We start from the raw sequence: 144,179 nt of genomic DNA, 5'->3' as shown, positions 1-144,179 counted from the left end.
TGGGTTTGTCTGTTCATGTATTGCTTTGTATTTTTAAGCTCCACAAATGAGTGAAATAATATGGTTCTTATCCTTTTCCATCTGACTTATTTCACTTCGCATGATACTCTCAAGATCTACCCATTTGTCACAATTGCAAATATATTCTTTATATATTTTCATCATTTTTTATGACTGAGTAGCTCTCCATTGTGTGTATGTACCACATCTTCTTTATCCAGTTATTCATCAAAGGACCCTTCCGTTGTTTCCATGTCTTGGCTATTATTGTGAATAATGCTGCAGTGAATATACATATATCTTTACAAATAAACATTTCCAAATTTTCCAGGTACATACCAGAAGAGGGATTGCTGCATCATATGATAGCTCTATTATTTACTTTTGAGGAACCTCCAAACTGTTTTCCATAGTGGCTGCATCAATGTACATTCCCACCGGCAGTGTATGAGGGTCCCCCTTTCTCCACATCCTCTCCAACGCTTGTTATTTCTTGTCATATTGATAACAGTCATTCTAACAGATGTGAGGTGGTATCTCATTGTGGTTTTGATTTGCATTTCCCTAATAGCTAGTGAAGTTGAGCATCTCTTCATATATCTGTTGGCCATTTGTATGTTTTCTTGGGAAAAGTGTTTGTTCATGTTCTCTGCCCATTTTTAAATTGGATTGTTTATTCTTTTGTTGTTGAGTTGTATGAGTTCTTTATATATTTTAAATATTAGCCCCTTATCAGAGGTATCATTTGCAAATATCTTCTCCCATTTGGTTGGTTGCCTTTTTGTTTTGTTGATGGTTTCTTTTGCTGTGCAGAAACTTGTTAGTTTATTTTTGCTTTTATTTTTATTCTATTTTTTGCTTTTACTCTCCTTGCCTTTGTATTAAGTTCACAATAACCTTTCTGAGACCAAGTTTAGAACCTATGTTTTCTTCTACGTATTGTTTCAGGTCTTATAGGTAAGTCTTTAATTCATTTTGAGTTAATTTTTGTGTATAGTATCTGATAGTGGTCTAATTTTATTCTTTTGCATATGACATTCCAATTGCCCCAGCACCATTTATGAAAGAGGTGTTTCTTTCTCCATTGTATGTTCTTGGCTCCTTTGTTGAAAAGCAGTTGCCTATACACTAATTGTGTGCTAGGAAGGCAGGCCTGGTAGTAGCAGGTAAGGTGGGAAGGGGACTGCATTCCCACCTGGAATGGCCTTACCAAGGCCCTGAACCTTCCACGCCACCGGTTTCCTAACACACCCGCCTTCTCCCAGAAGCTGCCCAGTGCTATTCTTACGTTCACTGGCTGTTGATGGAAAATGGAACAGTGGCTCTGTCTCCAGCTTCAGCATTGACCTAAGTCTCGTCTTTCAGAGAAGCAGCACTGGGCTATGAAGGTGGGAGTGGATCATTCTTCTGGGTGAAAGGACCCAAGGGTTCAGTGCCGTGCAGGCTGTCATTTGAGAGACTTTGTCCATCTTCTCGTTTGCTTTCATATTGACTGAAGTCGCCTCCAGTTTTTCTTTCATTTGAAACACACAGTAAGGAAAATCAAGGCCACTTTCTTCACTTCATACAGATGGGGGAGTGCAAGCTCTATCCTGGCGGTTGCAGAGGAGCTAGAGCCAGAACTGAACTGAGCGGGCATCACGAAGGAAATTTGAGCGTAGAAGGGGTATCTTGAAAAGGTCCCAAAAAGGAGGACCAGAGACTCTGGTAACAGCTGAGGTTTGGAGATGTCCACTCTCGTGGGGTGAAAGGCTGCTAGTCCCAGTGAATCCTTTTTTATGAATCCAGAGAGTTTGGCCTAGCCCGTGGACAAAGTGGACAAAGAGCCAGGAGCTAAGAGCCTCCTCTCAGTGAAAGCCCCACTGTCCTCTGGTCTGCAACCACCTCATTCTGTTGAAGCCAAGACAACACTGGGTGACAGACATGTGCAGCTGGTTTCAGGGGTCTCTGTAGCAGCCACCCAGTCCTGAGTTTCCTTTAACCTGGATTTTTTCAGGTCTGCCTCACAAAGGAATGACACACACACACACACACACACACACACACACACACACACACCACACACCCTTCCCTCAGCAAGTATGTTTATCTTCCGATTCTTTAGGGCTCTGTGATAAGATGCCTTTTATTAACTTAATAGCCCTAGGAGTGTATTCCAATGGCCCACAGGAGAGCTAGACTTGGTGTACGCGATTGTGATCAGCACATTATGTTCTTTCCTGGACAGACCTGGTTCTTGCCCATAGAGTCCATCCAAGGACAGAACAGACAGAGCCTATGGAGTTGGCTAGGAGCTGAAGCTGGGTAGATCTACAGTTGATTCTGGTCATGATGTTTGTGAGCTGAGCTTTGCTATTGTGTGTGCTCTCTGAGGTTATGGAAAAGCACTAGCCTGGGAGCAGAGACCTGGCTTCAGATCCTAGTCTGCCCATACAAGCTTTGCCCAATTGTTTAAACTGTTTGGGCCTCCGTGTTCCCACCTGTAAAACTAGAGAAATGTTGTGCCTCCCACCCTGCCCGGCCACCCCCACTCCCGAGAGAGCCAGAGCCTCAGTACCAGCAGCCTTCACCTTTGATCTGCCCAGAAAAACTGCTGACACGTCCCCAGCCCTGCTGATTTATGGGGCTTAGACGTGTTCCTGCCACAGCGTGTGCTGCTCGTTGCTGCAGCGGCCACCCACCTGTGCTGCATCGCCGTGGACATGCTACAAAGACCAAGTAGCTGACTCATCCCACAAACATTACTGCCAATTTTGCTGATGGCAACAATGATTTCTAGTGTATTCAGCTAAACTTCATGTATTATTGATAATTATTGGTGAGAACTAAGTAAGTGGGAAGAGCCTATCTTTGTAAGTGATGGGGAGGGATTTGTTCTGAATCCATTTGCCTTGACTCTGGCCTAGAGTCCCGAGTCCCATGACACCCACAGGCTCGTGTCAGTAAACATGGGTAGACATGGATGCCTGCGGCCTGGCGCAGCGTGTGATACGGTACAAGGAGCTCTGGGTTTTGGTCCTTGGCCCGTCAGTGCCCGTGACCCTGGACCTCTGTCTCCTCTTCATCAGCGCGATGAGCCCAGACTGGACCCTGGGCCCGTTATTTTGTGACTCTCTCAGCTCTCATTCCGCTGGAATGAGAAACATGTTCCAGAGAATTCAGGTCTCCAGTTCCCTCCGTCACTCAGTGACTTCCAATGGGAAGATGTTATTTCATGTACTGTTTTTTCTCCTTTAAGCCACATGCCTTTTGGGAAAGTTGAATATTAACAGCTTTTTGTAAATAAAATAATATTCGACTGAGAGGTCAGGATGGTAAGGATTCTAAAGAATCCCAAAACAAATTATGTTATAAAACGAAGGTTCCTTTGAAAATGCAAGCACTTTTCCCTACTGTGGCCCTTTTGTCAGATCATGTTTGTGTGTTTGGCGAGCAGAACCACATACGGGTCCCTGAAAAGTCTTCTGAGAATCGATTCCTCTTTCCCTCTGACTCATATTACAAATCTGGATGCATTTTATCTTCATTTTTATTTAATCGGCCGCGACTGCTCATACTTGAGTTTGGTTTGTAGGCACTCCTTTTTGGCCTCTTTGACAAGAGCTGCAAAAGCTTAGTTTGGGGGTGGGGGGGGTTGGGGGATGGTTCTATTAAAGGGAATCCTGCGAATTTTGAGTCTGTTTCAGAGGGTTGAAGCAGTCTTTGGTGGCCTTTGGTTATTTTGAGTTTCTTTAAAAATAGAATCTAAGCAGCACTTGTCCTTCCTTCTTGCATTGCCCTCCAGAGAGCATTCACTACAGACTGCCCCTTCTGGGCCCCCGGGCAGGGGCCTTCCACGAGCTGTTGTCAGACTCCTACAAGGCTCTGCGGGGGATACAGCTCTCTGCCTCGCCCAGAAAGGAGCCCACAGGCAAGACAATGAGGCAGTGAGTGATCGGTGCTCAACACTTTCCACTCCAGAGAGAAAACAACCTCACCAAGCCAGTCTCTCATCATTGCCTCCTGTCACCAAAGCAGTGAGTCAAGTTTGCCTCCCTCAGAGTGGCTGGAATCCCCTCTTGCCACCGTCTCACACACTTCTCCTAAAGACGATGGCTTTATTTATACAATTATAAAGATTTATTGATTAAAATGGAACACTTTGAGTGTCATCAATTTTATTTTGGTAAAGATTCTTAATTGTGTTATAATAGGCATCATTTCCTTCTTTCTAAGACATGAGTTTTCTGTGGAAATTATTTCAGCTCTTCTTTCAGGCCAGGGGGGCTGGAGATGGCTCCTGGAGGGCCCTCAGGATTCAGCCCATGAAGAAAAAAGGAGATAAATGGAGGTCGCCCTTCTGTCCTTATCTCTGTCGGTTAACTCTGGTGGATGACAGAGGATACTGTGATTCTATAACTGGATTAAGGTACATGGTCAGTTGTAATCCTTGAGGACAGGAACTGTGACTTGTCTTGCTCTCCTCATGACACCTTGCATATATCAGATGTTCATCTAATCTTTGTTCAATCCAGTTCAAACCCAATGCTGCATTTTGTAGTTGCTTATTTTGGTTTGAGGACCTGTCTCACCAGGTGTGTCCTGGCCCATGTATCAGCAGTGTCAGAGAGACCAAAGAAAACTCTAGGCTCCCAAGTATTATATTTATGACCCCAAATTCCATGCCCAGCTTCAGGAGGGCTCATAGAGATAAGGCCCCTTACACTCCTTAGGAGGAAATAGCCTTGTGAAATGCCCAGGCTAAGTGGACCTTGGGCCAACCTGTGAGAACCAACCTCAGTGCTGACTCTATTTGAAGAATGGGCTTCAGAAATCTCTAAAAAATGGCCTAATGCTTAAAATGACCTCATTTCCTTCTTTCTTCTCTCTCTCTCTCTCTCTCTCTCTCTCTCTCTCTCTCTCTCTCTCTCTCTCTCTCCTTTTCTCTTTCTGTCTCTCTCTCTCTCCACACACACACAGACACCATAAAACCAGAAAAACTAGCTTGATTGCCCTATATTCCTGGGAGGCTATGATTCTTGGTTTCACTTCAGTTACAGTTCAAGAACTCCAGAAATAGTACACACTTCCTCTCAGGGTATGCATGAATTATGATCCATTTTAGATAAGATAATTGTCAAAGGACAAACAAATCACAGATAAAAATGTTTACTCATCTGCCTCCACCTCCTCCTTGTCCTCCTCCTTCAACTTGATAGATCCAATAAGAGGATTTGGAGTATATATACCCATGCAATAATTGGACCTTTTGAGGTAATCTGAATATTATGTGCCTAGTAAGATAAAATACTCTCTAAACCACATTAAGAAGTCTTCATCTAGAGTTCTAGTGTTTTTTGAAAATCTCATAAAAAAGAATAACATTCTGGTGTTTGCTCCTGTTCTAGTACGGTGGTTTTTGGTCTTAGGAACTTTTTCACTCTTAAATATTGAGAGCCTTAAAGAGCTTTTTTGTTTTTTTAAATGTGGATCATATTTACTTATATTTATCACATTAGAAATTTTAAAAACAACAATATACAAGCATACCTTTCATTAGTTGTGAGAATGATGATATTATATGTCATGTAGCCTCTGGAAAACTCCACTGGGCCCTTAGGGGACAAGAAAAGTAAGAAAGGCAGATAACATCTTATATTATTATGAAAATAACATTGACCCCACAGACACCCCAGAAAGGATTTCAGAGACTCCTGGGGGTCCTTGGACCATCCTTGGGGAATTTGCTGTAGAGAACATATCCTCGCGTCTCCAGCCTTCCAGGGAAGGGTTGCCAGGATGCTGTAACTCAACCACTCGAGTGAGTAAGCTGGTCCCTTGGCAGAGGTATTGGAAAGAAGGCAGCAGCAGGTTTTCAAAGTTCAATGATATTGACCTTTAGCATCATTTACCTCCCTTTGCTCACATAGTCTACTTAACAACTTTATTTTGGTTAAGTAATACAGTGGATTGTCCAGTTGGCACAAAAACTAGTTCCCTTTGAACTCTCATTTCTCTATACAAATGCTTGTTAGTTTGTTTGCTTTTGGTTACGTATGAACATATTTCCCAGAATCTGAGGTTCAAACCTGGACCCAATGCGGCCTTAGCACACGAGTGCTGTCTCGTCAGCAGCTTTGCTGGACAGCCAGCCAGATGGTGAATTTCCTTTTCTCTCTAGTCCTGCAACCATTTCCTGGAAAGTGATGACACTAAAGACAAAGGTCCTAAATTAGGAAGCCCAGCTCTTGACAAACTTCTCCACATGACCAACCCAATCTCACCATTTCCATTTAAACTTGCAAAGAGAGCCACACGGATGCTGCCAGACTTTTTTCTACCAATAACAGTGTTTATATGAAGTCATCCTACGCGTCCCACACTTGGCTTCTCTCTGTGCTGTGGGGTCAAGTGAGTGACTCTTCTACCGCTTGGTGCAGTCTTTTCTGTACTGAGCTGGATCCGTGGAGGTAATAATTTGGACTTGTCCATTATTATTTTACCAACTGTATGCTCTCATAAATGGGCCAGGACAATTTCTTCACTATAAGCATCTACTCATAATGTTACTCCTTTTTCAAAGTCATGCACAGTATGCACAGTTCAGATTAATTTTTTAACATACATCATCTTGGGTAGTGTTTGTTTGTTTCCAGGCTGGAGCCTCATTTTGCTATTTTAAAAATATATGATTCTCATTATAATAAAAATCCACGGACATGAGTCAGACTTACTCCTTCCTACACTTTCATTTTCCTTCACCCCAACAGGGAACTTGAAAACCAATCAATCAGCACAATTCCTTCATTGCCAGGAAGGAAGAGAAATGCTGTATTTAGGAAAATCCATGTTGTGGCTTTTTAAAAAAATCAAGTATATACGGCAAAATCATTGTCACCTCCAGTTCCCAGTTTAAGCTGCTCTGCTCAGGGCCACCCATCTTTTGCCAGGTCCCCGACTGCCACAGCTCATGGGAGGCCTGCCAGGGGCTTACTGGCTCATGGCACACAACTGAGCTGCCCATCTTCCTGAATATGTAAGAACCATACAATTCCAAGTAGCAGGAGTGTAATAAATTAGGCAGAGCTGCCTTGTCTCCTCCTAGGAAAGCCCTGGTTGGGTGTAGTCACTCAGGTTGGGGGAGGTCTACCTCCTCCAGGTAGGTAGGAGGGCATTACCCAGCAGAATGTAAAAGATTTCTGAGAAGAGGAGGAAGCACAGAGCGTGTTTCTATTAATAAAGCTGTACACTAAAGTCTTAAGAATTGAGGTTAAATTAGGAAATTTAGAAATGGGTAAAATGTCATCTCTAGAGAGAACAGGGATGATCAGTCCTGTTTCAACTATGTCCCCTCAAACCCATCTTAATTTAGCACTTTAGTAAGTACTGCCCCTGTTTCATACATGGAATTCTTGTCTCCCTAGAACAATGTATAACTTAATGAAGACAGAATGTCCCCACGGAGCTACTCAGACATATGCAAGGTATGCTTAGATGGAAGAAAGTGATGTTAGGTGTTAGGCCCCTGCCTTTGAAGCACTTACCGTTTCCACTGGAGAAAGAACACACATAGAAAGAGCACATGGACGGGCCTGCATGTGAATAAGCATGAGTTACTCCCCGCTATAAACTAAAGCCACAGTGATTACAGCAACAGTGCTGTCCATGGCATCAGCCGTCAGCTCCCCGGACAGGAACAAAGATGCAATTGTGTGATCTTGTCAGAAAAGTTGGTTAGAGGAGCTAGAGCCGCACTCACCCACACAGGATGTTATCTCTTGTTCTTTGCAGATGTTTAACTGCCTGACCCGCAGGGTGCAGAGCAGTAAAATCAGGCGCTGGCCGGTGCCTGCTGTTTCAAGGAAAACGTGTTCCTAAACCTCTTGGGATTGGCCTCCACTCAGTCCTGTGGAGCAGAGGTCATCCTTAGGGGTGTCAGTCACATCGCCAGAGAGTCAGGACACCCTTGCGCCCTAGACTGTCCCATGGAGAAAATTTCATAAAGACTAAGACGTACATGAAACATAAGACAGACAGTGATTGACGTTAGTTGGCCCTGAGGAGTGGCTGGAGGACAGAAATTGGCAGAGGGAGAAAATTGTTTTATAGGACAACTTGACTGACTCTTTGAATTTTAAGCCACATGAATATTTCACGGACCCAAAAACAAAACAAGATGAAGCAAACAACCAACCAAAAACCCTTTCCAAGTTGTGAGGGCCTGTCTAGCTTTGGAATGGGACACCCGATAAGCTATCAAAATAATTATTTTCTTTGTGACTCACAGACAATACAGTCCTTGGACACTACTAAATCCAGGCAGCATCCCATTAGAAGATAAAATCTATCTCTGGCTCTTGGAAGTTTTGCTACTAAAATGCAACATGATTATAGTAATCAGTCATTAGCAAATGTTGTAGTTCGTTATTAATAATTATCTATAACAGGATATTGAATTAAGTTACGAAATTTTTATTAAAACATTTCTTACATACCGTTATATTGGCTGGGCCGCAAAAATATTTGTGGGCCGCATGCGGCCCGCGGGCTGCGAGTTTGACATGCTTACTTTACACTAACAAGAGTCAAACCCATACAGTGTGCAGGTACTGAGGGTGGTCAGGTGAGCATTTAGTGTGTGGTAACATGCTCAACACTGTCAGTGAGTTCATATTCCATCTTTACCATAACCCTACACGGTGGGTAGGGTTATTATTGTCATCATATGGGTGAGGGAATTGGGTCTCACAAAGACCTGTGCCCAGATTCACACCAAGGTGGGAATTGAACTCAGGTCTTCCTGAGCAGGTAGCTGAAGCTCCTCCCACTACCTAACTCTGACTCTCTGTGAACATGAACCTTGTTAGAGTCAACTTCAAAACAGCAATTTCCTCTGTGGAATCCCCTACCCTCTGAGAGATAAAACTGGCTATAAAACAAACAAACAAAATAAACAAACCTCCTCTTGTTGGGTTTTCCCAGGGAAGAAAGTGCCATTTGCCTACTCCAGACAGAGGCCTCTGTTCTCTCAGCCTGTTAGATGTTCAGTGTGATTGGCAGGTGTGGAATGGAGCAGTAGGGAGGGACCAGTGGGAGCCAGGTCCTGGCATGAAACTTGCCCACCGAGATAGACAAGGTTTGGGATGTGGGTGGTAGAGGGGAGGAAGGCAGAGTACACCCAAGAGCGTGGCAAAGACAGTGAACAAGCCTTATACCCGTCAGCCCTGGTGGGTATTTTTGTTTGTTTTTTTAATATTTTTTTTATTGATTTCAGAGAAGAAAGGAGAGGGAGAGAAGATAGAAACATCAATGAAGAGAGAGAATCATTGATTGGCTGCCTCCTGCACACCCCATTGGGGATAGAGCCCAAAACCCGGGCAAGTGCCCTTGACTAGAATTGAACCTGGGACCCTTCAGTGAACAGGCTGACCATCTATCCACTGAGCACACTGGCTAGGCCCTGGTGTTTTGATTGGCAACCACAGTCCATCCTAACAAGCAGGAGGGAGGTGTGCACGGCTGGGTGCAGTGCAGTAGTGGGGAGGGATGTGGAGGTATTTGTGGAGGGGGAAGGAGGTCCTTGCAAATGTCAAGGGCAGGAGTTCAGCATCTTGGAAGCCTGGGGTCTGTGGTGAAAGCCCAGCCCTTCCCAAACACCAGCTGCCCTCCTTCCTGACCCACTTGGCTTTACAGCTTGCCTCCCACTTCCACAATCTCTGAACCTTCCCCTCTCTGCTTTGGGCCTGGTCACTGAACTTCTCTCGTGCTGCAAACTCAGGCCTGAGCCCCTAGAACACCAGAGACAAGGCCAACAGTGGCCCATCTCCTACTCGTTCTCTGCACACATATTTGTTAAGCCCTCGTAGGAGTCAGGTACCATGGGAGGCGCTGGGAAGACACTAGTAATGAAGAAAGCCAAGGCTCCTGCCCTTCATGGAACCTGCGTCTGGGGGGCGGGGGGGGGGGGGGGGGCTGGGATAAAGGATAAGCAAGTGGTGGGCAAGGGCCCAGACACACTGTCTTCCAGGGAGGGAACTTGGGCCACACACACTGAACTGTAGTTGCACTTAGTGCACCCTTGGAGCCACTGTCCTGGCTGTGGTTCAGCCTTTGATGTACAAGGTCTTGCTGATGTCATATCTCTTCCCCAGATAATCAGACTCCAGATGGCTCTGCAGCCAAATCATGATAATGTCCTATCGGTCACATCAGAGTCTTACCGTTTTCTGACTGACTGCAGGTTGTGAACTAGTCTTTTCATTTGTTGCCACATTCTTTTCAGCAGCTTTCTCCGCTGGTGTGGCACCCTCGTTCCACAGCCCCTTTCCCACAGTGCTCGGCTTTCTGACTAATGACTGGATTACTACACCCACGCGAATGTGCCTTCAACGAAAAGACGTACTATTACTCTATGTGCTAATAAAGAAAAAATAATGCCCGAGATGAGGGATCTAATGGGAAACCCTTCCACAAAGCTGAGACATCAAAGGGCTACAGAGGTAAACAAGAAATACTAGTAAGCCCATCCCACACAGAGAAAGAGCCAAAACATTTTGCTCCCCCTGGTCTTGGCCCCGGTGGAGAGAGGGTGAAAAAAACTCGTATGAGAATTGGAACGACAAGCCGGCACTCATACCCGTGGTCTAAGTTCACGCTGGTAGTGTGGCCCTTTCAGGCTCAATGTGAATTGGTGTCAGGGTGACTGCCAGAAGCACAGAAAATCCTCGAACCGAGGTCTGCAGGGCCCCTGGGGTGACCCACCTATTCTAGCAACAATTAAAATCAGTGCTTTCTGAGGCAACCAGAGAGCATCAGTTAGATTTCACTGCGGAGGAATTTAGACTCTCTCTTTCCCGTGAGTTTAAATCCTGAGCAGAATATTTTGTCTGTTGCAACCACCCCAAGGTTACAGGTGGAGAAATTATGGTTTACATAGCACGTTGAGCACGGCCTCAGGGTGCTCATTCAGTGCGAAGAGCCATTTCTTTTTCCCTGGAAGGTTGGAACTTGTCTGAGCCAGGCATCTTTGGCCCTTCCTGACATGAAAGAGCTGGATGGTCGCTTTGATTAATTATGACGGGGGCACCTACAGATATGAAGAGAAGTTGCTGGAGCCACGAGTCCTACTTACTGACAGAAGCTTCCTAGACACTAATTCTGGGCAACATAATCGGAAGTTATGGATGCTGGCAAAGGTTTCGAGAGGAACCATACAGACTGTTGTAAAACAGGAACTAGGTGGGGTGGTAGAATTCTAAGTTTTTCTACTAGAAGGAACCCCAGAGACCATCTAGTCCAATCCCTCAGGCCATCTGGCAGGAAGGCTGCTATTATACCAGAAATTTGCACGACTGAACCTTTTGCATAAGTCAGGTCTCTTTTTAAATGCCACCTCCTCATCTATAATAACCTACCCGCAACCCAGGATGCTTAACCCTTTATTCTGCTTCTTTTATCATAGCGACTATCACTATCTGATACTGCCTGGAATGATAGTTAATTGCCAGCTTGCTTTTTTTTCTGTCTTCTCCCACCAGAATATAGGGACCTTATTCAACTCTGTAAGTCCATGGCCAGAGCAGTATCCAGCCCCAAACAGAAACTGAAAAAATATTTGTTCAGTGAGTGAATAGTGAATGAATCAATGAAGAAAATAAGGACAATGGCTTTAATGATTTCAATTTCAGACAAATGGAATTCCATATCAGGTCTCGACTAGGATTGAAGTGTCTCATTTTCTCTGAGCAGCTAGCTGCAATGTTTCTATACACAGCTCTTAGCATAATACCTACCATATGCACGGCTCTCATAAATGTTTGCTGGATGAGAGAATGTACATCATACACCTACCCCTCGTGGCTGAGCTGCCTAATTCTCTGGAAAAGTAATAAAGCTTATCATCAGGGACAATGATGTATGTGATGCTATTAACCAAAACAAACAAATAAAAAAGGTTGGGAAATAAAAGTAAATTTTAGTGACATGAAAAATGGAAAGAGGTGAAAGATTAAAGATTGAAAATGAGGTGATCTTCAAGGCTGAGAGTGGGATGCAGGAAGACTTCAAAGAAGACGAGATTGAAAATGTCATGTTTGCCCACTCTCCTCTCCTCTCCTCTCCTCTCCTCTCCTCTCCTCTCCTCTCCTCTCCTCTCCTCTCCTCTCCTCTCCTCTCCTCCCCTTTGTTAAGTAACCAAGAGACATTTTATAAAACCTTCTCCCAGGAGGGCTTTAAAAATATGAGCCCCCTGCCCTTGGCTAAAGTGCCTGGGGGTCTGCCCTGAGAATGAGGGTTAAACCAAGTGGCCTTGCCCAGTCTTCCAGCCTTTTGCTATTCTGAATTTGGACACTGAAACACTCCCATTCATCATTCAGCAAACATTTGCAAAGTGCTGCTCGGTGCCAGAGAAGAGTCAGGATCCTTTTGGTGGCAAGTGATGGAAACTGAATTTATATCTTTAAAAAATGCAAGTGCACTCAAAGGATGCTGGGTTTTCTCCCAGAGCAACCAGGCCGCAGGATGGCAGGGATGCTGCAGACCCAGGAAGCATTGGAGCAGGGACCTGGCTTGGTGAAGATTCATTCTCATCTGTTTCCTTCTCCCTGGGTGTTGTCTTTCCCCTTTTCCTGTGGCAGACTGTCTGTTTCCACACGGTGGAAAACCCGGCACTGGTGTCTGCTAAGCTTTATGACTTGTAGCTTTTGGCCACTGCGTTTCCAAGCCCCAAACTCCAGGCCAAGTCACCTCGCCCAACTTGGAACCCTACCTTGTCATGATGCCATCAGTTATGACCACCTGGGTGGGGCTGCATAAGAACTCCCCAAGGATGAGATGGTGGGAGGAGAGAGAGACAGCGTTCAAAGGAAGCAGTGAAGCTAAGCTGGCAGTACCACATGTACTCACGATGGCCTGGTACTGTGTTGGACCAAGATGACTAAACCTTGATACCTGTAAATCAAGGCGTCAGCCACTGTTGGACGACACAAAAAATGCTGTTGTCAGTCACAGCCTCAGGAAGTCTGAGTGAGGTGCTGTCCCAGGAGCAGCTGAAATTGGCATCTCTCTCTGAGAAGGCTGCTCCCATGTGCTTGGTCCAAGGCACATCCTGTCTCTCCAGTTCAGGTTGGCCCGTCCCCGGGAGTCAGTGATGACTGGACTGTGGAGGTGAAGGTGATCGCTGAGAAACTGGTTTGTCCACTCTTGAGAGTCTGGAAAAGAGGTCAGTGTGATACTATTGTGTTTGAGCAGGACGAAGTGGGGAGTAAGCAGAGTAGATGGGGAGAAAGAGAAGAAAAAGAAAAGAAAAAAGAAAAAACAGGAGAAGCGTGTTGGTCATGGAGTTAATACAAAATTAACTCCAAACCTCACTTCCTCGCAGCTCTCCATGCCTTCGTCCATCCAGGAACAAGCAAGATAATATCTCCTGAGAAATACCAAGAGGGTAAAGCTTTTTGATCTGGGACTCACTGACCCCAGACTGTCCCTTTTGCTCCGTGGCTGTGTCTGTCCAGTGTTTCCCCAGAGCAGCGCCTCCTTGGAGAGGCCGTATGAGACGGAATGAGCTATTCTGTGCCCTAGCTTTGTTTCCATGGCAACTGATCTTTAGAACTCACACCTTCCCAAGCAGGAATTCGTATGGTTGGGGTAGGGATGGAGTTGGCTTATGGTCACATAGCTGGGCTTTTCAGAAATCCTCCAAAGGGTTGGCATTCCTTTTAGAGATATATCTGTTTTCAATGCTTAAAGTAATAGTGATTTTTTCCCCCCAGATGACTTGCAATCAAAATTCTTTAATTTTCCTTTTAAAAAATGGCCACAGCCCAGTGACTCCCTTGGGAAGGAAGAAATGTTTTCTCTACTCTTCTAGGTTTTTTCTGCTGTTCTAATAATTAAATAGTCATGAGACAGATTAATAAGACAAAAATAACCAAATGTAATTACATATGTTATGTATGGGGACCTCATATACACAAGAGAGAGACCCACATATACGAGAGGTTCAGACACAGAAGGGGAAAATGAGGTCCACATGACATTCTGAGCCAAGGATGGGGTCAGGCTTCAGAGGGGCCACAGTCTCCTGCAGGATGGTAAGAAGAGCAGACGGTGAGTAATTCTATGCTTGTCCTGCCATATAGATCAGTGGTTGAAAGTTATCTCTGGTAATAACCCTTCTTGTGGGGAAGTCCCTCCGTTTAAATACTGCGAGGCAGTGAAGGGAGGGAGGGGCAGACACTTCTTCTGTGCCCACAGGTCTCCATTGCCTTCAGCTCAAAATAATTTGCCTGCCAACAGAGCCCCTCCTGGGGAGACCTGTTCTGAATCCCTTCACCCCCAACAGGCCTGAGTGTGCCTAGTCACCTGTGAGTCACGTGGGAAAGGAGGAGGGAGGAATGCGTGGTGACACCTGGCTCAGCCCGATGGCCCGCATCAGGAGCCCTCCCCCCGCTCTGGGCTAGAGTGTCCAGTGTGGGAACATTTCCGGGGAAGGAGTGCCTCAGGGTTTCCCGAAAGTCAAGAGACACATTGGCGAGAATCACCGGGGAGATGGAGGCGTTCAGGGAGGTGAGGACCACAAACAGCGACATTGTAAGAGTACCGTGACTGACGCTGAGTCCCTCCATTAGGCGTGAAGGAAGACACTGCCTCTTAGACATCTCCCTGCATCTAGCCAGCACCGTCCCTGGCGCACAGCAGCTCGGTAAATGTGGGTTGATTGATTGAATAAACATTTGACATTGACAGGCATGTCTCGGGTTATGTTCAGTCTGGGACTTTCTTAAGGCACAAGATTTGCCCTCGAGGAATGAAAGAAATCCCTTTTATTTTTAAATTCTCCCTCTTTTAACCCTGGTTTGATTTTTCTTAAATGTGCTCCTAGGAATTTGATTCCAAGCAACTGGCTCCAAGTGAGAGAGAGAGAAAAGGGGTTTCGAGTGAAATTGAGAAAAGGAGAGGCATTCTGGGATCCAGAAGCCAAGGCCAGGAGAGGGATTTCTGTGGGTTCCTAGGACTGGGAGGAAGGGAACTGTGCAGCAATCTTCCCCGAAGACCCAGGCAGCTGCTTGGAGTTCTCTGTGCCTCTTTCTGATTTGTAAATAGTTGAGACCTGGGGCTGTTCACAAAGCCACACCTCTTGTTTGTGCCTGAGAATTGCTGGAGCAGACCAGCTTCAAACTGAGAAGCAACAAGGAACACATAAGCAAGGAGAAGTAGCATTTGTTCCTGAGACAGGACAGCAGCAGGGGTGTTCATAGCGTAGTGGCCAAGGGCAGAGTGGCTGGGGTCAGCCTGATGGGTCACACCTGACCTACACCTCACACCCAGAACTAAATGCATCCTGTCAAGAAAAGTGCTCAGATATGCCTCGTGCATAATAAATGCTCAATAAATATCAACTAATCCTGCTATTATTGCTTTTAAATGCTTTCTAAATCACAATTCCAATAAGGCCGTTCTCCTGTGCAGAATACTTCAGTGGCGGCTCCTTTTCCCTGCATTGCAAGTCCTTAAGCCTAGCTTCGGAGCATTCCAGGGTTGGCGTCCACTCTCATCTCCTGCCACTCCTCCAGGACCACCCCTGAGCTCCAGCATTACTTAGAGCCCTTTGAAGGACCTTGTTCTCTTACCTCTCTGTGCATGTCCCTACCACCGCCTCTTTTAGGAAGCTCCCTCTAACATGCCCCGCTGGGCGCTGGGCTCTGGGGCCCCTCCCACAAGCTCTCAACTAGTCACAACCCCCAACACACCCATCTGACATTCCTTCCTTCCCGTTCTTCCCAGGGACTCTGTGATCCTTGCGGGGGAGAGGTGCCATGTTGTTCTCCAGCGTACACAGAGCAGGTGTCCCCCAGAATGCTTGGAATCTCAGAGGAGGCTCAACAATGAAGTTTCCTATAAGAATCAGGGAAGGGACGAGCTGAAGCCTGCCAGAAAGAGAAATACAGAGAAGAAATCTGCGAGTCCCTCACCTCTCCACCCACGCCTCCTGCACCCTCATGATGGGGGCCTGGATTCTCGCCCTTATTATTTTCCACGTTCAAGTTCCCTAAGGTAAGGGTGGAGCCACATTCTCCGGTGACCCGTGACCCAGGTCTTTGATGCCGTTACCTGCACCGACTCTGATCCTCAGCAGGAAATTCTGAGCTTCACGGAGTCAGGTTTTTCCAGGCTGAAGATGAATAAGTAATAACCAATTGCCTTTACTTTTCCAAGAAGCCTGTCAGTGCTCCAGTGGGTGGAAAGGCCCTCCCACTACACACTGATTGGGGAAGTGATAGCCCTAGGTCACTGGGCATCAGGGGTGGAACCAGGAGGGCACACGCGAGCTCCAGCCAACAGCGAGCTCCAGCCAGCAGCAGGACTAGGGGAGATGATGGACAGCCTCTTTTCCCCTTCGGAATTCCTCGTCCTGGACACAGAGCTCTGGAACTAAAACTGGATCAGGGGCAAGCTAATGAGAAAATCATATATTTGAACAAGATTTAAAAATAAAAAGTGATGATTAGCATTTATGAAACCCGATGAACGTGTGGCCAGCCAACTGGCAGGCACTAGCAAAAGCAAACTCCCCAAGTTACCCAGGGGAATGACCCCCAAGGGCCCAGAGTAAGGGTTAGGACATCAGGAAGAGGAAGAAAAATATTCCAAACGAATCAGGAGCTTGGTTTTTCTGTCATTTAGTGTGGCTTTGCTTTGAGACGAATGAGTTACAAGCTGCTGAAATACATTTCGTAAGAGGTTTGATTATGGCAAGTGGAAGAGACTGCAGCATATTTCAGTCTCCAGTGAGAATAGACACAAAGCTTTTCCCTGACTTAGCAACAGGCAGAAGCATGGTCAGGAAGCTTCTCAAAGTTAATGAGGTCCCTCTGGTTCAGAGGTCACGCACCACTGATCATTACAGCTCTTGTCCCTGCTACGGGGCCTGTCGTTTAGTAGATGCCTAATAATTTCTCTGAAAAAATGTGTGAATGCAATGCAATACATAATACATGTTTGGTGAAGGAATCATGACCTTTTTTTTTTTTTAGTTTTCAAAGCTCTGATTTCTAGCATTTGAGGATTTCTGTGGTGCAAATATTCCCAGCAAGGCCACCTTCAAGCCACCAGTGGCTTAACAACAAGCTCACAAAATTTCTAAAAAATTAACTGTCAGCTCTCGTGACCAGCAGGAGTCAACTCGGGGATACTGGTACTTGTGGCAGGACATTCCTGGCTCTCCGTGCTCACAGGCAGGTCAGTACCAAGTGTGTTCAATATATTCAGCCCTTAGAAGTTTTGCACAGACTTTCCCCTAGAAGTTTATAAAGCCAAATAAAACCAGGGGACTAAATTTCGGGGCACTGCTCTTGGATTGGGGAGACGATGGACAGGCCAGGGGCTTTGTGCCCATTGCCTTTCTTGGTTTTTATTCATCATGTCAACAAGTATTGTCTCTCCTCCTTGCTCTACCCCAAGTCCCCAGAACTGTGCTAAAATTCAGAGGAAACACCAAAATCTGCACCCTGCCATTGGGGAGCAAATATTCATCCTTAGAAGGCTGGACACACACAAAAGCAATGAGGTAAGAATACAAAGCCCACCAGGCTGTGGCCAGAGAGGAGGAGTCCCCAGAATCAGCATATGGAGACCTTCTGTAGCAAGTACACATAGATCAGCAAACCGCCTCTCTCCCCTCCCCCCCCACCTCCACCTGCCCCCCGTCTATCTGCCTCCCCAGGCCCTGAACACCCTCTCCATTTCCTCTCTCATACAGGAAAGGACCCTACTGACCTATTAGATGACCTCATAGGTATCTGTCGAGAAGTGTACGTTCTCTCTCCCAAATACCTTCTTATCCTGGTTTCCTTGATGACCAAGGGTACATATGTGGAAACAACTGCCTGGAGTAGAAGAGAAATTCTGTCCTTACCAGGATTGAGAAGTGGGCACTCCCAGCCCCTCAGCAGCTTGGGAAAAGCTCACCAGAGCTGGTCTTCCGGACCACCTGTGTGCCACACGCCAGCCGGACTTCCTCAGGGAAGGCCTGCATGGCGGCCTTACAAACCCAGAGACCTAAAGTAACCACAAAGGATGGTGTGAAATGAAATCTTTTTAATTACAAAGCAGTCTCTGGTGGGTAGTCATGTCTTAGGCCAGTATCTTCCCTGACAAAGATCAATTTTGGTTTTAACTGAGCCTATTGTCTTTTTGCATCTAGATAACATACCTTTGGAAAGTCAGGATAACTTGTAGCTTACCTTTCTCCAGACCCCTCAGGGCACCACCAATGTGCCAGGGGGGAGACCTCAAATCCCCTCATTGTTATTGTTATCTTGTTCATTGTTGCCTGGTAACTGTCCTGTACCCACCTATGTAAAAGAAGCATGTGTCTACCATTTCACTTTTTATCCAATCCCAGAGGTTTCCCCACTTTGCTTTCTCCCTCCTCCCTAATCTATCACCGATGGATTTCATGTGACCCACTATAGTCTCCACCTTCCATGGTCATTTATAAAAATAGGTGAAAAAAATCACCATTCTCTGGAGCATTGTCTCAATGCATTGAGATTCTGCTTCCTGGCAATATTGACAGTTTGGCTCAAATAAACTCGCAAAAATTCTTTATAGGTTTGAACGTTTCTTACGTTAACACCTGCTTACCTTATCAGAATTGTAATCACAGGAGGAACTAGCAAGCATGGAACTGGACAGTGAGGCCTCTTGTGTAAGCCTGTGTTCTTTTGTCTCAGCTCCGGCACACCTCTCATTCTTCTCTCCTCTCTGGAACCAGTTCATACACTGGGCAGGCACCTCTTGTTTGCTTGCAACCCAATCAATTCATCACTAGTTGAAGCTGGCTCTCGGCAAACGTTCTCACCCCAGTGTTTACCACTTACCAAGCTAACACTTCCTACAATTGTTCTTCTCGTGTCTAGGAATCATGCCTTCACTTGGGGAGCTTCCCCTCCATTTAGCCTGGCAAGGAGGGGGTGGGCATGCACAAAACACCCACCCATAAATATTTCATGATCAACTACTGTCAGCCTGGTGCTGTGCTCAGCACTGGGAAATCAAAGGTGAATATGATGCTTATGCCCTGGTGTTGAAGGAAGAAGGCAGGCAAGTGAGCAAGCCATCGGGCCACAGTGTGATAAGAACTGGGGTTATGAGAAAGTCTGTAGTTACCAAGGGTGGGCTCCTAACCCAGCCTTGGTAAGGAGCAGGGTTGGGAAAGGAAGTCAAGGATCAGTCCAGGGGAGCTGTATCCTAAGGATTGGTAGGTATTAGCTGATCCAAAGACAGGGCAGCCTGTGGGGACAGAGAGGAGGTTCAAGAGCCAGTGTAACTGCTGGGATGTGACCAAGCGCACAGTTCGAGCTGACTAATGGGTCCTTGCATCTCAGAATATTTGACTTATAGCTGCAAAGCACTGAAGGTTTGATCACCAGCTTTTCACTCCCTTCGATGATGGAGATTATACCAATTAGTATTCACATTGAGCCTAGGTTTAACAAAAGCCCCCTGCCCTGAGCTGTGGAAAGAAAGCTTAACATGTATGGAGGTCAGGAAAAGCAAAACCAGGTCTCCACCCCCTGCCCTCCAGCTCTGGTAGAAAACTCAAGGCCAGGAGCCACTAGTGTCAGTCACAAGGGATGTGCTGGCGCAGCTCAGGGGCCCAGCATTCTCTCTCCTCTCTGTTTCTCTCCTCTCAGGTCTGGTGAGCTTGCAAGCTGTCTGTGTTCTGCAGAGCTTTCCTGTCAGGTCTTGTTGGGACTCCTGCTTACCCAGGCGCACACACCACAGCTTTCCCCGCAGATTCCTCCTCCCGCCCCTCCCCTTCCCCAGCTCCCTCTGCTCCACCCCATGTGTCCCCAGGCCCTGAGAACTGTGACAGCTCTCTGGGGACAGAAACTCAGAAAGGGGAGTCCATCTCTCATGGGAGGACTTAAATGTGGGACAAAACGTGGAATGTGATTTGCATCTTTTCTGTAGAGTCCAGAGGAAGCCAGATGGTTCTCTTAGGCAAATCCTTAGAATTCTCAAGACCCCTCTTGTTTCCATAGTAAAAGTAACAGTCTTAGATGGTCAGATGATTGACATGGGTTATCTCATTGAATCCATCAATGACCTTATGAGGTGTTTACAATTATTGTCCTTTTCTGCACCTCCATTTCCTCATCTGTAAATTGGGGAGAATAATGGCACTTACCTCATAGTCTTGTCAGGATTTAACAGATAAATAGTTAAGTACACGAGAGCTGCACCCGGCATATAATATAGTAAGTGCTCAGAAAATGTTAGCCGTTATTAATGTGAGGACTCTGGGCCATAGAGATTAAGTAACATGGCCAGGATCACACAGCTGATCAAATGAGGCCAAGATTCAGACCCAGGCGGTCTGACCCCAGAGCCTGACCTCCTGAAGGCAGTGGCTCTGCTCCATGGAAGAATTAAGGAGCAAGAAGGAACCAGGAGGGACTATGGGTTGCTAGAGAGAAGCGGGAGAATTCCTTTGGTTTGGGTAAACCAATGGTTCTCAAAACATGCCAATTCTCAGGCCGCATCCTGCTCTCCTGAATCCGAGACTCTGGGGAGAGACTGGATGTCCTGTGTTCGGGAGCCCCCCAGGTGGTCCGAGGCACACTGTGGATTCTCGACTCAGCTCTCTCAGCCCTGCCATCTTCCTTACTCCTCGTTGTCCCCACCACATTATGTAAGAACAGAGATCCCTCGTCCAACTTGGGGACAGAGGTTTAGAAAGGGCTCAGCAGAGGGCTGGCCCAGAGGGGCTCCTGGGAGCCCCGCCTCCCTCCCTCTTTTGTCCAGGAGCAGGGGGCAGTGGGCCTCTCTGGGGTCTCACCTTCTCTAGCATTCCCTCCAGTAGTTTAGGAAACAATCCTCTGAAGAAGCAGATGAACAAAAATGTGAATTAATTTGGCCTCATGGCCACATCGCGTGGCGGCTTCAGTTTTCTGAACTAGTAGGTCTCAGACGGAGAAAATGGATTTGGGACCTGGGTTTTGGTGGTGATTATTGATTTCCCCCCAAATTTGCTAAAAGTGGAGTTCAAGGGCCAGAAAAGCTAGAAAGAAACTAAACGAATTCTTTCCTTGGAGAGTGTACCTGTGGGGTATGGGGGAGGCAGGGAAGGGTATGTATAACTGAGGCCACTGTAGCTTTAAAAGCTGGGCCAGGTAGGAAAGCTGCAATGTCAGTGTGGGTCCTGGGGTTTCCTAAAGGCAGTTACAAAAGGATCGGGAAGAGGTGGCCCGCGGCTGGGGATGGGGAACTGGCTGCATTCTTTGGCAACTTCATATTTTTTAACGCTCTCTCCCTGACTCGGTGTGGAGCATCTGACAGGGGGCTGAAGGGATCCTTCTTATGACTTAATACTAAGCACCTACCCTGAGTCAGGCCTGGGTTTTCGGGTTTTTTTGTTTGTTTTTGTTTTGCATGTGTTCACTCTTTTAATTCTCCTAGGTCTTGGAGTAGGTATCATTTTTTCATCTTTGTATTATGGATGGATTTAAGGATCTTGAAGCACAGGGAAATTAAATGATTTGCCTAAGGACAAACAGCTCCCCAGGTGGAGGAGCTGGGGTTAGGATCCGGGCCTTGTGGGACCAGAGCAGGCCCCACCTGCCATTCTGTCTCTTTGCTGAGTTTGTGTCAGCAGCACAGGAGAGAAGGAGAGGGACAGTGGGGAGGGGAGCATGGGGAGAGACACTGCCCACTGCCTCAGCCACACTCGGCCACATCACCCTCTGGCCTGGAGTTTGATACCCACGGCCTGTTCGTCAGAGTCAGGTGGCAATGACACATGCGGTCCTTTGCCAGGAGCATCCTGAGACAGGTATCAGAGTCCAACCCGCCAGCTGTGTTGCACTGACTGACGGAAGCAACAGCTCAGGAGGCACCAGCAGGGCTGCCCTGGCCCCAGGAGTTTGGCTCAGGCCTTGCTGCTTCTGGGCTCAGTAGGAAACTGGCTGGGATCAGGACCTCGTGGCCTGCGGGCGGGGCCTGTCCCTCCTTGAGAGATTTTAGCTAAGCAGGCTGGGTGGATGGGGGTAACCGGCCTCTCCCCCACCTGCCCACCCTTCCCTAGCAGGCTTTCCTCCTGGACATTTTCAGAGGGAAGGAAGGACTGCCTTCTGTATTTCTCTGGGGGAAGGAAGTTAAAAGCACACAGGCCTCCCTGGGGAGGTTGTGGGCACTGCCAAGCTGCATAGGAAATTGCCAGCTCACCCCACCTGCCACATGACCTCTCCTGACAAGTGGCCGAGCAGCAGTGTCACTGAGGAAAAGGAAATTGCCTCTTTTTAAGGACTGCAGGGTGTTTAATAGGTGGGGTCAGATCTCCTCCTTCTAAAGATGCGGTGATGTAGAGAGCAAGCCAGGACTCTCATACCCATTCTACAGAAGAGGAAAGTTGGGTCAGCCCTTCACAGAGGGGCTGACTCGTTATGCGACTCTGTCCATGCCTGAGGTGGGTGCGGGGCCCATGATGACCGCCAATGCTTTCTAAAATGGGAATACCTACCACGGGTCAGCTCCAGCGCTGGGCAGTGAATGCGCAGGCTTGTAGCTCTTGGCCTCTGAACAGTGTGTGTCTTGTTTCCTTGTTAGAAGCCAATCTAAACTTAAATATATGTAAAAAAAAAAAATCATGTTTTCCCCTATTGGACAGTCTAAAAAACCCTGGCAAGGATATAAGGAGCCATTGTTACCTGGACCCGGACCTGAGGAAGGCTTCTTTGAGCTGAGACCTTTATTTGCTCCTGCCCTCAGACGTCTGTGCTTCTGGTTCTCAGCCCTTTGAACCTGGACTTGAACTTACAACATTGGCTCCCTGGTTTACAGGCATTTGGGTTTGGACTAGAACTCCACCACTGGCTTCCTCAGCCTCCAACTTGCAGACAACAGGCCGTTCAACTTCTCATGCCCCAGCATCGCATGAGCTGGCCCCTCATCACCTCTCTTTCCATACAGGTTGTGTTTCTCTGGAGAAGCCTGGCTAAGACTGTGCTAAATAAGAAAGGAAGGGCACCTCAGAGAGGAGAGGAAACGTGAGTTAGACCTTGAGAAAAGGACTGGATTTAGGAAAATGGAGAAGAGGAAGAGCATGCAGGGGGCAGAGGTGAGCAGGGAATCAAAGCTCAGGGAGCTCGTGGTCTATGAGGAAGATAGAGCAGACAGGTTACCCTGGCTTCATGCCCATCCGTGTGGAAACAAGGGTGGGAGAAGTTGGCCAAAAATTGATGTCAAAATGGCCAACCTCTCCAAGCATGATTTTCTGCAATGATAAGGTGAGAAGATAAGAATGATGACAAAATCATACCCAGCACTTACACCAGGCATCTTTCAAATTCTCCAAGCATGTTGATATGCTGCATTATTCATCGTCCTGTTGCTTCTGTGAGGCAGGTTCACGGAAGCTGTGAATCATCTCCCTTACACAAGTAGGGAAATCAAGACAGAGGCAGTGAGAGTGTCTTCATCCCACATCCCGATAGTGAGCCAGCTGGAGCCCTTGGTCTGAAGTGCCGTCACTGCACTGCAGCTTCCTCTTCGAAGGCCCATCCCAATTCCCATTCCGTCCAAGTCTGTAGATGTCTATCTCTTCCAGGCAACTAACTGGACTTAAAGCCACTTTTCCACTTTGTCCCTCGGGAGTGGACTCGTTATATCTTCTCTTTCAGTGACACACAGATACTTTTTTTTATTTTTATTGTTTTATTGCTTAAAGTATTACAAAGGGTATTACGTATGTGTCCTCCCCCCCCTCCCCTTGACAATCCCCTGGCTTCCCCTACACCCTAGTGTCTTATGTCCATTGGTTATGCTTATATGCATGCATAAAAGTCCTTTGGTTGATCTCTTAACCCCCTCCCTCCTGCCCCCCAACCCTCCCTGGCCTTCCCGCTGCAGTTTGACAATCAGTTTGAGGCAGCTCCGCCTCTGTATCTATTATTGTTCATAAGTTTATAATGGTCTTTATTATCCATGAATGAGTGAGATCATGTGGTATTTTTCCTTCATTGACTGGCTTATTTCACTTAGCATAATGCTCTCCAGTTCCATCCATGCCGTTGCAAATGGTAAGAGTTCCTTCTTTTTTACCACAGCATAGTATTCCATCGTGTAGATGTACCACAGTTTTCTAATCCATTCATCTACTGATGGGCACTTAGGCTGTTTCCAGATCTTAGCTATGGTGAATTGTGCTGCTATGAACATAGGGGTGCACATATCCTTTCTGATTGGTGTTTCTGGTTTCTTGGGATATATTCCTAGAAGTGGGATCACAGGGTCAAATGGGAGTTCCATTTTCAGTTTTTTGAGGAAACTCCATACTGTCTTCCATAGTGGCTGTACCAGTCTGCATTCCCACCAGCAGTGCACCAGTGTTCCTTTTTCTCTACATCCTCTCCAGTACTTGTCGTTTGTTGATTTGTTGATGATAGCCAGTCTGACAGGGGTGAGATGGTACCTCATTGTTGTTTTGATTTGCATCTCTGGGATGATTAGTGACTTTGAACATGTTTTCATATGTCTCTTGGTTTTCTGAATGTCCTCTTTTGGAAGGTGTCTATTTAGGTCCTTTGCCCATTTTTTGATTGGATTGTTTATCTTCCTTTTGTTAAGTTGTATGAGTTCCCTATAAATGTTGGAGATTAAACCCTTATCAGTGATAACATTGGCAAATATGTTCTCCCATGCAGTGGGCTTTCTTGTTGTTTTGTTGATGGTTTCTTTTGCTGTGCAGAAGCTTTTTATTTTGATGTAGTCCCATTTGTTTATTTTCTCTTTAGTTTCCAATGCCCTAGGAGCTGTATCGGTGAAGAAATTGCTTCGGCATATGTCTGAGATTTTGTTGCCTTTGGATTCTTCTAGAATTTTTATGGTTTCCCGTCATACATTTAAGTCCTTTATCCATTTTGAGTTTTTTTTTGTGTATGGTGTAAGTTGGTGGTCTAGTTTCATTTTTTTGCATGTATCTGTCCAATTTTCCCAACACCATTTATTGAAGAGACTATCTTGACTCCATTGTATGTTCTTGCCTCCTTTGTCAAATATTAATTGAGCATATTGCTTCGGGTCGATTTCTGGGCTCTCTATTCTGTTCCATTGATGTCTATGTCTGTTCTTGTGCCAGTACCAGGCAGTTTTGAGAACAGTGGCTTTGTAATACAGCTTGATATCTGGTATTGAGATCCCACCTACTTTGTTCTTTCTCAGGATCGCTGCAGCTATTCGGGGTCTTTTTTTATTCCAGATGAATTTTTGGAGAGTTCGTTCTAGATCCACACAGATACTTCTTACTCTGCCTGAAATGAAATCTGTGTTTTTAAAGGTAACGGAGCCAGATAACATGTGGGCCTTAAAGTGAATTTCCAGTCTAACATAGGTTCTTTCATTCATTCTGTTAGTCTTGTGGAGTCTTCTGCCTTTGAATTCCGTCAGTTTCTCTCTCTTTGTGCTATTCCTCCCTCCCCACCCCCAATAAGACATGATACATGATCCCAGACACTGAATTCCAAATCTAGTGAAGGCAACCAAGTGGTCCACAAACCTTCTCAACCTCCAGTTCCTGCCTTTTGTCCTTCATGGCCCAGGAGCAGAGAGCATCTCCTGAAAAGAGCTCCTTAGAGGCCCCTTTGCCTACCTGAAGGCAGGTGTGAGAATCAGTCAGGGATTCTCTTGACTTGCCCAGAGCTCAGTTGACTAGCAGCCCACGCCTTGACCTCTTTAAAGCCACCTGAGCTTGCCAAGATTTTCCTGGTCATATTGTACCTCTTCCTGCTTAGCAAGGCCATTCATTATTCCTCCCATTGATTGAATACAATCCTCTATTGTGTCAGGATTGTTGCGATTAAGTCAACAAGGCAAGCAATGTTGCAATCGGCCATGACTTGTAGTTTATTTCCAGCTGACCCTACACTAAATTGGCCGTGCTTAATGCCCAAAAGCAGCGTCAGGGATCAGAAAGAGCAGGGACTCTGGAGCTTTGGCTTGTAACCACGGATCTGGCCCGTAGAGCACTGCTTTGGGTCTCAGCACACTGCCTGAATCTTTCTCGACAGTGCCTAGCACAGTCCTAGACACCAAGTCTGTACTCAGTTAGTACCTGTTGACTGGCCTTGACTGAACCTTCCTATGGGACACGGTAGCAAATCTGAAGCTCCTTCTCCTAAGCTGTAGCTAGGCCAGAGCCATCAGTGAGAACAAGAGACACTGGCCACAGGCATGGCTTCTCCAGCAGTTGATCACTAGTTGGTACTTCCTTTCCTCTCCGGACATAAGGACTTCCTCCCACCTGATGGGGCGGTCTCTGGATTTGAAGGAACTGGCAGGCTGGTCCAGTATTGGAGTGAGTCCCCCCCCTCAGGGAAACTCCTGAAAACGACATCAGAGCCCTGCTCCTCCCTTGTGACACCTGCCATGCCTGGCATAGGACAAAATGGAAAATCGAAAGAAACATCCAAATCTCTAAAGCCCAAGGCCAAGGGATAAGGCTCCTCAGGGACAAGGAACCATCCGGTATTGATACAAGGACAGTGGTGTAGGTGTGGCAGTGCGTGACCCTGTGGCAACTGCAGGGTGATGGCTTGGCCCCTCCCTTCCTCACTAGCTCTCTGACCACCTCCCCACATGTATTCCAAGAAGCAGACAGACTGAACTACTTGCAATTTCCTGAAAGTGCCTCTTTTTATTGCCCCTGGGCTTTTACATATGCTATTATTCCGTCTTCCTAGAATGCACTTCCCATGCCTGTCTTCCTACTCTCTCTCTCTCTGGGCTCAGCTTGGTATCAATTCCCCTCCTCTAGTAAGTCTTCTTCCTCATCACCATCCCAGGTGATGCTCTGATAGTACTAGCACGTTCCCCGAGCCTCAGACGTCACATGCAATATTGTAGTTGCTCTTTTACCTGGCTGTTCCCAGGACGATGATGACCATGATATGGTAGATGCCATCTGTTGAGTGCTTTCTATGTGCTAGGTACTGTAGTTCCTCTTATTAATGACCACATTGACCTTGTGAAGTAGGGCTATTATTCCCATTTTGTAGATGTGGGAAATGAAGCTTAGAAAGGCTTTGTCCACATTTATAGGGTTAGTAAGATGCAGTGTCAGGATTAGAACACGGGTCTGATTTTCACCAGCACGTCATGCAGCCTCCCGCGGGGCTGTGCGCAACTTGAGGGCAGGGGCCACAGCTTTCATCTCTGTGTCCTCAGTGTCTAGCACAGCGCCTGGAATGAAGCAGCAGGAGCTCAGTAATATGTTTGATGACTTAATGAGTGAATGGCAACGATTTGCCTTTGCGGTCAGCCTTAACTCGGTCCTGTTAATCCCCGTGCGCATTCCCTGGCCCTGGCTACCCATTTGAGAGGATCAGTTAAGTCCAAAGTAAAAAGATCCTTCAAGGACAGCAGCAACAGAATATCTTATATCTTGGCTATGAATATATTAGACATGATTGGACTGGGTTGAGTAACTGCGATAGAGAGCTCTATAAAACAGGCCCGGCATCCAACGATGAAATGGATATAAATTGTATTTACTCCCAGGATGTCCCACAAAGGCCTTAACAGAGTTTAACATTCCTCTGAGCCAGGGCCTGGGGGAAATAGCTGTCCTTGTTTGCACAAGAAAGTGGTCCCTGGCAGGAGCTAAATTTCTGAGCCAGGCAGACTGCTTGGAAAACAGATCTGGGCCCAGAACAAGTTTGAAGCAATTTCTCTATTGGAGTAGGAGAAAGAACAGGTCGCTTTGGTGGAAATAATAAGCCTGAAGAGAAGTGGCTTAGGAGGGCTTTGTCCACATTTATATAGTTAATAAAGAGGCAGGATTAGAACACTCAAAGTCAGCCCCACCTCCTCCTGTCAACCTGGTCATCCTATCCCTGGCCACCCAGTGATTGGTGGCAGAGTCTGGACTGCCAGCTCCTCAGAGTTCTCCTTGCTTCTCAAGTCCTGTTTCTTCCCTACAGAAGGCAGGCCTCGAGAAAGTGGCACCTCCTGTAAGCTTCCCTGTCGAGCAGTCAAATAAGAGGATGTTTCTTCTTGCTCATTGGGGGAAATCCTCCTGTAAAATAAGAAATATATCTCTGTTGATTTTTCATGGAATTTGAAATTTCCATCCTGGATGGATCTGAAACCTCCTTGTTAGCATGAACCTCCATCAAAATTAAGCACAAATAGGTCCTAACACAATTCACAAAATGCAATTTTCCCTGCTTGAGCAAAAGAGGTGATATGCTACTAAAACTGCCCAATTCTTCTCAAGCAGAACATACAAAGCAATCTCAGAGCATGCCCGTTGCATAGTGCCTCTCTTCTCTCCCCCATCTTCTCTACGGCAGGCCACTCCCCTGGGTGCTCTGTGGCTTTAGATAAATTACAGTTTTCTAGTCAGAGTTGGGCCTAAGTGTATTTGTGGCCATGGTCTTGGTTAGAGATTAAACCTTTCTTGGCGTTCTAATCTATTGCCCCTGGGTTTACTATTGTGTCTCTCAGATTTTTCTAATTGAATTATAATGATTTTACATTTGGGTTCCAGGATTACAGGCATTCATAAAACCCCAAGCTTGGAAATTGCTTAGGTAGTTAACCAGTGAGCCTGAGAGTGGACCTCTATAGAAGATGACTAAAATCATTCATTCATTCAACATTTATTGAATACGTAGTACTAGTATATGCCAAGCAGAGTCCTAGGGGGCTCTAAGGATATAGATAAATAGGACACTTCTGTACCCTGGAGGGTGTTATAGTCTACTGGAGACTTTAGTGGAATTCCTACTTTAAAAGTCATTTGTGGTTTCCAGGGGCCATAGGATCGGGGAATTGAGGATGTGTCATTTAAGGGTATAGACTTAAAACCAGTAGATAAATAAATCCTGGAGATGTAACACACAGCACAGTGATTATAGACAACAATACTGTATGATGAACTTCAAAGTTGCTAAGAGACTACATCTTAACTGTTTCCACCACTAAGAAGAAATATGGCATGACAGAGGTGATAGCTAGCTAAGACCATAGTCATGTTGTAATATAAAGTGTATCAAGTCAACACATTGTGCATCATAAATTTACACAATGTAATATGTCGATTATATTTCAATTTCAAAAAGTTATTTGGTTTTATTTCAAATCAGAATACATCCAACCACTGAGGTTACCTACTTGGAGGATCAAATTGCTGCTGTGGGTTTAGATACAAAGGCACTTATTTTAACAAAACAAGTTCACTTAAAACTCCTGTTAACAGGGAAGATATAAAGATGTATGTGAGCAGATGGGAAAGAAGCAGCGGAGATGGAGGTTGAAGACACAAAAAGATGAATTCTAACGAATGGAAACTTGCAAGTGATGGGATAACATTTCCTAAGGAACAGAAAGGCTCCGAACGCAAACACGGCTGGACAAGTGAACTTGAGACATAAGAGAAGGAAGAAAAGGGCTGCTGGGTTTGATGAGTGGGAAATCATTTTGTCTGAAATAGCTTTAAAACATAGATTTCGCAGAGGAAGTCAGGCGTTAACAATCCCTGTCAAGTAGAGTCAACAGCAGCATTACTTGTCATTTCTAATTATTGTCTAGAAACTGGTTCTAAAGACCGAAAGCTATTTACCTATCAGTTCTTTATCATGCAAAATAATTACGTTGCTCTTTTCACCTGTGAGGAAATACATTCTTCAGGTAGGCAGGGCATGCCAATTGGAATTCTTTTGATTTCAGGAATCAGAAGTCCAACTCGAACTAGCTTAAATAACAGAGGATCGCCTTGTCTCCTTTAACCAGACTCCAGAAAGGACATCCTGTCCTGGGAAAACTGGAGCCAGGGCTTGAATATCAGTAGGACCTTTATCCTTTATCTCTGCTTCTCTCTGCTGCTGACTTCATTTGCTCCTAATCAAGGGTACCAGCAGTCCCTGGGTCCCAGCTCCATCCCTTAGACATCACACAGATTAAAAACAAACAAACAAAGACACATCCCCTAAACTCCAGTTTGAAAAATCCCAAGGAAAGACTCAGAATGTGCTAACCTGGGCCACGTGCTCTCACAAGAGGCCAATCACTGGCCAGGAGGGTGAGGACAGCACCCATCCAGACCCCTTGGGGCCAGGTGCAAGGTGGGGGGAGTTCAGTTACCCTAGAACAAGGAAATGCTATTTCCAGAAGATAGAAGGGGTGATGGTCATAAACAAATAATAAAAATCTCGAGTTTTATTCATTGTAAGCAAAAAGCAGTATGTGAGTACATGTTTCTGGGTCTGTCCCCGGGAGCCAGCTCTCTCCTTCTCCCCATATAAAGTAGTAGGAAAATACTCATAACAGATTTACCTGGGGCCAGCAAGACTCTGCTTGCTTCAGGCCTGTCTTCACCTGGGTTATTCATGGTGATCTCAGCGAGAGCCCCACCTACAGAGTCATAATGAGTGGGTTAAGACATGGGGAACTTCAGCCCCACCTGGCCTGCTGACACAGACTCTGAGCTATCATTTCATCTTTCGTGGTTCGCTAACATGAGGACTTGCTTCCTCCCAGCCCTAGACATTTAGACACTCTAGAACAGGGGTCCTCAAACTACGGCCCGCGGGCCACATGCAAATACAAATATTGTATTTGTTCCCATTTTGTTTTTTTACTTCAAAATAAGATATGTGCAGTGTGCATAGGAATTTGTTCATAGGTTGTTTTTTTTAACTATAGTCCGGCCCTCCAACGGTCTGAGGGACAGTGAACTGGCCCCCTGTTTAAAAATTTTGAGGACCCCTGCTCTAGAATATAGACATCCTATGTCCAATTTGTGTGTCTCAACTTTTTCTCCTCCCTAATTTGCAGAAGTATATTGAACGCTTCGAAATAAAACAGAACATAAGGAATATCATTATAGGCAGAGCTCTTAGAAATCTATATACATGACAGGAAAGCAACATGGATGGAAGAATACTACTTAGGTCTAGTTTATTCTGTGCAGATGGTAGCTGGGGGTGCTGAAAAGAGTCATTAAGATAAACTCAGCAATTCATTGTTTCATTGTTGAGAAAATACAAGGCACTTTAAGTTCTAAGTGCCAGATCAGTGAATACAATACACAAAATATGTTCCTCAACTGGCAGAACTGCTTTGAAGACTAAAAATAGTCCTAATGGATGTTTTTCAAGTATTTTGTGTTCTCTTCCACCCACTGATCCAGATTAAGATTAGACTAATGTTCAGTAGTGACGACTCTGTGCTGGACACTTTGCTAAAAGCTCCCATTACCTTATTTGATTATCTTTTCAATCCCAGAGGAGCCTCCTCGTTCTCATTTTACAGATTTAGGGAAATTAAGAGCCTTACCTAAGGCCTCATAAGTGTTGAGTGAGGGGCTGGGTTTTTTTTCTGTACTCTTTCTGTTGACTCTTGTCTCCATTTTACCCAAGTCAATGAGTTGTATCAACCTTTAGATATAAAATAGCAAGAAGGGTGGGAGTGAGGAGAAAAAGATTCTTTTTGTTGTTGTTGCTAATTTTACTTTTATGAACAAAAAGTCAAGCAGTTTGCATAGAAACAATGGAGAATAGAGCAACCCATAATTTGTGTCACCATAAAGCACAACAGAAAAAATCTGGTTTCCCGTGTGTGTGTGTGTGTGTGTGTGTGTGTGTGTGTGTGATTTTTGTAAACACATGCACCGTGTGGCCGAAGCCTGTGGAAGGTGAAACACAGCAGGATCGAATTGCAGGGTGTCTAGGTGTGGGCTCTCTCCTGCTCATGGAGTTTTATTTATTCATTGACAGCCCTATGTTGCATGTGTTCAAAGACAGCTGTGTCTGGGAAGCTGCAACATCACACTGGTGATATCAGAGGGTCACGTAGCCATGTGGGACCCAAAGATAAGTTCTCCTTTGGCGTATTTACTGTCCCAAGCAACACACTGTTGGCCCAGGCCACATGAAATGTCCTTTCGGCCAATACGAAGGCTCTCTTAGGGAAACACAGGATGGATACACGCTGGTGTTTAATCTTGCGTTTTATTTTGCCAGACTGTAACCCTCAGCGGCACGGTGGCCCTGTGTGTGTTTGTCCTTTCATGTGCTCCCTGGGGGTGTTAGATGTTCAAACAAACCCACTGAGAACAAAGTTAGTATGCTTCGGAAGAGCCCTTTCTCCCTGGCTCTGGCTTACCCCAGACATTTCAGGAACAAAAGCGAGAACCCAGGGGCCACTTCCTGGTTGTGCATTTTCAGTTTCTTACACAACCACAGCAGGAAAGCATGGGACGAGGCCTTGTTTCCTCAGTCATCATGGTTATCAGCCTGCTGCTCCTATCACTATTCAGCTTCTAGCTTTTACACTTTTTCATAAATTCCTCTTTTCTTAAAAAAAAAAAAGTCAAACCCAAAACTTCATATTGATTGCTGCCAGTAAGAGCAATGAAAAAGGGTAAAGATATAGGATCTCTTCCACTGTTCATTTGGCTTCCTTGGACTGCAGGTCAATCCTTCAAAGATTTTCTTGAAACTCGGAAGAAGACAGAGAAATGACTTCATGAGGCCACCATGGTGACCACAAAGCTGCAGGACTTGCCAAGTTCATTTCTTATTCACTCCTCCTCCAGCTCCCCATCGCTCCTCTTTTCTCTCCATGTATCCCTTGTTCATATTGTGCCTCCTCCCCTCTCTCAGTATATTCTTTTATCTCGACAGGTTTCTAATGTTGTGAGAATGTTCAAATTAAAGATAGATTATGTGAATGTTCTGATGACGTCAGAGGAAAGTTCTTTGGGTTTCCTAGTTCTCTGATGACTAATTTTTTTCCTCTGGGAGTAAACTCTGCATCCAGCAAACAGCTGAGCTCTTCCCCGGGTCAGTAACTACCGCTGGGCCTTCAACAGGTAAGAGAGGAATTGGCTGCCTTTTTCAAGATTAAGGCCGAGACTCTGTCTTGGTTTCTCACTGGAAAGAAAGACAAATAACTCTGCTCAGAGATGCTGTCCCTGGACCCAGGTGGAAGCAGTCCGTACTCCCGGGGAACTTTAGCAGGGCATTCAAGACATTCTGTCATCTGCCCAAACGACCTTTCACCTGTGTCTGCTACAACCCTCCGACATGCCTCCTCTCAAGGTAAACTGACCATCTTTCTTTCCCCTTGAGTATAGGAGGCGAACCTCCATTCCTTAGCTTTCTGCCCTTCTCAATGCCTGGGAAGTGCCATCCGCACCTGAAACACGACATGGACATGCTCAGTGGCTCCATCTCCCTTGGCCAGGGAATATTCATCCAGCGGCTTTAAGGCCCAGTCCTAATCCTTCTCTCCCACTACTTCCCTGGAGTAGCCAGCTTGATCCATCCCCGCCTTTTTCCTCTGAACACCTACAGCACTTACCCTGCATCAGGCAAGAGTTCATCTCCACTATGAAAGCATATTGGTGTTGAAACTGGACATGTCGCTCTTGAGAAAACTTAGCAGGCTTGGAAAAAGTGGTGTGTGTGTGTGTGTGTGTGTGTGTGTGTGTGTGTGTGGTGTGTTAGTGAAGGAACTGAGGGCAGACAGCATGGCGGAGTGGGTGGGGAGTAATTAGAAGTGATGAAAAGGAAATATCACCTTCTGCTCCTGATCACTTATTGTGCAAAACCCATGTTAGCTAGTCCTCCCTCATAGCTGTAATGATAAAAGTCTTTTCAATTCAGAGAGACCACTACACATGCACACATTCTACACCCAAGATGCCAAAAGGTTCACTAAATTGTATTTAACTTCCCACACGCTGTTGCTTTGAGGTCCTTCTGTATCCTCATAACCAAAACTCAAGACTGAAGAGTTTACATTCTTCTCCCTTCCCTTCTTCACCCTTTTACTGCAAGTGCTAACTTGCTATTAAGCCTCTGACAACAAACCCCCATGTACCTTTGTTTCTAAACATGCATATATGTACTCTCACACTGTCCTAGGATGTTACTCTGTAATGGAATGTATACATTAGAAAGCAATTTTGAATAGCCAATTTTGCTTCTATAATAAAGACATTTTGAAAAATAATGAAAAAATTTTGGACCCTGTAATACTTTTTCCAAATAAAATCCTAAAGGTATTAATATATATTTTCATCTATAATAATAAAAGCGTAATATGCAAAGTGACCAAACTGCTGAACAGCAGAACGACTGGACGATCTTCTGGTCGTATGATGCCGAGGCTGTGAGGGCGGCCAAGGCAGCAGGGACTGTGAAGGCCTACTCTTGCACGAATTTCGTGCATTGGGCCTCTAGTATATATATATGTTCAGAGCCATACACATGTCAAACTTATAATAACTCATGTGGTTTTGACCTGAACGTTTTATGAAATAAACATTTAAAGTATTGGGAACAAAACTTTCCTTCCCTTCTTTTCCTTTCTTTCAATAAATATTTAGTATCTATTGTATTGGTGCTGTAGAAAATGGATTAAAATACTGGCCTCTCTCACATCATGTGTCTCTGCCCCTCCCTTCCATTCTCTCTAAAAAATAATCAATGGAAAAATATCCTTGGGTAAGGATTACCAAAACAACAACAAAAAAACACAACAAAAAAGAAGCGCTTGGGAAGAAAAGCGGTAAAGCATTTCGGAGTATCGGCAGTGCCTCTAAACTAGCTTCTGGGAGATTTTTTGGGTTCCCTGGCATAAAAATCTGGGGTGACCACATGGCTGTTACTAAAGACTGAGAAGCGGTCATATGGGGTAGCCTTCCCCGCTCGGAAGAACCCCAGGACTTGGAACTCCCCAGCAGGAGCCGAAGTTTCCCTTCGGACTTTCCCGGCCCACCCACAGCAGGAATCCAGCGGGACGAGGACCAACAGTGCACACCCGATCAGAGGAACCCGGCGGGCGGCGAAATTCTCCCGCAGGCGGAGAGGCGAAGGACTTTCCACCCCAACCAATCAGGTGAGAAGAATGTTGGCACACCCCTTCCCGCGTACCAATCAGCACCTGACTCGATGGCCCAGGCCCATTGACGCAGGGAAAAACACCTTTTAAATCTTAATAGTATAGGTTTTTTTTCTCTCCACCATCATTCTAGGCCACCCAAAAAACTGTGCCCAAAGAGGAAAACTGAGTGCAATAATTCCAAAGCTGGTCAGTCTTGTGGTGAAAAGCCAAACTATAAACCTCTCCATCCACTCTAATTCCAGGAGGGATGGGGAAAGGAAAAGGGAAAGGAAGGTTCCGGAGGGTAAACTACAACTCCCAAGAGGCCTTGCGCGGACTCAGCGCGCCCTGGGCAAAGGGGCGGGCCTTTGTAAGGAAGCAGGCTGAGCGTCACGGGGCTCCTCTCTGACTTCCTGAACCTGAGCCCCCTGACTGGGCGGGACTTGAGGTGGGCGGGCAGTGGCTTCGCTGCTCTCGCGCTTTGTGTCCTCCCCCCTCCGGCGTCTCCGCCAGAGACGTCGGAGGGGGCGTGGCCCGCGCGAGGGCCGGTGGAGCGGCGAGCGCCGCGGGACGTGGGTGACGCGGCTGCTTCCAGCTCAGCGGTGTGTGAGGTGTCGCGGCCCCGCCGGTGATTGGCTGTTGGCGGGCGAGTCCGCTGCGGCCGTTGGTCGCGGGCAGCCCGGAGGGAGAGCCGGGGCGGGCGGGGGATACGGGGTGGCTGTGGCGGCGGCGGCGGCTGGAGGAGGCGGGCGCGACGAGCTGGCGGCCGCGGCAGCAGCGGCAGACCCCGGAGTCCTGTGAAGCGCCCCCGCGGGCCCCAGGGTGAGGGCGGCCGGCACGCGGGCCGCCGAGGAGCCGCTCCCCCGTCGCCGCAGCCCTTCGGACTCGCGCTCCCATCCTCGCGCTCCCGCTCCTCCATCTTGGCCTCGGCAGTGGCGGCTGCAGGGAGGATGTGCCGCCTTCTGGCCGGGGGAAGAAGGAGGAGAAGATGAAGAAGTACCGGCGGGCCTTGGCCCTGGTCTCTTGCCTCTCTCTGTGTTCCCTGGTCTGGTGAGTCGCCTCGACCGCGCGGGATTTTCCCGGGGGGCGGGGGAGGAGGGGCGCAGCTCAGGTCACACCCCCACATCATCTCGAGTTTCAGGGTGCGGGTCTCCGAGGTCCCCGGGAAGCGACCAGCCGATTGCTTAGCGACCCTCCCGCCGACGGAGATTTGCTGGGTGTGTTTTGGAATTTACAGGCAGTGGGGGAGGAGGGTGCCTGGGGCGAGGGGGCCCCCTGCGTGCCTTTGGGCTCGGTGCCCCTGCCCCTGCGGGGCGGCGTGGGGATGGGTGCTCGTTAGTCGCTGAGTTCACCGCCAGCCTCTGGCTGTCCCAGAGCCGTCGGGGCATCGAGCGTGTCGGCGGGGACACGCTCCCGACGTGCGATTTTTAAAAAACACGCGTGGGGCTCCGAGGGGGATTGGAATGGACACGCTGCGGTTCCGGGCCCTTCTCGCAGCCTTTGGGCTCCAGTGCGGCTGGGGCTGCTGCTCTTGGAAACTTTGGGGGGCGCCATGGCAGCACTTTCTCATTAAGGGGGAGGTGGTGGGAAGCCACGGGCGTAGAGGAGAGCGCGCCTTAGGGGCGGGGGCATGTCCCTTAGTCGTGGGGGGACGGGCCCTGTGTTTTTGAGGGCGGGAAGACTGCCTTGTCTCTAAAGTTTGTGGAGTGTGTCAATTCCTGGCGCGTTTGGGTTTTTCTTTTTCCCCTTTGAAGAGCAGAGAGCTTGCCGGTCAAAGGATGGCCATCATGGTACTTGGGAGTTTCTTGAGAGGTGTGTGACGCTTGCTGACTTTAAAGGTGCTTCTTCATTCAAAGTGGTTTGCTGTTAGTGAAAGTTCAGATACACTAAGGTTCTGGTGTAGCTTATGTCTGCAAAAAGACCAAGAGCACTTTAATTTTTAGGGCTGGCTTCATAAATTCCAGACACTGAAGTTTTTGAGTTCTTCCTCACCTAAGATGGTCCATAAATAAGAGGGAAAGAAAACACTTGCCTGGCAGAGGAATTTTGATAGGAAGGTTGGTAGATGGTTTAGAGCAAAAGACGTTTTGCCGCTTGTCTTTCTTTCCATATCCTCTTAATAAGACCAATGTCTTCTGCCCCTACCCCACCTTTTAGTATTATGTTGGGTACCAAGAAGTGCGTGTGAGTCCACTTACTCCGTTTTAAATTTAAATTTGTAAATGAGATACCAAAACCTTGCATTCATATCCACCTCCTTCTGGGGACTGCTTAGTTGTTTGTAGATGACATCTTTTCTGTCCTCTTTCTCCTTGATCTTACCCATCTTTAGACCATGCTATTTTTCATTTGCACTTTCAGAAATGGCTCATAGGGACAAACAGGTTACACTTTCCATTCAAATCTAAATGCACCTTTATCTGTGAATTTCTTTAAGAATTTGAAGTATATTGGACACAACATTGTTTAAACTTAAGTTGTACAGCATGTAGATTTGATATTTATATATTGCAATATGATTGCCATTGTAGTGATAGCATCTCTGTCATGTCACATGATCATCTTTTTTGTGTGTGTTGTTGGAATAAAATAAGTTTGATGATTGTCATACAGAATTGCTGTACTGTGTTTTAGGTCTCCAGGAATTACTTATGTACTAGTTGCAAGTTTGTGCCCTTAAACATGATTTTAAAAAATTTTAATTGGATGGTAGAGATGAAAACAATTTATAATTTATTATAATATGGTTCTTAAAATCATTGGTGGATTTAAATTAACCACGCTTCTATTAGTTTGTATAATTTCTGGCTATCTTTTACTTAAGCTAACCTCAATATGATTTCTCAACTTTATTTATTAGCAATAATGAGGATATTATGACCTGCTGGGGGGGGGGGGGGTGGCAGGGGGGCGAATCAGTTAGCCTAGTACTGAAAATAGAAGTCGTAAAGTTCTGTAAAGTTTGTTGATTCCCACTGTGAAAAATGGATGTTGAGGGTTTAAGAGTGAAAAGTTTATGGAACTTGAGCTTAAGAAACATTTGGGTTAGTATGACTTGAGATTTGTTTGGACTGCCAAATTTAGAGACATTTTAATGATTCTTTACTGAAGCCATTGAAAGACATTAAAATAGGATATTTAGACTTGGAATTTTTTTGAAAAGGTGGTGATGAGATTGGGGAAGAGGATCGGTGCATGGCGGTGATTGGCAAAGGGTGTGCTGTATCTTTTGAAACCCTTCTTCCTTGGGAAATTAAAATATTGAAATTACAGCACTGACCCAGCTAGAGGTCTAACTTTTGCTTTAGTTATTTCCCAACATCTCCATTTCCCCTTCATCCACATAGGTACCTAAAGCCATTGCAGAATTAGACAAAAGGTTTGTAGAAGAGTTGATAAGCTCCTCTTAGTAGCCAATTTTGTCATCTTTGTCATTCATAAATTATTCCATTATAATTTTTTATTATTACCCATTTCCCACAAGTCTCTCAGTATTTAATAGAATTTCTGTTCATTTTTTTAAATTTCCAGGCAGTAATGTTAAAAAACCAAACCATAATTTTCACTGTACTTTCCCACCTCTGTGTTTCATGTAGGTGTCTTTCCCGAAATGCCTTTTTTTTTTTTTTTTTTTGGAGGGGGGCTGTGGAGAGGGCCTTACTTTAACACACTGCCCTAATTGAATGCTGACACTATGTTTTTGTACTAGGGGTTAGATTTGTACTTATTAGTATGTTTAAGAAGCAATTCCTCATTCCCAGTTCAGTTCTTTCTTTTACAGAGAAGTCACTGATTACGAGACTCTCCCTTTTTTAAGCTCTTATCAAAGGCTGTTTCAGCACATAGCCAGAGGAAGAGCTCAGTAGATCACTGCGCTGAGATCAGGGCAGTAGGTTCTCTGCCCTAGATGTGCCCAGTGTTATATGAGAAACAGAAACATAAACAGTTCATTTCAGTTTCCAGTTGTTGTAAGTGCTCAGCTAGAGAGATGCCAAAGGGCTGTGGGAATTTAGAGGAGGGCCACAAACCCAGCTCTTGGAAATCGGGAGAGTCTCCTAGTTTCTAACTAACTAGTTCCTGCCCCAGAAAAAGAATGATAAGAATTTCGTCAGGTTTTGGATGGTGAGGAGTGAGAGCAGAGGCAGGACATTGTTGGGAGAGGGAACAGCATGAGCCAGAGCTTGGAAACATGGTATGTGTTCTAGGAACACACAAGCAATTCTGTATCCCTGAAGCATAAAGTGGGAGGCAGGGAGTGGCAGGAATTATGGAAGATGAAGACTTGGGTAGTAGAAGAATTTTAGAGATTTTTAAAAGCATGCAGGGAAGCTTGAATTTTGTCATGTAGAGTCTATAAAAGGTCTTCAGCAGGGGAATGGTATCCTGAGGCATTTTAGTATTAGGTTTTTGGAGTGGTATGAAGGGTTGAATTGCAGAGGTAACAAGGTAGGAATTGGGGAGCTCTGTTAGGGGTTGCTCTGGGTAAGAGATGAGGGCGTGAACTAAAGCAGTCATAACAGGGAGGAAGAAATGGATTACATACATTTGAGGTAAAATAATCGAGATGGTAAAAAAGGAGTAGCATGGATTTTTTCAGGTTTCTAACTTGAGGACTGGGTGGATAGCAGTACCACCTGGTGAGAGAGAGCTAGGATGTAGGAAGAGGATGTTTGGAAAAGGAATAGACTATTCAAGTTTGGATTTAATTTTGTTTTACTTTACATGTCTTGGTCAATGAAGGAAGGAGAGATTCAACTTTTAAATATGCTTAATTTATTCTCAGCATTAATATAGGGTATCATTGGAGGGTTTTAAGGAACAGACTTGTTAGGAGAAGATGCTAAGAGCTAAAGATACACATCTTGGCAGCCATCAGCCCAAAACCATAAAAATAGCTGAAATTTCCCAAGATATACTTATAGAGAGATAAAAGGGAGACTGAGAAAAGAACGCTGGCAGCACCAGAATTTAATGGTGAGCAGAAGCAGCGTATCAAAGGAGACCAAGAATCAGAGAGATGGACAGAAGTGTGTCATTTGACAAACCAAAGAGAGGGTTTCAAGTGGCAGTGGTCTAAGGTGCCACATGCAGCAGAGAAATAAAAAATGGTAACTTGTGCCACAGCCATACCAATTTGATAAGTGAGAGAAGATAGAAAGGCCAACAGTTGATAACAGCAAAGATTTGAGGGCATATTCTATGCCAGGCTAAGAATAGCACGTGCATTATTTCATTTTTCTCCTAATAACACCATTTTACAGTATTGGTATTGAGGCACACCTGTTTTATCATTTTTCTAAGAACATACAACTTATAAACAAGGGACCTGGGATTACACTTGAGTAGCTTGACTTTGAAGTCCATACTCCAGGCAGTATACTGCAAAGTGTCATGCTTATTAACACTTATTGCTATCTACATCATGTGGTAAATGCTGCTCCTCCTTTGTGATAGTTTATATTACACTAACTAGCTTGACTAATGCCATCACTTCCTGAGTGAATGGATCCATGTTATTTCCTCACCTTTCTTTTTGTTCACCCGCTGACTCAAGAATATTAAGTATGAAATGCAGTAATACTGAAAGATCATTGGCTGTGGAAAGTGATCTAGGTTTGCAGTCACAAGTTGAGTGACTTTGGGCAAGTTAACTTCTGAGCTTTAGTTTCTTTATTTGTAAAAATTGAGTTAATACTTGTATATAAAAGTCTTGACAGATTAAAAAACTTTTTTCTTCTGGAGACATCAGATGCTTATGATTGGGCTGGCCATCCTCAGTTTATGCCACTTTTCGCACAGGTCCTCATCTCTGTTACACTTGATATCATTACTCTTTTATCTTACTAATCCTGGTGATAGGAGTGATAGTTTCACTACTGTTTACCCCCATGTTAGGCACTTACCCTGGAATATATTCAATGCATTTTCCAATCAACCTTCATGTATTTATTTAGATGTGTGTTTCCTTCCAAAGTAATATTTTGTTTATGGGTTTTAGAATTTACATAGATGCTAATACTATTGATCTCATTCTTTTTTCCTACTTTTCCCACTAAACACTTTTTTTTTTTAAAACTTGATTTAGTTAGTAGAATCATCATTAAAATGAATTCTAGCAGATGCCTTCAGGAAGGCCTCATGTCATTGATACACTCCATGAGTATTTATTGAGCACTGTGTGTAGGTTGTTTCTAAAGAGAGACTTCATGCCAAGAATGCTGTTGGGAGTATTCTGTTCCAGTTGCGTGTCTTTTGCTATCCCAGTTCTGTAGTCTAATTAGAGTGGTTTTGTAACAAATTTAATCATCTGGCAAGGTGAACTAGTTACCTTTAGGCTTTCTGGTTAATATGGTTATTCTTGGGTCACTTTTTTCCATATTGTATTTAAAACAATAGGACCCTTCAGGTATTTTGATAGGACTTATATTTGAGTGATGAATTACTTTGGAGAGAATTACTGTCTTTACATTGCTGTCACCAGCATTCCATCTGTTTTAATACTAAGTCTTCATTCACTTATCTCTTCATTTTATGATTGTTACCAAAGTTATAAATGGTGGTATTACTTAGGTTAATTTCTAAATTATTTTATACTTTTATTATTACTAATAGTATATCTCCCAAGTTGTTATTACTGGGGAGAAAAATATTGACTTTTTTGTTATATTTTTAAATTGAAATAATTTACACATAATGAAATCTACATATATTAACTATACATAGTTGGGTCAGTTTTGACAAATGCATGCATCTGTGTAGCCCACAACCCATCAAAATATAGAACATTTCCATTCCCCCAGAATGTTCTTTCATGTCCCTTTCTAGCAAATCCCCCAAAACATAAAGAGTGATTTGATTTCTATTACCATGGATTAGTTTGGCTAATTCTGGAATTTCATCTAAATGGAATTACACAGTGTTTGTTTTTATATCTGGGTTCTTTCATGCAGGTAAAGTTTCCAAGACTTATCCTTGTTGTTTCATTCATCAGTAATTTGCAAGTAGTAGTACATTGCAAGAAGTAGTACATTGTATGAATATACTGCAGTGTGTTTATTCTCCTGTTATTGGACATCTCAGCTGCTTTGAGTTTTTGTCTATTAGGAGTAAAAGCTACTGTGGATCTTTTTGTACAAGGCTTTTTATGGACTGTTTTTATTTCTCATTCCACTTAACAGTGGAATTGCACATGCTGAAACAGATGGATAGTGTATGCTTCTTCTGGATGTATTACCTGGAGAAAGACACAGATCACTTATGAAGGATTCTGGCTAGGAATATATAACCTGAATCTGGTCATGAGGAAACATCAGATAAACCTCAAATACGGATTATATTAGCCTATATAATAAAAGACTAATATGCAAATTAACCAAACGGCAGAACATCCGGTCGCTATGATGCGCACTGACCACAGGGAGCAGGCCTAAGCAATCAGTCAGACATCCCCCAAGGGCTCCAGGACTTCAAGAGGGTCCAGGCCAGGCTGAGGGACACCCCCCCCCCCAGGGCACAAATTTCATGCACTGGGCCTCTAATTTAAAAATAAAATGACTGTGTTCTTAAAAATGTCAGTGCTACATTAAGATAAAGGCCACGAACTATTCCAGATTAAAGAAGGCTGATGACAAATGCTGGACAAGACTCAATTTGTACTTGAGGTGGTGGGTGGGGATGCTATAAGGACATTATTGTGCTAAGAGACAAAACTGCATACAGATGATAAAGCATTGTGTCAGTGTAACATTTACTGAAGTTGATAACTGTACTGTGTTTATGTAAGAGAATATCCTCATTCTGTGGAAATACATGTTCATATACTTAGAAATTAATTACATGGAGAAAGGAAGAGAGGGAGGGAGAGCAAGGGTGCATGCCATAAGCAAATGGCAAATGGTGGAACAAATGGGTAAAATGTTAACAATAGGTTGATAATGGATAAAGAGTTTATGGATGTTCTTTGTATTCTACTGGCAATTCTTTTGAAAGTTTGAAATTATTTCCAAATAGCCCTAGCCAGTTTGGCTCAGTGGATAGAGCATTGGCCTGCAGACTGAAGGGTCCTGAGTTCAATTCCAGTCAAGGGCACATGCCTGGGTTGCAGGCTCGATCCCCAGTAGGGGGCATGCAGGAGGCAGCCAATCAGTGATTCTCTATCATCATTGATGTTTTCAACTCTCTCTGTCTCCCTTCCTCTCTGAAATCAATAAAAATATATATTTTTAAAAAAAGCCCCGGTTGGGATTTCCTCCTTCTCTTTATAAGGTGTTGGTTGGTTAAGCCACTCACATTTCTTTAATTATTAGTTTATTCCAATTTTTGTATACTTTGCGCCAATTTTGCTACTTTTCTAGAAACATTTATTTTTTTCTAAGTTGTAAAATATATTGGTATATATAGTTTGTAATATTTTATAATTTAAAACAATTTGTTTTGTCTGTAATTCTTTCATATTTTTATACCATAGTTTAATTTACATCCTCAACTCTCCTTAATTGGTTTTGCCAGAGTTTGTCTTTTTAATACTTTCTTCAAAGGACCAACTTTTGGTTTTCTTAATTTTCTTTGCCTTTTTTCTCTATTTCAGGGATTTCAGTCGTTTTTAGCCTTCCTTGTTCCTTTGGATTTACAGTGTCTTTTGTCATTTTCTGTGTTTGTCTTCAATGGCCTTCAAAAGCATAGTTTTCCTATTCTTTTATCTGTGTCCCACCAATTTTGACCTGTAAGTCTTCCGCTGTAATATTTCATAATGTTCCTTATTGTTTCCTCTAAATGAAGGATTATTCTGCTGCATAATTCTTTTGCCAGGGTTAGAATGTTGTTAGCTATCTTTCTGTTTCAAATTTTGTTGCAATGTGCTCAGAGAGTATAGTTTATTAGATTTTGATCTTTGGAATTTGAGTCTTCTTTTGAAGCTTTAGTAGATGGTCATTATTTGGGAAATATTTCATATAGTGTTTGAAAAGAATGTTAATTTGAATTTGTTGTAAAGTTCTATATATTTGGTCAAGCTTATTGCCTATATATAATACAAATCTCATGTTTCCTTAGGTTTTATCCATCTATTATTTTGTAAGGTGTAATTTAAAATAGGCAACCATAATTTTTTACAATTTTCTTTCCACCCTTATCAGTAATTTTGCATATTTTGTGATTTTGTTAGGCGCATATGTATTTATAATCATTATATCTTTTTACCAATAGATAATACATTTCTCTCTTAGTGACAGTGTTTTTTCAATTAACTTAAATTTGTCTACTTAATTAAAATTGATACTTTTAAGAAATACGTTTTTATTGATTTCAGAGAGGAAAGGAGAGGGAGAAAGAGATAGAAACATCAATGATGAGAAAGAATCATTGGCCCTGGCCGGCTTGGCTCAGTGGATAGAGCGTCAGCCTGTGGACTGAAGGGTCCCAGGTTCGATTCCGGCCAAGGGCACATGCCTGGGTTGTGGGCTCGATCCCCAGTGGGGGCTGTGCAGGAGGCAGCTGATCAATGATTCTCTCTCATCATTGATGTTTCTATCTCTCTCTCCTTCTCCCTTTCTCTCTGAAACCAATAAAGAAATATATTTAAAAAAAAAAAAAAGAAAGAATCATTGATGGGCCTGCCTCCTGCATGCCCCCTATTGGGGATTGAGCCCACAACCCAGGCATGTTCCCTTGACCGGAATCTAACCCGGGATCCTTCAGGCTTCAGGTGATGCTCTATCCACTGAGGCAAACCAGTTAGGGCAAAATTGCTACTTTTTAATATTTTGTCAGTATAACTTTACTTAGATTTTTAATGAGTTGAAAATTATGCCCAACAAGGCTCTGTATGTAACATAATATCTGGTACCTACTAAGGTAGCCTTAAGTGCTTATATAGTTTCTTCTATATAACTCAGAGGGAAACAATCTTAACTCGTTTGAAAGTTTGATAGACTCCAGTTCAGTTTTGCCTCCTACCTGACAATTATTGGCTTATTTGCATATCAACATATTCTTTATTGCACATTAACATGTCCTGAAATTTATTATTGCAAGATTTATTTGATAAGATTATAGAAAGTAATTGTTGAAGACAGCTAGTTCAGTATTATTTCTGTTAGGCAAATGTAAAATGCAATCATTCTGAGGCATTGATGTCATTAAAAAAATGGTGTTCCAGCAATCACTTTCACATTAAAGCTTGTTTTTTCTCAATGAAATCTTCCTTGGCACTTCAAGGCTTAATTTAGTTGCTATATTCTCAAGAAAAAATTTCCTGAGTCTTTCTCCTGTTCCCTTTGGTAAGAACTAATTGATACCCCCTCCTATCCTAACATTTAAACCTTAATGATTATTTTTAGAAACATAGTTGTAACGTATCCTTTAAAACATCAGAATGTCTGGCAATATTAGATTCTAGGTTGTCACTACAAGAAAACTTCAGTCACTACACATTCAAGTTGAAAACCTTCCTTCAAGAAAAAAACTATATAGAAATGTACTTTTTAAAATGAAAGCAATTAGATTTAAGAAAAGATTGAAGTTCTTCAAATATGCCTCTTGAATCTAGGCATTTACTTTATTCAGTGTTTTCATTCCTTCTGTACTTGTAGTATTTTTAAAAATTCTAGTATTAAGACTATACCTAAAAGAGTTTGTGTGGAAATTATAGGTAAATAACAAGTTTTTCTCATTAAAATAGATGAATACATGTGTGGTCTCTTAATATATCTTTTATCCTCATATATCTAATAATAGTAATAATGTACATTCTTGTCTTGTTTCAGATCTAAATAAGGGTATTTTTAGGTTTCTTCACAAAATGTGATACTGGCTTTCAAGCCTGTGTATTATGCATATATTTCCCATGTTAACTATCTACTTATTTTATTGACTTGTGGGATGTGTAAGTTTATCAGATGTTTTTAAGTGCCTGTGGAGATATTCGTATTTTTCCTTGCTGTTTTTGCATGGCAAAGCTAAATAAATAGATTTTATTATATTGAAATGACTTCTGAATATCTGCTTGATCATAATATTGATATATTATTTTTTGCTGTGTTCCTAGAGACTTTCTTCTTTAATGTTTTCTTTATGATTTCATAAGCTGTATTAACCTGTGGCATTCATTTGTTTGTGCTACTTCTATTAATTTTTGATGTCCCTACTATGTTCCCCATATAAACCCAATATGCTTTGAAATAGCATAGGTAGCTTTAGAGTTATTTGTTCTTAATTTTTTGGTAGAATTTAGAATAACATAGGCATCTGGTGCTTTCTGAGGTTAGTTAGCTCTTTGACAGCTTGCCCTGTTCCTTCTGGGATAATCATCAGATACTCCTTTTGTGAAGTCTTTCCTGTTTTACCTTCATGAAATTAATAATCCCTCAATAGGAATGCTGATAACAGTATGTTTTTTACTAGTGCTTTAAATTTAAAAAAATCCTTGTTTTAGGTACATTTGTCTTCATCATTAAATTAAGTTCTTAAGGGCATTAGATAGGAACCATCCTTGTGTTTATTCACCCAAATTCTAGCGCATAGTAGAGAATATGTTGGCTTAACATCTTTTACATCTTTTCCTTTTTTTTTTTTTTTTTGTGGTGGTGATAATGGATGTTTCACAGGCTTCCCAGTTGGCATGTGTGTTGTAAAGAGAGTTCTTCAGCTTCAGCTTCATCATATTACTCTCAAGATGACAGTTGCGCGCTAGAAAATGAAGATGTACAATTCCAGAAAAAGGTACTTTAAAGTTGATGATGTAATCTGTGTGTCAGCTTTCTAAGACTTCCTCAACATACTCAGAATAAAAGTAATTTCAATTCTGTGACATAATTTTTGGTGGTGGAGATTTGTGATTTTTTCTTGCTATAATCTGAGGAATTACTTGGGTAATTCTGAAATTAAGCTATCTCCAAGATATTTATATATTTGTTAGAGGCCCAATGCATGAAATTCATGCAAGAGGCTTGGCCCTCGTACCCACAGCTTCGTCCTGAAGGTCATTCGGCTGTCCGCTCTCACTAGCATATTACGCTTTTATTATTATTATAGATTCTTATTGCTTATATCTCAAATGTTGGGACATCCATAGTCCTACAGGAGGGAGAAAGATAGTACCTACTCAGGGACCTAAAAACTAGTGGCTCACTTTTAATGCACTAAATAGTTACAGGATTTCTAAAGAAATCCCAGTCTCATCAATTAAAAACTATTAGAAGTGAGGTTTATAGGGGGAGTCTGCAATCAGTGTCTGTGGAGTTTGTTTTATATAATTGGGTGGGATGAATAGAAGGAGTTCAGGAAACCTGATGGTCTCTAAATAATTTATTATTTTATTACTTTAAATGATAAAAAGTGAGTATTGACTAGATTTGTCTCCCCCCCACTCCCACCTGCAGAATTAAAGTACTTATTTTAAAATACAGAAGGAATTTATATTGACTATAAAATATTTATATTTATATCCTATTGCCCTCCTTATTCCCTTCCCAACTGTTTCTTGGGAAAATGTTCAGAACATTCCTTATAGGTATAGATAACACTATTATGTAGCGAACAAATTAATATTTTTATTTTCATTAAAATCCTATAAATATTCTACAGATAGACTTCCCCTTTGCCCCTCATAATATCTCTTGGATACCTTTTCATATTTCTGTATTCTGAAGAGCTACATTTTTATTTCATTATATAGATATATTATAATTTATTAAATGTTCCTTTATTGACTTGCATTGTGTCTCAGCTATGTGTGTATATGTGTTTGTGTGTACATTTGTGTGTGTTGTGTGTGAACACATATAATTATGTTATTTGGGGTTTTGGTACATTAGAAGGGATTATTTAAATTTTTGAGTTATGTAGAATATATTTCTGAGATGGAGCACTTAAAATTTTGAAGACTGTTGCTGAATATTTTTCCAAAAAGAGTATAATTTTATGCTTTCTCCCACAATCTGTAAGACTTAGATCCAATCTCTTCTTTGATGAGAAATTTGAAAACTGAATGTTATAAAAAGGAACTTAAAGCATTAAGGGGGAAAACATTCTTTTTGCAAACATTTAGGTACCTGTTATATGCTATCCAGGCTTAAATAGAAATGAGTGTGAACTTTACTTTTGTGAAATTTGTATTCTAAGAGATAGATTTAAAGACAAAGGTATCTGAAATCCTAACTTGAAAATGAGTGTCAAAAGAGATGACACAAAGAACTGTACATTTATTCATTTTTAAATATTTACTATGTGCCTAACACATAGGGGGGTGGTATGATTGAAGTGCTCATTAAGAAATCAAATGAGGTTTGTGACCTCATTTAGTGTATATATTAGGTGGAGTGCAAGGAGGGGCGTGCAGGAAGATAGATAATAAACATGTAAACAGATAAAAGCTATTAGAGTTAAATGCCTTCAAGACAGTGTGTTTGGGTTGTAAAATACAGAAAGAGATGGTCTTTAATATTGCTTCCGGACTGTTGTGTGAAACAGTTTTTATCAGTTAACCTTTTTGTTTGTTGCAATATAGGATGAACAAGAGGGACCTATCAGTGCCGAATTACCAGGAAAAGTGGGTTCAAACTTACCTGTCCCTCCAGAAGAACATAAGTTAAAAGATAACTATGTTGTGGATGTACAAGTAAGTTATATTGCTTTGAATTTTAATGATATGCCTTTTCTAACTACTTCATAAGATAGGAAATCTCTGTTTGGTTACAGTATTGATAACTTTTCTTTTTGAAGTACTGTTCAACTGGCCTTAATACTATTCACCTGCTAAGACTACTACTGCTTTTGAGAAAATGCACAATTACTGATTGAATAGTAAGTGAGACCATTTTCTCTGTGGTGAAAGTTTGGGTGTAAGTGCTCATTTCTTCTTAGGTTTTATTTTGGCTCACTACAATAATCTTCTCCAGATTTTCAGGTGTTAGGAAATTTTTTTCTGACAACAAAAAATAAGTATTTGTGTGTAGAACACAGTATTTTGATAACAAAGTTTAGTCGCTTTTGTGGAATATGAATTAATAATAGGTTAAAATGTTTTCCTTTTTTCTCTCATATGTTATTTTTCATTTTGTACCCCAGATTTTATGAAAGATACTAAAAACTAGACCAGAAAGTAAGTTGACCAGAATGCTGAAGCATCTGGAAACCATTTAATACCAGACATGGCTGAAGGAACTGGGGATATTTGAGCTGGAAGAAGGACTTAGGAAAAATTATCTCACATATTAACAAATAAATTTCAGCTCAAAATGAGGGAAAATTCTCTTTTTTAAATTCAGGTAGAGCTATTTTATGACTCAATTGGGTTATTTAAGGAGATATAGTAAGTTTCATTTTGTTGGGTTCTGGGAGACATTTGTCAAAGATTTGTGCCTGAGAGTAAGAGAAAAATGATCTCTCTAGCTCTTCTAATTATGTGACTTTCCTGAACAGTCCTACCATTGTTCATTTTCTAGAATTTTTCACATCAGGCATACTCTTGCTCAAACACTTTGAAGTGCTTATTGCATATCTTATAGACCCGTGCTGTTCAATATTGTGGCCACTGGCTACATGTGACTGTTGAGCCCTGGAAATTCAGCTAGTCCAAATTGAGATTTGCAATAATTACAAAATGTACATCAGATTTAGTTTGTAAAAGAAAAGGGTGCAAAATACCTCAAATTTTTACATTAAATACATGTTGAAATGATAATACAATATTTGTTAACAATGTAATAATAGTCCTTGTTCTTAAGGACAAGGAATTATAATTTTTATAATTATAATTTGCATGAAGTGCAAACGATTTGCATTCCATTGTGAATTTTTCATTTCAGTGAAAATAATTTGCCAAATGGTCACATTTTGTATTCTGACTATGCCTTGTATTTTCTTTCTGCTCACATACTGGCCCTCCTTTTCTTCAGGGTCCTAGTTTTTCTAGTCCATAGTCTCTTTTCTCTGAACTGAGCATGCGTACCTCTCACTTGATGTTCATTTAGTAAGCATTAAATGTCTACTGCATGCTAGGTACTGGGAATATGAAGATCAAGAGAATATAAATGTAGTCTTTACTCAAGGTGTTTATAGAAGAGTTGAGGAAGAAGAGAGGTATGAGGTCTTACAGATGCTGTGATAAAATTGTACAGGGAACATTGGAGCCTAGAGGAAGAGGAATAGCTAATTCTATTTAGGGTTGGCTGGGGGGGAGGAGGTACTGATAGGGGTTTTCAAACATGAGTAGATATTAGGTAGATTTCAGACTGTGTTTGGGAGGGTCAAATGGCTCAGTACACCCAGGACTGAAGGAGCAGCGAGATTCCTAATGACCTTCTAATGTTACTTGTACATGCCTTGTGGTGTTTTTGATATTCATTATCTTTTTAACTGCTCAAGGGCAAGAACTGTGTGTTGTTTTATTTTGTATATTTGCATAGGATTTCTATGTTGCTAGTAGGATTATTTAATTACAGTAAGAGGGAACTATTTGTGGGTCCAAAATAGGAAATAGGACAGACAAAAGATAAGCTTCTTTGTCCTCGTTTATGTATTTTAATATTAATTATATTCCTTAGGGTGGTAATATTGGAAGAAAGGATTTTCACTCTTTTGGTGAACATTCTTTATATTGACACTTTTGAGGTATACTTTTTAAATAGTCCTGTTCAGCTAAAGAGAATTTATTAATCAACATTTAATATAAATTTCTTTCAAACAGAATACAGAGTCAAAAACGTTAAGTCCACCTGTTATTGAGACACACTCTACAATTGATCTACATGAAGATTCTTCCGGTATAGTGGGCAGTGAAAACATTGAAAATATTTCCAGTTCATCTACCTCAGAGATCATTCCAATCTCAAAACTTGAGTAAGTGATAGAAAGAGTGAAAAGAAAAAGAATATCATTAGATAGAAAAATTTCTTTATACAATCAGTCAGCTTGCTACTCACATTTGAAGTTTACGCTGTATAGCAGACCTAAGTTATAATGCCTATGTTTTTATTATTTTTTAGTATAATAATCTTAGAATGATTATTTTGCTGTCTAACGCAGTGAAACTGATTAGATTCCAGCCATGAAATCTCTATATCATTTAGGTAAAGTGAGGTTCTAGTTATTTAAGAAACATAATACTTGAGTAATCTTTTCTATAATTATCAAAAATTCAAATGTCAGATTAGTCATTGCATTAAGTATCACTATGTCATTCCAATATATAGTTATGTGTTTGTGTGAATACCTACCTTTTTCAAATTGGATAATAAATATTCAGAACACTTAGGCTTAAAGTTATCTTAATTTAGAAAACCTATTATGAAATTCTCCTAGTTCCTTGGAGCAATAGTACAAAGAACAAATAAAATTTCCTTAATACTACTTTAAGGATTTCCTTTATCAAATGAGTTAAAATATATATATATAGTGCATAGGACAAAATCTGGCACATAGTAAGAATATATGTGTCAGTTAATATTATTATCATTGCTTTTTCTTTCTTTTTTTTTTTTTTTTTCCACAAGCACTTAAAAAAACACACCACACCTATTCTTCTTAAGAATGTAAGGGCCGGGGTGAAGGAACTGTACACAGAGATGTTCCCGTTACCATTTAGGAGATATGCTTAGTATTTAAAAATGTTAAATACTAAATGCTTGTTCCAGAAAGAATTCAAGGCTAGATAGTATATATCTGAACAGTATCTTATTTTCTCATTATATTGAACATGACTCTCTAGTGAAATGTAAATGATGTAGGGAAAAGTATTCTTTTCTGGCTTAGATTATGTTTTGGAAATCACTGATACCATTTTTAACTTATTCTACGTAACGTGAATAAAATTACCAGCTTGTTGTTTTTTTGTTTCTATTTTTAGTGAAATAGAAAAATCTGGTACTATTCCTATAGCCAAGCCACGCGAAACTGAGCAACCTGAAACTGACTGTGAAGTTGGTGAGGCCCTGGATGCCAGTGTTCCCACTGATCAGCCTTCCTTTGTCAGTCCCCATGAAAGGTGGGTGTGAGCAGCGGTTGCCTTTGTATGACTCTGTAGTAACAGCAGTGTCGTATTCGACTGGGCTTTGGGGGACGCTTGATTCCACTTTCTGATTGAGAGAAAGCTGATCCCCATGTGCTTCTTTTTGCGGTTTACTTTGTATGTGATAATTGTAACAGTTTAGATTGTATAAATTTGTTATTTAATTAAAATTTGTTTAAATGTCTCTCTTGGTTTCAAATAGCCTTGTTGGCCAGCATATAGAAAATGTGTCGTCTGCACATGGCAAAGGAAAGATAACAAAATCAGAATTTACATCAAAAGTTTCAGCAAGTGATCAGGGTGGTGGTGATCCAAAATCTGCATTGAATGCTTCAGATAATTTAAATTTAAAAAATGAGGTAGGTGTTACGCATTGCACTATTTTCTAATTTGTTATTACAACACATTTTTGTTGTTAGCTAATCTTGTAATTTGCTAATCATATTTGCCATAAAATCAGAGGTTAAGTAGTTAATGAAGAATGTGAAACAGAAGGGAGCTGTGCCTCCCTGAGAGCAAGTTTATACTTCATGGTACTGTTGCCAGTACACTGTTTATGTGTAAGTTGTTCCTCATATGAACTCTTTGATTACATGCAATTAAGTGGCTTTCTGCCACTATCATCCTTTGATATCAGATACATAAAGTCTTTATTTAATTAAGCAGGTTTTAGAGAGCTATATAAAAGCAGCTATGACTATTAAATTTAAGTATCTTCAGAATATTAGTTTAACTGAATAATACAAGGTTAAATTTAGGCTCTTCAACCAGAATTATTTCAAAGGGATGTTTACCTTTCATTATTTGTGTGTGAAATACTAGACCGGCTTACTATATGGAAGAGTGATTCTTACCATAAAAACGGCTCATCCCAGTGTGGCAGTTAACTTTCCTTTCTCCTGAGTTCTACTTTGATTTCAGATAAAGGCCAAAAATGTCCTCTTTGGAACTATTTAAAATGTAAAGAATGTCTTTTTATTCTGTGAAAGTTAAAATCTTTGTTTCTTTCAGAGTTCTGATTATATAAAACCAGAAGAAATTGACCCTGCATCTGTAACAAGTCCCAAAGACCCAGAAGATATACCAACATTTGATGAGTGGAAGAAAAAAGTTATGGAAGTAGAAAAAGAAAAAAGTAAGATAGCACTGTGATTCCTTTTTATTTTCTTTTTATAAAGGAACTGTTAAATATACTTTTCTCTTTTTAATTAGTAAAATAAAAGAAAACTTTTTAAAAATAATACTAAAATGCTATTAATTACCCACATGTAATTTTTCTGTGTATAATTATATACAGATTAATTCTAATTAAAATTCATTCTTGTAAATTACTCAGTGAGGATAAAAGATAGCAAGGTAAAGATAGCAGAGCAGTGATTTCATCTCAATTTATGAGAGAAAAATTAAGGTATGGGAAGTTCTGAGTCATAAAGCTTTAAACTGTAAATACAGTTGGACTAAAGTTATTAACTTTCTTTTTGCTCTTGTAGACCAATTCTCAGAGTTAAGAATTCTTAATATTGGGGACAAAGGTATAGGATAGTAGCATTCATCCTTAATAGAAATAAATATGTATTTTATATTTTTAAGAGCTTTGATTCTTGTGGATGAACTTCACTTTGTGTTATTTAAGCATAAGTTAAGCAATGTCGATTTTTGTAGCTAATTTGTGTGATTGGCGTATTTTAAAGCCATTGAGGTGAAGCATTTTGAATCTCTCAATGGGTTTTAAAAATAATCTCTTAAGCATTAAAACCTGTTCGTTTCTAGACAACATCCTGTTGCTTTTGAGATCATTATGTTGCTGGATTATTTTCAATCATAATCATCATATATATGTTTGTAATAAGGTTTGTCTGCGGGCCAGTCGATGCATGCATCTTCTAATGGAGGTCTACATGCCACAAAAAAGGTCCAGAAAAATCGAAATAATTATGCCTCAGTAGAATGTGGTGCCAAAATTTTGGCAGCTAATCCAGAAGCCAAGGTACTTAAGTATAAAATTTTTCTACACATATAGGAAGCTAGTGACTTTAATAAATATAGGCAGTGATTTTCTGGGGACTATATTTTAACATGAGCTGTTTCCTAATGCACTAATAAATGTAGGATTATGCTTTTAAAGATCTCTTGTGTGAATTAAGTTATATTTGTTGATATACTGCACTCTTTATTTTTTTTCTTTTGAAGACTATTTTTTTAGAGCAGTTTTAAGTTCATAGCAAATTAAGAGGGAGGCACAGAGATTTCCCATTCCTCTTCCCCTTACACATTACATTGCCTCCTCCATTATCAGTATATCCCCCACTAGAGTGATACATTTATTACAGTTGATGAACTTACACTGCCACATTATTATCATGCAAAGCCCATAGTTTCCAATCATACATTTGGTGGATTTAGACAAATATGTAATGACATGTATCCATCATTTTGGTATGCAGGGTATTTTCACTGCCCTAAATATCCTCTGTGCTCTGCCTATTCATCCCTTCTTCACCCAATCCCTGGCCACCACTGATCTTTTTAGTACCTAATAGTTTTTTCTTCAGAATGTCAAGTAGTTGGAATCATACAGTATGTAGCCTTTAAGATTGGCTTCTTTTACTTAGTAACATGCATTTAAGTTTTGTCCCAGTCTTCTCATGCCTTGTTGGCTCATTTCTTTTTAGTGCTGAATAATATTCCATTGTCTGGATGTATATCACAGTTTATCCCTTTACCTACTTAAGGACATGTTCCTTGTTTTTAATAAACCTGTGTGAAATTTTTAAAAGGAAATAGCCAATAGAGAATCATTTTTCTTTATAGTAATAGACATTTGATTTCAAATGTGTTGTTGTAAGGCTAACAGTGCTATAGCCATAACTGGTAATTTTTAGCCAAATTAGTGTTTTTTCCCAAATGAGTATTTCAGAGTCAGGTGTGTTTTAAGATCTAAAAAATATAAAAATCCTAGAAAGCTTTAGAATTGAAATAAATATTTTTACTTAAGTAATTTATTCCTTCCCCTCTTTTTAAACTAGAGTACATCTGCTATTCTTATAGAAAATATGGATCTTTATATGTTGAACCCTTGCAGCACTAAGATTTGGTAAGTAATATAAAATTTAATACAACACACTCTATATATCCTATATAATAAAAGGCTAATATGCAAGTTGTCCTCTTGGGAGTTTGACTGACCAGGAGTTTGACCGCTTGCTATGACGTGTGCTGACCACTAGGGGGCGGGGCGGACCGAAGGCAGGCCCCGGCCAACAGCCAGAAGGCCCTGATCGGCCCTGATCGCAGGCCAGGCCTAGGGACCCTACCCGTGCATGAAATTTTCGTGTATTGGGCTTCTAGTATGTACATATTATATTAAACTTTTGTATTGGGGTTAGATTGCTTTGTTCATGTAGTCACTTAACAAGCACTTGTGATTGATTGGTGCTGGTAATGTACTTAACCTTAGGTCCTGAGATACAAAATTAGGACAAAATGCTTTTCCTATGAAGGAGGTAAAAAACAAAACAAAAACCCCAAACCAAACTGGTGACATCTAGCAGGGTTCTGTTACTAAAAGACAGAGAAGAAAATGTGAAATAACCAATTAGTGTTTATTAAATAATTCTATAAAATGGAGATAATAGCCTTTGCAGTTTAAGGATGGATTAAATAATCTAAATGGTATCTGACCCAGGGTGAGCATTCAGCATTCAGCGCAAGTCAACTTGCTTGCTTCATGAGTATCTCTTTGACACCTGATTGTTTTTACCATTTCCTAGAACTTGATTCTGTTGTTGTCCAAGATTAAACACAATATGTTAATTTTAATGCTTTTGATTTATTTAACATTTAATTGTCGGTATATGATCTAGTTTATTGAAGTATTGTGTGCTAGATGTCATGAGTATTTCTTTTCTCCAAATGCCATATACAGTTTTAGTTTACACACATGGCATCATATTTTTCATTATTTTCTAAACAGCAAGATTTGTGGCATTTTTCCATGTCCATAAATATAGGTCTCTGGCATAATTTTTTAATAACAGCTTTATTGCCTGGCCAGCGTGGCTCAGTGGCTGAGTGTTGACCGATGAACCAGGAGGTCATGGTTCAATTCCCAGTCAGGGCACATTCCCGGCTTGTGGCCTTGATCCCCAGTGGGGGGCGTGCAAGAGTCATCTCATCATTGATATTTTTATTGCTCTCTTCCTCTCCTTCCTCTCTGGAAAAAAAAAACACACATTAAAAAATAAAAATAAAAACAGCTTTATTGAGGCATCATTGGAATACAATGAACTACATGTACACTAAACTGCAACATGTCAAAGTGTACAGTTAGTTCTCTTTGACATTTTATGTATGATACCGTAACCCAATAAAGATAGAGAATATATCCATCTCCCCCCAAAATTTTCATGTGCTCCTTTATAATTTTTCCTCCTACCCTCCTCACCACAGCAATTACAGATCTGTTTTTTATCACTATGAATTACATTTTCCACATTTCTATAAAATGGGAATGTATAGTTTCTTGTGCCATTTTTAACAGCTGTCTGGTATTTTATTGTCTGAGTGGGCAATGAAATCAGTCCTCCTTTGTGAATCCTCTATGCCAGTGCTCGGCAAACTCATTAGTCAACAGAGCCAAATATCAACAGTACAACGATTGAAATTTCTTTTGAGAGCCAAATTTTTTAAACTTAAACTATATAGGTAGGTACATTGTTATTAACTTAATTAGGGTACTCCTAAGGCTTAGGAAGAGCCACACTCAAGGGGCCAAAGAGCCACATGTGGCTCGAGAGCCGCAGTTTGCCGACCACGGCCTATGCTAACCATTTAGGTTGACTACCATCCTCAAACCCCAAACTGTGCTTTGATGTATTAAAATATATCAACAAGAATGAATGTTTGGAGTTATGTATCCTTAGGATAAATTTCTAAAAGTGTATTGCTAAATCAAAGGCTGGGTATCTTTTGAGACAATATATATGCCAAACTGCCCTAGACTAGTCAGTTTATACTAATCACTAGCTGTTCATAGTGAAGTCATTTCTTCTCCAAGAATGACCTTTCTCATTAAAAAAAAATAATCTTTTAAAAAATATTATGGCATAAAATCAAGATCTGTTTATTTGGAGTCTCCCCTCCCCCACTAAAGATATGCTTGGGAAATATTGTTGTTCCCTTATAGATAACTAAGGCTGAAAATCCTCCTCCTTCCTTTTTAAACAAGTCACTTTATGAACATCTGGTTTATGCAAACTATTAATGTAATGTTTAATATGAACTGTTTTAATTGGTTTATCTAAATTGTCTTGTTTTTTTTTTTTTTTGAAGGTTTGTTATTGAACTTTGTGAACCAATTCAAGTAAAGCAGTTTGATATTGCAAATTATGAATTATTTTCTTCTACCCCTAAAGACTTTCTGGTTTCTATCAGTGACAGGTAAATTCTAAATTGGTTTCTATAACATTTATGCTGGATCTCTAGAATAAAATTTTTTTAACTGGATCACTTTTTAAAATATTAATTATTTTATGTTTTATATTAATGTATTAATTTATAGGACCAGTAATAATACTACTGTAGTGTAGGCACTTGTTAAGTAGTTTACTTTTATTAACTCATCTAGTGCTTCTAACAACAATATATTAATTGCCTTCTAAGATGAGTTCTTTTGAATGTTCTTAAAAAAATGAGTAATTTATATCATGAATTTATATAAATGAGGTATATTTTTGTTAAAGTATATTTTGAAACTTTTTTGTTGGTGTGTGTGATGATAAAAGAAATATTAAGCATACTTTGTAAGGAATTCAGTAAAGAGCCACAATTCTGTCAACCAAAGATAACTATTATTAACATGTTACATATTCCTTCATCTTTTCTATATATTTATTTACTAATCCTACAAGTAAATTCAGTTTTTACTGCTTACATCCTGAGAATATTCTTTTGTCTTTTAAACAGATTATTTTAAATGAGTACTTAATATTTTCTCCCCAATGGAAGAGTTTATTCATTCTATAAATACTTTTTGAGTGCCAACAGTGTGCCATGTAGGATGCTGTTATTTATTTAACCATCCTTCTATTATTGATCATGAAGGGTTTTCCATGGCATTTCTTCCCCACCCCACACTGAGCATTAAATATTTTGAAAATTAATCTTCAAAACCTCTGAGAATTCCATCCATTTTTTCCTCCACTAATCTTGCTCAGATCACTTTTCTCTAAGCTCTAAATATTTATAATGTCAAATGGCCATATCAGCTCTGACAGTGTGTGTGTTGTGTTTTTGTGATAATAGAGCACATGCTATAATAAATAATAATTTTAGGTTTTTTATATTAGATTTCCTTTTCAAGATTGTATAGCTATGTTTGAATTGTGAAATGCAAATGTGATTTTAAAGGGTCTCTTCTGTTTCCCTGTCCATCAGTATTTTTATTTATACTTTATTTCATCATGCACTGGTCAGCACAGGAAGAGTAGCACCTCCTTCTTCCACAACAATCTGGCAACTTCCTGCTTTACAACCTCCAGTTTACTTGAAAGCCCTCTCAAGAAGCGCAATCCTAATCCCATTTTCATCTTCTTGTCTTCCCTTCTATTTGATAATGGTGTGATTTTTTCAAAACGTTCTTTCTCCCTAAAAAGGAACCTGTCAGAGTTTTAGTTGGAAAAGAAAATGTATGTATTCCACTCAATATTTAACTCACATTTAAACTACGTTAAGTCACTGTGTTCACCTGGAGCGGAAAAAAGTATTAATGATATGTTTTGAAGATGTGATGGGACCTCTCAATATGTGTTTCATGATTTTTTTACAAGAATATTTCTATTTTCTAGGTATCCCACAAATAAGTGGATTAAACTAGGGACTTTCCATGGTAGAGATGAGAGGAATGTCCAGAGTTTCCCTTTAGATGAACAGATGTATGCAAAATATGTGAAGGTAATGTTTACACATATGAGACAGTGTTCCAGAATGAAAACACACCTGTTACTCATACTTTATAACCTCACTACACCTGCTTAGAAATTAGAAAAATTAAGTGGAAATTTACAGAAGTATAACATTTAATTAAAAAAATTTTACTTGGATATATTATTTTCTGAGACAAAAGTAATATATTCCCTTTGGTGTTACTGGAAACCTAGGCCAGTTTTTTTATATTTGTGGGAGTCTTTATATAAAAGCTCATCTTCATAATACCATATTTCTCATTTCAAAACCTATATCTGTTAGTCACTGAAGTCTTTAAAGCAGGTCTGACTTCTTATTAGAATCTGATTTTTGAGCCATTTCAACTTTACTATCCAGTTATTTGTTGTTATAGATGTTGCCTTTTATGTTCAAGTAAAATAGTCTGTGTCCAAATACCAAATAAAGTCAACTTTTAAATGTTTTTATTCGGTATCCCTGCTGCTTTCTCTACCAATAAGTCAAGTAGAATTATCACTCTTGAATTGATTTAGACCAGTGATGGCGAACCTATGACACGCGTGTCAGAGGTGACACGCGAACTCATTTTTTTGGTTGATTTTTCTTTGTTAAATGGCATTTAAATATATAAAATAAATATCAAAAATATAAATCTTTGTTTTACTATGGTTGCAAATATCAAAAAATTTCTATATGTGACATGGCACCAGAGTTAAGTTAGGGTTTTTCAAAATGCTGACATGCCGAGCTCAAAAGGTTCGCTATCACTGATTTATACTAAATATGGGAATTTTCTACTCTTCTCCTCCTTCCTTTTTTTTCTTTAAAATTATAGCCATACTTTAAAGTACCATTGTGTCCATAATATGACCTTCTGGAATGACAACAGCTCTAATTTCTCCCTTTTATTCCTAAAATGTGGAAACTTATAGCTACTAATTATCTTGTGGGATTTTACTGTCTGTGTCTTGTTAAACATATATTAAATTGGCTTTTATAAGTGGGTAAACTTGTAGTATTCTTACTCTCAGTACAAACATGCTAAATTCTATTTTTAAAATAGCTGTTATTCTCAGAAAAATGAAGGTACATTTTCAGTTCCTTTTAAAATGAATACTGAAATAATGGTTTAATGGCCTTTTTATATTAGCACAGTTTCTACACTGTGATGAGGGAAAGCATTGACAATTATTTGGCAGGTGATACAGTTGTATTTAATTTTATAATTCATACAGTTCACATGTTATGAAATAATTCTGAGGATCCTCTTTTATACCGTCTACTTTGTTAATAATGAAACAGCATTTTCTTGTAGCATAAAAATATGACAGAAAAATCTCCCTACCTCGTCTCTTTGATGGTGGGAGACGATAGAGCATTTTGACAATTAGTTTTCTAAAAAGTCCTTTTTAGTAGAATTATGTCTAAAACCAAAAAACTTTAAATGTCATTAAATTTACCTTGATTTTTCATATCCCAAAAGAACTAAACCCAAATCTACAAAGTGCTCTTTAGTGTCTTATATTTTTAAAGTGGGTTGATCTGTATATCTTCTAGTGCTTAAAGTTAATGCCTGCGTTATCAGAGTATACCAAAAATTCATGCTTCCCCTAAAACAATTTATGTACAATATTGTAAAATAATATTTCATTTTATGCTAGTTAATCATTTTTTTCAGTATGTACATATGTATATCAACATATGTCTTAGTATATAAATTCATATGTAGGTATATATATGATACATAACAATATTTAAAGTAATATAAGCCACAGGTTGTTTCTAGAGACGTTTTACTTTTAGAAAACTTTCTTACCTGAGAAATAAAACAGCAGCAATGAATTTTAGGTTAACTTAATAGACTTAAAGTTAATTTATTTAATCACAGTGAGATTGTACTTTCTAGTTGTGATGATAAAAATTTAAATCATTGCTTTGATTTCTGTAAAGAATTAAGGGTACTACAATTTTATCCATCAAAGTACATTGCTTTCTGTACTTTGTGCAATAAAATTTACAAATATTAAATGTTGCTTATGGCATGTAATCCAGACTTTGGAACTGATTTCTTTTTCTTTTCCTTTCTCTTGCTTCAGATGTTCATCAAGTACATAAAGGTTAGCAACCTTCTCTTTTGCAATATTGGATAATAGGGCATGGCATACTACTGCATGGCAAAAAACACAAACCTTTACAAGTACTGATTTTGGGGAAATGAGAACTTTATTTTTAGAAATGTTATAAATGAAAATCTGAGTACATTGTTGGATAATCTCAGAACACGGTGTTAATTTCCCATTTCATATGCTTTTATTCTTAGGTGGAGTTGGTGTCCCATTTTGGATCAGAGCACTTTTGTCCATTAAGCCTTATAAGGTAACACAGAACAAAATACATTTCTGAGTGGTTTATAAATAAAGTGATACACAAAAATCCCAGTATGTTTAAAGTGAAGAAGTAATTTTCTATTATGTGAAGTTAATACCATGGAAATATAAGCTCCTAAACCTTTTTTGCTCTTGAATACATTTTAAGAAAATGTCAAAATTTCCTCTGTTAAGTAAAAATAACTATCATTTTATGTGTTGGGTTTAGTTTACTTGCTATTTTGCTATCACAGTAATGCAGGAGACATTTTAGACTACTATCAGAACTTGGTCATTATATTTGTAAATGCCTTAAATAGATTAATTTTACATTAACAGTGGCTGACTGCAGTGTAAGGAGCAGTCTTTTTTTTTTTAATATATATATTTTTTATTGATTTCAGAGAGGAAGGAAGAGGGAGAGAGAGAGAGAAACATCAATGATGAGAATCATTGATCAGCTGCCTCCTGCATGCCCCCACTGGGGATTGAGCCTGCAACCTGGGCATGTGCCCTTGACCAGAATCGAACCTGGGACCCCTCAGTCTGCAGGCCGACGCTCTACCCACTGAGCCAAACCAGCCAGGGCAGGAGCTGTCATTTTGAAGTCCAAAAGCTAATGGTCCTCAAAACATGACCAAAGTTAATATATTTCATCATTTTTTGTGAAGAGATGACTCTTAACTCTGTTTTGTTTTGAGAATCTTTAATGAAGTTGTTGTTAAATAGGGTATTTGGCACTAGCATGGTGGAAGAATATGAAGAAATTGCTGATTCCCAGTATCAGTCAGAACGGCAAGAATTATTTGATGAGGAGTATGGTAAGTGAGTATTATGTATATACTAGAGGCCCGGTGCATGAAATTGATGGCGGGGGGGGGGGGGGCGGGTGGGGGTTGGGGTGGGCGTCCTCCCTCAGCCCGACCTGCACCCTCTTGCAATCCGGGACCACTGGCTCCTAACCGCTGGCCTGTCTGATTGCCCATAACCACTCTGCCTGCCTACCTCATCGCCCTTAACTGCTTACCTGCCTGCCTCATCGCCCCTAACCACTCTGCCTGCCTACCTCATTGCCCGTAATCACTCGTCTGCCTGTCTGATCACCCCTAACCACTTGCCTGCCTGCCTGATCATCCCTAACCACTCGCTTGCCTGCATTATCCCTCTAACCACTCTGCCTACCTGCCTGATTGCCCCTAACTGCTTGCCTGCCTGCCTGATCACCCCTAACCACCTCTGCCTCGGCCCCTGTTGTGGCTTCATCCAGAAGGTCGTTTGGCTGTCCGGTCTAATTAGCATATTATGCTTTTATTATTATAGATTTTTTCTTTTTTAAATTGTATAGTAATGGGTAACTATAGATCAGTTTAAAAAATTAATATGATGGTTATCTTTATACTTTAGGTTTGTTGTTTTCAACCTTAACTAATTTTTTCTTAAACCTATTTTCTAAAATGATTTTCTACTTTGTAACTTGAGTTGTCTTCCAATCAGTATTTGTAATTGGAGCTCCCTTCCATAATATCTGTGCTGTAAATTACAATTCTTTGTCTATGCCAGGCCCAAAACCTATTAAACTCATAAGATAACTGAAATAGTAGAATTGAGTATTAATTCCTTTGATTTGCTTTGGAGCCAAAAGCAAGCACATTGAAGCCTGAGACTTTGCAAAACGCCTGTGAGCCTGAAGGATTAGGAGGGTTTATGACACTCTCCATTTCTACTTTATCAATTCCTACCTAGTTTTAAGATCTCCTAAACCATAATCTGAACAATTTAAATTTTCCCTTCAGTTTTTCTATAAATGAAATGAAGACATTGCGAGGGGTTTGTAAAGTACATTAAAAACCTGAATAAAAGTCTTATAATTGCTGATTAAAATTTTGTTTATCAGTAGAATTACTTTCCTTGGTTTATATCTAGTGGATAAGTGACTTCTGAATCTCATTTTCTTTTTGTCAACATATTTTAGATGTATAATGAATATTTATTATAAATTTTGTTTTAAATGTCAGCTGACTTTGACATAATCTGAGCTTTCAAACATGTTATGGAGATAGTTCTCAGTGTAAGTACCTTCATTGTCTCTTTAAACAGATTATCCATTGGATTATAATACTGGGGAGGATAAAGCCTCAAAAAACCTTCTTGGTTCCGCTACAAGTAAGTATGTTGGGGGTTTTCCCAGTCACTGTTAAAGTGTTTCTCAACTTTTTCTCCCTGACATGTGTGGTCATTTTGTTGTGGTGTAGTTTAGGAAGCTCATCCTCCAAATGTTCAACTTTGAGTTGAATTTAGATACTGATTTTTGAAAGATATTTCTATGGAAATAAAATTGAAAGGATGGATGAAAAGAAAGAGGAGAGGTAAAAACACAAGCATAAGTTAGTTCTACTCTTAATTAAGTGTTCATAATATTAGGCAAATTCCTTACAGCGAGGAAAGGAGTATGAATTCACTTAGGGACAGACTTTTAAAGAGGTCCCAGACCATATGAGTAGGAGCAGCTGGGTAACCATAATGGATGGGAAAGGAATTTGAACTGTAATTTCAGAGGTCGTTACCCATCAGTGAAATCCTACCAAGTGAGGATTCTTTCACCTCTGGATATGATTAGTTTCCTATTTAAATATAAAGGCTGTTCCATAATAATGATTCTCAAGGAGTAACAGTAATAGTAATATTATACACTCTTTGTAAACTAAAGAGACAGTGCCTATGATTAGTGGTTTTGTTCTTGTCATTCCAACCTACTATGTGAACCTAATGGTAGGCTAGCTAAGGAGACTTCTGGAAAAAAACTGTTACTGACTGACACTTTTTTTTACTGTTAGAATGTGGGTAGGTATAGTTTAATGTTTGTTATTTTTCCTGAAGAATGTAAAAGTACTAGAAGAAGCTTCCTTTTTATTTGGAGATTAATTTAGTAGAAGATCTTAGTAAAATAGGTTAACTGCTTGTGCTTTTTCCTTGTTGTTTCTAGTGAGTTAAATTGCTTGAGTCCCAGTTTTACAGCCCATTGACTATAGCTCTTTAAGATACTTACCCATAGTACATATACTAAGCATATGTACCTAAGACACAGTATGTGGAGTTGAGTCATTTCTCTTTCTCTTTTATTTTCTTTTTCCTGTCTTCCTCTAGACTTGGGTGGATTTTTATTTTAGTCCTCACCCAAGGATATGCTATTGATATTTAGAGAGAAAGAAAGGGGGAGAGAGAGTGGTAAACATTGATGTGAGAGAGAACTATTGATCAGTTGCCTCCCATATGTGCCCTGACGGAGGATCAGACCCGCAACCTTTTTGGTGTACGTGATGCTGTTTTGCCTACCTGGTTATTAATAATAATTTTGATGTCCTTACATAAGTATTTAAAAATTCTATGTTATGTAATACTCTTCATAGTTCAGTGTTGCTGAATTAGCTGTGAGGAAGCATCATTATTTTATAGAGTCAGAAAATAGTCCCAGATAAAAGATCTCTAATTTTTTTGAAGATTACTGGAAAGGAGGAAGCCTCTTAGGGAAATAATGCCTTAACTGTAATTTTAGATAAAGAAAAACTCATTGATATTCTTGGTTTCTTTTTCTATCTTCATACAGGATTAACGCATAGATACCACTAAAACCTAGTTATAGTTTAGTAGGGGTATTTCCCTATTTGTAGTTACTACCCTTACCAGTGTATTGGGTTAATTAATTAGATATAGAATCTGTTTTAGATCCTACTTTTTGGATTTTTCTCTTTGAAGGTGTATTTCCTGTTAACACATCATTTATTTTTCTTTTTATGGCTCTTGAAGGGCAGTCCATTTATCTTCCAGTGTTCTAGGTGTTGGCAGAATTTGTATAGTGAGACTAGATGGGTGAGAGGATGTCAGCTGAGCCTAGAAAAGGGGTTTTAAAAGATCTCCATCTCTTGAAGTTCCAGAACGAGAGAGGCAGTGGGAGCTGAATTATCATAAGGCTGGTAGGTGTGACCTAACACTGCTGCCTTCTATGCCTGTGTCCTAGTTTTCTCTGAAGAGTCTGGGACTGTTTTTGCGTCTGAGCTAAGTACCGCCTCCAAGATGGTGTAACTTTAAGGAATAAATAACAGTGAGGAATCAGGTCAAAGAGCTAGTCTCTGACACTGGAATGTTCAAGTTTGACTACAATCATCACCACATTCTAAATTAGCTCAATTGGCCGATTTTGAACCTAATTTATTGCTGGTATTTACGTAGCATCTCCTAAACAATTCTGTGTCTTTAATCTTCATAGAAACTCCTTTTTCCTTTTGCTATTGAGCTGTTAGTAGCCACAGGGAATATATGTCACCAGAGTGTATTGCTCCTGATGGGACTTGGTTTTCAAAAAGCATGCATCCTGCATATTTAGAAATTCTTGATATGATATAATTTACTTATGCCGAAAAGAAAGAAATTACTTAGAACAGGGTTTTTGGCTCTGTGTGAATGTGTGTGCCAGTTCTGGCAATTCTTCACCTGATTCTTTCGATTACATTCTTGAACCAGAACATTTACATATTTTACATCAATAAGAATTTTTCATATCACTCTGCTCTCTTTGTGCGTTGTCCCGTGGATTTTTCAGACCACTCTGTTTGTTGATGTTCTTGCAAGTCTGCCTTTACTCCTCAGTATGGTCTGCCTTTTGTTAGAATGGCAGATTTGCTGAAGGCCAGGTTTCTGTGTATTTGTTTAAGACAAAGTATTGTTTTTTTTTGTTTGTTTTTAAAATTTTTATTTTAAAAATATATTTTATTGACTTTTTTACAGAGAGGAAGGGAGAGGGATAGAGAGTTAGAAACATCGATCAGCTGCCTCCTGCACACCTCCCACTGGGGATGTGCCCACAACCAAGGTACATGTCCTTGACCGGAATCGAACCCGGACCCTTCAGTCTGCAGGCCGATGCTCTATCCACTGAGCCAAACCGGTTAGGGCCAAAGTATAGTTTTTTTTAAAAGTCAAAGTATTTTTTTTAATATATTTTATTGATTTTTTACAGAGAGGAAGGGAGAGAGATAGAGAGTTAGAAACATCGATGAGAGAGAAACATCGATCAGCTGCCTCCTGCACATCTCCTACTGGGGATATGCCCACAACCCAGGTACATGCCCTTGACCGGAATCGAACCTGGGACCCCTCAGTCCTCAGGCCGACGCTCTATCCACTGAGCCAAACTGGTTTCGGCCAAAGTATTTTTTTATGATTGTATATATTTAAAGTTCTAGAAGGAAGAGAGGGTGAAGCACGCTGCAAAGGTGGATTAATGCACACAGGAAGAAGTAGACTTTTTGTTGGTTTGTCTTGTTCTGTTGTAGCATAGGTCGTCTGTCTTCTGTGTCAGAAAGAGCAGTTGCTGTGCTGGACACTGAGTACAACATACTGACATTTGGTTCCTAGGAGGATTTAATTCTTAAAGGGAAGATATGGGATGAATAGTTGCCCGACTCAAAGATAAGGGGGTTAGCTAATCCAGGAGAAATTAGGGAGAGGTATCTTACTTGGCACTATCTTTTAGATTATTACCTTTGCCTATACTGAAGGCTTTTTAGTCACCTCATGACCATCATGGCAGGCTGTCATGTGTTTAGGTCCAGATTGAGAAGGGTCAGGGTAGAATATTCACAAAGCTGCTTTCTCTTGAAAGCAAAAAATAAAAAGACTACATTTGGCAGTGTTCTCTGAACATAGCAAAACCAGTTCTTGTAGGTTAGCTGGGTTGAGAAAGTATAAATTTGCTAAATTTTGCTTCTGTTAAGTGGCCCCTGAAATGATGATAAATAATATTTTAAAGTGATGGATAGTATAAATCTTCTTTACTGTATGTGCTAGCATTAAAATTTAGCTTAAAATATGCTCTAAAGCTACTTTCTTTGTATAGATTAATAGACATGTTCTTTTCTTAAATTGTAATAAATAATAAAATAATAAAAGGGTAATATGCAAACTGACCAAACGGCAGAACGACTGGTTGCTATGACGCACACTGACCACCAGATGGCAGATGCTCAATGCAGAGCTGTTTCCTGGTGGTCAGTGCATTCCCACATGGGGAGCGTTGCGGGAGCCACTAAGCCGTCAGTCGGACATCCCCTGAAGGCTCCTGAGTGCTGGGCTGAGGGACACCCCCCCTTCCCCCAGTGCACGAATGTCGTGTACCTGGCTTCTAGTTCTTTGATGATAAATGCCAAAAAATTTGAAATCAGAGGTAAGAATCACTCTTTGAAGCACAAGGGTCTAGAGCAGGGGTCCTCAAACTACGGCCCGCGGGCCACATGCAAATACAAATATTGTATTTGTTCCTGTTTTGTTTTTTTACTTCAAAATAAGATATGTGCAGAGTGCATAGGAATTTGTTCATAGTTTTTTTTTTAACTATAGTCCGGCCCTCCAACGGTCTGCGGGACAGTGAACTGGCCCCGTTTAAAAAGTTTGAGGACCCCTGGACTAGAGCATAGACTTGATTCCAACATTGACTGAGCTGCAGCCAGCAGGCTAAGTAGAAGAACCCATACTGCTATTGCACTATTGGTTGACATTAAAAGTGGGTTTATGAGGAAATAACAGTTTCCATTGCTACTTCATCTTGGTTTGTGAGGATATATGGAGTTTCCATTCCTGTTTTTATCTCATGCTGAGGCATCTCCTTAGTCCTCAGAACTTAGGCTGCTTCTCTGTTTATCAGTTTGCCAGGCCAATGGACAAGGTTGACCTATATAATCTTAGATATTCAAAAAGAAAATACAAAGCTTTCATGTGTCATACTAATAATGATTGGAAACAGTAGCCCTGCTTTGTTGTCTTTCACACTGTAGAATCATATTTATGTAAAGATCAAAGTTCTACTAGTTATAACTTTGAAGAAGTCTAAAGTAGTAGTCCCACTACTTCTCCTACCATAAAGCACACATTTAACAGGATCAACTCCAGGTGACAGTTCCCAGCCTTCTTGCTTGGCTAGCTTTTCCTCCTACATCCTTTCCAACTCTTCACATCTGTGGTTTTCATGGAAAGAGTGATGAAAACCCTGTGGATCTCTCTAGGAATCCTAAGGAGACTAAGATGGAAATACTGCTGAGGCTTAATATGTAGCCCATGCCAGATCTTAGTATTTTAATAGGAGAAATACCTGATACTGATGAATTAATTTATAGTGGCATGTCAGAGGTTAGATTGGGGATGGAAGTTAATGTCCCTGGAAGTTCCATCATATGATGGAAGGAAGCCAGCTCTTTGTTGAGTTCTGCTGTCTTGTGCTCCTCCCATGCCTTCAGTTATTTAAATAGATATGAAGGTTGGCACCACTGTACTCGTGATTCAAACATCCTCTTTGGAAAGAGGCAGGCAGAATTAGCAAATATGTAGATTGCTCTATGTCCAACACTTGCAGTTTTATGACTTTTATTGAATCTGCCTATGCTCATTCCCTCCAGTTCACAAAAGCATTTGTGTGATTACTGTCCATAAAACATTGTCAAAAGTTATCAAAGAAAATGGATTATATGCAGTATTAGTTTGGGGTTTAATCACATTATCAGTAGATACTTTATGTTTATAGTTGAAAATAAAATCTGTTGCCCTTTGGATAATAATCTTTTTGTTTATTTTTACCTATGATAATCAGCTGTTTAGGAAAATCTTGTTTCCTTGGGCTTTTTGGTTTTTGTTTTAAACTGTAGAACGTTCTTAAAGAAAAACAGGCTTTTCTGTAAAATACGAATTTGGTTGTGACATTTCTTCCCTGTCTGTATGTTGAATTAAATTTGAATTTCGTAAGGCTGAAGACAGTGTTTTGGTAAAAAGTTTGGGGAAGTTTCTTTTTTTTCTCTTTTTTTTTAAAGTATAGTTAACTTTTAAATTCCTTCTGAACATAACAATTCAGATTTATGCTTTATACTTTTTGGCTGAAATTTGTGTCCTATATTGGACTTACATAGTAAGATGAATAAAAAAGTAATTAGTCCAAAAAATGCAAAAAGACCATTATAAATGGTTCTTTGATGATCTGATATTAAGTCATATGAGAATATTTAGGTGTATTGGTATTTCTTTCTGATTGAATTTTGTTTTAGATGCCATTCTAAATATGGTGAATATTGCCGCTAATATTCTTGGAGCAAAAACTGAAGACCTGACAGAAGGTACCTAATACTTTTATGGGTCTTTTAAAATATCTGATACTTGAGACTTGAGGGAAAATTCCTAGTTAAGAAAATTAGTTAATAAGCCAAGTAGTTTTGATTTTTTCATTTAGAGATACAGAAATGATCCAAAGGAACCTACCAGTCTTCTGTTATTCATTGTTTATTTCAGTTGCACAAATTCTCTTTTATAATAGGATCCTGTCTTTATAAAATTCATAAATTTGTTTTTTGACTCTTCCCTACTATAGAAGTAAAATGATCTTATCTCTTTCCTGAGGTTTTGGTGCCCTAATGGTACTTCACGTATGCTTTATTTAGCAAATAGCTACTCAATTTAGAAAGCAATCTCCCCTCTCCCTTACAGAATGCCAAATAAGAGTGTTATTAACAAGGAGAAGTAATCTTGCCGTTTAAAAACAACAACTTAGTTTAAGTACAAACTTAAAACGACCCATTTATTTCTTTTCATTCTCTTTAGAAACTCTTTCAGGTGTCTAGAAGGCATACGGAAGTTGCTCATCCTACTTGCTTTAGTTACCTGAGAAGCTGAGAAAGAATACACATTATTTGTGGTTGTGACCTTGTACAATCATTTCTTTCTAAAAGAACATGGATGAAAATAGTCTGCAGTAGCAATCCTATTTGACTTTTTTCTTCTATCCCGAGAAATTAAAGATCTTTATTTGTTATAGTGAAATATTTTCTTGGTATAGCTTTTAAAAATTAAACTCAACATGGGCATCTTTCTTACAATAGGAAATAAAAGTATATCTGAGAATGCCACTGCTGCAGCTGCACCCAAAATGCCTGAATCAGCTCCTGTTTCAGCTCCTGTTCCTTCACCTGAGTAAGTTACATCGTGATATTTGAGTTCTCTTAAAATGGAGAACCAAGTCTATTAGTATAGAGCTTCCTTCGATAGCTCAGTTGGTAGAGCGGAGGACTGTAGCGGTGGCTTCCAAGTCTATTAGTATATAAAAAGTACTTGTGATTTGTGAGTGAAATGATCATTATCTATAGAAACCTTCAAATCCTGGGGCAGACATGCTACAGCCACTTAAAACATCTTTGAGTTGCTTTTGGGTACTAGGAATACACTTTACTCCAGACCAACTATTTGTTGTTTTGGTATTATGTATTACTTTTATTATTCACAATACCGAATTTTTTCCTTATTGCAAATAATTGACATAACTCTCCAACATCAGTTTGAAGATAAATTTCAAAGGCCTGTTTTTATTAAGTTCAAATTTAAAATTATTGATTAAATATCTGTGCTATGTCTAGAAAACTATGAAGGGTACCTGAAATACGCAGAGCAGTGACTCCTAATATGTGTTTGTCACTCAGCAAACTTACAGTGTTCACTTTCTCAAATTGAATGATATAGGTCTTTTCCAGGTTGCAGTGGGGCACTTTGGGCAGTGATGTATGTAATTAACATGTATGTATGTAACATATAAAATATTCTCTTTACTTACTTATTTTTGGGTCTTTTTTTTTTTTTTTTTTTAACAGAGATGATTAAAGTGTTTGGCATCTCTACTTCTTATCTATTATGAGATAAGCTCATAATGACTTGGTTAATTGGGTGTAGTTGTCATAAATTTAATTTATATATATTTCATTGGATATACTCCCTGTAAAACTTTGAAAGGCCCCTTTTCCCCCCCAGAGATACTCTATTTAAAAGTATAAGATATTTGAACATGAAACAGTTCAAGGTATATATGTAATGACGCAGGCAGTGGGTATGCTTGGAGCTGTAATTCCTAAGTACTGTATAGTTCAAAAATGATATTTTCGTGCTCTGAAGGGCATGTGACAAATTTTTATCTTCCTGTGTTAATTTAAAAAAAAAAAATCCTTACACAGGATATTTTCCCATTGATTTTTAGAGAGAGGGAAAGACAAAGAGAGAAACACATCAATTGGTTGCCTCCTGCATGGGTCCCAACCAGGGCCCGGGCCTGGGAGGAGCCTGCAACCAAAGTACTTGCCCTTTACTGGAATCAACCTCGGGACCCTTTATTCCACAGTCTGACACTCTATCCACTGAGCCAAACCAGGTAGTACCCTGTGTTAACTCTGAAAGGGACTAGAGATATTTAAAGAAAATACCATATTATGTGTCATTCCTAGAAGTTCCTAAGAAATCTATTTGGGATAGAGACATTCTTGGTGTTTCTAATTATGTAGAGTTGTGATTGCTAGTCTTGATTTTGTAACTAGTCTTTTTCATTTAAAAAAACATAGTATGTCTTATTTTTCAAAACTAAATGAAACTAATTTCATTTTACATATGTACATACCCACACATATTCATACATGCTCACCCCCATATATACAGGAGTATTTGTTGGAAGATCAGACTACTGTGACATATATTAGAGTTTGGTTTTTAAATACATATTTTTGCATAATTGTTTTATTTCTTTACTTAAGTTTTCTTCATGTATGTTGTCTTAATTTTTTTTATGATTGTGTGACAATAATCTGGAGAAAATAATGAAAATAAAAAGAATCCATGATAGGGTGTCATGATTAAAGTTATTATGAAAAGATGACTTTTCTTTTCCCAAGTTTTAAGTAAAGCTCTGAATAGGGTGTACATAGATGGTATATATAACTTAATTTTTACCAAATTAATTCCATTTAATTTTTCTCCCCCTCCTTCTTCAGACGTTGTCCTATTTTACTGTCATAATTTCTTTGGTAGATAATAAATGATATACCACCTGCATGTGTAAGAAATGTTATTAGTGTATCTAGTATCTATATCGTCTATTTAGAGAAGCAGAGCCTATGTATGGTTTAGTTCTGGTCTATTTACTGTTTTACTGTCAAAATAAAAGTATAGCTTTTAGATATTATTTTATACCTATCTTTGCTATTGTGATATGAGTCTTTATTCGAAGACATTTCCTGGCATTTTTAGTAATTTTTTAGAGGAGGAAAATTCGTATGTGCAGGTTTTTTTTCTTTTTTATTCAAATTAGTTTATTTTTTCAGATTGCATCTTTTGTGCAATATGGGCCTCGCCCAGAAATGTATTCTCTTTATCTTGGAAAAAACCACAAACATTATAATTTACAACACTGTGTCCACTAGCCTTATCCCTCATTCTCCCCTGCCCTACACACATACTCCAGAGCTCAAGGATAGGATTGAGTTAGTGGCACTACTAGTTTATTATCAGCTAGGATTTTTACCAAAGTGGTTAAGTATTTGGTTTTACATAACAAAACATTAGCCAGGTGGTATTAAGATTATTTTGGGGAAGTGGGGGATATGTTTCTTTTCCCTAAAGCAAATAACTGTGCATGTGTATAGTGCCACATTGGAATTCCTCAAACCATCCACAGAAAATACGGTGATTTGAGTCATCTATCTGGTCACTTGATAAATGGTCTTTCTTTTACCATTTCTGAATAATAATTTGTTTTTATAATGAAAATTATTTGACAGGGAAAAAGTCATCCAAAAGAAAAATTGAATTCCATCTGTATTTCTAGCCTTCCTTTTATCCTACGTATGATACATTTTCCTTACACAGAATTTTAACTTTAGATTTCTAATTAAAGTGATTTATAATTATATCTATTTCTAGGTTTATAAACACTGAAGAACAGAGACATGACACAGAGCCATCATCACCAGATACTCCAAAAGAGAGCCCCATTGTACAGCTAGTTCAAGAGGACGAAGAGGAGGCAAGTCCATCTACAGTGACCCTTCTGGGTAGCGGAGAACAGGAGGAGGAATCATCACCCTGGTTTGAAGCAGAGACACAAATATTTTGCAGTGAACTGACTACAATTTGTTGCATTTCTAGTTTTTCAGAATACACATATAAATGGTGCTCACTTAGAGTTGCTCTTTATCGGCAGCGCAGCAGAACTGCTGTGAGTGAAGGAAAAGATGATCTTGTGTCAGCTCAACCATCATTACCACTCCCTGCAGAATCAGTAGATGTTTCAGTATTGCAGCCTCCAGGTGGAGAACTGGACAGTAAGAATAAGGAAAAGGAAGCTGAAACTGTTGTTCTAGGTGACTTAAGTAGTACGCACCAAGGTGATTTGATTAATCACACTGTAGATGTAATTGAACTTGAACCGAGCCATCCTCAAACTCTTTCTCAGTCTCTTCACTTAGATGTTACTCCAGAAATCAATTCATTATCTAAAATAGAAGTCTCTGAGCCTATTAAATATGAAGCAGGACACACACCATCACAAGTGATTCCCCAGGAGAGTTCTGCTGAGGTTGATAATGCAATAGAAAAGAAGTCAGAGAGTTTTAGTTCTATAGAGAAGCCAACTGTGATGATCTATGAAACTAAACATAGTGAAGTAATAGATAGGACTGTAAAAGAAGACATAAACTCCATGCAAATTATTACAAAGCTATCTGAAACAGTAGTGCCACCGATAAACACAGCTGCCGTGCCAGACAGTGAAGATGGGGAAGCCAAAATGAACATAGCTGATACACCAAAGCAAATGTTGACTCCTATTGTGGAATCTTCTTCCTTACCTGAAGTGAAAGAGGAAGAACAGTCTCCAGAAGATGCCCTTTTAAGAGGGTTACAGAGGACAGCTACAGATTTTTATGCTGAATTGCAAAATTCTACAGATCTAGGATATGCTAATGGAAATCTTGTGCATGGGTCAAACCAAAAGGAGTCGGTATTCATGAGACTTAATAATCGTATTAAAGCCTTAGAAGTTAACATGTCTCTCAGTGGTCGCTATCTGGAGGAGCTTAGCCAAAGGTAAGCTTTATTATGAATTAGCATAATCCACTTTGCACAGTGAGTTAAGTATCGAAATGTGATCTTGACTAGAGAGGATTTAATTATCTCCTGATATAATACTAGTAAGCACCATTTTAGCTGGAGAGAGAAAGTTACTTAGATATTGATCAGTGACTTAAAGGATTTACTTTCTGAGGAGTACTAAGTGATGTAACACCTTGATTATTAGGTTAAATTTGAATTATCTATAATCAGTTTCTTATTTCTTCTATTGCTAAACTTTAGCCATGTTTACTGTTTGATTCCCAGATCAATCATGGGAAAAATTAGTCTGTGGACCTTAAAGCTCTTAATGGGACTTGACTAGATATCATTAAAAAACTTAAGTGAAGTCTAGAGTGAACTGAACTGGATGATGAGGCAACCTTTGCACTCTTTCAACAACTAGGATCCTGAATCTGGTTGTAATCATTTATGTTCTTATGTGCCAGGGGTGTGCCAGTGTGCTGTGCAATAATCCAGACCCTAGGCCCATTTCTCCATATGTTTTTAAACTTGTTTATTACTCTTTTAGCCCTTAAGTGTTCCTGTTCTTAGGGTTTCTCCTCCATCATTTTGTAACTACCTAGGAACTAAGTGTCCAGAGTTTCTGATACACTACCTTTTCTACTCTTCTTAAAGCAAAATGCTACCAATGAGATGTCACTAAGGTAGTCGTTGTATCCTAAAAAGGTTTTATTCCTAATCCCTACATATAATGTATTGGCACATTGCGTGTGTGTGTGCATGTATGCCCACTTATTTATCATGTACCTGCTTTTGCCCCCTCTTGCCCCCTGCCCCCAAAGGAAAACACAGAAATCACTAATCTTGTTTTAAATTGAGGTAATTGACATACAACATTTTATTAGTTTCAGGTGTACAACATAATGATTCAATATTTGTATTGTAAAATGATCACCAAAATAAGCCTAGTTAATATCCATCACCACATTTACAAGTTATTTTTTCTTGTGATAAGAACTTTTAAGATCAATGCTCTTAGCAAATATACAGCACAGTGTTAACTATAGTCACCATGCTGTACATTACATCCCCATGATTTACTCATTTTACAACTGGAAATGTGTACCTTTTGTCCCACTTTACCCATTTTGCCCACCCCTTACCCCCTGTTTCGGACAACCATTAATCTGTTCTCTGTCTCTATGAGCTGGGTGTGTTTTTTTCTTCAGTTTTTTTTAACCAGTATTGTTATCCCACATGTAAGTGAGATCATACACTATTTGGCTTTCTCTGACTTATTTCATACAGCATAATGCCTTCAAGATCCTTCCATGTTATCTCAAATGGCTAGATTTTCTCTTTTTTATGACAATTAATATTCATATTCATGTGTGTGTATCATTTTTTTATTCATTTATCCATCAGTGGACATACACAAAGGTTGCTTCCATATCTTGGCTATTGTAAATAATGCTGTGTGGGGGTGGGAGGATGCATATATTTTTTTGAGTTAGTGTTTTCATTTTCTTTGGATAAAATAACCCAGAGGGGGAATTGCTGGGCCATATTGTAGTTTTATTTTTAATTTGTTGAGGAACCTCCATAATGTTTTTCATGGTAACTGCATCAATTTACATTCCCAGCAATAGTGTGCTGACTTTTCACATCCTCACCAATATGTATTATTTCTTTGTCTTTTTTATGATAACCATTCTAACAGGTGTGAAGCGATAATCTTACTGTGATTTTGATTTGTATTTCCCTGATGATTAGGGGTATTGAGCACCTTTTCATGTACGTGTGGCCATCTGTATGACTTCTTTGGAAGAATGTCTATTCAAATTCTCTGCCCATTTTTAAGTCAGATTGTCAGGGTTCTTTTTGGTTTGTTTGTTTTGTATGTTTGTTTGTTTTTCTATTGATTTGTGTGAGTTCTTTATATATTTTGGATATTAACCCCTTATAAGATATATGATTTGCAAATATTCCCTCCCATTCCATAGGTTGCCTTTTAATTTTGTTGAGGGCTTCCTTTATGTAGCTATTAATAGCTTTACAGAAGCTTTTTAGTTTGATATAGTCCTACTTGTTCATTTTTGCTTATGTTGCCTGTGTTTTGGTGTCAAACAAAAACATTGCGGAGACCAATGTCAGGGAGCTTACTGCCTATCTTTTCTTCTAGGAGTTTTATGGTTTCAGGTCTTACATTCAAGTTTTTAATTTATTTTGAGTTAATTTTTGTGTATGGTGTAAGATAGTGGTCCAACTTTAGTCTTTTGCATGTGGCTGTATGATTTTCCAAACTCAATTTACAGAAATACTGTCCTTTCCCCATTGTATATTCTTGGTTCCTTTCTCATAAATTAATTGACCATATATGCAGCTATATAGCATGAGGTACATAGACTTGATGCTGAAGTTAGCAGACACTTCTAGTGACCTCTTATTTTATCTATGAAAGTGGTCCTGTATTGCACATACCTCAGTAAGTCATTTTTAGAAAAATGGATTTGTCTCAGAAATTAGAAGTGTGCTTCTAGTAATGAATTAATAAATAAAAAATTAAAGCTAATTTAAATCAATTCTTAATTCACAGGTACCGAAAACAAATGGAAGAAATGCAAAAGGCTTTTAATAAAACAATAATAAAACTCCAGAATACTTCAAGAATAGCAGAGGAGCAGGTTAGTCATCTTCAGGCTTTATTTACTTTTTTATAATAATTCCCATTTTGTAGACTCTGGCTGGTAAGAAGGATAAGTAATTTTGCTTTTCTTTTTCCCCCGATAGCTTATGATTAAGCCTGTTAATGTCATTTTAGAAAGTTTATGTAGCTATTAGCATTAACGTTTCCTGTAGGGAATATTTTCTTGAGCATTATTGATATTACATTTTAAGATTTGTTTGCGTGTATATGCAGAAGTGCAGTGTGATTGCCGGGGTGGGGGCGGTGGGGTGCGGAGGGTTGGGTGGAAGTGGAAGAGGGTATGGGGGGATAAAAGCTGATGGAAAAAAATTAAATTAAATTTTTTTAAAAAGCGCTTATAATATTTATTCATTAGGAGCTTTCCTTATTAATACTTTCCTCCTACTGAGGAACTTAATAGTTTTTCCAGATTATTTTACATGAACTTATAGTTAACGTACAGGAGAAATGCAAAGGCAATTAATACTTATTTCTTCTTTTGTCACAGGATCAGCGGCAAACTGAATCCATCCAGTTGCTGCAGGCTCAGCTGACCAACATGACACAGCTTGTATCAAACTTATCAGCAACAGTAGCAGAATTGAAACGGGAGGTAATTATTGTATTTTAAGACAGTGCATATGTAGAGGTTGTCATAAAAGCAGGTGTGTTAAAAACATGGTATCTAGCATTAGCTGGTTTGGCTCAGTGGATAGAGCATTGGCCTGCGGACTGAGGGGTCCTGGGTTCGATTCTGGTCAGGGCACATGCCCGGATTGCTGGCTCGATCCCCAGTAGCGGAAATACAGGAGGCAGTCAATCGATGGTTCTCATCATTAATGTTTCTCTCTCTCTCCCTCTCCCTTCCTCTCTGAAATTAATAAAAATATATTTTTTAAAAAAGAACATGGTATCTAAGAACTTTCACCAAACAAAATTGTCATTTATAGAGAACTTTTCAGAAAATAAGAATGTGGCATTTTAAAGTTTTGGAAATAATTAATTATCATAATCTTTTGGAAAACATGGCTTTCATAGTTTAGGTCTTACCTATAATACAGTTAGTTATAAAACCATTCTTTTAGGCCTTTTGCAAACCATTGATAGTTGCAACACACACTTCATTTTCAGTTCAAAAAGGCTCGAGTTACTTAACAAAGGAAACATTTCATTGATTTAGTAAGTATTTGTTGAGCAACCAGTACATGTGAGGTATGAGTTTTACCGTCCCAGGTTGGGACACACAGCAGTGAATAGTCCCTGGCCTTATAGTAAACATGGGGAGGACAGTGGCATAAAAAATGGTGAGATGTGGGTGTGGGGAGTGGCGGTGATAAGGGTTGCAGCTGTAGCCAGAGCGATGTTGGGAGGCTTATCTGAGGAGGTAGCATTACTCAAGAGGAGTTAGCAGTCAAACAGAGGTTGGGGTCAGAACGAACCTGTTACTAGACGAACTAGAGTAAAGAACTTAGGTTAGAAACTGATTTGTTTAAGTGCAGAAAGAAAGTTGGTGTGACTGAGTGAATGAGAGAAGTGAGTTCAGGATATTGCAGGAGCCCAGTCATGTAGGCCTTTGTAGGCAATTTAAATTTGAATTTTATTCTAATAATTGCAAGTCATTGGCAAGTATTACCTAAAGAACTGACCATGGGTCATCTCATTGACAAGACTTTGAGAAAGTCCCCATTTATTGCTCTGTGGAGAGTTATCTCTTGGGGAACAGCAAGAGCAGAAAAAGGAGGAAACTTAGGAGGCTGTGGCAGTGGCCAGGTGAGGGGATGTCGGCTTGGACTAAGATTTTAGATGTGGAGAAGAGTGTGAAGTTGTTGAATTCAAGATGTATTTAAGAGGAGAAAGACAAGCCTTGCTGAAAGATTGGGTGTGTGGGGTAAGGAATTGATGATCCCCAGATTTTTGGTTTAGATAACTAGGCGATTGGTGGTTCAGTTTTATAAGATGGGAAAGACCAGGTAAGAGCACGATTTTTTTCTCTCAAGGAGGAGATAGTGCAAATGGAAAGACAAAACAAATGTGACAGAATGTTAACAATTGGTGAAAGGCACAAGTATGTTCATTAAACTACTTTCAAAACTTTTCCATAGGTTAGAAAATTTCAGTGAATTGGGGAAAAAAAGAGAAACATTGTCATGGCAGTACGTTTCAAAGAGCAGACCCTGCATTATGATTATGAAGCAAATTAAGAAAATGTTTAGATTTGTCATTTGAATTTTAAATCCCACTATGATTTTCCTAGTATGATTTTTAAAGTACTACTATTCTCCCTTCTCATCTCAGGTTTCAGATCGGCAGAGCTATCTCATCACTTCTTTGGTTCTTTGTGTGGTCTTGGGATTGATGCTTTGTATGCAGCGCTGTCGAAACACCTCTCAATTTGATGGAGATTACAGTTCAAGACTTCCTAAAAGTAATCAGTATCCAAGCCCTAAAAGGTAATGTCAGTATTATATTTCATTTTTTTTTTTTACTATTCTTTTTATATTTTTGAGAATTTGGGGTAAATGGATATTGAGTTCATTTCTTAGCGAATGATCCTTACATTTTTTTTACATGTATTAGCAATAACGAGTGTTACCTTAGAGATTATTCTTATGTGGTATGTACAGCTCTCAGTAGCTTCCATCTAGCCCCAACTACAGAGTAAATTACATGTAGTGTACTCATTGTGTTCTCTGTTGGTTTTTCTTAATGTGTTAGATGTTTCTCTTCCTATGATGATATGAATTTGAAAAGGAGAACTTCATTTCCACTCATCAGATCCAAGTCCCTACAGTTAACTGGAAAAGAAGGTAGGTGTTTATGGATATGTAATTTGTACATATATATATGTAAACATGAATCTAGCTTACATGGGATAAGTATAACATCAGTGTTGTGTTGGAGACCATCTGCAACAAATAATGGGTATAGTCAAAAGCCACCTATCATTTTCACACTTTATATCTATCTCTGTTCCTGAAAGCCCAGAGGGTGGGAGGGGCTGAGTTTAATGAGCCATTGGTAGCTTTTTTTGCACTTGCTCCTGTTTAGAAGTATTTCTTTTTAGAAAGGGATGTTTGAGACAGTTCATCAGATATGGAAAACCTGAATGTGCTCCCATAGCATCCTGTGCTTATCTGCTTCCTCTTCTTGTACAGGTAGGACTCCTTTTGCCTCTAGTTTAGGACTATGAGGCAATTCTGAAAAAAATCTGGTCTTTTTCTTTTTTAAAGCTCAGAGTCTATAATAGCATTTCATTTTCATTGGCTAATACTCAATGAATGCTTAAATTTCAATGAATAGATGTGTACTGAGTGGCTGTTTTTCTATGTTAGTACTTTTTAAAGGTAATGCTTTAATTAGTGCTTACTAAGAGAGTTATCCTTATAGCAATATTAAAATAACCAAACTAATGATGTATTTCAGTTAGCAGTGCTTTCTTAATCATTGGCTTCTCTCTTTCTTTAGGATTTAGTAACCAAGCAGCCTATTTCAATTGATTATATTATTCAAGTAATAATTCCTGAGCTTTATTGGTTTGCTATTACCACAAAGGTTTACAGACTTAACCCATTACATGTGTGTTTACTTAGGACTAGTAACTTTCTTTCTCCTTCCTCCTTCCTCCTTCCTCCTCCCTCCTTTTTTTATATCTTTTTTTCTTCTTTTGGCCGATATGTCTGCTTGCATCTGAAAATTTTAATTGAAATATCTCCAGAACTTTTTCATTTTGTAAATCTAAAATTCTACATACATTATATAGCTCCCTTTCCCCCCCTTCATCCAGCCCCTGGTAATCACCACTGTGTTTTCTGTTTTTCTGAACTTAACTACTTTAGATACCTCATGTATATGAGATCATATAGTAGTTGTCTCTCTGTGACTGGCTTATTTCACTTAGCACAGTGTCTTCAAGGTTCATTCATGTCATAGCATGTGACAGGATTTCCTTAATTTTTAAGACTGAATAATATTTCCATTATACATATATGCCACGTAGTGTTTATTCATCTGTTATTAGGCATTTGGGTTGTTTCCACTCTTGGCTGTTGTGAATGTTGTCAGTATGAATTTGAGTGTGCAAAGATCTCTTCACGACCTTGCTTTCAGTTCTTCTGGACATATACCCAGAAGTAGGATTGCTGGATCATATGGTAGTTCTACTTTTTGAGGAACCTTTGTATTGTTTTCCATTTTACAATCCTACCACCATTGTGTAGTGGTTTCAGTTTTCTTCATATCCTCATCAACACTTGTCTTCTGTTTTGTTTTGTTTTGTTTTGTTTTGTTTTTATAGTAACTGTCCTAATGGGTATGAGGTAGTATAACTCACTCTGGTTAGATTTCATTTCTCTGATGATGAGTAATGGTGAGCATCTTTTCATGTGCCTGTTGACTATTTATAAATCATACTCAAACCCTTTTCCCATTTTTAAATTGGGCTATTTTTTTGTTGTTTAATTGTAGGAGTTCTTTATATATTCTGAATATTAACCCCTTATCGGATATATGATTTGCAAATACTCACATTTCTTAGGTTGCCTTTTTAATTTCTCACCTGAGGATATGTTTTTATTGATTTTTTTAGAAAGAGAAGAAGGGGAGGGGGAGAGAAACATGAATGTAAGAGAGAAACATTGATCAATGGCCTCTCCTATACCTGCCCCCACTGGGGATTGAACCCACAACCTAAGTATGTGCCTGACTAGGAATCAAACCTGTCATGTACAGGACAATGTCCAACCAACTGAGCCACCTGGCCAGGGCCATAAGTAGACATTTTTCTTTTTTAAAAAATATTTTTATTGATTGCAGAGAGGAAGGGAGAGGGAGAGAGAGATAGAAACATCTATGATGAGAGAGAATCATTTATTGCCTCCTGCACGTCCCACACTGGAATCAAGCCTGCAACCCAGGCATGTGCCCTGACTGGGAATCGAACCATGACCTCCTGGTTCATAGGTCGATGCTCAACCACTGAGCCATGCTGGCTGGCCATGTGTAAGTTGACTTTTGAATCTGTTTTGATTGTGTTCCTGATAGACAAAAGTGTTTACGTTTGACATAGTCCCTTTGTCTATTTTTGGTTTTGCTGCCTGTACTTTAGATGTCATATATTCAAGAAATCATTGCCTCCCTTGCCAGTGTGGCTCAGTTGGTTGAGTGTCATCCTATGTACCAAGAGGTCACTGCAGGAGGCAGCCGATTAATGTTTCTCTCTCTCCCTCTCACTTCCTCTCTCTAAAAAAAGCAATAAAAACATTAAATTATTGCCAAGTCCAATGTCATTTTCTTTTAGAAATGTCATAGTTTTAGGTCATATGTTTAGGTCTTCATTTTGAGTTAATAAGGTGTGAGGTTGTGAGGTAAGGGTCCAAGTTCAGTTTTTTGCATATAGATATCCAGTTTTTTCAGCACCATTTATTAAAGAGACTTTCCTTTCCGTGGTGAGTAGCCTTGTCACCTTTGTTGAAGATTATTTGACCATATGTGTGAGGGTTTATTTCTGGGCTTTTAAAAAATCCCATTGGTCTATTTGTCTGTCTTTATGCCAGGTTATTTTGGATTTTCTGGGAAAACAGGCATATCTTTTTTAAATTCCTCTTTAAATTTGTTGGGCATTTTGAATCTCTGAATTGATATCTTTTTATCATACTGGGAAATTCTTAGCTACCCCCCCCCCCGCCCCCCAATACTACCTCTGCCTTATTTTAGAATCTCCATTTCATTAAATGTGTTAGTCCTTCCCTCTGTATCCCCTTTGTCTCCTAAACTCCTCTTATCTCCCATCTTTTTTCTTTTTTGTGTGCTATATTTTGGATGATTTCTTCTGATCTGTTTTCCAGGCCATACCTGTTTATAGTCCACTATTAAATTCATCCATTGACTTTTAAATATCAGTTATTTTCCATTTCTAGGAGTTCTTTTAGTATTTTTTAAACATCTAGGTCCTTTTGTTTTATGTTTCTTGAAGATGTTTTTAAACTTGTTTTTTTATTTAAATATATAATAAGTGTAACTATTTATAGTCTATGTTTGATCATTCTAATATCTTCAAATTTTAAAAATCTATTCGTTAGTTGTCTTTGCAGACTCTTGCTCAGGTGCTTTTTAGGTTTGTGTGCGTGGTTATCCGTGTGTTAATCCTTCTCTTTGAAAAGTTATTTATAGGGACAGTCTGAGTGCTAATATGTAGGAGAATTTGTGTTTGCTTTACATTCAGGAAAACTTTACACTCATGGCTCGAGCCTTGTTGGACCACCAGGTGATGGGGATTTGGACAGTCACTCTATGGGTTCATTCTTTCCCTGAGGGTCTAGTCGTTTGGAGTCCCAGCTTATCGTTGGGGAGTCAGAGGGGATGTTACAAACTGCTGCTTTGAGTGGGCCCTGGGGTTTGATTTTTGACGTATTCCCTTATGCTGCCACCAAAACTCAAGTCTGCATATTCTTGCATTGGCATATGCTCTCTGGACAAAAATGACTTTTGTGGTCCGCTTGACTTTTTGGATTCCTACTTTTCCTTTGATTTTGATCTGGGGATTGCTCCCTTATCTTGGCAGCTTTTGAATGCTTTTAGTGATTAAAAAATCCATCATATTTAGTTGCTTTCATTGGAGAGGTTGTTCTGAATAACACTAACACCCACTCCAAAAGTAGACATAATGTTTTTTGAAAAAACAATTTGAGTGAGAATAGTAAGCTGATAGAAATGACTGTTTGAGGAATGGTTAGATTTTTTTATATATTTGATGACTTTCTCAATAAACTTCTAGGACATAATGTAAAAATATAATTGGTTGAATCATGTTATTAATAAATTTCTGGCATCTGAAGTTTCTTAGTGAATTTTCTCCTTACAAATTTCTGCCTCTGTCATACCACAGATCCTTTACTCTTAATTGTCTCAAAGGGACTAAAATCTCATAGCCCCTCTTGTGTATATGTGTTTATCGTGTCCACGTGGGTAGCATAGGGCTGTCCTGAATGTGCTTGAAGTAATGAAATTTTAGAAACCTAAAACTAGTATTTCCAATTTACTCACCATGCCAGAGTGATCACTCATTACACTTTGGTCATTTATATTGCATGTTCAGGCTGTTTTTAGGTTTTGGAGTTCATAGTTTTGATTATAGTAAATCATAGTAATAAACAATTAGAAAAAAGTCTTAGATCTGGTTTTGTGTATGTGTTCCTCTGACTTTCATACGTGGTCATAGCTGCTTGTTGCACAGTGTTGACCCACATTTGTGGCACGGTGTAGAGGTTAGTCTTTTAGGAAAAAAGATGATCTGTAGGTTTGGTATTAGCGTACTGGTGATGTTATTTTCTCAACAGGTAAGAGGGGAGGACTGGGCCTAACTGTTGGCCGATAGTCAGCTGGTAAAGACTGAGAGAAGGGGACCAAGCACAAAATAAGAATGGAACCATCTCCCACCTTGCTCCTGCCTTGTTTCTCTTGATTTACTAATTTAAAATGCATAAATACATGGTTAAGTTTCTTTTAGGAAAAATCCCTAAGGGATAATATAGTATTTTATTGTGTTTAATTTTAACCTAACATGCTTTACATGTACTTTTTATTCTTATTTATAGTAGACCCAAATGCTTTGTACATTGTAGAACCCCTCAAGTTCTCTCCAGAAAAAAAGGTAATATTTTGTTTCTTTTTAAGTGTCATGGTTGGCTATGTAGTAGTAGATGAAGAAGTTGGTTTGAACGGTTTATTATAACCTTTAAGTGGTACTTAAATTACTCTTCCTTTCCAGTCATGGTAATGATATAAATCAGTGTTTACAAGGGTCAGCAGACTACTATCTGTAAGCCATGGCTGGCCTGTGGCATATTTCATATGAATCTGGAGCAGTTTTTAAAAGGTTTTAAAGTAAAAAAGAACATGCCGAGACAGATGAGTGACCTGAAAGCCTAAGATCATTATGTGTGAAAGCGCGCTGATTCCTGGCTGGTAATCATGGATGGAGGGCCAGTGCATGTCAGGCACAGAGCCTCATTTTTAATGTTATTTATTTATTATTTTTTAAATCCTCACCTGAGGATACTTTTTAATTGACTCTAGAGCAGCGGTTCTCAACCTATGGGTCGTGATCCCTTTGGGGGTCGAACGACCCTTTCACAGGGGCCGCCTAAGACCATCGGAAAACACATATATAATTACATATTGTTTTTGTGATTAATCACTATGCTTTAATTATGTTCAATTTGTAACAATGAAAATACATCCTGCATATCAGATATTTACATTACGATTCATAACAGTAGCAAAATTACAGTTATGAAGTAGCAACGAAAATAATTTTTTTAAAATATATTTTATTGATTTTTCACAGGAAGGGAGAGAGATAGTTAGAAACATCGATGAGAGAGAAACATCGATCAGCTGCCTCCTGTACATCTCCCACTGAGGATGTGCCTGCAACCCAGGTACATGCCCCTGACCGGAATCGAACCTGGGACCTTTCAGTCCACAGGCCGACGCTCCATCCACTGAGCCAAACCGGTTTCGGCCAGCGAAAATAATTTTATGGTTGGGGGTCACCACAACATGAAGAACTGTATTAAAGGGTCACGGCATTAGGAAGGTTAAGAACCTCTGCTTTAGAGAGAGTGGAAGGGGCAGAGAGAGAGGAACATTGATGTGAGAGAGAAACATCGACCAGTGCCTCACATATGAGCCCTGATTGAGAATGGAACCCACAACCTAGGTATGTGCCTGACTGGGAATCAAACCTGCAACATTTTGGTGTACAGGATAACGCTCCAACCAACTGAGCCACCTGGCTAGGGCACAACCTCATTTTATAAGCAGTTTTGTCTTTTTGTGACCAGTAGGTGGCAAAACTCAGAATAGACTTAAGCTTTTTTGTTTCTAAAGCCTGGGCTTTTTCCATTTTGCCTCTCCAAGTAAGTTGTGCTCATCTTGATTAGAGGAGATTGTAGGTGAAAGAATGTGGGCTTTAGAGTCAGAGAGCCTAGGATTCAGTCACAGCTTGGCTACTTACTATGTTATGAGTTGGCAGGGACCCAAAACCAGGGATAAAATCCTCACCTCTCAGGGTTGGTGAGTAAGATGTACCTGAAAGCAGCTAGTATAATATCTGGTGCATCATAGGTATTCAGATGTGAGTTAGCATCCCCATATCTATATTCAGAGATGGCAGTGAGAGCTTTTACTGAGTGGCATTTACTAAGTAGGAAGGTAATGAAGGTATTTACAAAATAGACCATTGTTACTTTTCACCAGGAGGTGGCACTTCTCCTCCATTAGCTCCGTTCTCTAGATGTTTGATGAGGTAGCTAACTATTGGAGGTCTAATTCCTACCCCTTCTTTTACTTGTGTTATAGAAGAAACGCTGCAAGTACAAAACAGAAAAAATTGAGACCATAAAGCCAGCAGACCCATCACACCCTGTAGCCAATGGAGACATAAAAGGAAGGAAGCCCTTCACGAACCAGAGAGACTTTTCTCATGTGGGAGAAGTGTATCACTCTTCTTACAAGGGTCCTCCCTCGGAAGGGAGCTCGGAAACTTCGTCACAGTCAGAAGAGTCTTATTTTTGTGGCATTTCAGCTTGCACAAGTCTGTGCAATGGACAGTCCCAAAAGACAAAAACTGAGAAGAGGGCTTTAAAACGAAGGCGCTCCAAAGTCCAAGACCAAGGGAAGTTGATAAAGACTCTGATACAGACTAAGTCAGGGTCATTGCCGAGCCTGCATGACATCATCAAAGGAAACAAAGAGCTCACCGTGGGGACGTTTGGTGTGACAGCAGTCTCGGGACACATCTAGAATAATCGAACTTTTCATACTGGAGACTTTCTGTTGTTGTTCTTTAAAGAACAGTCTGTGGTATTTGAAGGGTTGAGGGGAGGGAGGAAATCATAATGGGAAACGTATTCAGAAATTATGGTTTCTGCCTTTTCAAAGTAGGTGGGATTGTGTCTGTCAGTCTTGGTCAATGCACTGCAGTTCTGCAAGGCTGATGACTTCCCACAAGGACAGTGGTGGAAATTTTTTAAAGACATTTTTCCACAGATTAATTACTGGTAGTTTGGAAGCCCAGTTTCCTGGGTGGGGTAGGAATGGAAGCCTGAACCTCTTCCTGTAGCTTTGTTCCTATTTCTTGCACCTTCCATATTTATGTGCCTTTTGTCTATTTATAATGCACTGGAAGAGGAGGGGGACTTTTCCTGTCATTTGATTTCTTTGATAACTTTGTTAGGTTTTTTTGAAGCTGCAAACACTACAAGGCTTTAAAGGGATCTGCTCCCGGAGCTCAGTAACGTGGGTCAGAAGGCGTGAAGAGCCTGCAGACTTGCCAAGTAGACTTCTGTTTAGCAAACTCACCTGAAACAAGCACTCGCTGGAATTTTTAAGTCTGTTTTTAGGTAAATGGTGATACTGTTAAATGTTGTTTTCATTTAATTTATTCACACTCGTTTTCAGTAGTTATTAACTCAATGAAGAAAACAAAACTACAAGATCTTTTCTTACAAATGACTGGTATTTGCAAATAAATTTTTTATAAATTCACCTTTTAAACATATATAACCACTGGTAAAGGTTTTCTGTAGCTACATTACATTTTAAACATTCACAGTAAGCACCAGTCCTGCAGACATTCCTTACTACAAATAGAAAATGTGAGCGTTTCTCTATGAGTCCAGGTCCCAGGTGACACAGTCCCTGCCCAGGGAGGTGCACAGAACCAGCCAGGGAGTTTGTCGAGCCTGTCAGAATTGGTCAAGTCACAGGGATTGCTAGTCCTCGGTGTTGGCTTTGTATTGGCTACAAATGTGCAGAGGTGTACATGTGTGCTGTCCATGTGTCTGTCTTCATTTTGTCCTTGTATTTCTTTAATTGGCAGAGACTGTATTTGTATGTATTTGTACATTAATGGGTGAAAGTGGAAAGTTTCTTTTTGAAAGGGAGAGAGTTGACCATTTTGTGTTGTCAGACTTAAGTTATAACTTATTGAGCACTTTTTGTAGTAACTGTTTAAACTTGTCTAATACCTTTCTGGGTATTGTTTGTAATGTGACTTATTTAAAGCCTTTTTTGTTTAAGTTGCTGCTTTAGATTAACAGTGTGTTTTCGGTGTTTGACATTTTTTCTCAGTCTGTACTAATTGTACATTAGCCATTCAGAGCAAGAGGGTCTGATTGCACAGAAACCCACTGAAGAGCGGTTCAGGGGAAGCAGAGGCAGAGCGAAGCCAAACACTGCAGCGCCTGGCCCTGTATAGGGCGACGCTCAGTGTGTAACCACGGAGCTGTAGTGCCGTTAGAAACTGTGAATTTCCAAATAAATCTGAACACTTGTCTTTATTAATTGTTGCCTCCTCTGTTCTTTGAAGGAGAATGTATAAATTTGTTACTCTGAACATAGATTTGTTGTTGCCACTTCAGAAACCAAGTTCAGCAGCATTCTGTTCCATAATTGGTCACATTTCCGCTAACTGCAAGCTGAACTGTGAACATTTTATTGCCATACGGTCACAATTTCATCCTTTCAAACACTAAAAGGAGGCCCTGAATTTTTATTTAGTAGATAGAATACATTTATATGCTTTTCTCCTATTAGGGGCTATCTTTACGACTACTCATTTAATTTTTCCACATCTAATTAGAGCATAGCATGTTAGGATTTGGTTTTATTTTTCTACTCTGAGATTATACCTAAATAAGGAAAAAAATGTGAAAATTGCTGTTAATAGACTTGTGCCTGGTAAGAAACAAAGCTATGTATATATGAACAGGGATGGGCAAAAAGTAGGTTTACAGTTGTGAGTACACGGAACATAATTTATTCTCATATTATTAAGTATTGTATTATTTTCCACACATTTTTTGACATTAACAACTGTAAACCTACTTTGCCCACCCCTGTATACAGCTGCTCCTTGCTAGTCCACTTCAGTCTCTACTTCTTATGTTAAATAAAGCATTAAGACAGTATAAAATAAGAAGAAACTGAGGGTTTGAAGAGCAAAGACACAAAGCAAAACACCTTTTAGTTGAATTTTTTAAAAAGTTGTACATGTAGCCGAAACCGGTTTGGCTCTGGATAGAGCGTTGGCCTGCGGACTGAAAGGTCCCAGGTTAGATTCCGGTCAAGGGCATGTACCTGGGTTGCGGGCATATCCCCAGTGGGAGATGTGCAGGAGGCAGCTGATCGATGTTTCTCTCTCATTGATGTTTCTAACTATCTCTCTCCCTTCCTCTCTGTAAAAAATCAATAAAAAAAAATATTAAAAAAAAAGTTGTACATGTAATTTGAGGAATTTTATTTTTTAAAAAATATTTTTTATTGATTTTTTTTTTTTTTTTACAGAGAGGAAGGGAGAAGGATAGAGAGTTAGAAACATCGATAAGAGAGAAACATCAGTCGCTGCCTCCTGCACACCCCCTACTGGGGATGTGCCTGCAACCAAGGTACATGCCCTTGACCGGAATCGAACCTGGGACCCTTCAGTTTGCAGGCCGACGCTCTATCCACTGAGCCAAACCAGTTAGGGCAGGAATTCATTTTATAAGGCTTATACAGAAAAACAGTTCTCTGCCAACACTATACCCCTGCTAAGTGTCCAGGAAAAGAAGGAAGAATGGGAATTGAACCTGCAAGCTTTTGGTGTATGGGATGACCCTCCAACCAACTGAGCTACCTGACCCATTGGCTTAGCTCTTAGGCTTGCCTTCTTTTCCCAATAATCTTATACCCAGTGTTTTCCTCTAAACTAGTATCTTTCCATATCATGTTGCCTAATTTAGCTGATTACTCTGAACTAATGGAGTCCATGACTTTTGGACTCCATTATGTGCTTCTAGTGGAGTTTTCCTGTCTTTGCTCTTCCCTGCTTTTGCTCTTCCCTGCATGAATCATAGGGGATTTACCTCCCCGGGTGCATATATTATCAGCTTTATGTCCAGCAATTTTCTGGGAGATGCTCTGTTTAATGGGTATAGAAAGAATGCCTGTAGCATGTTTATTAGATGAAAGTATATGAGTTTGCCGCGCCAGCACAGCCAAGGGTTCGGTGAGGCTGAGGAGGAGGGAGAGGAGGTGTGGGGCGGCAAAGGATTAAAGAAAAGACAGGCAAAGAGAATATAGCTGGGGCTTGGTGGATCTCCTGTGCCTGGATGAGGCCACAGAGAAGGATCCAGCCAGCAAGCCAAGGCTTTATTTCATAGAGAAAAACAAGGTAGTGGTCAACATAGTTACAATGTTCTTGTGAGTGTCACTTGTTTTGGCAGCACTTGCTGCAGCCCATTAGCTACCCAGGAAGGAACTAGGGAGAGTGATAAGGTTAACTCTAGAACCGCTCCCTACATATGAGTACTTCCAAAAGATATTTTGTTCAATGAGGTAAAGTAAAAATACTTCATGAACACAATTGACAGGCAGGGACTGCCATACCCTTGACCATAGGTGTCAGGAAGTTCACACAGGGCAATTCTAAGAACCAGGCAGCAATGAAGAGAAATGAGCAGCTTTCGCATCAGTGGTGAAGAGAAGTCTGCTCTGCCCAGGAGGAGGCAATCAGAATTCTTATTTATTGGGGTTTATGGAACTTTAAAAGAGGAAGTACAAAAATGACTCAAAATCCCCACATGAAAAAGAATATTGATTTGAGGGAGCAGGAGATGCTAATGCACATCACATCAAAGAGGCTCTAAGTAAAAATAACAAGCAGCGCAGCAGAGAACGGAAACTGTGGCTCTCCCCCCACCCCCAAGAGTCTCTGATCTCCCCCTACAACCCCAAAAAACCGTGCACACGTATCACAGGAGCCCCATTTGAACTTGAGCCCTGGTCAGTGTGTGTGTCTGTCCCAGAGCAATCGAGCTCATCAAGTCACTCAGAAATGCCTGCACTATTTACTGCAGAGCCCTGAGGCCTGTCCTAGGCTAGCTCTTGGAGCATTGCTGCTTGCCTATTATAGTTCCATCAACTAAGTAAAACTGGGCATTTCAGTGTGTTTATTTTTTCACTGTAGCATAGATCAGTTTAGAGCCATCTCTGCTGGCTATTGGATTGCAAACATTATAAGTTACCAGGAATGAGAGTCTGAGCCTGGTGCCGACCAGATTACCTTCAGTCAATCCTGTGCTGACTATAAATTGATTCATACTATTTATGACAAATGTCAGTCTATTGCTGAACAGACGCTGTGCATTGAATTTTCGTTCTACCACAGTTACCATACTTAAAGATAATCTATACGTGAAATCTGAGAAATTATTTTTTAAGTTGATTTGACAGAGATACTGATTTGTTGTTCACTTATTCATGCATTATTTGTTGCTTCTTGTATGTACCTTGACTGGGGATCAAACCCTCAACTTTGGCATATTGGGTCGATGCTTTATCCAACTGAGCTACCTGGCCAGGGCCAAAGGAAATGATTTCTTGTCCTCAAGATTATCACTGAGGAACATTGCTAATAATTCTATACCTCTTGTAAGAGGAATTATAGATGCAAACTTCACTGGTAAGGAGCTGAACTAATTTTCCCCAAATCTGTAATCTAACCCCTGTTGAGATCATAGCTTGTGTTTGAGATGGTGGCTAGTTGGGATTGGCTGTGATTGTAGGTCTTTATGGATTATCTTGGGCTAATCAACTGAATTAACTTCGGTTTCTAAAACCTATGAGCACCATAGGAATCTTTTAATCTCTTTCAGAGGGCAATGCGAGTCACTTTGTTCTTCACTGCCTTTCTCCATAGAGGACATAGAAGAAATTTTCAAAATGAAAGTATAAGAAAAACCTACTAGTTTTTTATAGTAAATGGGATGCAAGAAACTAGAGACACAAATGACCAGGGAGACTGGGTCAGAAGGCTGGATCAAGGACAAGATCAATCCTCATAGGCATTTATGGCAGGTAAATAATGACTATCCCTCACACACAAACAAGTATTCACATCCAAGAGGTAAGCTACCTGGGGAGCTACTTGAGTAACTCGAGACTGAGGACACGTGGAATTCGTTTCTTGTCTTTCTAGAGGCTCCTCAGATGGTGTTCCAGGTAATGTGTCTGGGGGGCGGGGAGGGGGGCGGTGAGGGGGAGGGCATGTGGGGTAGAATGGGAACCTCTGCCCAAGAACCCTGGGTTTTATAACTTGTGATAGGTTGTCTCTCAGTCCTCAGGAGGGGGAGGGCATCTGTCACAGAGATTTATTTCCTGCTTTAAGGGGCACAGAGCAGTCAGCGAGTTCTTCCCACTGCTGCTGCTTTTTAGGTGACTTTAGTGCAAAATAACCCATATGCCATTGTGGGATATCTTGGGGCAGACCAGGGTCCCAACACTATCATGGTAGAATTTTTTATTTTATTGAATTTATTGGGGTGACCTTGGAGAATACAATTACACAGGTTTCAGATTCTATAATACATCATCTGTATATTATGTTTACCACCCAAGTCAAGTCTCCTTTCATCACCATTTATCCCCCTTTGTCCTCTTCTACCTCCCCCCCCCCCCCACACACACACAACCCTTCCCTCTGGCAGTCACCATACTATTGTCTGTGTCCATAGTTCTTTCTTTCTTTTTTTTCTTTGTTTAAATGCTTCACCCTTCTCACCTACCCCCCCACAAACCCTCCCCTCTGAAAGCTGTCAGACTGTCTCTATATCCATGAGTCTGTCTCTACTTTGTTATTTTGTTCATTAGATTCCACATGCGAGTGAGAGCATATGGTATTTGTCTTTCTCTGATTGGCTTATTTCACTTAGCATAATGCTCTCCAGGTCCATCCATGCTGTTGCAAAAGGTAAGAATTTCTTCTTTTTTTAGGGCTGAGTAGTATTCCACTGTGTAAATGTAACCATGGCGGAATTTTTAAGCCAGGCATTCTGGAGCCAAGCTCGAGGTTGCAAACTCACTCATGCAGATGGAGCAGGCAGGTGACGTGAGGAAGGACAGCCTGACGCGAGACCAGAAAAGACCGTGTGGATGGAGGGCACAGCCACAGGACAGGAGAACTTCTCCCTGGCACAGCCCCTCTCCCAGCAGCTCCCCTGGCTCTGTGCTGTGGTTTCCTCTGCCTCTTGCCGCCCGAGTTTCCAGTGGTTAAAGCCTCCTTTGTCTAACGCTCTGAGAACCCCAGCGAGGGTGCCTGCAGGTTTTCTCGAAGACCCATGGCTGGGCAGCCTCTCCCCGTGTGTCACAGCTCATGGAACAAGAGGCGGGCTGAATCACAGTTGCTTGGCGGTGTGGCACGCACATGTTCCATTGTGCTCTGGAACGCCAGGCTCCAGCCCAGACCACAGAGGGCTGTGGGCAGAGCAGCCTCTGATCTGTCTCATCTCTGGAAACCCTGACTTTCGAGCTGGGTCAGAGCCAACCCAAAAGAAAGTGCCCACACTAAACCCTGCAAGAGGAGCAGCGGTCCCGGGCAGGGCGACAGGCGCTGCCTGGGGTGCTCGTACCCCGGAGGGTGGCTGAGGGGGACAGCCCGCCACAGGCACCACGTGTGTGCCTTCCCTCGGAAGAGCAGGGCTGCTGCGGGAGGGGTGCAGGTGCAACTAACCTCGCTGCCAGTGGACAGGATGCGCCGGACTGGCAGGAAGGCTCTGATCACATGAGCAACGAGGAAGCCGGTCACTTCTCAGACCGACAGTTCCTCTTGAACTGGTTACTTGCTTGATCTTTTTTTTTTCCTTAGACACAAAGTTAAAAGAAATGAGTGGGCCTCATTCTTCAAGCCCCATCTCAGATTCAACCTCCTCCATGAACTGTTTCCTTCTCTCCCAGCTCCACCCTCAGTCCAAACAGGACTCCTCTCCTTTCCAACCCGCTACTAACGTGCATGTATCCAGAGCGGTTATTGCGCTAGTAACGCAGTTACTGTTCCTGGGGCCTTCTCTGCTTCAGCGCGGTCTGTGTGCTCTGGGCCACCCGAGTGTGAGGACTGGCCAGCGCCCCTTTGTCCCCTAAGGTGGGCAGTGCTGAGCTCAGCACGCAGGAGCTGAGGGGTCCAGGGTAGGCCCTGCCATGGCTCACTCCTGGTCCCTGATGCGCTGCACTGGGCAGGCACTGGGCAGGGGGTTGTGAGGCCTTCCGAACACATTTCAAATAGATCAGGTCGGGCTGGTGGAGCCTCCAACATGGCATGCGCTTCAGAAAGGTGTGATGTCTTCTACTGCTCATAACCTTAACAGTCATCATGTAATCTGAGGGCTGCAAACAAGACCCCGCTGATAGGTGCCTGTGGAAGTGCCTGAAAGACAAGGGTGTGTCTCTGTGTTCCTTTGGATCCCCGCAGGGGTATAAGGTGCCTGGTGCTGGGGGGGGGGGGGGGGGGGTCGGCGGCAGGAGGACCGAGTAGCTCCTGGCTTTGTGGGGCTTGTTAGCCCGCAGTGTGCCCCTTCCTCCAGCTCCACGTGGGGAGGAGGGATTGACGGTCCACAGGGAGTCAGCCAGGAAAGGCCGCAAGAAATCAAGGCGGCTACTGAAACACTAGGAGCGGCAGTCAATCGTGAATGCTGCCCCTTTGTTAAAGGACCAGTGTACACACTCGGGGACAGAGATGGAAGGAAGGACTTGGGGATCGGATGTTTATGATAAATGGAGGAAACACGGCTGATGATGAACCCCAATTCAGGCCTCTTTGGGTGCATCCACATTAAAAATCACCCTCTGGGGACCTGGAAAGCCTTGTGGGAGTCAGAGGAGGCGAAACCTCATCGAAAGCAGTTTCATGCTCGAATTGAGTCTCCCTGGGAGGTTGGGTGGGTGGAGGGACGAGATGCGGCCCAGGATGGGCTCTTTTCTCTGGGCGAGCTGGGCTCTGCCACTGGCACCCCCATTTGGTGGGGTTGACCTTTTCTCTTCTCAGGGGCTGGCAGGTGTCTGGCCAGGAACAAAACATTGGCCACTACCCTTTCCCTGAAACTCTTGCTCCCTTTAGGCTTCCAGTGTTTGTGTGCATTTTAGGTCTCTTGGTTTCAAGTGTCAGAAACCCAACTCAAACAGGCTTACATTTTTAAAAAAGAAGGAAGTGATATGCTGCGGCCACGGTGCTCAGCGGAGTTGGGGAAGGTCTTTTATCTCAGATTTCCTGGACAATGAGGGGGTTACACTGGATGACCACACTGTGCTGAGAGCCAAGGCAGGGTCCATGCCTGACCCGGGCCACATGGTACGTGCAGAGCGAATGAATGAATGAATGAATGAACAGATGACCGTGTGTTAAGATTGATTTCAGTTCTCACTCCCATGACTGTGAACACAGGCATCTCTCCAGCCAGGAGGTGCAGGAAGATGTGAAAAAGTGGAGAATGTAGAAAATGTGCATCTGTAAATGAGAGAAGAGATTTCTGAGCAGAGAAGCCTGGACACTTAGCGTCAACCCCAAGACCTTCTGCGAAAGGAAGTGGTTCCTGCCGCCTTCTGACCACTTCCGTGTATCCCACCCATCTTGTGCCTCACTCTGGGGAGAGGGAGCTGAAACAGAACCAACAGAAGGTGTGTGTGTGTGTGGGGGGGGCAATCAGACTCTTTAGAGATCATAGTTACTGGGTCCTTATTCTTTGCTCCAACCCTCTCCAGTCCCTTCCTCCACCTTTGTTAGCCAGAGCCCAGGGAGCATGAGTGGAGCCTTTGCAGAAGGTCTCACACACACACACACACACACACACACACACACACACACACACACACACAGACGCACGCACGCACGCACGCACGCACGCGCGCGGCAGGGTGCAGGTGGAGTGTAGAGAAGTATTTGCTGTGTGGGGATAAGGAACGTGCAGAGCCATGGGGTGAGTTAATTCAGAGCTGCCAGGGGAAGGAAACCGCAGGCCCTTTGCTCTCTCCCTGGAATCCTTTGCTCTCTCCCTGGAATCCCTGCCTTGAGGGATGGAGCCCAAGCAGGCCCCGGGGGAGCTCCTCCTTTCTTTACAGAGCGGTCGCCTTCATATGTGAGGTGAGACGTGCAAAGATGAATGCACTGTGGGGTCGGGTGCTCCTGGGCCAGGTGTCTGCAGAGCAGAGGCTGACTCAGACAGGTGTCTGCCCCTGTCCTGGGAGGCATCAGGTGTGCCAGTGCATGTCCAGGTGTTTCAGGTGTGTGTGGGGAAGGGCAGTACAAGGAGACAGTACTGAGTCTTCCTGACTCTTCCACACACCGGCTGTGGTCTTTGGGGACTCCGCTTACCTTTGTGGAGCTCAGGTCCCCATCGGTAAGACAGGGGCATGATAGGGTGACCACAGCATTCTAGCGTTGAGATTCTGGAGCCATGGAAGGTTCTGGGCTGGTGAGACAGAGCTGCAGATGGTTTGAAAACCAGGCTCAGGGGCGAGTATCTCATTTGTGAGATAACAAACAGGTGCGGCCTAGCGCTCGTCACTCACTGGGCTGAGGCTGGCTGCCCACTTTCTGCTGGCGCAAGGCTGTGAGTTCAAAACTGGCTTCTTGTGGGACCCGAGGGTGGGAGGCTCTCGAGGCATACAGCTGCACAGCCCTGACCAACATCTGCCAGACTCTCAAAGGAAACAGTGGGTGATGAGAACAACGACTTTGACATTTCAGCCTGTCTTTGGTGCATCTGGCTTTCCCACAAACCCACCATGACACACGTTTATGCAATGAAGTGTTTGAAACATCAAGAAGGGGTTCATGAAAGAGCCCACAAGATCAGGCATTTCCAGTCTTAAAAGATGGTGTTTGGGGTGTGTCTCACACTCCACCCCACTTCCTCGCCGCCCTGCAGGTGGGCTCCCAGCCCTGTGCTCTTAGGGGTGCTGCTCACAGGGAGACGTGAGCATTCTTGCTTCGTAATCACTCTCATTCTGTGGCCTTTCGGGGTTAGAGTTTTGGCTCAAATGCACACAGGGTGTGGGACCTTTTGGAAGGATGTGTGTAGTCTGGAAGGATGAGTTGGGGGATAAGCTATGAAGCATCACTCTTGTTTCTCCAAGTTACACCAGGAGAAAGCAAGAGAGTGAGGATGACAGCGGCAGTGGGGCCAAAATGATCACTTAACTTATTTGAGCGTCAGTCTCCTCATCTATATTTATTGAATCAACAGATATTTATGGAGTGTCTCCAACACCAGTCTAGATTGGGAACAGCAGCATCTTAGGCAGAGGCCCTCAGGTGGGCAAGTACTTGCCATGTTTGGTGAACAGAAAGGCCAGTGTGGCCACAGTGTGGTGAGAGAGGTAGAGTAGAACGAGATAGGTTGTAGAGTTCAGAAGAGCCCAGATAATGCAGAGGCTTAGAAGTCATGATTCCTTTCTCAAGGCGATGGTGAGCCACAAGAGTGTTGTTTGAAACCCCCTGGCAATGGGCAAGGCGACACCTGAATGGTGGTGTTGCTCTTAGATCAATCAGGGGCAAAGCAGATGTACAGTCCTTAGTTCATCCTAGCTTGATGCCTGTGTCAGTGGACAGAGCTGTTTCATGCCTGAGGCACATAAAAATAAATAAATAAAAAAAGTGTTGTTTGACACAGCAGACCAACATGGTCAGATTTCTACTTGAATGTGAACGTTGTCAAGCTTCTACAATAAAATAAAGTCAGCAGCAGGCCGGCAGCACCTGCAGAGTATCGGGGGATGGGGCACATCTCATCACTGACTGAGGTTGTGGAAGAATTTTCCATTCCCCCCAAAGAGTCCGGCTCCTGACCTGGGACCCTCCTGCCTTCATTAATTCGGTCCATGTGTATTGGTTGAGACTGCACCCTTGAACAAGACAGACAGTGTAACACATATAATTTGTCAATGCCCAGTGCTCTCCCTGTCCCTAGGAGCCTGTATATTACCATTTCTACATTCCCTGGCAAGTGGAATCCTGACTGGGTCCTGACAATGGAGAAGCAATTGCAGGAGATTGGAAGGTGGGAGAGGAGGAGCCATTGTTCAGGGCGGCTCCTGAAAGGCATGTGGGAGACAGCACAGGGGCGGGGCATGTTTCTTGAGCTTTGTCATGTCCTCCTAAGAATCACCCACTTGAGTGCTGCTGGCAGCTAAAATTATTGGCTATAGCAGGAATTTTTCATTTCAAGGTTTTACATTTCCGTGACCTCCCTGACCTTTGCTCGTGCAGCCTTCAGTCCCTGCATTAACCCTTTCCTTCCTCTGCATATTTGGAGTGGCTTCTGCTCTCCTGACCAGCCTCCGAGTGATCCACAGGGGCAGGGCAAGAAGGGGAGTATCTTGGATCTGATCATCCTGTTTTTGGGGGTGGGGCTGAAGGATCATTTTGGCCCCATTGCCACTGTCATCCTCTCTCTCTTGATTTCTCCCCTCAACCTGGTGTAACTTGGAGAAACAAGAGTGATGCTTCATAGCTTATCCCCCAACTCATCCTTCCAGACTACAAAAGGACATCAAAGTCGCCATTCTCTTGATTACAAGAGATCAAATTGAAACATAAAGTAAGCGGTGGCTACCTACCTACTCAAGTGAGAAAACAAACCTTCTACCCCTTGCAAATTTTCCCGAGCCAATCAGATCTTGTGAGGTGGGAGTAGAGAGGGGCCTCTGCAAAAACAACAGAGAAGCAGCACAGCCTGTGGAGAGCAGTCAGAATTGGCTGTGAAAGAGTCTTGGCTCTGCCTCTCACCTTGTGGAGGGAAAAAGCAAAACCCCTGAATAGGAATGGGAGTTGGATGGGCCACCGACTTCTCTACAACGGCTCTGGATGTGAGAAGACAGAGAGTCATCGCTGAAAAATCTTGGGGGGGAAATGTCTGATTTAGGAATGTATGTCCCCCTTAACTACCACTCGAATATGAGTGCTATTATAGAAAGGCATGAATCCCGGGAGGAGGGGGATCCCTGGGGTTGTCTTGCCCTCCACAGAGAGGAAAAATAGCACAGAAAACAGGGCACCATGTATAATCACAACAAAATTACAAAGTGCCAAGCAATTAATCTAAGAAAGAATGTAGGAAACCATCCTAGAGAAAAATTTTAAAGGTCGTGGAAAATCTAATCAGGGAAAAAACATTGTAAAAATAACCCTCCCCCCAAACTACTGCAATTACAGTTAATCGTGCTCTAGAACATTTTAGGAACATGATACTATTTTGTCCTAATCTTTTCAGGAGAGGCTAAATATACTTAAGAAGCCAAATCAATTTGAAAAAGAAGAGCAAAGGGGGGGAACTTTGCCATAACTAGCTCTTGAGACATTCTACAAAGCCATGATTATGAAAACTGTGTGACCCTGGTCCCGGGGTACAGAAACAAACCAATGAAATGGAAATAAGAGTCCAGAATAAGACTCTATGTAAAAAGTTATGTGATGAATAAACCACTGGAATTGAACCTCCCAACAGAAGGTTTAGGCAAGGAAGTGAGAGAACTAAATTTGTTTTTCAAAACACCTTTCTGGCAGCATTTTGCAGGGAGTCTTGGGTTTGGGAACAGCTGGTGGCAGAGTGACCAGTTAGGGTGCCATTGCAGTATTTCAGGTGAGACATTACAAAAATAGTAGCAGGAAGAATGGGAGTGGAGAAGGTGTGATATGAGAAACAATTGTCCTGGGTGACTAGTTAAATGTAGGGAGAGAAGAAGAGAGCGGAGTTGAAGTTGTCACCAGAAAGAGTGACCTCAGGTGATTACAGGTTGTATAGGGAGGGGTGGGGCGGGCAGAGTGTGGCAGGGACACAGGTTTGGCATTGATTTGGTACAGGGGGAGAGCCACAATGATAGTCACGGAAATGCCAAAGCATGTTAGAGCAGCTAATGACATTGAAAAGCAGGACCCTCCAGTAGAATGGAGAGTAAGAGTTTGTGAGAGGCTTATATGGTTTATAGGAAGAAGGACTGTGACCAAAGCTGAGCTGGGAAGTTGTTGGCACATAAATGGAATCTGAGGCCAGAGGAAAGGGTGGGGCCAGTCCAGGTAGACTTGCCATCTTTACCAAAAAACAAACAAACAAGTAGGACAATCAGTTCAATTTGAATTTCACATACACAATGAATACTTCTTAAAACTTATATTCCTTGTGATATTTAGGACCTACTTAACCCTACACATCATTTACTGTTGATCTGAAATTCAAATTAAACTGGGCAGCCTGCATTTCACCTGCCAGCCATAACAGCCCCTGCAAACAGGAACGGCTCTCCGGGGACCAGGACGGCATTGGCTGTGGGGACGAGGGGTGCAGCCTGGGGCCTGGAGTATGTGTCTCATGGGGAAGGCGGGCAGCTGGTGCCCAGATCTTGCTGATTGCGTTTGCAGAGATGGCCTTCAGGGTGTCCAACATCCTAATGGTCAAAAACAGAAGAGAAAATAGATGTTTATTATGAAATATCCCGGTTTTATAAGGGGACAACCACTGAAAAGAAAACACATTGCGAGGCACAAGCAAAGCAGGTCTGTGTTCCATAAGGCACATGGGCCACTGGTTTGCAACCTCTGGTGGACTCCCTGGCGAGTGGGTGGGGCCCGAGTTTCACTGTAGATTGCGGTGCTTTGGAAGGTCAGGTACAAAGGCTTTGTGCAGGGAGAGGATGACAGCAGGGGATGAGTCTTTCATGTAAAAGGTAAGATGTGAAAGCCACGCTTCCCACCACAACTCCTCGGCGTGCCCCTCGGTGCCTGGATGTACCCATTGCCACTGTGCCGTAGCTGGGCGGCAGCTGAAGCCACGGGCCTGCACCTGGTGCCACCTGCTCGCAGGGCCCGCCCAGCCTCCCGCCAGCCTCTCCGGCGCTCGCGCAGCCATTGGGCAGTGCAGGCTTTCGTCAGAACGTTGTGGGTGGAAACTTCCCGGGGTTTGCGCTGAGCTTCCTGAGGGTTCTCAGCTTCAGATGCAAAGTGAGTGGGTGTCTCTCTGAGAAGCTGAAAGAGAGAACCAAAGTGAGGTGTTTCCCTTGACCATGGAAACTCTATAAAGAAGGCGCCGGCTCCCTCCTCTCGAGCAGTCAGCAGCAGATGTCCCCTCGTGACACCTGGACTCCAGGGACTGAGAAGGAGGTACGCCCTTTGCAGGTTCTGTGGCTGCCATGCAGCAGCCCCTGAACTACCCGTACCCCCAAATCTACTGGGTGGACAGCAGGGCCCCCTCCCCTTGGACTTCTCCAGGGACAGTCCTCCCCTGTCCCTCCTCGGTGCCTCGAAGACCTGGCCAGAGGAGGCCACCGCCTCCGCCACCGCCACCACCGCCACCACCACCGCCACTGCCACCCCTGCCTCCACTGCCACAGCCATCTCTGAAGAAGAGCAGGGACCACAACACAGGCCTGTGTCTCCTTGTGATGTTTTTCATGATCCTGGTAGCCCTGGTTGTGCTGGGGCTGGGGATGTTTCAGCTGTTCCACCTGCAGAAGGAGCTGGCCGAGCTCAGAGAGGTAAGCCCTGTGCTTGCTGGGGCCCGAGTGCTGGGCTGGGACAGCTCCACGCGGTGGACGGTGTCAGGCTGCCCTGGTCCAGGCGGACCAAGGTCTTCCTTGCAAAGTGCTCTTCAGTCCCTTATTCCTGCCTCAGAGGTGGACCGTCTTAGCCATTCTGTGCTACGGACAGAGAACTGGAGGCTCGCATAAGTAAAAGGAACATTTTTTATCATGTAGAGGATCAGGGTCATGAGAGGCTGCAGCTACAGTCTTCCTTTCTGAGATGGCAAGTCAGCCTGGTCAGCCACGTCCTTAGTGACACAAGGAAAAGGAACATTGAGCATCACTTGGAAGTGAATTTGTGCAAATGGCCAAACTAAAAAAAAAATAAATAAATAAAATAAAAAAGTTAAAAATGTCAGAAGTATGCCAAATCACAAAGCTCAGGCACAGGGAGACACAGCTGCTCGGCCAAAGTCCGAGGTAGGAGAGGCTGTGAGGTATGTAGATGCCTTCCCAGAGCCTGGTATATTGAGCAATTCTGTCTCCTTTGCTTAGGAAACTTTATATTTATTATACAACTTTTCTTTCTCTCTTTGTCAGTCCTCCAGCCAAAGGCATATTGAATCATCTTTGGAGAAGCAAATAGGTGAGTCCTTTTATGCATGCAGATTGAGTTTCCAAAGATGGTCCTCAGAGCTGGGCCCTGTGGGTGGAATGCTGTGAATTGCATCTGTTCTGGGGCACATTCTACTACAATAGGAATCCTGGCTGATTCTGAATCTCTGGTCCTTTTGGTTCTCTGAGCTGCCCTCAACTACGAAGTCAAGTTAATTGTTCAAAATAAGTATATCTGAGTACTGCCCACAATTAAAAATAATTTCCACTTAACTTTGGGAAGAGACACACACCTCTTCAACCCTGGATCTTTGTCGCCTGAGCAGCTGGCTCCAGGTCAGTCTCCTTCCTCAGGCCTCCTGGGTCCCAGGCACAGGGCAGTGGCTGAAACTCCCCAGACAGGTGGGGGTAGAGAGAAAGGGAGAGAGAGAGAGAGAGAGAGAGAGAGAGAGAGAGAGAGAGAGAGAGGTTTCTAGGAAAGGTCTTCTCTTTAAATTCTCGAAGAGATTAATCAAGAGTCAAGCTTTAGTTAAAGCATTTAATAGGATGTGCCGAAGCTTTTAAAAAGCTTTTGCAGTCACTAGAAAGATTGGGGGAAGACGTCAGCCATTATTCAAAGGGTAGTCCAGCTTCAACCACAGAGGTTATTGTGAACTATCTTCAATAATAAAGGAAAGGCCTAGCTGGCATGGCTCAATGGTTGAGCGTCGACCTATCAACCAGGAGTTCATGGTTCGATTCCTGGTCAGGGCACATGCCGGAGTTGCAGGCTCGATCTCCAGTGTGGGGTGTGCAGGAGGCAGCCAATCAATGATTCTCTCTCATCATTGATGTTTCTGTCTCTCTCTCCCTCTCCCTTCCTTTCTCTGAAATCAATAAAAACGTATTTTAAAAAATAATAATAAAGGAAAATTCTTTGTATGAGATCCAGGACAGGAGGAAGGCGAAATGTTGAGCATTGACCTCATCACATTTCCGGACATAGTTTTGGAAACTGTGGGCAGACAGATTTAGGACAGAGAGATTAACCTAGGACTTATGGACCTTTAGACTTGGTAAGAATAGGAAGGGAGCTTAGATTGCATCTGGTCCAGTCATCTCATTTTTCAGAAGAGGGACAAAACACCAGGCAGATGAGGCCACGTGCCCCAAACCACTGGTATGGACCTACAGGGCTTTCCAGTATATGGACTGATACCTCGTGAAATAAGGCAACTCCCATCTCTCTATGATGATTATGAAATGAAAAATATAGATGGGAAGAAAGATGGCTCTGCGAAGACAGTAAGTAAATCTTATTAGAAATTGGGAAGAAAACATAAGGCAGCACTGGCCAGTCAGTAAGGGGAGCCCATTCCTCAGGCAGTGCCTGCTCAGGTGATCCAAATCGCCCTACTGCCTAATGTAGGAGCCAACCTCAGGAGGCTCTGGTCCCCAGCTCTGGGTCCAAGTCCCTAAGGGTAAGAAAGTCCAGATGGGCACAAGCAGTGTAGAAATATTTGCTAGAAAAAACAAAGCCTCTAGAAGATTTCTAGGCTAAAATAGATTTGAAAAATCAGTGGAATGTGGCTGGTGAAACTGGTACACAATTACTCATCTTTCACCCACTCTCTGGAGTCATCTTAGTGATTAAAAGTCAAGCGAGCAGATGAGTCAGGTCTACCAACCCCAGAACAATCATCTTCTCCAGATCAACCCAGATGGACCCAAAATTGGTTAATTATCACATGGAAATCAAATTAGCAACTTTACTAATAAGATAAGAGATGCAAATTAAAACAAGAGATACCCATTTTCATCCATCAAATTAGGAAAGGTTAAAAAACAAACCCAGCTGGGAAGAAATGAGAGAAAGGGGCTGCTTAAACATGATGGACAGCCAGGGGCCTGTAAATTCTGAAGAGCAGTTTGGAAACATATATCAAAGGATCAAAACTGTTAATTTACCTTGTAATCTTATCACAAAGAGTTTATCTTTAGAAAATAATTAGAGCTGTGCCTGAATAATTTTGTACAAGGATGTTTATCACTTCCTTATAAGGCTATTTATAATAAACAATTCAGAAGAAATGTAAATGCCTCTTAATAGGAGATTAGTTGAATGTACCATGGTGTATTGAGATGACAGCATAGTAAACAGCAGCTAAAAACCATATATTAGAAGAACACTTAATGTCATGGAGAGTGTGCACTCTATAGTGTTAGGTAAGAACATACGTTAGTTTAATATTGACTATATACATATATGCATATTTTTACATCTTTATGTTCTTAGCAAAGAACTGGAAGAATTTATATTTTAGCATGGTGACTGATTCCCTCTGGGACGCACTAAGCTTCTTTATGTATATCTTTTTCATGTTCCATTTTGCCACAGTTAATTCATTATCTCTTTTATTCATTCACAAATGTTCTTGGGGTGCTTCCTATGTGCCAGGCTGGGTGTTGGGTTGGGGGTGACCACTGAGAACAAGAGAGACGAGGGACATACCCTCATTGAGCTTGAAGCAAGCTGGAGGAGCGAAACCAAAGCGGGCAAACAAACCATATCTTTCCAAAGCATGCTGAGTGTGCCTAAGGCAGATGGTCTGGAAAGTCCCAAGGAGGTCTTGTGATTGTGTGTGTGTGTGTGTGTGTGTGTGTGTGTGTGTGTGTAGTGCGGTGGGAGGGTAGGAGAAAGCATTTCAGCAATGAAAATGGCATGTGCAAAGATCCTGGGGCAGAAAACAGCCATCACCAAAGTATGGGATATATTTCTAGTTTCCTTATTCCAGTATTTATCCAGCAGGTAATCTTACTGAGCGCTTTCTATGAGAACTATACCATACAAGGCTCTCTGAGGGCTATAAAGATATGCACCATTTCCTGTCAGAACATGGCCTAATGCCAGATCAGCTGCACAGACAGCTTGTGGCGCAGGAATGCAGGCAAGAGTCAGCTCTGCCTTTCCTGTTCACTAGCACCTCATTCATGGTGGGTGATCTTGGGTGGCTGCAGAGGTAGCAAGAGCTCAGGGAATGTTCTCAGTTGTTGAGGCCTTCCCATGCACCTTTCTAAGACTCCTTCTCCAATGTCTTAGCTCAGTTCATTAGCTAAGTGGTAGCTCTATAGCTCTATCCAGTTCAATATTTGAAGTCAGAGGAGTAGTGTCTATTTTGAGAACTATTCTCTATTTTAACTCCTCAATGTAATTTAGCAAACATTTACTGGTCACATGCCCTGTGTTAGAAACTGACCTGAATACTCTGGTGGATTGAACCTGTAATAAGGAGTTTACCATTTATTTGAGAGAGTTAGGCAAGTTACACAGTTTTCACAGAAAAGGGGTAGGTATCCAAGTGGACAAGAGAGGTGAAGACAGGATGATTCTGGGAGGGGAAAATCCTATTTGACTAAAATGGCTTGGGAGGGTGCCCCAAAGAAAGAGGTATTTTCGATGTTATTTATAGGGTTGATAGCAATCTAACATAGAGATCTGTTTGGAAGGGCATTCTGGGTAGAAGGAACAACATCAGCAAAGGCACAGAGGCAGAGAGCTGGGCATGTTCAGGCCACACCAGGAGTCCTAGGGGAACCATACACAATTATACATTCAATGAATCCATTCAAGGTGTTTGAGCCTTATGATAATTAATTTGGGGCAGGTTGTAGAATGCCTTTGGGGAAGACCTAGCAGCCAGGAGGTGAATTAGCAGTCCTCTTCATCCTCTGGCCTTCTGAGCCTTAGGGACAGTAAAGCCAGAGCAGAAAGAGTCCCGGATTGGAGTCAGGATTCCCCAGTGTTGGTTCCCTCTGACCCTGAGTAGTCAGGTCTTGTTGAACAAGCCACCCAACTTCTAAGCTCATTTTGCCATCTCCGAGGTGGGACCAGTATCTCTACCTGAAGGGGTTGTGGCACGTTCTAAATGCAGTAACTGGTATGACAGCTCCTAATGAATGAATAAAATTGTTAATGAATGTCATTTTATTGTAACAGTATAACATGCCTACGTCTGTCTTAATTTGGTTTATTTTTTGCCTCTCCCTGTCTGTAATATGGGGGCTATGAGTTCCACAGTTTGGATTTGCATTAGTATGTTAGACTGTTGCCATTTATGCATTTTTTTTAAAAAAATCTCTTTTATTTAAATGCCCTGTTTAGAGTTCCACCAAAAGAATAGTCAATATCTCATTTTTACTTCTATATCTTATCTCTCTACGATACAGGTCACCCCAATCCAAGCTCTGAAAAAGGGGAGCAGAGGAAAGTGGCCCATTTGACAGGTGTGTATCGGGAAGGTGCAAGAGGCAGGAAGTAGAACAGCTGGTTGGTCTCCATTGCTGTGTTCTGGGGGAGCTGATAATTGGAGGAGAGGCCCAGTCCCGGCACGGGTGGACTTTCAGCCGGTGGTTGTGTTGTGGAGTGAAATGATTGACAGCGATGTGGTAGGGGCAGTCCGTGTGGGAAGTTCATACACACCCGAGAAGTGGATGAGTATCACAGACTGCGTGCCACTGTCCTGGGATTGCTTAGGCAGAATGATCCAGTCCGGAGACAGGCTTCTATAGAGCACATACATGTGTATGTGCCAAGCCTTGGGGACATGGAGAGAAACAATCCGTGGTTCCGCCTTCAAGAAGTCTAAAATCCAATAGGGAAAGAGGTACACAGGTCAGCACTTCAATACTGGAGAGGTTCTCTGCTTAAGGTGTGTGCATGATGTTGCGGGGACACAGAGGAAAGGGGGTTTCAGCCCAAAGAGGGGGACTGCAGGTGAGGAGTTGGGTCCCTGAGGTCCTTTCCAACTTTAGATCTGTAGAGTTCCTTGGATTTGGCTTTTTCCCTCCTGGAAGGACCCTAGAGCCTAACCTTCTATTTCTGAAGATCATAGAACCTTTGTTCCAGAGAGCCAAGTTCCGCTCACTAACTTCTTACTGCAATTGGTTAAGGGTATATATTATTGTCCATTCTCAGAAGGAATTTAGTGATGGATGAGTCTGACCCCTTGGCCAGCTCTATGGGGGTTATGTCATTTTGGTAAAAAAAAAAAACAAAACCACACACAACCTTTTGCTCAAGGGAGGGCAGGTCCGCAGTTTTGCCTTGGAAGCTTAGTTTGTCGGGTGCGTGAGCATTCCTGGCTAAAAGCTCCTCTCCGACTTGGTTTTAGGCAAGCCCAACTCAAGATCCATCCCTCTGGAATGGGAAGACACCTATGGAATTGCCTTGGTCTCTGGGGTGAAGTATAAGAAGAGCAGCCTCGTGATCAATGACACTGGGCTGTACTTCGTGTATTCCAAAGTGTACTTCCGGGGTCAGTCCTGCAAGAAACAGCCCCTGAACCACAAGGTCTATATGAGGAACTTGAAGTATCCCCAGGACCTGGTGCTGATGGAGGAGAAGATGATGGACTACTGCACTGCCGGCCAGATGTGGGCCCGTAGCAGCTACCTGGGTGCGGTGTTCAATCTCACCAGTGCTGACCATTTATATGTTAATGTGTCTGAGTACTCTCTGGTGAATTTTGAAGAGTCTAAGACATTTTTTGGCTTATATAAGCTCTAAGAGCACTTTGGGGTTCTCTCCATTATGGCTCCTTGATACAGGCACTGAGAATGTTGTCTTGAAGGAGGGTCTTCTTAAGCCCACTTGAGGTCAAGTGAGAAGACGTAAACCAAGAGGATTCTGAGACCACAGAGTCCAGGAGGTCTACGGTTCCTCATCTCGCCCAAGGTCCATGAGCCAGACAGGATGAGGAAGATAGCTGGTGAACATAACACTCTGGGCTGCATGTCAAAATGCAAGATGGGCCAAAGCAGCTACCGGGGTGTTCTACACTCAGCTTCAGAGGCCAAGAGTGTTTGGGCACATTGCCAAGGACACCTTCTAACTCACCTCTTGCGGTGGGTCTACTGTCTACCTCAGGGAGGCTGTCTTTCAGGCGTAAGGGATGGAAAAAGGTGACTTAGGGTTGCATGATAAGCTCAAGAGACTGAAAGGCCCGTGTCCCAGTGGCAGCATTTTTACTTCTCGAGCCATAGCCTGAGCTGCCAGGGGATGCAAATAGAAAAGCTAGGGACATCTTTGGGGGATGCAGTCCATTCCCTATACAGCATGTATGTTTCCAGAGCAATTGTAGGTGTGTGTGTGTGTGTGTGTGTGTGTGTGTGTGTGTGTGTGTGTGAGAGAGAGAGAGAGAGAGAGAGAGAGAGAGAGAGAGAGAGAGATTAGGAAAACTACCTAAATAGGAAGAACATGTTAGGGAAATATGGGATGCATTTGGTGTCGGTTTCAAATGCTTCTTGGCAACCAACTCTAACAGTCCTCTAATCTTGGATTGTCACCTAGTGATGCTGTTTTCCTATAATATAACCAATATTTATATATATTTTGTGCATTTTAAATGGAAAGAATACATGTAATAAAAATATGTTTTAGAATACAGATAAGAAATATGGATGTACTTTTTAGAAGTCAGGAAGATTTTGCTTTTTTCCTTAGTCTTTCTTCCTTCCATGGCTTCTTAATTCATTATGACTTAAGGCCACTTCAAGGAGAATTTACTGGGGGTGAGAAACACTTTGCCAGGCTCTCGTCCCCTCTCTGTATTTTCTTCCCTCTCTGTCTTCCATGATTCAAAGTTTCCATTGCTGGTATTATTGCCGGTGTTAACCTCACCCAACTTTCCATAGATTTGACGACAACTTGTCTTTTCCTGGGGGCATAGTGGAAAGGGCACAGACTTTGGACTAAAATGACCTGAGTTTGAATCTTCGTTCCTCCACTTATTAACTATGTATTCACTGTGCAGGCCCCTTGACCTCTCTTAGACAGAAAAGGGCCGATATATACATAAAGTATCTGACACATAGTAGAATGTCAAAAAAAGATATGTACCATTATTTATAAGCTGCTCTGTGAGAGACACTTTGTTCTCCAGAAGTCACTGCTCTCGAGAGATCCATCTAAACACCTGGCTTCTTGCATTTTCACTTTGATCACTCACAATTTCCTTTTCCTATTGTCTTCAGCCACTACCATGGCCTTCTCTAGACTGTCATTTTTAAACATTAGCATACCTCTTTTGAAATTTTATTTCAGGCATTTTATTTTCACAAATCATCTCCTATTATTCCAGCTTAATTGCTTCAACGTTTTATCTCTCTCTATATATCCATAATAATAAAAGCATAATATGCTAATTAGGCCGGACATCCTTCCAGACAATCTTCTGGACGAAGCCGGGGCTGCAAGGGGAACCCGGGTCCCTGGTGCCAGAGGGAAGCTGGTGCTGGCAGCCACGGGAAGGAAGGCCTACTCTTGCATGCATTTCATGCATCAGGCATTTAGTATATATATATCCCCTAATATATAAATATATATACTAGTATATTTACCATATTGAGACCTCTAATTAATGAGCTCTATTATTTTCTTGCATATCCATCAGCTTCTTTATTTTCACTCCTCTCTGTCTGGCTTAGATTCTATCATCTGTCATTACAATCACTATCTTGGAAAGACCCTCAACCCCCAATATTCTGTTTCCTTCACTGTAATTCCTCTTGGGAAAATCCCATTTTCTCTACATTGGCATCCTAGCAGCTGGATGTTGCAGGAGAAAAATTACACAAACAGATGTCTGGTTTCATTTTATTTTTAATCACTCATCTACTGAAGTCAGCTAATCAATTATGTATCATCACTAATTTGTTTTTTTCCTTTGGATGGATTTGAATAGGCAATGGATGCTCATTGTACAAAATTTTAAAGGATATGCAAAAATAGGAGGAAAGAAGTCCCCTTCTCACCCTGTGCAGTGGCCCCATTTCTATCCACAAAGAGAGTCATTGCCTCTTGGTGTAGCTTTCCAGGGAGGGTCTGTACATAATGCTCCCATCACTTTACACTCCGAGCTAGATAATTCTTTGTTGTGAGGCTGTCCTGATTGTACATTGTAGGATGCTGAGCAGCATTCCTGCCCTCCTCCCCTACTCCCCTGTGCAGATAACCAAAACTATCTCCAGATATTGCCAAATATCACTAGGGCTGAGGCGAGGAGACAAAATTACTCCTGGCAAAGAACCATTACTTTTTACATCAGTGGTCACAGGTCTCAAATGGGTATTCAACATGGCCCAGCACTTTTTCCTCAGTTCCATGGTAAGCATACTTTTCAGTTGTTTGAGACAATTAAATCCCATCTTTCCCTCCTGCAAACCAACCCTATCCCTCCCCCCGCCACCCACTGTGGAACCCCACTCCCAACACCAGAACCCAAAACCCACTGCGTCCGAATGGCCTCCTTTTCCTCCTGATACAGTAGGAGAAGAGGACCGTCTCTCCATTTGTGCACTAGACTCATTCCCTCTCCTCTACGTGGCCCATTTAACTCTCTCTGGGTCCTCAAACTAGCCCTGTCTATGAAGTCATGTCCAGCAGGTACATATGTTCAAGTAGCCCTTTTCACCAAAAGACAAACCAAACCTTTCTTTACCATCTTTCTTCCTCTGGTAATGGGTGCATTTCTTGGTCTCCTGGTAGAGACAAACATCTCGGACGATTGGCCCCACACACAGGAGCCCCATTTCCTTAGCCAAGTTTATGGCTATATTTATTTGACCGCTTAAAACATCTGTGCTAGGCTAAATGTCCCAAATGCAAGACCTTTTTTGGGCCTAGTTTACCCCCATATCCACATCACCCGACCCCATGCTTGGCACATACTAGGTGTTCAATAAATGTTAGATGATGTTTAATTATAAGACAAGTGTCTTTCAGTTTCGGCTACATGGGTATGCTTTGAGAGTAATTAAAGTAGTGTTGCCTCATGAATGTGTGTGAATGTTTCTCCAGCTTTGAATAGATTTTCTGATGGGAGACTGAGGCTGCAGATGGAAAAAAAAAAAACATGCATCCCAACCCATAGCATTGGAAACCAAGTTACATCTCGTTGGTGCTTGGCAAGACCAGGAGTTAATCAGGAGACTGGTGATGAGAACTGCCAGGTAACCAGAGCTGAAAGTGTCAATTAGAAGATGCTCAGTAAATATTTGTTGAATAAACTAATGAACAAAGCCAAAGGTTCAGGTTGAGGTATGTCACCTGCTCTCTTTAAAACTCTTCTGTTGATTCAGCTGCTTTATGAGGTCAGGTTCCTGGCCAGGTACCTCATGGGGAAGGCCAGAGAGGCATTGCCTTGCTGGGCTGCTGGGCTGTGTTCTCACAATGAAGTCCTCTTCATCCTTTTCCTTTTCTTTTGGTGCCAACGATCAAAAAGTTTGCTGGACTTTTTTTTTTTAAATCTATGGGCCCTTCTAGATAATGGTACCAGAGCAAAGAGGAAGTGGTCCCACACTCTGAGATGAGCTGGTGTGATGTGCCATCAGCTCGTCATACTGGTATTGCCACTTTCAGACCTCTAAGTCTGAGCCCTGCTCTCATGCCTTTGACGTGCTCTGGAGACAGGTGTGTAGCTCACCATGCTGTAAGTTCTGGTTCTACGGAAGAGAGGTTAACAGTTTCTTTAGGATCTTGACTTATTTTTCTTTACCTCAGTAGAAATATACGGGATGTCAAAATCCCAAAACTTTTGAATATGCTCATTAAAAATGGAATCGGCCATTGGTTCTTTATGAAATGCTAACCCCAAAGAACAGCTAAAAAAAAAAAAAAAAAGGTTACTTCTAGTTCAGTAGTTTGAGGTTTTCTTTCTTTTCAGACAACCAAAGACATATAAAACCATGTTTTTTTTAAGCCCCCCCAGAGTGGTGACTTTCTGTTCTCTGAAGTAGGTTTTGACTTACCACAGCTTACCAGGAAAAGAGCTACAAATGTGTAAGAGTGACTGATCTGAAGCAACAGCTCATTGAGAGAGGGGATTGGAGAGAGAAGCCTGGCTCCTCCACGCCGGACTCTTGTCCAACCACTAGGCTGTACGCCTGGAACTAATAGAAAATAATGTTGAACATCAACTATAATTGAAAAACAAAACAAAACAAAACATTTTACTTCTAAAAAGAAAAGATTTCCTTAGGGAGTTAAGTCTGGTCCTTAGCTAAGAAAGCATGTCACCATATGTGAAATTGCATTCTTCCAAAGGAGTTTGGTTAAGTTCTGAAGTTATGGAGATCAGTTTTCCCTTTCTGTGTTTTGTTGTTTCTTCTTTCCCAGGGTTTTGGATCACACACAGGCAGAACGAGGCATTCCTAGGAAAGCAGAATCAAAACCCCATCCTTAGGCCTTCAGACTCATTTCTGAGTTGGAAATGAACCTGATTCAGAAATAATGTAACTATTGATGGTAGCCAGGGACCTTTGGGACTCATTAAGAAACCAGCTGGCTGTGGGAATATAGACAGCTAGGTGGGTATTCTGCTCCTTAAAGTTCCCCCAGAGGGTCGGGAAGCATCACCTCAGTGAGGTCAAAGCTTCCCCTTTACGGGAAGACACTTCTCCATTATTCTAGCCGGTACATTTTTCAGAGAAAAGTAGAATTCAGATGTCTTCTCTCCCGCTCGAAGGCTCCATCTGCTCAACAGGGCCACCTTTTCTTCTATTTCTTAACAGATTCAGATGGACCTCCACCTCACATTCTGTGGGAAGTCCAGAGTTCTTCTGCACTCTTCTGGGAAAGTCAGGGAAGAACCTCACCCTTTGGGAAGTCCACAGTCTAGTGTCTGCTGTCACGGGGACCTGGCAGTGACTGTGCTTCCAGGCTCCTGTCGCTCCCAGTCTGGAGCAGCTCATTTCCCTCAGGGCACCTCCCACAGGATGCTGGGTGCAGGCACTTCTACTGAAGGCTTGAAGGTAATGGAGAGCGGTTACCTTAGACACATACCGTGTAATTACACCTAAGGCTGAGTATTAGGCATCACTATCATCCTCCAAATTTGCCACAATTATCTACTTAAATGTGTCACAATTATCTACTTAAATCCTACTACTACTTAAAAGGGTGCAAAAGCCCATTCATTCATTCATTCATTCAACAAGTGTTTGACACGTTCCAGAAACTGCCCTATGTATTGTGGATGCATTGAAATATAAAGCCCCCTGTAGAGTTATATTTTAATGGAGAGATGGTGAACATACAATAAAGAAAGAGCAAAAAATATCTAGTGCCCTGACTGGTTTGGCTCAGTGGATAGAGCGTCGGCCTGGGGACTGAAGGGTCCTGGGTTTGATTCCGGTCAAGGGCATGTGCCTGGGTTGTGGGCACATCCCCGGTGTGTGTGTGTGTGTGTGTGTGTGTGTGTGTGTGTGCAAGAGGCAGCTGATCGATGCTTCTCTCTCATCGATGTTTTTGACTCTCTGTCCCTCTCCCTTCCTCTCTGTGGAAAATCAATAAAATATAAAATCTAGTAAGATATATGGTAGGAAGTGCTATGAAAAACAGTTACTAGTAAACCAGGTAAGGCTATAGCGAGTTATGGAGGAGGGGTGGTTTTTTTAAAAAGCAGAACTGGGAGACTTAAAAAAATATATGTGTTTATTGACTTCTTTAGAGAAAAAGAGAAAGAGAGAGAGAGAGAGAGAGAGAGAGAGAGAGAGAGAGAGAGAGAGAAATATTGATCAATTGAACCTGAAACCTGGGCATGTGCCATCACCAGGAATTGAACTGGTGATGTTTTGGTGCATGGTGTGATGGCCAGGGTGATGGGGTGATTGTTTGACAGGTGGTGAGGAAACACCACTTCGAGCACAGCAAGTAGAAAAATTAGAAGCATATAGTCAGGTAAATCTCATTCTGAGATATTAAAAATAATAAAAAGATCATATTACATTTTTGTAGTCTTTAATACATTTTCTCACATGCCTCTTTTATTATTTATTTTTTTAAATATATGAAGTAATACATATAAAAGATGTTGGCATGGGCCAGATTCTCTATAAATGTTCGCTGAATAATTGAATATACTCTGTGCTCATTATGTTCACAGCCTGGCATGATGCCATTTTGAGGCCTGTTTTTTTTTTTTTTTAATTCTGAAGTATAATTAAATAGGGTGATGTTTAAACATTACATAGACTAAAACCATCCACTAAACCCAGAGTTGTCTCAGGATAACCTCGTTTTACGTGAATGTGAGCTGCTGAGGGAATTCCCCCCCTCCAGCTGCTCATCACAGAAGGGACGGAGCTTGGTTCTTATGTTGTAGCCCTGACTTTCTGCGGGTGAACCACTTCAAAGACAATGTGAGTTAGTAAGAGATACGCTTGATGATATTGAACTCTGAACGTGTCCACACATTTAAGACACCATATACAAGACAAGAATCTTTGCAAAGGAGACTGGAGAGGACTGGGTGGGCATCCATGGGTGTCTCAAATATATCTCTGGACAAAGATCTCTTAGTTTCACTCCACCACCCTAACATCATTTGCAGTCTGTGAAATGGAACTTGGTACACATTTTCTGGAAGAGAAGGTTCTAGAAGTTGTTCCTGATGGAAAGAGAAGGTAGGTGAAAGATTCAGAAAGCTACCAAGGTCTCTGGCCTTAAGTAAGTGACCTGAGATTCTAGACCTTCATAACAGAGATAAAAAACTGTAGATTAACGAAACTGGGGATTCTGGTAACATGAGATGCATTTTTATCTCCCCACCCCACTGAGAAGAGAAAACGGCCTTGACTCAGATGGTGAGAAACAGGCTCAAAGGTGTTAAACAGAACTCTAAAGTTTGAGCTGCAAGAGAAGACATCTCAAACCTCAGCATCCTCTTTGCATCATTTGGTGGGTTGTGTTCTGGCTTCTAAGAAATTCCGAAGGCTTCTGCAGGGGTCTGGAGGGTGGCAAAGAGAAGAACACCTCGTGGGGGAATTAGATGGTTTATACTTCCTGTAGCACTTTTGAGTTTGCTGATGGCGTTGACTAGAATGGCTAACTGGCTTTTCCTAACTTTCCAGGGGAACATGAAAAAACTACTTTGTTCTGGGAAGGCAGTGGGAGGGCAATCAGTGCGGGGAGATGGCCAGATGGCTGGGTTCACTTTTGAAAGGAAGGTGAATATGGGGTATGTTGTTTCTGCCCTACAGCTAAGCCTATATTGTTATATCTTATGGCTCACAAGAGAGATAAGGATATAAACTTTTTATTTAAAAATAGCAGTACACTTATCACAGGACTTATTCTTGCTCTAAGTCAAGCCATGAAGCAGATAAACAATAATAACACCTGTAACTTATTGACTCCCCTTTTTGTAACAATTATGCAAAACACCCTTCATTTATGTTTACTAATTCTCACAATTCCATAAATCAGGTGTTACTAACTCCATTTGGTAAGTAAAAAAAACAAAAACAAAAACAAAAATACTGATTTAGGTTCTGAGAGGTGAAGCAACTTTCCTAAGGTCACAGGGTAACAGAGTTATGACAACAAACATTGAGTACCGACACAGTGGTTCTCAACCTTCTGGCCCTTTAAATACAGTTCCTCATGTTGTGACCCAACCATAAAATTATTTTCGTTGCTACTTCCTAACTGTAATGTTGCTACTGTTATGAATCGTCATGTAAATATCTGATATGCAGGATGGTCTCAGGCCACCCCTGTGAAAGGGTCCTTCGACCGCCAAAGAGGTCGTGACCCAAGAGTTGAGAACCGCTGGTTTAGGGGCTAGTTTGGTGAATAAAACAGATAAATTCCTTGCTCCCTTTAAATTTATATCCTAGTTGGGGACGAGGGTGATAGAGGTGGTGGAGAAAATAAACAAACAAGCGAATAAATAAGTACATAAATGATCAGATAATGATAAACACTCAGTATAGATAATGAAAGTAGGGCGCTAAGATAAAGACTAGAGAACTCATTCGAGGGAAGGCCTTGTCATTTAAAATGACAAAAGCCAGGGATGCAAATATTAAAGAGTATTGCGGCGAAGGCAACCACTTTCTCTGGGCCGGCTTATGGTATTTAGGATCCAACAATGCACTACTGTGCGGAGCAAACGGAGGCAAGCTGGCGTTAGGAGAAATTGAGTCTATTGGGAAATGCGGGAGGGGTGGAGGCCACTGCACTTACGGGCAGCGAGTGCAAAGATGGGCAGTCCCGCCAGATTCAAGCTGCAAGCTGATTGGCTTGTGGATGGGGGCTAATTCCTGGCGGATGCTCATTGGTCAGGAGATAAGTGTCCATCTTCCTCAATTACGCGAAATATGTCTCAGCTGTGAAGTCACGTTCTTACGGGGGCGCATGCGTGAGACTCCGCAGTTGCGTCTTCGTCGTCGTGTCCATCTTCCACGCGACCACATGCGGCAGGTCCCCAAGTCATGTCGTCTAGCTCAATGTGGTTTCCTCCTGAGGCGGGTGAGATGCGGTAGGAACTCGGCTTTCGTTCCTGTCAGCGAGCTTGCGGTGCAGCCGGCCTCCTCACGCGGTGTTGCTGAATGCCGCAGCATGTGCCGAGCACAGGCGGCGAGGACGTACTGGGTGTCCCCCTCACGCCTCCAACGGGAATTCCCCCTCGGGGTGGCTCCCTCCTCCCTCCGGGTTGGAAACCACCGGGCAGGAGCTCCGGGCCTGAAGCAGGAACAGGAGGCAGCGCCGCGTGGAACGGACCGTGCGAGGCCGGAACGGACCGTGCGAGGCCGAGGCGGCCCGCAGACGCCGGACCGGGTAGGGCTCGCGCTTTTCCGGTTCGCAGGAAGGGAGGCCCCAGGGAAGCGCGGTAGAAAGGGCCTCGGAGGGAAGCGGGAACATTTGGTGCGAGTTTGCTAGTGGAATGAATGTAAGGTCCGCAGCTGGGGTGTTGGGTGCCTGGGAAAGAGGGAATCACGGATTTAGGCCCGTTTTCTACTCGTCCCTTCACAGTACCGAGTGCGATTCTTCCCTAGACTTCCCTCTGAGGGGAATGTGTTGTTCCGTTCAGATCCATGTGCACTTTTATCCCGGGGCTCAGACACCGTGTGTTCAGTGAAGTGGTGGAACAGGAGACCGTGTGGGCGTCTCTGACTCGGGCACCCAGCCCTGCCCCTCTCTCTCTCTCGGATGGCGTGCGCCGACACCAGCACCACAGCCTCAGTCATTTCTCTGCGAAGGGACCTTTGTTCTGTTCCCAACGTTTTGCTGTTTTCAAAAAAAAAAAAAAAAAAAATGCTGTAATGACTGTCTATAGTGGTTCTCAACCTTCTGGCCCTTTAAATACCGTTCCTCATGTGGTGACCCAACCATAAAATTATTTTCGTTGCTACTTCATAACTGTCATGTTGCTACTGTGATGAATCGTCATGTAAATATCTGATACGCAGGATGGTCTTAGGCGACCCCTGTGAAAGGGTCGTTGGACCGCCAAAGGGGTCGCGACCCACAGGCTGAGAACCGCTGGCTCTGTGTCCGTGTCTGTGCATTTCTGCTACTCCTTCCCTAGGATGGAAGGATAGAATCGCAGAGGAGAGGCATTCGCTGTATGGTACAACTTTCAGGGGGTCCTGTCGAGCTGTTCTCTCCCAAGTTGTGCAGTTGACACGCCCACACACGCCAGAGAGAACGCCTTATCTCTACCCTTGGACGCCCTGTTTATATTATCACTTGTAAGAATTCTCGCAATACCAGCAGGCAGAAAGTGGCTGCTTGTGTTTTGCATTTAAAAAACGTGTTTTTTTTGAAGTTGAAACGCTTTCATTTTAGTTTTATGCATTGTCATTTGTATTTCTTCTTCAGTGATTCACTTAATATAATTATCTTATAAAAAACAAGCTCTTATCTTTTTAGTACTAGTTTACAGCAGCTCTTTATAGGGTATGTATGTAATTCTTTGTTACTCGTGTTAAAAACATTTCTCCCCATTGTGTCATCTGTCTGTTAACTTTTTCCATCTGGAAATGTTGACTTTTTTTAAGCAAATCTATTGTTTCCTTTATAACTTCTTGTTACACTTCGACTTGCCTCACCCTGTTATTATAATTACATCCTTCCCTATTTTCTTCCAATATAAAATTTTCATTGTGCTTCAGCTCCATAATGTATATAAAAATCTTTTATGTGGTACGAGGTAGGTAGTAAACTTAATTTTTTCAAAAACAGATAGCCAGTTGCACCAGCAGCACTGTCTTTGAATCTCTTGTTTATTTGAAAGGACAGCACTTAGACCAAGCTTCCCTTTAGGCTTGGGTTTCATTCTGAACTCTCTCATCTGTTCCTTTGATCTCTTTCTCTACCCATTGGACTAGTGGCTCTATTTTAATAGCCATGTCTTTAATAACTTTTTTCTTCAAAATGGAGTTAATTTTTATATACTTACTCTTCTTATAGATTTTATAATCAACTTATCTAATACCTCACTGCACCTACTTCCCTGCCAAATCATATTAACTACCTCACATTAACTAGGAAGTCTACCCTTCTAGGAGCACATGGTATGGCTCAGCATTTATTCAGCGTAGCCTTCGTTCTTTCGGGAAAGTTATGGTTTTTCAAATTGAATATATTAGACACATAATGTTGTATACATTTAAAGTGTACAGTGTGTTCATTTGATACATTTATATTGTAATATGATTGTTACAGTTTCCTTCACACATGCTTTGTGCATTCCTTAACTTTTTTTCTGTGTATTTTACAGTTTTATATCTGACTACTGTATTAAAACCTCTTAGCTTTACTAAATGTGCTACACTTAAGACAAGTGAATATATTTTCCTCGTATTCTTTGATGCTTCCATCTCATTTACCGCAAATCACCCAATATTGCTTTCTGAAAAGGTCTTGCTCTCTGGTTGTTATCCACAAATATGTGATAAACCATTTGCTGTGGACCTAACTTCCAATACCTGCCATGAAAATACAAAGTCCCTTAGGCCTGGGTCCCAGAACAAACACCTGGCACAGACCTGAGCCTAACCCACAGCTGGGAGCAGAGCTGCCCGGCCAAGTCCAGCATAGAGCAGCCGAGCTAGTCACCCTGCAGAGTCACCAGCATGAACATCAGTGCTTTTTACTGTGGAACGTCTAGTGGTTTGCTGTGTGGCATTAGTATGGAAACAAAAAACATGAGTGACACCCCCTCGAAGATACCTAGTAGGGATTTGAGTATGCAAGTTGCAAAGTAAGGTGAGATCCCAAATAAGAGAAGGACCTTAGGCAATATTGGCATAGTGACCCTTTGTCTTTTGGGCATTTTTGGGCATGTGCGGTTCTGAGTATTGAAGGTATTTCTTTGTTCTGTGATGGTATTACTTTAAAATAAAAACGAGGATAAGTGTTACTGTAAGAATTCTCTGTACTCCTTTTGAACTGTAATATGCCCATGGACTCTGGATTATGTAGAGACGATAAATACCAATCTGTGTTTTTCTTCCTGAATAAGGCCCTTTCTCTCCCAGGATACGTCTTGGCATTTTGACTCTGCCTCCACAGCAGAACATCTCTTTCAGACTTCAGGGTGGATTTCCATTAGACACTATTCTGTATGTCAATCTTATACAGTCTTGTATCCAAACTCCCCAAGTACAAAGGTGTATTTATGTTTGTTAATTTATTTTTTGCAGTATTCACCTATCTTTCAAATGTCACAGTTCCTGTTAACTGCCAGATTGCCGTGGTGGCATCATTGACCACAAAAATGCTTTCATTCTGATGGGGCCTGGAACCTCTGCTCTGAGTCTCGATGGAGACCGATGCACAGTTGCCTTCAAACCGAACCTCACGAAGTGGGTTGTCGAGGCTCTTTCTCCCAGTCAACCCTTCATAGCAGCTTCCTGTTCTCATGAGGAACAAGCCAGCGTAAATTTCTTCATGCAGAAAAGATAGATAGACGAGAGTGTCATTTCCTTTGCTGATTTGATACTCGTCTACCTAGGTCAGACTTTTAACACAAATGGGGGAAAGTTCGGATGGAGAGCGAGAGTCATGGGGGAAGATGATGTATTCCATGTTAGAAGCATTGGATTTCAGTATCTAGTGAGAGAAGCTAGTTTTGGAACACATGTTAGGGCTAGCGTTACAGATTTGAGCGTGACCTGAATGTTTGAAACTTGGAGATGTGATGGGGAAGCAGGTGGGCAGACAAGAGCAAGGGGCTAAGGATTCTACCCAATTTGGCTGACGAAGGAGGAAGTACAACTAGTGAAAGAGAAAGGCGAGCGCACGCAGTAGGGAAATTGTGACAGTGTAGTCTCTTGCATGACAAGGCAGGTGGAATTCTAAGAAGATGGTGCGGTTATGAGTGTGTAGAGCTAAAGAGAGACCAGGAGTAGGAAGGCTGAGACAAAGCCATCTGATTTGGTGACCGAAAGCCACTGGCGACATTTGAGAAGTTGGTTTCAGAGGAGGTGTTTGAACTGGAATGAGTGCCTGCCATTGGGACTGATTCAGTGGTGAGAAAATGGGGGAGGGAAAGACAGCATGTAGGCAGGAAACAGAGAAGATAAAGACCATCAGGATGAAAGTCAGAGTTGCCATATGTGGGTGAAACTAACTTCACAGGTCTGGTCCTGGGATGCCTTGGATTTTGTAATACTTATCAGCTTTTTAAAAATATGCAGTTTGCTATGATTTCTTTTCTCATTCTATGGAAATGTTCACTTTTGTACCTAATTTTATATTTGTAATTTTTTTCCTAAAAGAAGCTATCCAAGTTGTATAAGGTTTTAGTTGCTCAAATCTGGATCCTCCCCAGCAGGGATCTGTGTTCATGTAACACGTTCATAAATAGGGAAACATATTCTCTCCTGTCTCCTCAGGTCCAAGAACAGTTTTGGTAGAGATGAGTTCTGACTTCCAGGGAACGTGCTAGCATGGTGGTCTGGACCAAGCACATGTAGCCAAAGTTACCCTGAATGTGGGAAGGGACTTCCTTTAGGCTCCTCTCAGTGTTGGCCTTTTTCCTTTTCCTTTAACCTCCCATTAGCACAAATTGCTTGACCAGGTTAGCTGCTATTACAGTTGACCTGGAATACCACATGTCTGAACTGAGCGGGTCCACTTACATGCTAACATGAAGCAAACATATTGACTACACTCGGCTACTGTAAAGCTATCATATTGCTGCTGCTTCACTGTCAATGCATGAATCATTAGACCATTATATTCTTTTTCACACTATCTTTTCATTTTTGATGTCTAGTGTTAGTAATATGTAGAACATCTACAATGTTTTGTATCTAACAGACAGCATAAACTGGTGGTATTAATAAATACAGTATAGTATGGTGTATTAATAAATACAGTACAGTATAGTAAATGTATTTTCCTTATAATTTTCTTAATATGTTTTTCTCCTTTCTGGCTTACTCCATTGATTATATAAATACAATAGGTAATATATTTAACAAACAAAATATGTATTAATTGACTATGTTATAGGTAAGGCTTCTGGTCAACAGCAGACTAGTTTTGGGGGAATGAAAAGTTATATACAGACTTTTGACTGTGCAGGGGTCAGCGCCCCTGACACCCACATTGTTCAAGCGTTGACTGTACTTTGGATGGTACCTTAATAGGTAGGATTGGATGACTTTTGGGTTCATTGTCAACTTGGGGTTCTATATTTATGTCAGAGAGCATGAGTTTAAGTGCAAGTGAGGGATGGAAGATTTAATTAGTGTCTGTGATCAGGTAGGTAGGAGTGGGGGTGTCAGGGAGAGATTGGTGAGCGGCTCTGAGGGAGGTTAAGGAGGGGCCAGCATAGGAGGTTTTGCTCAGATGAGGGGTCTGGAGTGGGGTCGCTGGTTCTTCTGGGGTTGGCCAAGAACACAGGTCTAGACTGATGGGACAAGGGAAGAGCTGGAGGTGAAGGTGCATCATGGGTGAGGGTGGCTACCTCTGAGGTGCCTCCAGAGTGGCTGCTCACAGGAAGCGCTCCTTTGATCACTGACTCATCATGTGACTGTGACAGGCACTTCCTCTGCTTCTGTTTCCCCTCCTGTGAGATGACAAGGAGCATAGAGGTCTGTGAGGAGGAAAAACTAAACAAAAATACCAAAAGCATTGGTGCTGGATAAATTCTTATCTGGTTTCTATGGTAACAATCCTGGGCTAAAGTTAAAAAAAAAAAAACCCCACAACTCTATAAAGTAAGTAAAATACTTGTCCACTCACTAGTAAAATTTCAAATTGAGATTTTTCTCTTGCAGGGGACTGTCACTAAAAGAGAGAACTTCCATCCAGGAAACTTCAGTCTCAGGGTCTCTAGTTTGTCATTGAATTGAGTAGGTGAATATGGTCCATATTTTTTGCTGTAAGGAAAAAAATGGCAGACCAGTGTTAGCTCTTTGATTAAAAAATAACATATACTTAGTACCTAACCAATGCCAATGTGCCAGTATTATGAGAGGTGGTAAGGCTATAATGATGGAAAGGGTAGGCTTGCCTAAAATAAACGTGGGAAGAAATACAGCTAATTGCAACGGCATGAGATAGAGGCTCGATTTCACAGGTATGTGCCAGGGATCAGATGAAGAGGCCATGAACACAAGGGACAGATGTCAAGAGTTCCACAAAGGAGCTGACGTGACCTGGGCCCCGGGAGTGGTCAGCAAGTGGAGAAGGTGCTCAGGTAGCAAAATGAAGGCTGGTGGGAGGACATGAGAGGGGAACTTTTCCACGTTGGCATTCAGTCTAGAGTCAGACCATTAGAATGACAATTCTTTAGAAGCTGACACCATGCTTGATTCATCTCCATGTGTCCCGGGGACCTTTCCTAGATCTTTCCTCCAGTGCTGCCCCAACAAACATGTTTAATCTACTCCCCTGTCTAAAAGGATTCAGTAGCTTTCCATTGATTATGAAATAAAATCCAGCCCTTTTTCTGAACTTTGAAACCCTGTGTGATCGGCAGCTATCTTCAACTGCTCTTGCTTCTCTGACTTGACTGTCACTGATCATTTCTTTGGCTATTTCTCAATCTCCAGGTTGCCATGCCAACGTTCTGTCCTCCAAGAGGCCTGGTTTGACCAGCTTCTCTCAGTAGGTTCCTATACATCATTCTAGTTTTCTCTATTATTGTTTCCTATTATTAAAACACTTGTTGATAAATAAAATGTTGATTGAAGTAATAATCAGCATAATAAAAGCTAACATTTATTGAGTGCTGAGTGGCATTATGCTTCTTTCTTTAAAAAGTTTTTTAAATTTTAATTTCCCCCCCTTTTTTGTGGTGAGAACACTTAAGACCCACTCCCTTAGCAAATTCCAAGTGTACCATAAATCATTAACTATAGTTACCGTGCTTTACGTTAGATCTCTAAACATTTTTATCTTATAGCTGAAAGTTTGTATGCTCTATGCTTATGTCTTTAGAAACATGACCTCATTTAGTTCTTATAATAAACTTAAGAGGTAAGTACTGTTACTACTCCTATTTTGCAGAAAAGGAAACTGAATCTTAAGTGCCAAGGAAATTGGCCCAGGAAACAGAAAGCTTAATATTTTTCAATACTGCCTTTTGAATGTATATGATTACATATAGTGTTAGCGAATGATCATCATATATCTATTTCACATCAGCCTTGTGTTCTGTAGAACTTCTCTCCGTGTGGGAGGAGGGGGCAGAGGTCACCTAGGGGATCCCTGCTCTACTGATTTCTGCCTGAGAAGACACCTGCTTCAGCTGATGGGCCAAAAACCAACTGAACAGCAGGAGCTTTTTCTTTTGATCTGTCCCACTCTGTTTTATTTCTCCACCTCACGTTTGCTGAGTATTGATTTCCACTGCAGATAAAAGGTGTCAGTGTGCCACTCTTTCTCTCTGTTTGCCAGCTTTTACTTTTTGTTTACTCAGGCAACCCCATGGGGGTGGGATCTTACTCATTGTTCCAAGTGGTGCATAATCAGACAGCTTGAGAAAGTTTGCAGAGTACTCCTTGCATGAAATTATTGTGTCTCAGAGGACTCTTCGGGTGCAAAATGTGATGGGAGGGTAGCTTTGCAGACTGAACCATCTTCTCTTTATGAGGGGGGCGGGGTGAGGTGTGGGGGAGAAGAAATGAGAAAAATTGCTTTTTTCTTTTCTGCTAACCTAGGCATTTGTCTTTGAGATAGGTGAAGAATGCCTGAGACAGTATTCTAGCTTTGAAGTCTAAACCCAACCCTTTCCCCAGCCCCACACTCATTGATTCTGGGTGGACCCAGCAGATGGAACTGGCCAATTGGGGTAACTTCATCCTTTATTCTTTCTTTTTGTATGTCCCTCCTAAAACTTCAATCTCAATAGTAGAGGCTGCATTTTCTTAATAGACATGCTCCATTCTGTAGTCAAGAGTATTAGAGTACTTTTTAGGTTAAAGCAGCAATTTTCAACATTTTTCATCTCATGGCACACACAAACTAATTACTGAAATTCTGTGCACATCATTTTTTTTGGCCTATCTGATGAAAAATAAGTATAATTTTGATTGATTTATAAGAAATAACAGTAATTACCTACCCTTTTTGCTCTGAATGACTTTTTAAAACATCAGTTGCTATACTTGTATATAAAGATTTCTGGTACCAAGAATTAACCAATCAGATGCAACCTTATTATGTGATATAACCAATGAGATGCAACTCAATTATATGACCTATATATTTATGGTTCAAGACAGGGTTTTCAAACCATAGGACTATTGTTGTGTTGGCCATTGTCATTTTTTTAATTTGACAATTTAAAGGAAAAGAGGTCAGTACCCCTGACTAAATAGTCAGGTATTGCATGTTTTAAAAATTCTTGCAGCACACCAGTGGAAAATCGCTGGGCTAAAGAATGAAGTGAAATGATCAGAAAAAGGCAAACCCATTTCATTTAGAAGAAGGCTATCCTTTTTCTACACTTGTGACCCAAGCCCTCAGGATTGATATGATAAAAGAAAATTGCTTTATATTATTGAAAAATTAAATTCAATCTGAAAGAGGTTGACCACTTTTTTTTTAAAGATATATTTTATTGATTTTTTACAGAGAGGAAGGGAGAGGGACAGAGAGTTAGAAACATTGTTGAGAGATAAACATCAATCAGCTGCCTCCTGCACACCCGCAACCAAGGTACATCCCCTTGACCAGAATCGAACCTGGGACCCTTGAGTCCGCAGGCTGATGCTCTATCCACTGAGCCAAACCGGTTAGGGCGACAACTTTTAACAGAGAGACTGGTTTACATACATCATTTTAACTTCAATAGCCAGAGTGTCCTTTAAAAACCATAAATTAGATCATATTATTCCCTGTATTAAACCCTTTAATATCTTTCTGTTCCTCTAAAGATAAAATCCAAACTCTTGACCATGGCCTTCCTGATCCATGTGGTCTGGCCCCTACCTACCTCCTTGACCTCATCTCATGCTAGCTTCCCCATCAATATGCAAGGTCAATTTTGAAATTAAGCCTCAGCCTCAGAATTTTGGTTTCTTTTGCCTCCCCCCACCCCCTTCTTCTCCTTCACCTTTTTCTTTTTTTTCCGTTGGCCACTACTCCATAGGCAGAAAACCATTCCTAACCTTTGCATCCATAAGTGGAGCCCTTGGGTGGGTTGTGGTAGGTTTTTCTCCCAAAATGTCAGAAAACTTTGTGTGGAGTAGCTCAGTCATTTAAGCACCTGTTGGGAAACCAATGGGTAAAATATGCCTAGGTCTTCAGAAGGTTAAGGGCAGGACTGAGGTTATACTGACCGCTCAGTTCTCCTTATTCATTACCAGGAATTCAGTAAGAAAAGTCATTACTTCCTCACACTAGTGGCAAGTTAGGCCCAAGTCAACATTTAGTGGGTGGAGCCAATGGGTGCTTCATTCAGAGTCCAGTCTCAAGAGTCCTCTTCCTAATATAAAGTGATCCACATGGGTTCACACTAATCTCTCAGCCAGTTTATTGATTTTCATGAAAACCTTGGGAAGTCTCTTAAGAGGTTCCATTAGGTGAGTGAACCTGGATTGTGGGGGCGATGGGAAAGGGTACGTGACAATTACATTGATTTAAAAAATCAGATGCTGGTTTCATGAATATGTCCTTAAAAGGCAAAGCCCTTCTGCAGTTCATGAGTATTTGCATAACTGCTAATTGAAGTTTGGGACAACTGAATCACCAAATTGTCTTGGGGGCAGAATATTTCTATTAAGATGGGTAGAATCTTTCTGTGGTAGCCATGGCCTGCCTGGGCCCCCATAACAACTTGTAACATCTGGTACAGATGGCCCTTCTTTTCTAGCAGTTGATTAGGGGTTGTAGTGCTCATGAACACTGATGAGTCAGGATGCTGGGGGAAGTGAAGACCCTACCAAAGATCTTCCTTTTTCCCGGATAGGAGAGAACTTGGAAAATAGCAGGATGGAAGAACTTGTTCTTCAAAGCCATTAAAAAAAGTCTCTTCAAAATTCTCTCCCTTCCTTGCCCAGCTGGTATGGCTCAGTGGTTGAGCACTGACCTTTGAAGCAAGAGGTCACTGGTTTGATTCCTGGTGAGGGCACATGCTTGGGTTGTAGGCTTGGTCCCCTGTAAGGGGTGTGAAGGAGGTAGCTGATTGATGATGTTTCTATCTCTAAAAATTAGTAAAAACCTATTTTAAAAATTCTCTCCCTACTTCAAAAAATTTTTTATGAAAAAAAATAATAAAAAACCCCTGTAGCATGGATAGCTAAAGGACATCTCTGCAGACATGCCCATTCCTTTGCTCATTATCTTTTAAAAAGAAACCCACTAAGTTAGTTTCTTAGTAGAATAGCTAAAGCAGTGAAACAGGAACTATTTTAAGGAAAAAGAAGACAATTTTACACCCAAATTTGGATGATATTGTAAAATCAGATAATACATTTACCTCTGATCTTCTTGTCACCCTTAGCAAAACAATGACAATAACAACTAAAAACAAAGAGACATAGTTTTTATTATTTGATAAAGGGAAACATAAAAGTCCATTTGGAGTATGTTTTTTGACATTAAATTTCTAAGAGAAATTAACTTAGTGGATTTCTTTATAAAAGATAATGAACAAAGGAACGGGCATGTCTGCAGAGATGTCCTATAGGTAAACGTCTCTTATATGCATGACCATTCAAAATCCAAGGGCACAATATTAAATTGTGCTCATTAAAGGAATTTGTATGAGATGTCTGTTAACATGTTTTGTTTAAAGATTATTTGACACAAAATTAGAGTATTGCGAGTTTATTGCTGTAGTTCTTAACTTCCTTATATTATGGGCCTCTTTTTAAAATAGTATTTTACATGCATGAAACTAAGTACATAGGACTATAAGGAAATCAATTATATTGGTGTATATATATCAATATACATGAAAATTATGATATATTAATATGTTAACACATTAAATAACAAGATATATATCTGCTGGTCTACAAACTACCATAGTTTAAATAGTGATGAATATAAATAAACACTATTTAAATATATTTGTACAACTGTAATGTGATAAGTGTCTACGATTTCTATTAACAGATACTGCTAATATTGCCATGGTGTATTTTCTACATTCATAAAAGAAGAATATGTTAAATATCAGTTTTAAATTAATGAAAAGCAAGATACCTCACCCCAAATCCAAGTTTAAAGACCTCTTGTATACTATACATTGGCCCCTTAGGAATCTCAGGACTTCAGGTTAATGACCAGTGACTTAGAGGAATAGGTAAACTAACCCATCTTCATTTGTTTTTGTCAGGCGCTTGATAAAAAGTCAAACTAAGATTGATCAAGTGCTTCAGTAAAGATTGTGTGTGTGTGTGTGTGTGTGTGTGTGTGTGTAGAGAGAGAGAGGGAGGGAGAAAGGAGATCCATCAGCTTTAGATAACAAGAAACAAAGTTGATGTTATAGTAGAAAAACATTTTTCAGTCTTCTATTTGATTTTCTTGGATTTTCAATTATTTCTTGAACAGCTCGGTAACAACAATGAAAGCTGTTTTATTTAATTTTTATCTCATTCCCTGTTAAGAGATAAAATATAGTGGTTGATGTTAGAATATATGGAAGAATGAACAAATTTATTTTTGATATTCTTTTTCTCTAGCTTCAGTTCTTCAAGTAAATCTTTCTCTAAGCAACACATGAAGTTAATTAGACTGAATTTCCTTTCCTTTTACTTCTCCACTCGATTCCTTGGAGAGGTTCTAAAGCTTTAGCAATGGGAAAAGGAAGGAGAAGTCATGGCTCTATATGATGAGAAAGTGGTACCATCCATACCCAACTCATGGAAAATTCTTGAATTTAAGGACACCAACAAATGACAGTCTGGTGCTCAGGAACTCAAGATGAGCCCTGGCCAGTTTGGCTATGTGGATAGAACAGTGGTCGGCAAACAAAATACTGACTTCTGCGCATGGGCCACGAAGTTTCAATCGCCCTGTATGTGTGCGCCCGCATGTGGTATTTTGAAGAGCCACACTCAAGGGGTCAAAGAGCCGCATGTGGCTCGCGAGCCGCAGTTTGCCGACCACTGGGATAGACCATTGGCCTGAAGACTGAAGGGTCCCTAAGAAGGTATCCACTCCCTGTTTTGTTCTTTTACTGAAGTCCATATCCACGATACCCCCCTTTCATGGCTCATTTAGAGGCTTACAGGCTCAGCAGCAGTGACCTTCCCTGGTGGCTCCTCCATGTACCTCTAGGGAAACATCTGAGCAGAAGGTCTAGATCTAGAACATAAATCAGGTACTACTTCAGCAGGGTAGGGCTCTGGAGAGAAGTAGGGTCAGAACAGTCCTGAAGGTCATCCAGTAGACACAGTCTCCTTCCAGTGTTTGTCACAAAAGTTATTGTTCAAGTCAGCGGACTTGCCTGCAGTTCAACAGTTGAACTTCTTAATATACTGTAATAAGTGGTCTTCATAGAGTCTATGTGAGGATTAAGTTACTGATTTGTAGACTTTTGGAGTTACCCCTGAGAGCCATACCTAATCTCCCAAAAGGCGTTATTTTTCTCCCTCTTGGCACCATTTAGAGCTTTATCTTTCATCTTCCTCCACTCCCGCCTCTGTGGGGTTTCCTATCCTCGCCCCCTCCTCTCCCTCCTTGTCACCCGCTCTCATGTGGTGGAAAAAATGCAAAGACTCACCTTGTTTTGCCATTTTCCGGGGAGACCTATTCTAAAGTACAAACAGAAAACCAAATATCATGACTGAAAAAAATAGTTGAAATTATTTTGAATAGTCAATAGGGAAACCATGTAGCTAAACCCACATCAAAAGCCCAGCTATTGGGGTATACCTTTCAGATTCCATTAGTGTGGGGGCCAAGTGCAGGGAGGCAACCATTGGAGATGAGGACGTTTTTGAAGAGCGACAGAAAAGGTCAGAGTGATAGAAAAAAAAAAGTAGACTGAATAACAAGTTTTAGAGAGTGAGACAGAATATATCATCACAGTGACTAAAGAGTTTAGTTTCCAGGAGAAACATGTGACTTTGTATGGTCACCTTACTTTGCAAAGAGATAGATAATTTTGGACAATCTTTCTGGTGGATCTAACTGAAAAGTATTTTGAACAGTTTCCCCATTCCCTCTCCTCCCTCCATGGGACTTTTTTTTCCCCTTTTCTTTTTTAGGTGATTAAATCCTGCAGCTCCAGCTTAGAAACGGAAAGAGGTGAATTTATGTTTGGAAAGTGGCAAATGAGCAATTTGAACATAGTTGGGGATGGGATATTTGGGAAGTCTTTTCCTTTCCCAGGTGGAATCTGTGCAGAGACAGAGAAATTCCAAAATGGAACCAGGCAGGTCTTTTGATGATGCTGTGGGTTTACTCATGATCAGCCTCTCACCTTCTTGGCAAGTGTGCTGTGAGCAGTATGTTTACAAGGCCACATTGTCACAGTGTTTGCTTTGGCACTGCTTTGCCTGCAGTTTCAGTGACTAGACACATTTTTCTGTGATGTCATCAGAGATCCAGAAATGATTGTGTCTAGGCCTAGGAAGCTATGGAATGTCCATAGTAAAGGTACATATGTGATCAATTTCTGGGTCTGGGAGTCATTCTAATATCTCAGCTCTAAAATCAAATAGAACATCTTATTTGCTTCTGTGAGTTCATATCCTCAATCTAGTAACGTATTAGTCCCCTGAGTGTGATTAGATGATGTTATTGAAAGGAGGCTTCATTGGGAGTGAGAGGGTTAAGGGAGAGGACTAAGCAGCAGCTTCTAGATAAAGCCATTTAGCCTGAGTCATGAACCATGTCCTTTGGGATGCTGGCTTGGGAAGGCTGTGATTAATAGCTAAGGTCTAGAGGGGCAGAGAGCTCTGGGTCAAATCTTACTCATTCAACTGATAGGGCTTGAGCAATTTTATAGGTCCCCACTTTCTTATCCTTAAAATAGGGATAATGCTTGTACTACCATGTATCAGTTAAGATACCTTTGCTTGTGAAGAACAGAAAACTCAAGCTAGCTTAAGGGGAATATATTGGTTTATGTACCTGTGAAGGCTTGAAGGAGGTGTAGTTCTAGGTGTGGTTTGATTCACTCAAATGTTGTCAGGCCTCCAGTTTCATTTCTCTGTGATATGTTTGCTGAATCCTCCTCCTGGGGCTGGGGCCTTCTTACCTCAGGGTAGCAACAGTGCTGTGACAATTTCAGATCTTACATTCTCATATCCCACTCTCTCTGGGTAGTTCCTGTGGAATAAAGAAGAATTTTCTTTCCCAAAAGCCCTCAGCAGGTGTCTCCTGTCTCAAAGACCTGCTTGAGCTCATGAATATACCCTGACCAATCTCTGGGCCAAAGGGCTGAGAGATAGAGTTAAGGCCACCTTCTAGAGCTGAGGGTGGGATCAAACCCACATCAACCACCACCCAAAGGGTATAGGGGAGGCAGGTACCCAAAAGAAAATATGCATGTTGTTCCAGGAGAAAGGGAGAAGATGACCCCAAGAGGCAACCAAGAATAGCACCCTCATTGGGCGCTGGGAAAGGTCTCAGCAGGGTGCCTGACCTTTGGAAAGACTAGGTTATTATAAGCAAAGATCATGTTGGTGTCATCCTGGAGTCATGGTTTCTGCCTGGAGGTGCCACCTCACCTTTTCTTCTTCTATCTTCTGTGATGCCTGCTTCTTTTATGTACCAAGTATGGAGAACTGAATTCCATCCAGTCTCCACACTGTGTCTGACTTGCTGGGTGGTGTTGGCCACGTTGCTAACTTTCCGTCAAAAGAGAAGTTTCGATGAAATATGAGCTCAAGCCCTAACCGGTTTGGCTCAGTGGATAGAGCGTCGGCCTGCAGACTCAAAGGTCCCAGGTTCGATTCTGGTCAAGGGCATGTACCTTGGTTGCGGGCACATACCCATTAGGGAATGTGCAGGAGGCAGCTGATTGATGTTTCTCTCTCATCAATGTTTCTAACTCTCTATCCCTCTCCCTTCCTCTCTGTAAAAAATCAATAAAATATATATATAAAAAAGAAAAGAAATAAGAGCTCAAGCATTTTTCCAGAAATAAAGGGGCCTCTTTTCCTGTGGTTCCCAGGAAACTTTACATAAAATGAGTCATGAATCAGGGTCTTTGTCTAGAGGGTTCAGGGTTTAATTTAAAGACAAAAGGCTTTGAAATCAGACAGATCTGGACTTGAATTCCAGAATGTCAACCTCTGAGCTTCAGCCTCCTCTGCTATACAAGGGAAAGGGTGGTAAATAATCCTCAGTTCTCAGGCTGACTCACATGGATGCGACAGAGTTGGAATGAGGCACAGTTAAAATGTATACAGTGATAGAACAAATAGAATGGTGACTTGTATTTAGAAATGTATGCTTCTATTTTATCTGCTCTCATTTTAAATGTCTTATCATTTGTTTGATGATTACATATACTTTCCCCTCAGGGATATTGAGACATGAAATTGAGGGCCTGGAAAGTTATATCAGAATAATATGTGTGGATGTGTCATTATGTGAGATCCCCTACCAGACTGATGCTTATCTCATCTAGGGCTGTTATGAAGAATAAGTAAATATTCAACTAATATTGGTTGTATCCATTCCTTCTCTATTTCTCTTCATTTTTTGTCTTGGCATACACTTTTGGCTCATTGGTACTCCCTAGTGGCAATTGTAGGTATTACTTAAGCTTGATAGTATAGTCTTTTTTTTTTTTTTAAACCACTTTATTGAGTTATTGAGGTATACTTATTGGAGATACATGTATGTCTATGAGATAATTACCACAGTCAGTACCACAGACATTCCATCAATTACATAGGTTTCCTGCCATTCTCTTTATGTTTTGTGGTAACAACACTTAACATAAAATCTACCCTGTTGGCAAATTGATAAATGTTCAGTGCAGTATTGTTAGCCATGGGCACTGTGCCGTGCAGTGTACCTCTAGGACTCATCCATCTTGCATAAGTGAAACTTTGCAGCCTTTGACTACTACTTCCCCATTTCTCCCTCCCTCCAGCCCTTGGCAACCACCATTCTACTTTCCGCTTCTATTTTAAATTGCTTACGTAAGTGGGATTGTGTAGTATTTGTTTTTCTGTGTCTTATTTGCTTATTTCACTTAGCAAAATGTCCTCTGGTTTCATCCACTTTTTCACAAATGGCAGGATTTCTTTCATCTTTAAGGGCAGATAATATTCCATTGTATGTAAATGCACAATTTAAAAATCATTCATTCTGCCATAGATATTTAGATTGCTTCCATGTCTTGGCTATTATGAATAACTAGAGGCCTGATGCATGAAATTCGTGCAAAAGTAGGCTCTTCCTACCCCCCCCGCACCCCCCCCTCCCAGGCTGCTGGCACCGGCTTCTCTCCGGCTCCCGGGACCCAGGCTTCCCTCACAGCCACAGCTTTGTCTGGGCTAATTAGCATATTATGCTTTTATTATTATAGATGCTGTAGTGAACATGGGAATGCAGATACCTTGTTGAGATCCTGAAGTGAAATACTTGGTAATTAACTTATCCAGGGAGGTAAAAGATTTGTTCAAGACAATAGTGTGGGGAAGGCTTGAGATGGGGTGGGGCTGTGTGTATGCCTCTAAAGTTAGATAACAAACTTAACTGGTTTCCTTGGATGATGACCTTAGGACAGGTAGGGATATAGGTAGACTAAAAGGGTATTGGAAATAGAAGGGACACATTTAAAAAATATTTACAGTATATAATTTTCATGTGTTGAAATTATGAGTGGCTTTAACTTTATTGTGTATTTTTTAATTATAAAAAGGTTATGAAACTTCCCTTTATCTCCATTTTGTTCGATAAGTTTCAAATCAGAATCCTCGGTACTCTCGATGTAACAGCAGAAATTTGGGGGAAGTGATTCATTTTTTTAACCCTCTCTTTATTACAGCTCTCCTTTCTCAGGCTCTGGCGTAAGTGGGGGCCTGTCATCTGCCAAGGAGATACCCTGTTCTGTCTGTCCAATCCTGCCCTTGGATCAGGTGCAGGCACATGGACTCATTCTGGTGTTAGATAACTTCCCTTGAATTTGAGATTACTTGGTAGATTCTACAGATCTATTCAGATAGAACTGACTTTCAGGATGAATACAACTGAGGCCATTAATCTGTGACCTCAGTATGTAGTAATTATGACCCCCATCATATGTATGAAGCAGCTCAGAGAAATTAAATAGGGTGCTAAAATTGATGAGGGCATTTAAAAATATTTTGGGGCACATGAGTTTAATTACCTGCTAGACCATCAGATAAAGTATGTCACATGGATGAAACCAGAGTTAAAGTGAAACAAGACTGGTCGTATAAAATCATATTTGTCATAATTTTAGTGTTTAAGTTCTGGGTGATTTTTCTCTGATTTATAATTATGGTAATGAATAGCGGAAGTTGTTAAGATTTTTGGTGATTTGACTTTAAAACCAAAAATTAAGACTAATAACCTCTTAAGTGCCTTAATCAATTTAATTGAAGCGATTTTGAGATTTCAATGTGAATTGTTAAAATTTGCAACTGCTTTTTGGCTTGACTTGATTTCTGAAGTTCTGTGAGTCATTTTCCTTTTCTGGGCTTCAGTTTTCTCAACTGGAAATTGAAGGGTTTGGACCAGCTATTCACCCTGGTCTGCTTGATTCTCCGTGGTTTTTGGAGGGTTCTTCTTAGTTCAGCTCATTTGCCCTGTTAACTAAATTTGTTTCTGGAACTCCTCTGCCTGTCCTCTGAATACTAATGTCAAAACTGCATAAATACCTTACACAAACTAATAAAGTGGCTTGTAAGTGAAAGTAGATTAAATGCTTTTTTTCATTTTATACTGAGTTCTTATTAAAGTTATAATTTGTCAAGAATCACATGAAAGCTATCTTTGTTGGTCTGATTCATTCTATATTAGTGTTTCAAAAATACTGTCCAGGAATCTTAGTTTAACATAATGCTTCCTCAGAAAGAGAAAGTGATACCCTTTCCAAATTATATTTATTCAGATAGAAGAGGGAAATTCTTAAATAAAAGCTATTGGAAAATTCTGCAGGAAGAATTAAAAATGTGGACGAGGGGAGAAACCAAGATGGTGGCATAGGTAAGCACCGGAGTTTGCTGCCTCAAGCAACCACTTCAAAAATACAACTAAAAGATGGAACAGACATCATCCAGAACCACAGGAAGGCTGGCTGAGTGGAAGTTCTACAACTAGGAGGAAAGAGAAAAGCATACCGAGACTCAGAGGAGGCGCAGTACTGAAGTAAAATACTAAGGTGTGGAGTGCATGCGGAGTGGGCTGGTGGCTGAGGGCGTGGTGGTTGTTTTCAATCGGGAGGGATTCTCAGGCTCTGAGCTCCAGTTCCAGGCGAGTCTCTAGGGACCCAGACTCAGACTCATACGAGAGAAGCGGGACTGTCTGGCATCGCTCAGAACCCTAGGGCAGCTTTCTCTCCGTGGGGCTTGCAGCAATTACTGCGACACTGAGAAGCAGAGCCTCTGAGGGCAAGACTGAGAGCAGCCATAATTGCTAACCCTGCCCTGTTGATCCCGTGGGACCCTCCCAAGCCCTGCAGGGAGACTTTTGCTGGATAGCCTCAGGCAAAGGCTAGATTAGCACCTCCCTAGAGATCCAGGAGCCAGGAAGCCCAGAGGTGAGAGTGGGACCATCCAGCTTGCAGCTCCGTGGAACCATAAAAGACACACTCAGGGGGCAGACTCAGTGAGCACCAAAGCCCCATTGAAGCAAGTCCAGCCCCGGAGGGGTGTCTCCAGCACAGAAGTTCTCCCGCTGCAGACACAGCTGATTCTCACAGCCAATTGGCCTGGGGGTCAATTCCTCACAGTGATAACTACAACAATCAAGGCTTAATTACAACAAGACTGTGCACAAAGCCCACAAGGGGGTGCACCAAGAGTGTCTACCTCAGTTAATTGGGACACTTATCACAGAAAGGCACTCTATCGACACAGCGAAGCAGAAAAAATGCTGAGACAAAGAAACAGGACACAAACGACAGAATTGGAGGAAAGCAAACTGCTGGATATAGAGTTCAAAACCACACTTTTAAGGTCTCTAAAGAACTGTCTAGAAGCCGCCGATAAATTTAATAAGGCCCTCGAAAAGACTGGTGAGACCGCCGATAAATGTAGTGAGATCTTCAAGAAGACTGGTGAGACTGCCAATAAATGTAGCGAGATCCTCAAGAAATCTAATGAGACTCTTTTTTTAAAAAAAATATATTTTATTGATTTTTTTACAGAGAGGAAGGGAGAGAGATAGAGAGTTAGAAACATCGATGAGAGAGAAACATCGATCAGCTGCCTCCTGCACATCCCCCACTGGAGATGTGCCCGCAACCCAGGTACATGCCCTTGACCGGAATCGAACCTGGGACCTTTCAGTCCGCAGGCCGACGCTCTATCCACTGAGCCAAACCGGTTTCGGCAAGAGACTCTTGATGTTGTGATAAAGGACCAGCTAGAAATTAAGCATACACTGACTGAAATAAAGAACATTATACAGACTCCCAACAGCAGACCAGAGGATCGCAAGAATCAAGTCAAAGATTTGAAATATGAAGAAGCAAAAAACACCCAACCGGAAAAGCAAAATGAAAAAAGAATCCAAAAATACGAAGATAGTGTAGGGAGCTTCTGGGACAGCTTCAAGCGTACCAACATCCGAATTATAGGGGTGCCAGAAGAAGAGAGAGAGCAAGATATTGAAATCCTATTTGAAGAAATAATGACAGAAAACTTCCCCTACCTGGTGAAAGAAATAGACTTACGAGTCCAGGAAGCGCAGAGAACCCCAAACAAAAGGAATCCAAAGAGGACCACACCAAGACACATCATAATTAAAATGCCATGAGCAAAAGACAAAGAGAGAATCCTAAAAACAGCAAGAGAAAGAAAATCAGTTACCTACAAGGGAGTACCCATACGACTGTCAGCTGATTTCTCAACAGAAACTTTGCAGGCCAGAAGGGAGTGGCAAGAAATATTCAAAGTGATGAATACCAAGAACCTACAACCAAGATTACTTTATCCAGCAAAGCTATCATTCAGAAGTGAAGGCCAGATAAAGAGCTTCACAGATAAGAAAAAGCTAAAGGAGTTCATCACCACCAAACCAGTATTATATGAAATGCTGAAAGGTATCCTTTAAGGAGAGGAAGAAGAAGAAAATGGTAAAGATACAAATTATGAACAACAAATACACATCTATCAACAAGTGAATCTAAAAATCAAGTGAATAGCCGAAACCGGTTTGGCTCAGTGGATAGAGCGTCGGCCTGGGGACTGAAGGGTCCCGGGTTTGATTCTGGTCAAGGGCATGTACCTGAGTTGCGGGCATATCCCCAGTGGGAGATGTGCAGGAGGTGGCTGCTCGATGTTTCTCTCTCATCGATGTTTCTAACTCTCTATCTCTCTCCCTTCCTCTCTGTAAAAAATCAATAAAATATATTAAAAAAAAATCAAGTGAATAAATAATCTGATGAACAGTATGAACTCGTGATTGTAATAGAACCAGGGACATAGAAAGGGAATGGACTGACTATTTTGGGGGGACGGGGGGAAGGTGTGAGGGAAGAGATTGGACAATAATCATGCACCTATGGATGAGGACAGTGGGTGGGGAGTGAGGGCGGAGGGTGGGGTGGGAACTGGGTGGAGGGGAGTTATGGTGGGAAAAAAGAGTACCTAATGTAATAATCTGAACAATAAAGATTTAATTAAAAAAAAAAACACCGAACTGGACACACAGACTGAAAAATAAAAAAAAATAAAAAATGTGGACGAGTATCTTGCTGTTTTTTATATTTGGCATGTAATTTTGCAGGTTCTGAATTGCCCACAATAACAAAGACTTGGACCTATTGATATGAGTTGCCATGTTTATTTTATCCAAAGAGGGGATACATCATCTTTATCATCATTCCATCTATGCTAATAAAGTGCTAATATGATAATGGTCGATACGCTGTAATGGGTAATGACCAGGTCATTAGCATATTAGCTGGGGCGTTGCTCTGGAGACTGGACAGAAGCGGGGAGGCACCCAGAGAAGGCTGGACCATCCTGTGCTGGGGAGGGTAGGGGTGAGAGCCCATAGTGCCCCCTCACCAGTCCTTCGCCATCCACCGCTCGCCTCTGAGTGCCCCGCGGCCCACCTGCCAGGGGAAGGAGCACAGGGCAGCAGGCAGGAGGCTTCCATGCTCTCCTCCATGCTGTGTCAGGGCGGAGCCGTTGTGTTGCTCCAGAGATAGGTGGAAGCGGGGAGGTGTCCAGAGAAGGCAGGACCGAACTGAGGGCGGGGCTTGAAGCAGCCAGAGAAGGCCAGAGGTTTGCAGCGGTTCTCAACCTGTGGGTCGCGACCCCTTTGGCGGTTGAACGACCCTTTCACAGGGGTCGCCAGAGACCATCCTGCATATCAGATAGTTACATTACGATTCATAACAAACAGTAGCAACATTACAGTTATGAAGTAGCAACGAAAATAATTTTATGGTTGGGTCACAACATAAAGAACTGTATTTAAAGGGCCAGAAGGTTGAGAACCACTGGTTTAGGGGCTGGGCCAGGCACACTGGAGCTCTGCATGGACAGGTTTGGGTGTCAAGGCAGGGCTGCAGGTGGGTGGGTGGCGCTGCACGATTTTGAATCGCAGGCTGGGCTCTTAGTAAAAAATAAAATTGGTGATCTCCTTAATGTGTCCTCCCACTTGGTGTGGTTCTCTATCAAATTGCAGAATAATTGAATTTCAGAGCTGAAATGAACTTTAATTACTGTGTAATCAAACCAGATCATTTTAGTTCATAAAGATTGTTCATATCCCAGTAATAATAAGTTTCTTTCTAACATTGGAGAAATTCAGTGATATAATTATATCCATTCACTTTTCCTCTACTTTATTTTAAACTAGAGGCCCAGTGCACGAAATTTGTGAATAGGTAGGGCCCCCAGGCCTGGCTGGTGATCAGGGCCAATCAGGTTCCCTGCCCTCCTCCTTCCCTCGCTCCCTCAGTGCCACACAGCCACTGGTTGCCTGCCATGTTCTGCACCGCCCCCTGGTGGTCAGCGCATGTCATAGTGAGCAGTCGAACTCCTGGTCCTGAGGGGACATTGTGCATATTAACCTTTTATATATATAGATAGATGTATGGACATTAACATTCACTCTATTTAGTATATAGTTCTGAGTTTTCACAAATGAACAGTCATAATTATCACCACAATCAAATACAGATGGTTCTATCACCCCCCAAAAATTCCTTGTACAGCTCATGTATAGTTACCTTCCTCTACCATCAACCCCTAGCAACCACTGATGTTGTCTCTCCTCCTATAGTTTTGCCTTTTCCAGAAGGTCATAGGAATGGAATCAGACAATAAGCAGCCTTTCAGCCTGTCTTTCACTTAGCATAATGCATTTATTTGAGATTTATCCACATCATTGTGTATATCCGTAATACATCCCTTTTGTTACTGAATGGTGTTCCATGGTATGGATATATCACAATATTTTATCCATTAACTCCTTGAAGGACATTTAGTTATTCCCCAGTTTAATTGTGAATAAAGTTGATATAAACATTTGCAAACAAGTTTTTTTGTGAACATTTTTTTGGGGAACACCTAGAAGTAGGATTGCTGATCATATGATATGTGTGTTTAATTTTATAAGAATGGCCAAATTGTTTTCTGAAGTGATTGTATTATTTGCTTTCTGACCATAAATATATGAGAGTCCCAGCACTTAGTATGGTCAATTATTATTGCGTTTTATATTTTAGGGTTCTTCTAGGTGAGTGGTAGTATCTCATTTCTTATAACTTATGATATGGTGTATCTTCATGTGCTTATTTGCTACCCTAGATTTTCTTTGGTGGAGCATTTTCAAATATTTTGCTCACTTTTAAATTGGCAAAATATTTGTTTTCTTATTGTTGAGTTTTGAGAGTTCTTTATTTCAGATAAGTCTTTGGTCAGACATTTGACTTACAGATATTTTTTTTCAGTCAGTAAGTTTTTTTATTTTATTTATTCTACAGTGTCTTTTGCAGGGCAAAATTTTTTAATTTTGATGAAGTCACTTTGTCATTTTTTTCTTGTTTGGTTGTGCTTTTGGTTGCCATATCTAAGCACTCTTTAACCGAACCCAAAATCACGAAGATTTTCTATAAAACTTTCTTCTAGAAGTTTTATGTTATGCAGTTAACTCTTTAATCCATTTTTTTTTGTTAATCCTCACCCAATGATAATTTTTCCATTGACTTTTTAGAGTGGAAGGGAGAGAGTATGGGAGGGGGAGAAAGACAGAGAGAGAGACAGAGAGAGAAACATCAATGTGAGAGAGACACATCAATTGGTTGCCTCCTGGATGCACCCCAACCTGGGCTGAGAATTGAACCTGCAACCCAGGTTCAATTGCCCAGGAATTTAATCTGTGACTTTTTGGTATGTGGGTTGATGCTCTAACCACTGAGAGCACTGGCCAGGGCTCTTTAATCCATTTTGAGTTAAATATATGAGACAAGGTTCATTTTTCTGGATATGAATGTACAATTTTCCTAGCACTGTTTATTAGAAGAACAGTGTTTCTCCTGTGAATTGACTTTACACCTTTGCCAAAATCAGTTAATTTTATATGTATGGACAAAAAGGGGCCATATGCGAACCTGATTAGCTTAGGGAAGGCCTGTGTGGTGACCTTACAAACTCAGAGACCTAAAGTAACCACAAGGATGGTCTCAAATTAAAACTTTTAAAACTAAAAGCAGTTTATGGCAGGTAGCCATGTACTAAGCTGGCATCATTCCTGACAAAGATGACTCTTTATCTTAACTGAGCCTGTCTATTTGCATATACTATAACATATGGACTCCTCAAAGCACAGGCACTGCTCTGTGGAGATCACAGATGCCCTCGTTGTCATTGAGTTAATTGTTGACTGTTAACTATCCTGAGCTCACCTATGTAAAAGAAGTGTGTGTCTATCATTTTACTTTTCATCCAGTCCCAAAGGTTTCCCTGGTTTGCTTTCTTCTACCTCCTTGATCTGTCATCATTGGATTTCACTTGTGTCTGCTCTTTTGATTGTAATGTATCAGATAAGGTGCAAAACTGTCATTCTCTGGAGCATTATCTCAATCCGTTGAGATTTTGCTTCCCAGCAACAGTTGACAGTTTGGCTCAAATAAACTAACAAAAAGTCTTCACAGGTCTGAATGGTTCTTACATTGACATGTGTGGATCTGTGTCTTGACTTTATTCTCATTCACTGACTTAGGTGTCTACCCTTAGACAATAGCACACTGGCTTTGCTCCTCTAGCTTTCTAGCAGGACTCTCAATCTCAGCACTGTTGGTGTTTGGGGCCAGGTAGTTGTTGTGGGAGGCTCCATAGGATGTTTAGCCACCTGGCCTCTCCTTACTAAATGCTAGAACACCCCTGAGCCATGACAATCAAAACAATCTCCAGACATTGCTCAATACCTCCTGAGAGGAAAAAGCACTCTTAGTTGAGAATTGCTGATCTATGTGGTAAATCTTGAAACTCAGATGTTATTCTTTCTTCAAAACTGTTTTGGCTATTCTAGTTCCTTTGCTTTCTCTTGTGTAAATTTTAGGATCAGCTTGATTTCTATAAAAATCCTGCTGGGATTCTGATTGGGGTTTTGTTGAATCTATACATCATTTTGGGAAGATGTGACATTTTAACAATATCCAGTCCATAAATGGAGCATATCTCCACATTTATATAGGTCTCTTGATTTTTAAAAATGTGTTGTGTTGTTTTCAGCATAAAGGTCCTCTGTATCTATGTGTGTATATAGAATATATCCTATATAATAAAAGGTAATATGCAAATTGACCCTAACAGCAGAACGACTGGTCACTATGATACACACTGACCACCAATGGGCAGATGCTCAATACAGGAGCTGTCTCCTGGTGGTCAGTGCGCTCCCACAGGGGGAATTCTGCTCAGCCACAATCCAGGCTGATGGCTGCCAGTACAGCGGTGGTGGCAGGAGCCTCTCTTGCCTCCTCAGCAGCACTAAGGATGTCCGACTGCAGCTTAGGTCTGCTCCCCTGCTGGTAAATAGATATCCCCCGAGGGCTGCCGGCTGCCAGAGGGATGTCTGACTGCCAGTTTGGGCCTGATTCCCCCGGTGGAGCGGGTCTAAACCAGAAGGTGGACGTCCTCCGAGTGGTCCCACACTGCAAGAGGGCATAGGCTGGGCTGAGGGACCCCCCCCCCCGAGTGCACAAATTTTTGTGCACCGGGCCTCTAATATATATATATATATATATATACACACACACACACACACACACACACACACACACACATATACGGGTGGGCAACAGTAGGTTTACAGTTGTAAATCAATAATATAATATTAATAAATCATCCATAGGAGGCATAAGCTGTAATGGGCTCGCTCCATGTTGGCTGGCTGCAGGAGTCCTTTATAATTCTTCACATATGCATAGATTCTTAATTGTTCCCAGTGCCTGTCACTTAGAAGATGATAAAAAAAATTTTGTTGACTAAAAGTATAAATGAATAAACAAATAAAGAAAAAAAGAAAAACTAGAAAAGGAAAAAAATAAAAAGGAAGGAAGAAGAAAAAGAAATAAAATAGATAGATGAATTAGGAATGTTTGTGGTACCTACAACATTTAGTCATATTTCCACAGTATGGTCACCAGATGGCAGTAGAAGCCAATGCCCACTTAGTGATCTTTAAAAAATAGATACAATAATTTTTGATAATCTATAGGTAAGGTAGTTTGTTGGGACCATGAAGAATGGAGAGGAGGTGGGGCTCAAGTTAAATAAGAGGAAATTTTGGCTTTTTTGGAGTTCAAGTTAGCAGAAAGAGAGACTATAGGATAAATTAGTGCTAATTCTACAGTAGGCATGGAAACAAATGTTATGGTAAGACAGGAGGGAGGGGTCAATTTTGACTACAGAGACTAGAGAAAGTGTCACAGAAGTACAGTTGGAGCTAATTTTGAAGAATGAGTACAGGTTGTACATACAGAGATGGGAGGTTGGTGGAGGAGGAGGCATTTCAAATAGAGGGTACAAGTCTGGGAAGAATATTTAGCGAACAGTAAATATTGAGATGTGGCTGTGATGTAGGACATATGAAGGAAAAAGTTGGGAAGCTAAGTTGGCATGGACTTATAGGAGTTCTTAAAAGGGGTGAAGGGCCACAGTCCTGGTGTTGTCGTTGATTTCTGTGGCCATGCCCCAGTCCATGATGAGCTGAGTGCTAGGTGGGCTGGCAGCTTAGCTACAGTAGCTTTCCCAGGGCCTGCACAGCTACTACTGAGTCAGAAGCCAAAGACTCAGATGCCTCTAGGGTCACAGAGGGAAGCTGAGGACCTTGGCTGGGTGGACACCATGCCAAACATGGCCCCTCTGAAGGCCTCAAAGAACTCAGCTTTTTGCATGTGGGAATATGAGCACAGAATTACTGAATTTCCCAATTTTTTCAAGAAAAGTCAGAAATATAAATTTATGTGAAATTTCCTGATTTTTAAGTGCTGGCAGTGACTCATGGTTTACAAAGCACCGAGTGAGCCTATCACAGTGATGGCAAACCTTTTGAGCTCGGCGTGTCAGCATTTTGAAAAACCCTAACTTAACTCTGGTGCCGTGTCACATATAGAAATTTTTTGATATTTGCAACCATAGTAAAACAACGACTTATATTTTTGATATTTATTTTATATATTTAAATGCCATTTAACAAAGAAAAATCAACCAAAAAAATGAGTGTCATAGGTTCGCCATCACTGGCCTATCAAAACAGTCGCTTTCTGACCTCTCTTCCTGAGAGTCGTTTGTGGGTCCCTTTCCTGGTCTCTGCAGTGGCCTAGATCCAGACCTAAGTGTCCTTTGAGGGAGTTCCTCCTTTCCTCTTCCATGTGTACAGAGGTTCTTCTAGAAGTGTCTCTCAGAGTGACAATTCTCAGCCCTTCTCATTGGGGAGTTCTCCCAGCTGCCTTCTCCTCTATGTGAGAGCCACCAGCTGGTTAGTCAGGAGAGGCAGTTGAGAGGCAAGCCCTCCACTCCTGGTGTCCTTCTCATGTCTCTAGTACATCAGGGTGAGCTTTTTAATGAAACCAATGGGTCATTTGTGCACAGAAAATGCCATCCAGTAGTTACTTTGGTTTTCAAAATTTATTTTAAAAAATGTATTGCTGCTTTGAGGTTTTAGGTTTTCATTTAAATATTCTGCTTACCTATCAACATCCAGATTTGAATAATTATTATTTCTTTTTTAAAAAAAATATATTTTGTTGATTTTTTACAGAGAGGAAGGGAGAGGAATAGAGAGTTAGAAACATCGTCTACGGCCATACCACCCTGAACGTGCCCGATCTCGTCTGATCTCGGAAGCTAAGCAGGGTCGGGCCTGGTCTGGTTAGTACTTGGATGGGAGAGTTAGAAACATCGATGAGAGAGAAACATCGATCAGCTGCCTCCTGCACACTCCCTACTGGGGATGTGCCCGCAACCAAGGTACATGCCCTTGACTGGAATTGAACCTGGGACCCTTCAGTCTGCAGGCCGACGCTCTATCCACTGAGCCAAACTGGTTAGGGCTATTATTTCTTATTAGTTAGAACTGGGGGAGAATTTAGATTTTTGTGTTTTTCTTTTAAAAATGTGTTTTTTAAAATATATTTTATTGATTTTTTACAGAGAGGAAGAGAGAGGAATAGAGAGTTAGAAACATGGATGAGAGAAACATTGATCAGCTGCCTCCTGCACACCCCCTACTGGGGATGTTCCCGCAACCAAGGTACATGCCCTTGACCGGAATCGAACCTGGGACCCTTCAGTCCGCAGATCGATGCTCTATCCACTGAGCCAAACCAATTAGGGCAGATTTTGTGTTTTTCTTGCTGACTCTTTATTATAGTGTATGCTGCAGAGAAAGGGGGATTGGTATTCCATGTTCTTTGAGGCTACAGAGCTGGGAATCCAGCCCAAGGCACTAGTGAACCTGAGAAATGGACTCTGGAGAAGCATGGGATGCAGGCTCAGGAAGGAGATAGGATGCCTCACCCCTCACCGCCTGTGATCAGTCTCTAGGTGGCAGAATAAGAGTAGCAAAGCACAGCAGAAGAAAGGACAGGTTCTGAAGCCA

General features: G+C 41.5%; 3 protein-coding genes, 1 long non-coding RNA gene and 1 pseudogene across 11 annotated transcripts in view; 4 read left to right on the top strand and 1 right to left on the bottom strand.

The window, feature by feature from the left end:
- Positions 1-4,501, top strand: part of C18H1orf105 (chromosome 18 C1orf105 homolog) — a gene marked incomplete at its 5' end in the record, with an annotated part of 16,106 nt that extends 11,605 nt beyond the window's left edge. The window contains one exon of the mRNA XM_059675046.1: positions 3,785-4,501. Coding sequence (XP_059531029.1) covers positions 3,785-3,930 — 146 coding nt within the window. The remainder of the gene's footprint in view (positions 1-3,784) is intronic.
- A 22,680-nt stretch (positions 4,502-27,181) lies between these two features.
- Positions 27,182-35,297, bottom strand: LOC132220491 (uncharacterized). Of its 2 annotated transcripts, none has more exons than XR_009449796.1 (3): positions 34,810-35,297; positions 30,316-30,393; positions 27,182-28,054 (listed from the first exon to the last, which is right to left on the bottom strand). It is a non-coding gene; the product is annotated as an uncharacterized LOC132220491 (long non-coding RNA). The 2 variants fall into 2 exon arrangements; XR_009449795.1 differs by lacking the exon at positions 34,810-35,297 and adding an exon at positions 31,318-31,898.
- A 300-nt stretch (positions 35,298-35,597) lies between these two features.
- Positions 35,598-88,135, top strand: SUCO (SUN domain containing ossification factor). Of its 7 annotated transcripts, XR_009449794.1 has the most exons (25): positions 35,598-35,922; positions 46,476-46,590; positions 48,377-48,487; positions 50,558-50,709; positions 51,716-51,853; positions 52,080-52,236; positions 52,889-53,012; positions 53,728-53,864; positions 54,904-54,971; positions 57,209-57,316; positions 58,723-58,828; positions 60,916-60,936; positions 61,140-61,195; positions 61,915-62,006; positions 63,283-63,348; positions 69,270-69,338; positions 70,098-70,188; positions 72,952-74,115; positions 76,700-76,787; positions 77,298-77,402; positions 79,085-79,239; positions 79,505-79,596; positions 79,854-79,944; positions 84,382-84,437; positions 86,150-86,167. XR_009449794.1 is itself a non-coding variant. In XM_059673632.1 (24 exons), exons 1-24 carry the CDS (start codon positions 35,861-35,863, stop codon positions 86,591-86,593), a joined length of 3,765 nt encoding a protein of 1,254 aa, XP_059529615.1. In that variant the 5' UTR covers positions 35,598-35,860; the 3' UTR covers positions 86,594-88,135. The 7 variants fall into 7 exon arrangements, 6 of the variants coding, with proteins under 6 accessions (XP_059529615.1, XP_059529614.1, XP_059529613.1 ...); XM_059673632.1 differs by lacking the exon at positions 79,854-79,944 and having other exon boundaries at positions 52,889-53,013; positions 53,741-53,864; positions 86,150-88,135; XM_059673631.1 differs by lacking the exon at positions 79,854-79,944 and having other exon boundaries at positions 35,599-35,922; positions 84,385-84,437; positions 86,150-88,135.
- A 6,057-nt stretch (positions 88,136-94,192) lies between these two features.
- FASLG (Fas ligand) lies at positions 94,193-108,130 on the top strand. Its single transcript, XM_059673469.1, has 6 exons — positions 94,193-95,217; positions 100,675-101,128; positions 101,714-101,759; positions 105,935-105,991; positions 106,879-107,885; positions 107,940-108,130. The coding sequence occupies exons 2-5, from the start codon at positions 100,784-100,786 to the stop codon at positions 107,271-107,273; spliced, it is 843 nt and encodes a 280-aa protein (XP_059529452.1). The 5' UTR covers positions 94,193-95,217; positions 100,675-100,783; the 3' UTR covers positions 107,274-107,885; positions 107,940-108,130.
- Positions 97,093-97,237, top strand: LOC132221453 (small nucleolar RNA SNORA48; annotated as a pseudogene).
- Positions 108,131-144,179: the final 36,049 nt, after the last annotated feature.

The sequence above is a fragment of the Myotis daubentonii genome, chromosome 18 (assembly GCF_963259705.1).
Source record: "Myotis daubentonii chromosome 18, mMyoDau2.1, whole genome shotgun sequence".
Classification (NCBI taxonomy): domain Eukaryota; kingdom Metazoa; phylum Chordata; class Mammalia; order Chiroptera; family Vespertilionidae; genus Myotis; species Myotis daubentonii.
Note: the sequence above shows the minus strand (reverse complement) of the source record. Positions and strands in the feature narration are given on the sequence as shown.

Bases quoted from the DNA above. Each gene is read 5' to 3' on its own strand.
- FASLG (XM_059673469.1), top strand. From the start codon at position 100,784: ATGCAGCAGCCCCTGAACTACCCGTACCCCCAAATCTACTGGGTGGAC. The intron at 101,129-101,713 runs GTAAGCCCTGTG...TCTCTTTGTCAG, and splicing joins AGCTGGCCGAGCTCAGAGAG to TCCTCCAGCCAAAGGCATAT. The intron at 105,992-106,878 runs GTGTGTATCGGG...ACTTGGTTTTAG, and splicing joins GAAAGTGGCCCATTTGACAG to GCAAGCCCAACTCAAGATCC.
- SUCO (XM_059673630.1), top strand. From the start codon at position 35,861: ATGAAGAAGTACCGGCGGGCCTTGGCCCTGGTCTCTTGCCTCTCTCTG. The intron at 52,237-52,888 runs GTAGGTGTTACG...TGTTTCTTTCAG, and splicing joins ATTTAAATTTAAAAAATGAG to AGTTCTGATTATATAAAACC. The intron at 57,317-58,722 runs GTAAATTCTAAA...TCTATTTTCTAG, and splicing joins CTGGTTTCTATCAGTGACAG to GTATCCCACAAATAAGTGGA.